The 141,751-nt window shown below is 41.1% G+C and overlaps 10 protein-coding genes across 16 annotated transcripts; 4 read left to right on the top strand and 6 right to left on the bottom strand.

The window, feature by feature from the left end:
* Positions 1-15,821: 15,821 nt before the first annotated feature.
* tspan18b (tetraspanin 18b) lies at positions 15,822-21,552 on the top strand. The gene is made up of 7 exons (XM_070907783.1): positions 15,822-15,911; positions 17,015-17,209; positions 17,508-17,582; positions 18,114-18,212; positions 18,470-18,646; positions 19,355-19,438; positions 20,727-21,552. Exons 1-7 carry the CDS (start codon positions 15,849-15,851, stop codon positions 20,772-20,774), a joined length of 741 nt encoding a protein of 246 aa, XP_070763884.1. The 5' UTR covers positions 15,822-15,848; the 3' UTR covers positions 20,775-21,552.
* Positions 21,553-36,671: 15,119 nt separating this feature from the next.
* alx4b (ALX homeobox 4b) lies at positions 36,672-52,613 on the bottom strand. Its single transcript, XM_070907939.1, has 4 exons — positions 52,274-52,613; positions 43,099-43,412; positions 37,455-37,583; positions 36,672-36,992 (listed from the first exon to the last, which is right to left on the bottom strand). The coding sequence occupies exons 1-4, from the start codon at positions 52,611-52,613 to the stop codon at positions 36,672-36,674; spliced, it is 1,104 nt and encodes a 367-aa protein (XP_070764040.1).
* A 19,688-nt stretch (positions 52,614-72,301) lies between these two features.
* lmo2 (LIM domain only 2 (rhombotin-like 1)) lies at positions 72,302-76,331 on the bottom strand. The gene is made up of 3 exons (XM_070907265.1): positions 75,700-76,331; positions 74,422-74,637; positions 72,302-73,448 (listed from the first exon to the last, which is right to left on the bottom strand). Exons 1-3 carry the CDS (start codon positions 75,738-75,740, stop codon positions 73,223-73,225), a joined length of 483 nt encoding a protein of 160 aa, XP_070763366.1. The 5' UTR covers positions 75,741-76,331; the 3' UTR covers positions 72,302-73,222.
* A 5,355-nt stretch (positions 76,332-81,686) lies between these two features.
* Positions 81,687-91,417, top strand: caprin1b (cell cycle associated protein 1b). Of its 3 annotated transcripts, none has more exons than XM_070907113.1 (18): positions 81,687-81,806; positions 83,242-83,406; positions 83,618-83,680; positions 83,804-83,890; positions 83,979-84,217; positions 84,647-84,729; positions 86,340-86,600; positions 86,718-86,770; positions 86,853-86,936; positions 87,693-87,860; positions 87,935-88,043; positions 88,170-88,231; positions 88,316-88,408; positions 89,033-89,179; positions 89,537-89,690; positions 89,900-90,076; positions 90,665-90,771; positions 90,872-91,417. In XM_070907113.1, the coding sequence occupies exons 2-18, from the start codon at positions 83,242-83,244 to the stop codon at positions 90,956-90,958; spliced, it is 2,139 nt and encodes a 712-aa protein (XP_070763214.1). In that variant the 5' UTR covers positions 81,687-81,806; the 3' UTR covers positions 90,959-91,417. The 3 variants fall into 3 exon arrangements, with proteins under 3 accessions (XP_070763214.1, XP_070763216.1, XP_070763213.1); XM_070907115.1 differs by having other exon boundaries at positions 89,897-90,076; positions 90,887-91,417; XM_070907112.1 differs by having other exon boundaries at positions 89,897-90,076.
* A 2,129-nt stretch (positions 91,418-93,546) lies between these two features.
* nat10 (N-acetyltransferase 10) lies at positions 93,547-101,738 on the top strand. The gene is made up of 26 exons (XM_070906845.1): positions 93,547-93,718; positions 93,895-94,017; positions 94,106-94,167; positions 94,265-94,379; positions 94,992-95,099; positions 95,272-95,405; positions 95,497-95,590; positions 95,681-95,779; positions 95,866-96,002; positions 96,414-96,538; positions 96,629-96,779; positions 97,560-97,656; positions 97,776-97,892; positions 98,204-98,305; positions 98,396-98,470; positions 98,550-98,666; positions 98,819-98,952; positions 99,046-99,094; positions 99,350-99,446; positions 99,548-99,655; positions 99,738-99,910; positions 100,004-100,123; positions 100,232-100,330; positions 100,631-100,704; positions 100,822-100,902; positions 100,994-101,738. The coding sequence occupies exons 1-26, from the start codon at positions 93,563-93,565 to the stop codon at positions 101,136-101,138; spliced, it is 2,892 nt and encodes a 963-aa protein (XP_070762946.1). The 5' UTR covers positions 93,547-93,562; the 3' UTR covers positions 101,139-101,738.
* mapda (N6-Methyl-AMP deaminase) lies at positions 101,344-104,524 on the bottom strand. 2 transcript variants are annotated; one of them, XM_070906846.1, is made up of 10 exons: positions 104,394-104,524; positions 104,120-104,250; positions 103,782-103,842; positions 103,600-103,687; positions 103,418-103,499; positions 103,139-103,265; positions 102,718-102,798; positions 102,507-102,645; positions 102,318-102,418; positions 101,344-101,700 (listed from the first exon to the last, which is right to left on the bottom strand). In XM_070906846.1, the coding sequence occupies exons 1-10, from the start codon at positions 104,436-104,438 to the stop codon at positions 101,509-101,511; spliced, it is 1,047 nt and encodes a 348-aa protein (XP_070762947.1). In that variant the 5' UTR covers positions 104,439-104,524; the 3' UTR covers positions 101,344-101,508. The 2 variants fall into 2 exon arrangements, with proteins under 2 accessions (XP_070762947.1, XP_070762948.1); XM_070906847.1 differs by lacking the exon at positions 102,718-102,798.
* Positions 104,525-105,408: 884 nt separating this feature from the next.
* Positions 105,409-119,522, bottom strand: LOC139286121 (tyrosine-protein kinase CSK-like). 4 transcript variants are annotated; one of them, XM_070906816.1, is made up of 14 exons: positions 119,188-119,522; positions 113,123-113,222; positions 112,895-113,008; positions 112,657-112,769; positions 110,105-110,324; positions 109,058-109,151; positions 108,874-108,939; positions 108,288-108,387; positions 108,083-108,173; positions 107,928-108,001; positions 107,129-107,228; positions 107,033-107,086; positions 106,858-106,944; positions 105,409-106,453 (listed from the first exon to the last, which is right to left on the bottom strand). In XM_070906816.1, the coding sequence occupies exons 2-14, from the start codon at positions 113,135-113,137 to the stop codon at positions 106,268-106,270; spliced, it is 1,314 nt and encodes a 437-aa protein (XP_070762917.1). In that variant the 5' UTR covers positions 113,138-113,222; positions 119,188-119,522; the 3' UTR covers positions 105,409-106,267. The 4 variants fall into 4 exon arrangements, with proteins under 4 accessions (XP_070762917.1, XP_070762914.1, XP_070762915.1 ...); XM_070906813.1 differs by having other exon boundaries at positions 107,033-107,228; XM_070906814.1 differs by lacking the exon at positions 119,188-119,522 and adding an exon at positions 117,584-117,609 and having other exon boundaries at positions 107,033-107,228.
* Positions 119,523-122,299: 2,777 nt separating this feature from the next.
* edc3 (enhancer of mRNA decapping 3 homolog (S. cerevisiae)) lies at positions 122,300-125,098 on the bottom strand. The gene is made up of 6 exons (XM_070907691.1): positions 124,935-125,098; positions 124,600-124,826; positions 124,175-124,513; positions 123,925-124,078; positions 123,161-123,378; positions 122,300-123,065 (listed from the first exon to the last, which is right to left on the bottom strand). The coding sequence occupies exons 1-6, from the start codon at positions 125,096-125,098 to the stop codon at positions 122,731-122,733; spliced, it is 1,437 nt and encodes a 478-aa protein (XP_070763792.1). The 3' UTR covers positions 122,300-122,730.
* Positions 125,099-126,738: 1,640 nt separating this feature from the next.
* On the top strand, positions 126,739-133,967 carry LOC139286289 (early endosome antigen 1). The gene is made up of 21 exons (XM_070907030.1): positions 126,739-126,771; positions 126,854-126,918; positions 127,025-127,310; positions 127,485-127,582; positions 127,667-127,802; positions 127,909-128,034; positions 128,146-128,271; positions 128,367-128,462; positions 128,560-128,713; positions 128,764-129,007; positions 129,125-129,389; positions 129,491-129,558; positions 129,656-129,719; positions 129,852-129,965; positions 130,216-130,279; positions 130,958-131,037; positions 131,124-131,222; positions 132,087-132,209; positions 132,318-132,458; positions 133,391-133,448; positions 133,855-133,967. Exons 1-21 carry the CDS (start codon positions 126,739-126,741, stop codon positions 133,965-133,967), a joined length of 2,553 nt encoding a protein of 850 aa, XP_070763131.1.
* Positions 133,968-134,957: 990 nt separating this feature from the next.
* syt18b (synaptotagmin XVIIIb) lies at positions 134,958-138,974 on the bottom strand. Its single transcript, XM_070907028.1, has 5 exons — positions 138,830-138,974; positions 137,082-138,094; positions 136,387-136,543; positions 135,198-135,358; positions 134,958-135,104 (listed from the first exon to the last, which is right to left on the bottom strand). Exons 1-5 carry the CDS (start codon positions 138,972-138,974, stop codon positions 134,958-134,960), a joined length of 1,623 nt encoding a protein of 540 aa, XP_070763129.1.
* Between the last annotated feature and the right edge of the window lie 2,777 nt (positions 138,975-141,751).

The following is a 141,751-nucleotide window of genomic DNA, read 5'->3' as shown; positions in this document are numbered from 1 at the left end:
TTTCTTTCATTGAGAACGTTTGATGTTTCTTGCATTATTTTTCCAAGCAGTGGGGCTGTGGAAGTTATCTTTCTCACAGCTGGTACTGACTGTTTACATCTGGCTAATACACTCTAAGCTCAGCAGATTAAATCTCATTTCTCTGAGTGCTTTTTGTGTTGAGCCAAGCATGATTTCTCCTGACATCTCCCCGCTTGTGGCTCCCTCAGCCTATCGAAGGAATGTTCCTTAAAGCACTTCTGCATTTTCACAAGATTGTACCATGGAAAATGTCCAACCCTCTTTTTCCACATTTCAGTCCCTCCTGGCTTCCTCTTGGGACTCACTCACAGGCAGGATATCTCCTCAAAGGATTTCTTTCTACTCTTTGTCCTGTGAGTATTGAGCTTAGAGTGAACCTGTGTGGAAAGAGTGTATCTTAAGGTTTTTGGAGTGGGCAGAAGTCTTACTCACGTGGTTCAGAGTTCTTCTTTATCCTGGTTTCATCTTTGGCTTCCCCAGTAATCCTCCTGCCATCAGTCTCACTCTGCTCTGCTGAAGAACACCAGTGATAAAACCATTTTCAGGCTATTTGTCCATTAGTGCCAGCATATTTGACAGTGTGAGAGACAAAAAGCATGAGACATTTTCACTACTCCCTCTCTCTGTGATGTCGTGAGTTTGTCACAGCTTGTTACCTGCAATCACCACAGCCACCACATACAGGCAGACACAGATGAAGGATTCAGAGGGGTTTGGGGTTCTTTGGCACATGTGCAGCTTTATGAGGAGGTCCCAGTGTGGAGCCCCTCTGGGCTGAGGAAATGATCCAGATGCAAAGCTTCTGGCTCTCGTAACCCAGTGGGACACCTGCCCTGCTGCTCCTGTACAGCCCCCTGCAAATTTCACAAAGACGCAGGCTACCATCTCTCTGTATGCAGCAACTTTGTTATAAAGTGCTGTTGCATACTGATTGTCTCTGCGGCTGGAATTATGCTTGTGTGATGGCTTTCAGTCTTAAAGTGGAGCGCTGCTTTGTGAGTTTCAATAGAGCACAAATATTGCTAAGCTTAAATCAAACAATGTTTGCACTCAAATGGTCTGTTGCCTCAGTTACTCCAAAACACACCTGAATGTAAACTCTTAACAAGTCCAGTGTTAGGCATTACTGCAGATTGAATTGTCTCATCAAAGTTAATAGTTCTGAAACTGACATAATGTATTTTCTCCAGGGGTTTGATAAATAGAAAAACCTGCTGGAGGATCCAAACAAACAAATACTACATAACGTGTCAGCAACACAAAGCTAGACTTGGGAGAAACCAGCCGACAATATTATCTAAGTTATAATAAAGAAAGTACTGCACAAATCTACTCAACTGAGGTTAATAGTTAGAACATCAGTAAGCACTGTTGTTGTCTGTATTAATCATATGTAGGTGTACATACATTCATTTATGCCCGTGTGGGTTGTATGGAAAACAAACTACAAGTAAATGCTAATAGCCTATTTTATTTGTGTTGGATAATAAATTATTAATTCTTTATTACTCAATAAATTGGGGCACAAGAAATTGATTTTAGTGTGCACCCAATTGCCTGTATAAGATCCATAATGTTATTGCCTGACTTATTTGTAGGTTTCTATACTGTCAACTAGCTAGATGCGAGACTGCAAGTCTGGAGTCTTTTGTCCACATTAAGCAACAGGTTGCTTCCTGTCTTTTCCCTCTGTGCTTACCTCAACATGGCTTTTGAGAGAGATTTTGGCTGTATTACTGCAACAATTAACATTGCCATGACAAAATTGTGAAATCCAAAATACCACCAGACCTTGGATATAAACTGGGCAGCACTATTGCCATCTTCCTGCATGTTTGTTTATACTTTTGTGTTGTAATGTGACCCACATGTTTGTGCTGATAAACAAAGGAAGTCAGTGTGTTGATTCAGTCCAGCCTTTGCACTGTTGTTTTACCTTGTCTGAACGTGGTTGAAAACAACAATTCTATATACCAAATGAAAACATTTGTTCTGGAATCAATCAATCAATCAATCAATCATGGATACTTGCCACTACTTTCAGAGTGGTGTGTGAATTGAGTAGTTACTTTGCTGGGTGTGCTCAGTAAGTTATGCAGTGAAAACCATCAGCAATGGGAACCAGATCCGCTGGGCCTCAGATTTTGGGCTGAACTGATGTTGTAACTACCAGGCAGCGGCCCAAATGTCCCTCGGCCCATTTTTTGGTTATATTGTCTTTATTAGGATTTATATTTAATAGTAATCCTACTTGTGTCAAAGTTTTTATTTTTCATTTTCATTGCCATGTGATCTGCACGGAGCAAAATTCAGCAAAACATCACTGCTTTGGCATTGCTTTTTGTGCATTTGAGCAAAATAGCTATTTGAGAGAAGGAGTTTTGCCTGTGGAAGAGTCCAAACTCAAATGCCCTCCACTGGTTTTAATTATGAAAACAAGATGCATCTGGTCCCATTGAGCAGAGAATCTGTTTCCACTTCGTGCGTATCTTCTGCATTGAGATGTTTACCGCATTGTTTGTCAGCGCACTAAACAGCTTCATGAGTCTTAAGCAGGCAGAATGATCAAGGTGAGGGCATATTGAGACAGATAACAATTACAGGCAACGTTACAGGTGTAGAACAGTTCCGTCTGCTAAGGACCTTGTGGTAATAATCATTGCCTTATTTTGTCTTCACTACAGAATATGATTTCGTTCAATCTCATTTCAGAACCTACTGCTCTATGGTATTTCAGCAAAACTTAAATGAGGCCTAGAAATGGTTACCAGATGTGTTCTTAACGCATGTTGAAGTGGCCGGTAGGACAACAGTGGCCACATATTTCTACATTCAGTGTCTTGTGGAAAATATTAACCATATGTTTTAGTACACCATGGATTCCCACTGGATTTCAGTCTTTCAGGTGTAGCAATATACAAAAACATCAAATGTACTCATCAGTTGTTACAACTGCCATGCTTTGGTGAACATACTTGAAGTCTCTTTTGGTTAGAGTGAGAAGGTTTGGGACCAGTTTTAGATATTGACAGACCATTTGTCGTGACTAGAGCTGAAACGATTGGTCGATTAATCAATTAATTGACCAACAGAAAATTAATTGGCAACTATTTTGATAATCAATTAACTGTTTATAAAACATTGTTTTATGTTTATACTAAACTAAATTTTAGGAGCTTTAGCTAATCTTGTGAGACATTAATAGATAATGAAAAGAATTATTTTTTGCAGTTCCAGTTCAGTCCAGTCATAACTTTTTTCATAAAAACATTCCATAGTCTATCTTCTAATTTGACAAATCTGGTGTGTTTTCTTTTGTGCACTCGTAATGTTTTAGCTGAGGAAAACATCCTGAGGGAAGACTCTATGCAAACTTCCTCTTTGTGCAGGCAGCCTGGATCTCAATTCCTCTCTAAGTTGGAGGCTCTGTGAGCTGTAAGCTGCGTGATTCTCAAGGTTTACTGGGCTTTAGGATTTAACTGGGATGGAAATGGTTATCATGCGGCTGTTCGTCAGCTCGCAGGGCCTGTCGGTGGGGGAGTCGGTGAACAAACTGGCAAGAGTTTAACAGCCCCAGCCCCCTCTGTGTATGTAGTAATGAACTCTTACCTTGGTTTGGAAGGCTGCACTGCTGGTATCCTTGCTGTGTTTTTGTAACCCTCACTAAAAAAGCCTTGCTCTTAATTGTATCCCACGGGGCCCCTGCGCTCTCAGTATTCACTGCCTTTCCTGTCCCTCGTACTGATCCTCCCCCTCTTGCAACCTTAGCCCCATCATCCCAATTCGACAGGTCTTTCCTCTTTAATCGCTCGACTTCAAAGTGGTGTTGTGATGCCCCCCAGGTCCCTGACTCCTCGGAGACTGGGGGGGGGGGCTAGCCTTTGGGGCCTGGGAAGAAGGGTGAAAGTGTGGTGTGGTGTACGAGGCGGCTAGCTAAGTTAGACAGGCATGGGTTAAAGAAAACAACAACAAGGAGTTCAGTTGCTGTTCTTTATCATTGTGTCATCAGAGAGAAGTTGTTGTGTAATTATAGAAGCAGGTTGCAGATGTTTAAAAGTGTCTGTGTAAGACACTTCTCATCATTCTTTGATGAGGGCATCTTTGTAGAGGTGAAAGATACGGGCTGCTGCCCGAAGAAGCTACTACAAAGAGAAGAGGCCTGGCTAATGTTTGCCACTGACTTACCAAAGAGTTGGACACAGTGTCAGCTTTCATCAGCATCAAAATTGCACCCTCCAAACACATTTCCAGGGGCTACATTCTTATCAGGTTTCCATTTAGCTCAAAACGATTAACACTGAGAAAATAGATGACTGCATAATGAGTTCAATCTGCATCTTTTAGCTGGAATAATTGTCTACTCCAAGTGCGTGAATACATTCTTGCCCGGTGTGTAACCCCGAGAACAAAGAAACCGGTGGGTTAGCTGTGGCCAGAGAGGAGCGAGTGAGTGATGAATTGTGCGATGCCCTCTGATCAGAGTGGGGATTGTTTCTCCATCCTGGTGGTTTATCTTTATCTCTGGTGGTTGACTCACACTGTTAGATCAATAAATCCAGATGGGAAAAGGTGATAATTCTGCCTCAGCATTGCCCTCATTAAAGCAGCCGCTCAGGAGATATATGGCTGCTGGCAATTACCCTCTTTCTCATTTCTATAATATTATTGCATGATGAATACGGGCTCTATCAGAATTTGCTTTGAGAGCACCAGGGAGTGCTGACATCCAGAGGTGTAGATTTTTCCTTTTATTAAGTGTGTTTATAAAGGTTTGATTCAGAGCGTAAAAGCCCCCATAGGTCATTATCTCCACATTTGGAGTTACAGCTCAGAGGTTTGCTTTTGTCAACACTGCTGAGAAATTGAGGTCAAACCCAGCTGCAAGGTATGGATGGAAGAACTGTCACTTCCTCCCTCGTTTTCCTGTCCACTTCCTGTCCCCAGAGGAAATGTCGCTGAACAAACTCCCTGCTGTTCTCTGACCCCTGACATTTCAGTCAAGGTTGCCCACCTGATTGGCAGGATGAGGTAACTTATGGAGGCAAAGAGAGAACATAAATGACGAGTCCCTAGCCAATAGCACATACATATTGAAGGAAACGAACAAGTTTGTGTGATGTGTCACCGGATAACATGGGAAGGCAAAAGTGTTTATCGTTGTGGAGAACAGCCACACTTGAAAACATGGTGAAAAGCCTGCAGTCAGAAGGACAAGACACAAAGAATCGTGCAAATGCAACATTACACACTTTTGGACAGTCTCTCCTCATGGTTTGCACTTGGATGTACACACAAAGTGTAACAAAAGTAGCTGTGTGGAGAGTGAAAACAAGAGCTTGGGAGAAAAGTTGAAATCATTATGTATTTTGGACCCCATCTAAAATTGACCTGTGGAAAACCTACCCAAACTTGACGTGCACACATTCATTTTTTAAAAAGAGGGACCCAATCTGAGGGGGACCTGAGCCCAGTAAGACCCAACCTGACACGATCTGAAGATAATTTGACCCAAAAAGCCGAATATAAAGAAAACACCACACCGCAGCAGCATGAAGTCCTAATTTCAACAACAAAACATTCTGCAGCCAAACAGGCCACAGGAGGTGATCATTTTCTAACCAATTTAAAATCATATTCCAACAAGTAATTGTCATTTATTTGCAGAAATCTTTTTCGTTAGCTACTGATTTCCTAAAATCACACAGTGATTATGATGTACTGTACCGTGCGATCGCAGCTAATACTGAGTATGTCCGACCTGATTTGGACCTGGTCCGACTTGGGTCCCTTAGGTCGGGTCTCTTGATTCTCAGAACTGAGTAGACCCACAGAAACCTCTAGTGCCAGTTTCGGAAAAGTTACAACAGTGGGATGCAGCCCCCCAATATGAAGGTGTTTGACGATCAGAGGCCACTTTGTTTGAAGCGTACTGACCCCTTTGTTCCTCTTATTCTTTTATGACCACTAGTTTCCTCTGCTATCGCTATTGTGAATTGGATTGTGGGGGATAACTACATACTGTATGTAGAAGAGCATAATTTTAATGTGCCATCGTCTTACACACAGGATAGATGTTGGTGACGCAATAATATTGTCAGAGCCTGAAATATCAGCAGAGGATAATCAATTAGTGACTGCCTTGATGTTTAAATTGCCCACAGTGCTCGTGAGCTTAAATGTCAATGACTAGTTGACGAGGGAGATTTATTTAAAAGGGAAGCCATTGAGCGGATGTAGATGAAACCTTTTCTCTAGTGTTGAGTCGTTCCCCGCTTTGTTGGACCCTCGGTGGCCTGGCCTTTATAGTCTCCCTCGAGGGTTTGTCCTATTGTTGTGCTTTCTCAGCCGTCTGCGCTGATCTCTCTTCTCACCCCCATAACCGATTCAATGAGGCTCTGCGATCCTATTGGTGCTCCACTTTCCTGTGAAAAGGTTTCCATGGAAACCAAAAAATAATGCAGACCCTCACCACTGTTGCTCTCCACCAGCTAATAGCTCTCTAAACAGGGGTTCAGGAGAGACTACCTTTTGCAACAGGCTTCAGCATAATATTTGACCACTCTGCTGCTCAGTACCAGATTACAGACATGAGAGTGGTGATTATGTACCTATCTGCTGCTGTTGTAATAGACTGAAACAAAATGGAAAGGGATTACAGTGTTGTATTGCTTGGGGATACGTTTGCTAAGCCATATGGTGAATATTTTGTAAATGACTCCTTCACACAAGCTCCATCTTTTGGCTCACCATGCATGTGTAGCTACTGTGGAGATGTTATTGATTCCCTGTGCTTTGTAGTGTCTGAATTCAAGGCTCTGTGATAAGGGAGTGTATCATTCCAGAGCATCTCCCCACTTCTCAGATTTGTCCGTTTCCTCACTCAGGCTTTTCTAGATGTAATCTGAGCCCAGTATTCTGTATGGGGGATGGTGTGTAGCTGCCACTGTCAGTTGGGTTCTGCGTCCTGGTGAATCTGATGTCTGCTGGCAATATGGTGTGTCGGCGGGATGATGTGGCTGGCTCTATCAGCCAGAATACTCCTGGGATATTCTCCATCCCCAGCCCCTGTCAGAATGAGAATACCCGGCCTGTATTTCACCATCTAATGTGGGAAGAGCTGCATGCTGTTCATGCCTCCGTAGGCAGCTCTCGCCATATTTGATGCTGTAGTTGTCAGTGCTTTGAAACCGGCTCCAAAGTCTAAACCATGCTGCTGACTATTTTTGCACATTGAGGCTGAAATACAGGCAATTTAATTGGCTCTCATTGCTATATCGTTATTTTCAGCTGGGAGACACTTGTGGCAAAGCAGTTTAGAAACCGGAAAAAGTTTAAAGCATTTATGCTCATTAGCAACACTTGGTTGGAGACGTATCGTACATTGACAGTTAAAGCCAGCAATGTGTGGTAAGAAAGCAAGGTATTCCTCTTTCAGTGAATAATGCATGACTTCAGACGCTCATCGAGGTCATGTCTGAAGCTGTATGTGGAGATTGTGGTGTGTTGGGTACTCTAATAAAGGATAATTATCCAAGTGAGAGGGTGCACAGATTCAAATACCGCAAGGCAGATATTAAAATTTTACCTGCCCAGAACACAGGCCTGGACTGCGACTATTAAAGGCTGTACATTTTTTTTATTCTCTCCCTGTTAATTTTGCCTTCCAGCCGAGAAGTGAAATATTCACACAGATAAAACACTGTTGCAGTCTTAAATTAGCTCACGGCTGGGAGCGAGTGCTTCATACATAATAAATGCAAACTCTGTCATTTTAAGTGTCCTAGAATTTTATTTTCCATGTTTTTTTTTCAAGCTCGCAGTCTTATTCTGCTTAAATGAATTACGCATGCCAAGACAAATGTGCCACTCTTCTGTCTCCATGCGGGTTCCTCGCTGTTTATTCATCTCATTAGCTCAGTCCTGACCTCTGCTTCTTCCCTTGTGCTTCCATCCAACAGCTCATGAAAACAGGAGAGGAGACAGAAGCGAGAGAAGTCATCAGCTTCATCTGAACAAAGAAGGAGCACAAGCAGCATACACATGGTATGGTAGTATTTTGTCTATAAATGAAGCACACATGGTCTTGAAGAAAACCCCCAACTTTTATCTTCAGCACATATTCCCTTGTGAAACACATATCTGCCCTTAGTTTTCTCTCAATATCTGTAATGTGGGGGTGTTGCCATGAATGATTTCCACCAAATCCAGCAGTGACTCCACTTCAACAGACGCATGTTAAATCAGCGAGAGAATCAGCAGAAAGAGCGTGTTGACAGACTCTTTTCAGATGAAAAAGATGCTGACAGCACAGGCGCAAAGCCATTGTTACCGTCAACAGGAGGCACGGTGCTGGCGAGAGCCGGTGCGTGAAGCCGGTCCTGCGAACAGGCAGACAAGTGAAGTGCTTTTGTCCCTTTACCATCACAGCAGGCCAGCACTGGTCTTTGTTAGCCTCTGATTTGCATTGGCATTTGTAACATTAGTATTCCAGGCACGGCTGAGCAGCAGACATGTATAGATTGAAAGGTTAAAGGGGAGTTTAGACCCAGACACATCAGCTGTAATCAGTCATAGCACATAACCATAACAGCAGGCAACCAGACAAATAGATGTGTGTGTTACATTTGCAAGTGACATGTAATATTATAACCAGATGCTTGAGCCATTTTTAATAATAATGAGGAGGAATAAGGAGTCAGATCATCATACCCGTTTGAAATAAAGGTTAACAAACTTATTTGGAGGAGAGAAGAATTGCAAAATTTGTCAGAAAACAGAAACATTTGTCAAAAACTGCCAGGTATGTACATCCAGTACAGTTTACAGACCAATGTCCTGGTACAACTACTTACCATAGTACAGTTTTCCTGTGCAATGGGGGATTTTAGCAACATTTTGGGTGCTCACATTCAATTTTACCTCCAGATAAAGTAGTTTAGATAATCTGGCTAAACTGTCGGCTTGTTAACTGCTTATGTTTGTTTTTCCCTGCAATGACTTGAAAAAAATGAAACCATGTCATCATTATCAGTATAGATTATTCAGATTGAAAGTTCACCTTGACCTTGGAAAATTTAGTCGCCTAAACAATCTCAACGCACAGTCCATCTAATAGCTGTTCCTGAGCTTTTGATCACACAGTCTTCCTCAGCGGATGACGTTAGCATCAGAAGGAAATGGAGATGGACATTTTAACATCCACGTTTGCAACTGGGCAAACATGAGATTGTGTGATCCAATTTACTTGTGGTGAGATTGTTTTGCCAAATTCAAATGAAAATAAGTTCTCAACTGGTTTCTCAAAGTCTCATAGTTACAGAGTTACATTAATAACCACATACAGTACGAGGTGCTTCCGTAGCAGCAAATTACAAGGCGCAATAAAAGAATCATGAGTTTCCTGCTACTCTGTTCATGCAAAGGCTTTAACACACATTTGATTTATTTCTATGAAGTTGTTATTTGCAATGGGGCATCCAATATATCTGAGTATCTCTTTCATCTGAGGCTCACACAAAAACACAAACATTCACACGCTCCATCCTCAAGGCTTTGTTTTAATCTTTGCATTGCGCTTTGAAACCGCAGCCTGTAACACAAATTAGGTTACACAGTTGTTTTTGCTGTTTTTCTTTGAACTTAAACTTTATCTGAGTGTATGAAGGTTCAGATGTGTGTGTGTATGCTACAGAGTCATGAGTAAAACTGCTTCTATGCCTTCTACACAGGGGAACTAGCTGTATTCATTCAACATATGGCCTTGCAACAGGGTGTGAGTGATCGCTCATTAGACAAATGGCTGGCCAAGCTGTCCCCCTGTCATAAAGTGCTCGGCTCTGCTCCCCTTTGTTTTCTAACAGGAACTAGTGCTAAGTGTAGATGCCAAACACTGCTTTGCAGACAAAGGCCACTCTCACCCAATATCCGGGTTGCTGTGGAGACCAGTGTCTTTGTTGGAGGGCTGGAAAGATTCCGACATGTGCTAAAAACAACCCAACAGATTTCACAAAACTGTATTTGAGCCACAAGAAAGTCACAACTGTGATTATTAATTTCATCATAGTGCACACTTTTCCTGTTCTTTCTGTTCTGAATTGGTGACGTACAAGCGCCGTTGTGTGTCAGTCGCTGTGTATTTTGTGTTCCTACGCATGTTTACACTCCTAAGTGTCCTTCTGTGTTTACTCCCCTGAGGCTGAATGCGGTGTCTTTCCTTAAATCTCCCATTGTTTACTTCTGCGGAGGCCATCTGTGATGTAAACTCTCTTTATATGGAGTTTTGACCAAGACAACAACCTCCACTTGAACAAGGTCCAGAGAGAACATCACCAACATTTTAATTGTCTCTTGCCTGAGGGTCAAACACTGGTCAAAGTGGAGTTGGTGAGATTATTGATTGGATTTTTCAAAAAAATTTGTCAAGGGAATAACCGCTATTCTTTCCACTTCACGTGACTCTGACGTATTTCGAGGATTTCAGTTTGCAGGAACTGGCAGAAAAACCCACTAAAGAATGAACGAGGCAAGATGGCAAAGGTAGAAAGTAGAATTGCAGGGAAGTAATTCCCCTTGTTGTCGTCACAGTAATTATTACGCATTTAGTTTTGAATTGAGTTACAACTCATTTTTGTGGAAAGCCCCAATGGCAGTGTGTCATCCTCCAATGCACCCCGTGGGAAAAGCTGGCGCTGAGTCCTAACAGGCGGCGGTGCAGAAGTGTTTATGTGTTCATTGTGTGCTGCTACCACATGCCCTCACTGCCAGACAACCAGCAGACTAAGAGCTGCAACTCCAGGGGATCAATGCATCATTGACCATGTGCCTGGGCCTGGTATTGATCCAGCCCCGCGCAGCCAGTTTGTATTTTCACTCATCCAGATAGAGGTGCCGACACAATTGAGTGAGAATCTCTGTTTTGAGAGAGCCAGGATCACACACACACACACACACACACACACACACACACTCTAGTGTTCAACAGAAGCCAAAATTTGCTCATCTCAATCACATGTCCTCTGCTCGAGTTAACCAGTGCACTCCCCCCTTCCAATTTTTCTTATCTAAGGAGCCAGAGAATTGATTTCACTGTAGGAGCATGAGCAACTGTTAGTACTGACCTAACAGCTGGATGTGTGCCTAGTTGGGATGTCAAGAATGTGGCCTGCAGTGCTGTTGCCAACACATGGTCAGTCTGTTTCTGACTGTGCATTTGTTCATTCCGGGAGTCTTCTCTAGTTAATCAGCCCGTTGTTCAGGAGTGTGTCAGCTGCCTGGTCAGAGGACTTCTGCCCCCGGGGATTCACACAATCTCATTTCCAAACTGAAAGAGTCAGGAGGGCGCCACTCACAGGCTCAGATAAGAACTGCTTTAGATGCACAGCACGTATGGGAACAATGGCCTGAAATGATAAATGGCTTTGCAAGGCAGAGCAAATTCATCAGAGAATGCCCACTTTTTTGTGTGTGGTGAACTAGGAATGTCCATAATGTGCAGGAGCTGATAATGTACATCAGTCCTATATGTGCACTGTGAAAACTCATTAAGCTAAGCTTGCCTGAGGGTAGAGTATTTGTATGTTTCCACCTGAGCATGTAAGCAACATCAGTACCTTTGCTGCAAGCCTAGCAGTTTCTCGAACTTCCTAACCCGGCCGAGTTTCTCTGCTCTCTGTGTGAGCTACACCTCCACACGCTGCGTGCCGGGTTGCCTTTGAGCTACTTTCGTACACTTTATCTCTGTGGTTGTTCCTTGTTGTCTGCAAGCTGTATGCCCTCTAAAGCAGCATACAGTGCTATGGCTGCTTAGCATTCAGTGCACTTCAAAGCTCCTCAGTGTGACAGCACAGCCCAGGGCTCATTCTCTCCTAATTGGAGGTTCATTAAGGGACATGGTGTGCCTCAGGGGAGCCCTGCTCACTGCCAGAGGAGCCTGTCTTTATTCGGATTTTGGGGTGTTTACTTGCTGCGGCTGATTTAGGGAGTCATGGAGAAATATGAAAATGGGTTTTTAATTGAGGTAAAGGCTGATGTGGCATGTGTGTGGTCCCTTAGTGTCATTATCAGAGGGTATTAGCGCACTCCGGAGAGAGCTTTAAAGTGGTATACAGTAGATGGAAAAACACACCTGCTCCAGCTGCACTGGGGAGCCAGAGGACGAGAGGAGAATGTCCCCAGGGTTCAACTACAGGTGATCATTTAGAGGGTCGATGACATTTAAAGAGGTCAAGCTCCAACCCTTATAATCTCAAGAGGGTTTTATGGTATTAATGATTATTTGTTATGCAGGCTCACGCTCGAGATGAAGTGAACTGGCTGGTTATCGGAGGGGTGGAGGGTGGCGACAGTTTGTCGAGGAGCAGACACAGTGTCCTTGTCGAGCTGATCCATTTGTCCGGGGCGGTGGCCAGTGGAACAGGGGGAATATGGACCCACTTCATTAATCGTGCTGAAAGTGTCAACTTCAAGGAGAACCACCCAAGGGTGTACTATTTATATATGGAGCACTCTCTATGCAGGACTATGTCTTCTTTATCTTTTAATTGTAGTGAGTTGACATGACCGTCGTGATTGATTGTGTAGATGCCGCTCAAACAGTCCTCTGGTTTTCTGAGTAAAGCATGAAAAAAGCCCTGTAGCAGTGTTTCAGAATTCCTCATCCTCATACTGAGAAGAATGTAGGTCAGATGAGTTTTGCCCTCATTATACAGCTCTGGCTTCTGTCGGTACTGTGAAGTTGATTTAGGATCAGCTCTCATTAATCTACTATCAAACTCAACCATGCTGGGCTCCACATCCCAAGCTGGCTGTGGATCAGTCTTTGCCAATAGTAAACAATGGGATCTTAGTGCCGTGTGGCATTTCATGATGTCAGTAACGGGAGAAGCTGCAATAGACGGAGACGGAGTTGGCATTTACTGGATACCTCAGGGCAAAGACTGACACTTAGATTGTCAGATTGAGGACATACATACAGTATTTCTAGCTAACAAACACATTGTCTGCAACTATAGCAGTACAGTATTCTTTTCTCTGTGTGTGTGTGTGTCATGTTTGTTTTTAATGGGTGTTTTTTTTGTGCTAGTGTATACGAACAAAATGCCACACAACTCCTTATCTTGACACATTGCTAGCTTAGTAAAACAGCACACCTGAGGAAGATCTGCATTTAATCTAGTAGTAATTTGTCGATGTTGTTGTAAGGCTGCAGCTTCTGGGCTGTGAACCACGTTTCCCTTGTCTACATAATGTACTCTGCAGAATATTCAGAGAGACTTAGTGGTCTGATCTCTACGGCTGGGCTGTGATCGATGAGGACCTGCGATCCCACGGGAGTCATGGGAAAGACCAGTTTGTTTACTCCGCACTTTCTCCGGGGTCTCTGTGGCAGTTTGATTTATACTATGCTGGTTTGCACCATAGGCTTGTTATTTGGAGCCTGGCTATGCCCGTATAGTCCACTTCATTTTAAAGCATCCAATGCATTTTAATGCAGAAAAGAAAATTGGCTACAGATCTGACAGTTGGTTTGACCCTGAGATGGGAGCGAGGAGCAAAAGGGTGAAGCAGGAAGAGAAATCAGACATTTTGTTTGGAGAATGAGATGTGAGCTGAGCCCTGAGAGTTTTTCCAGCCGACCCCTTCCTCCCCCTCCTTGTTCCGCCTCTTCATCCACTGCTCCAATAAATACAGTTTGCACTCTTCGTAGGGGCCCAGGACTAACAGTGGAGAGCAGGAGAGATGGGAAAGGGCCTTTTCTGATGCTTTTTTTCTCTGAGTAATGTATGCAAATCTCAATTAAAACCTCCTGTGCCCTCATTAGGCCTTTCAGTGGGGCTTAGGAAAGGGAGGGGTTAATTAAAACCCATCTCGGGCAATGAGGCTGTTGGTTGCTCTCAGAGTACCACTAGGAGGGTGATCAATACCTAAGCATATCATTATGATTTAGAGGAGCTGTTTAACCATAGCTCTAAATCAATTTCCCTGGGTCTGGGGAGACGAAGGAGAGGAAAAAATAATAAGCCCTCAGGCTGGTGAGGGGAGGAAATGTTCTCATTCTATGTTAACTCGCTCTCACAGCAGACAAAGACTGCCTTCACGTCTTTAGTATTGTTCCATTTTATTGTCACGGTAACTTACACAGGCCTACGATGAGACAAAAAAACTTTCTCTGGAGCTCGCAGCACATTGAAATTAGAAGCAGAAGGAAACACAAACCACTGCAAGCACACCACAATAAAAGCAAAACAGACTAGAAAAGGATATGGATTATGACTTTCTGATTCGCGCAATTGCTATACTTCTATGTAAAATCACTGCAGCAACCAGTTGAGCAGTCCTTGTTTAAGACAGTGGTTTGGGAAGATTATGGTTTATGTCACCTGAAAAGGTGAATTTCCTAGTCAAAGGGGTTAAAGGGTCAAGGCTGAATCACTTTGAGTGACAGCAGAGCAGACAGGAATCAAAGCTGGTGTCGATCATAACCCAAACTTCACCGCTGCCTCAGAGAAGAAGAGAGATCGCCCAGAGGAGTCATCTGACAGCACATCAGGCATCGGAAAGACCGCCTGAAGATTATGAGATTACATCTGACAGACGTGCTGCAAAGTTCAGACGAAAGGAATGAAAAGAAGACATTTTAACTTTTTTGTTTTCAATTAGGGGTGGCAGTGTGTTGCTGCCTAGTTGTTTAAACCTATTTACAATTCCTCAGAGAAATCGCTTTTTAATCCGCTTGTTACCCAGCCTCAATCCTGGCTATCACTATGGGAGAGCAAATTAATAATCACAACTACAAAGCAAAGAGTGCCAGTTCGTTTCTGCCCAATAATTAATTTTCTTCTTTTCACTGAGACTGCAATTATAGCTGCCCCACAGATTGTTCCACTTCAGTTTTTGCAGAATATGTAGAGATGATTCCTTAGACAATTCCTCTCCTCCCTGAGGGGAAAACCTTGTTCATTTGCAGCTTGGTAGGTTAAACAAATACTCCCATGAAGGCTTTGTGGTGCATCAGATATATATAGGTATACAAGGTCATGGATACTGAGGCACCCATCTTGTCTCCTAATGCAGGAGAGACATTCTTCATTAACCAGGAGTGCTTGCAGGACGGGCCCTCATCAGGGAAAGTGTGTTTATGTCAGATGGAGGGATCCCTGATGGGAGCACAGGGCTCCTGCCTGTCATTACATTAAGAAGAAGAAGCTCCATAGTAAAGGCCACACGTAGTCAGATAATGCACATGGAGCCCCAGTCAGGACTCATATCCTTAAAATGCTCTGAGATAGACAGCCCCTCGGGTCACACTGAACCCGGGGACCCCATCTGTCCCGAGATAGGAAGTGCTGAAAGGAATCAGGCCATCTGACTGTGAAAGCACATTTTAAAATTACATAAGTTGTCACGGTGTGTGGTGAGATGAGTTGTGTCAGGTTTGGTTGACATTGTGTAGCCCAAACTTGTAGTTACTTAGGGATTGCTGAGAAACCATACAGAGTGCCTGAGGGGATAATACAAAGATTTTCAGCTGAAATTGGACCAAATGAACTGACTGCCTGCCTGTGTGTGTGTGTGTGTGTGTGTGTGTGTGTGTGTGTTTGTGTGTGTGTGTGTGTATTTATGTTTGAGTGGCAGAACTCATTAAAATGTGAGCAGGTTTGTGCAGAGTATTATTTTCTTGGCGGTTTTATCTGAATGCTTATCCAGAGTGCAGGAGAATGGGAATACTGTGCACATTTGGCAGGAATCATTAAGTGGCGCATTTTTATGTTGTATTTTATGTTGTTTTCTCTCAGGGGCAGGGAGAGGCTTCAGCACGAGGGACAACCATGGAGGGGGACTGTCTCAGCTGCATCAAGTACCTCATGTTTGTCTTCAATTTCCTCATCTTTGTAAGTATTTTTCATCTCTGTCTCAAAGACACTTCATCTGGCTACCTCTGAAGTTAGCGTCAATCTAATGCTTTCAGATGGGCTTCTGGCTGCACCCCTGCCCGTCTGACTAATGGAGCCACATTTACATTTCATTAGACGGAGGCAATCTTGATTCTATCAAATTCTCTTTTGATTAGATTTTAGTGTGCTGACACACATCTGAGGCACACTATGCCATGAAGAGTTTGTGACTGGCACCCGAGTTTATCAGTCTTGATCAGACAATCAAGGGTAATCCTGTTAGTCTGAGCCTGTAAAGGGGGGTGTGGGGGGGGGGGGGCGGGGGGTCAGAGTAAGAAGGTTTGTCTCTTTTCCTGCTTTATTAAGCGCAACCAAACCGTTAAGAGACTCTACTCAGATGTGGTTCTTCAAGGTTGGAGTAATAATGCAACCAGCAGAGCAAAGGATGAACTTGGCTGTTAACATCACTCAATAACAACCACTGTTTTTCACTGCCACCCCTTTGTTTCTTTCTATTGCCGTTTCACACTCATGTAACACAACAGCATTTTTCCAGCCCAATGAGCTTTCAAAATGGCTTCCTCCTCTCCTAATACCACAACCTCTACCTCTGAGATGAAGTGGCGTTCATTTGCAGAGGCCCAGGTCTGTCCCTGTGACTGGAAGAAGGGGATTGTGGTAGACGTGTATAAGGCCCCCTACCTCAATACCTTCTTTTCTTGATCACAAGTCACCCCATGGTGGCTGCAGATAGGGTTTTAGTGAAAGGGAGGATGGAGGCTGCAGTGCTCTGCATTTCTTTTGCAGGGTTAGTTGAAGTAGGGTAGACGTCTCCAACCCCCCCACTAAGGCATTATAGTTCTGTAGATATCAAGCCTTTTATCTGCCCTCAACTCTCACCCCGGCCTTTCAGAGATTTGCATTACCAGCATGTTTTCCTGGAAAAAAGCACAAATTTATTTTCCATTATATGACATCTTGTTGAACATTTCGTGTGCCACTGGGGATACAGAGCTATCCTCTGAGTTCCCATTAATTTTTAAAATGCAGCCAATTTCTGTTTTGTCTAACTAGTGTCTTCTTTCCTTTTTCTCCATCAGCTGGGGGGCTCTTTCCTCCTGGGAGTGGGAGTGTGGGTGCTGGTGGACCCCACAGGGTTCAGGGAAATTGTGGCAGCCAACCCCCTGCTATTCACTGGTGTCTACATCATCCTCGGCATGGGAGGCATGCTCTTCCTTCTGGGCTTCCTGGGCTGTTGTGGAGCCATCCGCGAAAACAAGTGTTTGCTCCTCTTTGTGAGTCAGCTGACAAATTTAAAATGTAGTTCTGTTACTGATCTTGTTTGTGTGCATGTGTGTTGATTATTCTGTCTGTCAGTTTTTGGACTGTCATGCTTGAAACGGAAAGCCAAAAGAGCAAAATACCCTTCTATTTGCCTTTGTGCCTTGAGCCTCATGCATTGTTAATGCTGAGTGAAGCTGGCAAAGCCAGAATGTGATTTTTAGTGACGGACATGCACTTTTTCTGATGCTCATCTAGCTTGTCCTACTCTGTCTCTCTGTCTCGCTCTTTTTTTCTCTTGTCTTATTGCAGTTCTTCATGCTCATCCTCCTCATCTTCTTAGCAGAGCTGGCTGCTGCCATCCTGGCCTTCATATTCCGGGAGCATGTAAGTTGCTACTTCACCTTTGGTCACCATTGTCCAGTAGGGCTGGGTGTTAAATTTCAATACCAAAATGTGTTTGTGACACTGAGTATCAAAGCACCAAAAACTGGTACTTCTTGCCTGCTCAGATTCATACTCTTCTTTACTTATTCTGTCACCAAACAGTTTCTGATTTAATTTTATACGGTTCATTATTTAGGTAGCCTTCTTGTGCTTAAACAACATTAAATTTAGATTTAGTATTGCACTCCTAATGTTGTCAGACTCAAGACCAAAACCAAAGCAGTAAAACCGGAGATATCGTCTTTTTTTATTGCACACAATGCAATTCAGCAGTTCAATCAGACGCATTATACCAGCATTATATTTCTTTCTCCCCAGGACCTGTACATAGAGTTTGATGTGTAAAATGGGCGCAGTGCCCTATTAAAACGATACCCAGCTCTTATGTCCAGTGCTCTTCTCTGATGTGAAAGAAACAGATATTATCCCTGTGGTGACACTAACCTGTGCTCTTGCTGGCTGTTCTTTTAGCTGACCAGAGAGTACTTCACCAAGGAGCTGAAGAGACATTATCAGGGCTACAACAACACTGACGTCTTCACCTCCACATGGAATGCCATCATGACTACAGTAAGGCCACAGCACACATGGCAAAGAGCTTACACACTGCAGCTTTTACCAACTCATTGCTTCCACCAACAGTCTGTGGAAACAGGAAGGTTTGCAGCCTGGCGTCAGGGGGCTATATTTTATAGATAAAATCCTAGACATTTAGGTCAATATTCATGCTGGATTGGTACGCGCCCACACTGGACCACAGGCCAGTGCACAAATAGGCACTCAGCAATAAGGGCTTCTTCTTCTATTCTCTCTTCTCTCCCCATCAGTTTGACTGCTGTGGGGTGAACAGCCCAGAGGATTTTAAGGACAGCCTGTTCAGGCTGATCAACCAAAATCCTGCGGTGCCAGAAGCCTGCTGCCAGCGTGCCAGTCAGACCGGGGAGTTGGCCTATATCAACCTGGAGCAGTGCTTATTAGGCAATATGATGTTCCGCAATAACAAGGTAACTTCTGACATCTACCACGACATCCTCTCTCCCCTTCTGTCTTTCTCTCTCCTTCCAAACCACCTCCAGGCTTAATTAGAGCAGCAGACAGTTGAGGGGTGACATCCAGGGGCTCGCTGACTCGTCCATGGCTGATTAGTGCTTTTCCATGTTTTGGGTGTCATGGGAGGCCATCTTACTATGTGTTGTAGCGTGGAGACTTGAGTGTAAGTATGCATCTGAGTGTGCGTGCATTTGTGTACGTGTGCATACAATGGTAAATTGGAATTTTTGTGGAGCGCACATGTGTGCAAAAATAGAGGATAATGACGATATGAATATGTGAAAATTAGGTGTGCTTCACAGTTACACACATGCACACCCACGCCCCTGCTTCCATGTGTGTAAAGAAAGCCTTGGAGTGAAATGTAATTACAGTGAAAGCTGATAGGAAGAGGTTTTCACTGCACTCTACACCTGTTGTTTTTCAAGCCACTAGAACAATGCGAGGTGTCCAAAATGTTTGTCTCTCTCTGTTCATTCACACAAAGAGCCCTCATTAAAAGGCAGTGAGGCTGGATGCCCTGCTTCCCACTCATTCAGTCAGGCCTTTGTTCAAAGCCTCACTCAATTAAAGCTGTGATGTTACTTTAATTGTCTCAGAAATTCTGCAAGTTAATAGCCTATTGTTTCTCTGCTGAGCGTCATGTCTTTGTGTGTCCACAGGGCTGTTACTCTGCAGTAGTTGACTACTTTGAACTGTACATCTATGTGGCTGGAGCGCTGGCCATTGTGGTGCTGACCATTGAGGTATGAAGGGTATATGCAGCATTTTCTTTGCCTCTCCAGTGATGTGAATATTCATTTCAGAAATGGGGAATTCTGCATTAAGCTGAGGATATTTGCCTGAAAATGTGTTGTGTTATTTGAAAGCTCTTTGTATGGCAAGATCGCCATCTAGTGGTGAGACATGGTGCTGCAGGAACAGATTAAGATTTGACTGGTGCCTTGTTACAGTTTTTTTTTTACAGTTGGTTACATGCGGAAGTTCACTTTTTCTTCACACTGTTGTCTTAATCAGCATGCAGCTCAGCACAACAGTTAATCTCCATAATTCACTAATGCAACCAAAACACTTCATACACATCTCAGGATCAACTTTTGTACCCTAACACTGACATTTGTCTCCCAACAAGAAAACTTTGTAACTCATAATACAAACACAAAAAAAAAATCAAATTACATCTGATAGCATTACAATATGTATCACTATTGTCTTTCAATTCATTCATTCATTGTCATTCATTTTTTTATTTTATATAATTGTGCATAAAATATTTCATTGTGGATCTTTACTGATTGTGCTACCTACAGCATGTGTTATAGAAACTAATGACAAATCCTGCTGTAGGCTTCAGTAGATTTTATTACATTTTTTTCCAGTAATATATAGTAATATATAGCAATACAAAACAGTATAGTAATAATAGTATATATTCACTATACATGTATGTATAGGAGAGCTACAGATATGGATATAAAGCAGTGCTAGTCAGCCATAAGTTCTCATCCACATCACACCTCATGTGTGCACCTTCTTATGTCTTTATGTCCTCTCTTGCCCCCTCTCCTCACCTGGCACAACTTTCATAAAGGTCCTCCAGGAATAAAATGAGGCATTCAAATATTGCATGGCCCAAATAGTGTTTTTTTAATTTATACTTTTTATTTTTCTATTTTCTGTTGATGTATCAGAATGTAGCAAATTGCAGTCTAATTTACAGTAATTTGTTTGTCAGAGTGGTGGTGGTTAAGTTTGAGTGAGAAAGCAATTAGCAGAATTTGAAAAATGTGGTCACTGAATGCATTTTGTTATCCAAAGTTATCCAGTCTAGTCCACATTGACTGCTGTTGTGTTAAGAGTTTTGAAAAGGGGAACTCACGTTTGAGAAATGCATGTAACCCATTGTAAAAAGCTGTAAATAATAACCCAGAGTGGAAGTAGCTTTGCTGTTCTAGTTTCAGTGTTTGTTTATAGAAACAATCTCAGTCTTTTTTTTCTGTGTGCTAATCATTTCCTTTTTCTTTCTTTCCTCAGCTCTTTGCCATGGTCTTTGCAATGTGTCTCTTCAGGGGAATTCAATAGAGCTGCTCCGTCTGTGAACTTCTTTTTAAAAAAGGGAAATTCAGGAGAAAAGAACAAAATGGACACTTATAAATTTGTTGATCTCTTTTTCTATTGGCTAATTGGTAGAAAAACAAACTCTCAAACTCTTGTACTTCACAGCTGGACTTTTGAGGTACTGGGTGGCAAAAAACACACACACACATAAACCACAGAGAAAGCTGGAGATCAGAGACAAAACTGATGTAAAAAGATTTGTGTGTAAAGTGGAAACAGTAATTTTTGGACCAGGTCTAGCACAGACTGGGTATAAAGTGGACCAGGCATGAGGACCAGGTAAAGCCTGAGCAGAAGGCACTGCACTGACTTTTGGATGAAGAATATTTATATTAAGTAAAGTTGGCTTAACTGTAAAAAAAAATGTTTTGATGTACACTTTGGCTGTTACCCTTCTCATTTCATACTGTATACTGTAACACACTCCCTCCCCCCATATGCCTTTTTTACAGCCTGTTCTTTAATGCTGTATTATATAAGCTCTGTGTGTCTGTGCGTGGGTGTGCATGTGTGCGTGTGTGTACATACTGGATGCTGTTGTTGAATGTGTATGAACTAGTTTGTGAGCATGTGAGCTTGTGACTCTTCATGACCCCTGCCACCCCCCCCAAGCTTGAAAGCCAACCTCTGATTCTTTTTCTATTTGTATGGTGATGTTTATTGCAGTAGTGGTCATATGTGGTTTTAGGTGGTGAAATGTACATGTATGCATTTGTATTAGATTCTTGAAAAGTCAATGACATAAATGGCATTCTAAATGATTGTCCCTGTGTTTGGTTTGGTTTTTCCTTAAACTAGTTCTTAAACAATATCAGATCATTTTTACAAATAGAATTAACCCCCGTGTAGTGTTGTAATGTATCCTAGCATGAGTACATAAGGCTTGTTGCAAGAATTAATGTTTATCAAGCCTTATCAACTAAGAACATCTTCATTTTGTTTTCATTATTTACAGTTACTGTTTGATAAGAGAGACAAAGGGTTTGCTAATTTTGTGAAAAACAGCTTTAAGATGTTTTTTTGCATCAGGCCTCATGATAAAATCAATTTTCAAGATAAACTGCGAGACCAAGATATTTGTCAGAATAGACAGTTATTCATTTTCTGCTGCCTTCTCGTGACACTGATGATTGATCTCTTTCAATAACAATTCATCCATCTCTGCTACATCTTTTGACATTTGAAGTATTGAAACATAAAAGAATGATGTTGATGATGAGCCAAAGCATAATAAGATGTGGTTAGGGTCCACATATGGCTCTTGGTATTATTGTGATAATGAACTTATTTTCACCTTGAATGCATTAGCGTATTGATTTATTTTTCCTGCAGGAAAATCCATAATAAGTGTGAACAACATGCAGTAAGAATAAATAATGTATGGCAACTGAGCCATTGCAGCAGGTGCAGTAAATGGCAAAAGGATATAGCAAAGAAAAATTAAAAGTGAAGCAAGTGAGGAGCATTACACATGAAATATATGTAAATACACAAAAAGCTGGAGAGGTGAATAACAGGGATATTAAATCTCCCATATACCCACACAGGTGTTCACATATTTTGCTTGTATGTCATCATTTTATTGCACTGAAGTTCCTCCTTTATCATTTTTAGCGATACATGGAGTTTACCCATATAATTCTTAGTCTAGTTCTGCCAAACTTCTGCCACAAAAACTGAAAACGCCTGTGTAGATGTGCCAGAACATAATATAATAGCAGTAAAAATTTACTAAGTAGAAAATATGCCCCATATTTGTCTTAACATGGAGTGGTTACAAAAGAGACACTTTCACTATGGCTTAGATAGAGAGACATCTCAGATTGTTGGCTGTACAAAGCTGTCTAGTTCTTGAACAACTTAAATTGCACTAATTGTGTAAATTAAGACTCTATAAACTAAAAAATATATTTGACAGTGCTCCAGCTTTCTTCACTTCAGTTCTCTTCATTTGTGCCTTGTGAAAGAATTGAATAGTTATTAAGGCATTTTGTCAAGTGAGGAAAACATAAGAGAGGGGAAGTAAATACTGGTTCTCCCCCCAGTGGTCTGTAACAACTCTTTTACTTCTCATCAGCTTCTCCACAGAACAAACTCAACATTAGCGCCATTTTTTATTTATTTATTTACTTGTGAGCAGGTGACTGATTGGCCACTAGGGGGGCAAAAAACATCAAAACAAGATGATGGATACTGCACGTCGCCTGTACGCCTACTAAAGTTGTTTAGACTGACATGTTAGCGAACAAGTGCTTATATTCACATTCAGGAGACACGGAGCAACATAAACAGTCATTTGGAGTCATGTTTCGGGCCACCTGATGAATGTAAGTTCAATACTCACTTTACATTTAGCTCTGTTTTGGTTTATCTTGGTCGTTGTCGTGTTCAGCGGTTGTATGTGTGCTCAGCCAAGGATGTATCATAAGAACTGCATACCGGACCCAAAGATGGCGCCTATTCAGTCCAATAAGAATTTGTCGCCTGGCAACCTTCAGCACTCACGTTAACGTTACTTCCGGATTCTAATGTAACGAAAGGAGTGCTGTGGTCAGAACGAGGCTAGCTGGTCAACAGCTAACTAGCTGGTTGCTGAGTAACAGTAGGTTAATATGAAAATGGCTGTCTACTGTTTGATGAGAGCAGCTCAGACTCGTCCATACAGCAGTTAGGCCGGCCAGTGACCAAAACAATAAGTTAAAAGAAGCTACAAAGCTCTGTAGAGCTGAGTGATTTGGGCCCTACAATGAACCCCTTCCACACTATACAGTCATAATTTCATACAAAAATGAATTAAGGTTTAATAGCCTTTAATAACCAGCGCTGGTTACTTGTTTATCTTGACTGAAAGGTGTGAAAAATCAACGTTTGCATTGTGGTCTTTAATTAGCAAATATTGACAGATTGAGGTACGTATATATGTCAAAATATGCATCAACAGCCATGAACTAATGTGATTCCTATCAGATATGTCAGTGAGCTAGTCTTGTGGATTTAGAGCTTTAGTCATATCGCTTCATTAATCGATCCATTTTGATAACTAATTAATACTTTAAGTCATTTGTTATGAAAAAAACTTTCACAGGTGTCAGCTTTTCATTTGTGAGGATTGTCTGCTTATCTTGTAATTTTATATCATTAGGTTTAGGACTTTCGGTCAGACAAAACACACAATTTGGAGATTATTCATTATTCATTATTGGAGAAAAATAATGAATCAATGATGAAAACGGTCATTGTCTAGTATTGCAGGCCTGATGTTTGAGTTGTGAGGGGTGTATAAAGTCTTTGAACGGGGGTTTATAATATGCAACCGTATCAGCTTCTGTAATGCACCACATCACTTGCACTGGTCTATAGATGCTCAAGACATTAGGGCGTCCATTCTTTGGCAAAGAGCACCGTCATCAGGCAAAAGAATGAGTTGAAGATGTGCTGAAAAACCTGTGTTATCTGACTGGTACATGCTCTGTGCACTCAGCAAAGTTTACTGCTCTGCCTCCCCAGCTCTCCTCTCACTTTGGAAACACAGACCTACAGTTTTGGGTGTGTAAAGTGGCTGGAATGTAACAGTGAAATAGTGAGTGTGAAGTGCACCATTAGGCTGGCATGGGGAACTGGGGGGTGGACATGGTGGACTGAGGTTCCCCAGTCAAGCAGCACAGGTGTTACTCATTCACTCTTTCCTGGTTGCCCTCCATCATTTGTCCTGGCTGCTTTCAGGCGGATATTTTTGCCATCTTTCTCCACACCTCCCTCACAGTGTTCTGTTGGAACTTGTTTTTACTGATCTCTCTGTAGGTGTTCTTTCCATCTTGAATTTTATTCAGTTCCCTCTGGGGTTGGTTTCTCAAAGGCTCACATTGGGCTTAGATCTAACAAATAGTGAGTCTTCAGATGGACATCTTAAGTTCAACAGTTGCAAAAAGCTGTCTAATTCTTTGCTATCTCAAATAGTTTGCAGTGCATTCGGGGTAAACTAAGACTCTTCAGACTAAAAACACAACAGACCAAGGCTACAGCTTCAAGCTGCTTAGCACTGTTGATAAGTGAAGAAATAGCAGAACACAAAGTTTCAAGGGCTTACTGGCGTCTGTAATAATTCCTTCCCTTGTTTGATCCACAACATTTTTCTCAAACCACATGTTAGCTTTGTTATTGTGGGGAGGGGGCTGGTAGATTGGAAACACTGCTATTACTTCTGGGAAAGCCTGGCACTAGAGTGGCTAACATTTTAGGCTTAAAAATAATTAATTTTGATTTATTTTCATACTCACATTAGCTAACATATCTTTGTGAAACTGGACTGGGGCAAATACTGTTTTATCAATGTATTGTCATCTTAAGGGTGCAGGTTCTACAAGAAAAGGGAATCACATTGTTTGTTCATGTCTGGGAGCTCCTATTTCTTTCTAGAACTTAAATGCGTTTGGTTTGACTCAGACTGTAGCTTCTGGTAGACAAGAGTGTAAATGACAGTATGACGGAAAAACATCTCTTGAACTTTCTCTTGCAACAAACCCAGATAAAGTATCATGATTTGCATTTAAGACCAGGATTAAGTAACTTATTTATCTAGTGGTATATTGGCATGACTGTGAAAACACAGTGAATATTCTGTTAAATAAAATGCAGAGATGCCCAATATTTCTTTTATAGTTATGTGATTTTGTATGATATAGCAGTGCATACTTTTCTAGTTTTCTTTGCTGTTCTTCAACCTCCTCAAGCATAACACAACAATTAACTGTACTTCCAAAGTAGACTTATCAATAATGTACGTTCATTATATATATATAAATAATTAGTTATTTATATGTTTGTTGTTCTATCCTATTTTTAAATAATTGGACACAATTAAAAAAAATAGTGAAGATAAAACTAAATAAAACGGACTCAAGTCTTCCAAACAGTCGACACAACAGAACATGTGATTACAATTTTCCTAACAGGCTTATTAAGAAACACACTTTTAGACTCTGGGAATGTATGAATACTTGTTAAGCTTGAGGTGAAACCGAATAACGGCCAGCTGACTTCTTTTAGTTTCCCTGCTTCATTAACATATACTGGAGCTCATTACCGTCACCTCAAATCAAAAGAGAAATTTGCAGCTCTGTTTCTAGTGCCATATACGCCGAGGGCGATCAAGAGCGGTCACAAAACAGTAACCAGTGGTGAATTGTAACCAAACTGAATCATAAATTCGTAAATTTCTACAGCATCTCACACAACTACATATTCTTTTGAACCATTCAAAAACAAACAGCTTTTATTTGTGTCTTCTCTCTGCCTCTTATTTATTAGCTTACTCTTAGATCTATTATCTGCTCACTGAGGATAAAACAAACCCTGACATCCTTACTTCTTACACCTGCTTGCTTATTGTACAGTGTACCTCCCCCAAATGTCTAATATATAAAATGTTAAATGATAGATTTGTGTTCAGTAGCCATCACTGAATGTAAGAGCCAGCAATCATTTAAGTCACCACACGAGGGCAGTAGCATCATACTAGTCCTCCATCCACTGCTTGTAAATGTGTTTTTTCTTCTGAGCATCAACAAGAAGGGACCTTTGACTGTTTGTGACGTAAACATGAGCTATTCAGCAAGTATTTATTCATCATTATTTTATGTGTAGGTCGTTTTTTAGGTAGTTATGTCTGTGTTTTTAGTATTTTAAAAATGAAGACTGTCAAGTACCTTCTCCTCATTTTCATAGATTGAAAATGAGAAATGAATGCTGCTGCTCGCCATGCATATATAACATAACACCACCTGTATGTATATGTTGCACGGTGCCCTCTCGCTGACTCTGTAAACATTAACTCCAATGCACCGACTCTCAAGAGGGCTGAGATTTGTATCCTACAAACTCCAAGTGTTGACTGAAGCAAATTTGACATGACTACAAGGCCGGACCCTCAAATTAAAACAGTGTGTCTTTGGTATTTTAGGCACATTTTGTGTTTGACCTGCTGATCAGAAAGTAAGCACCAGTAGCAGTCTGTGTGTCAGAGTGCCCCCCGCCCTCTGTCCCCCCCATCTGAAGTGTCTGCCTTGGTTCAGGTTAGGATCTCACTGAGTATTTAACAGCTGCTAAGTGTTACTGGTGGTCAGCACGAGCAGCCCCTGATCCTGGTGGTTTACTCTCTGCAGCACGCTCCGGTCACATCACATACAAGTGGTAGTAACACAAGCCTGAGGTGTGGCATCATAGCAGACATATACGGTCGCAGCTATTTTGTGATACTGCTGCGATTGCTTCTGCCTCTGGGATGATGGCGCTTGAATTAGAGTTAGACCGGTGAAATAAGACGGAAGGCAGTTGAATTTCAAAATCTGGCAAAAATCAACCCGATGTAAATATTGTGTGTTGACATGCTATGAGGATTTATATCTGTTTATTATACACATTAAAGTCCGCTTTCATTTTACAGAAGAATACCAAAATAATGGATTTATTCTGCTTTGAATTTGTTGATATGAATTGACAGTTTGTGGTAAAACTTCTCTCAGAGCATCTTTGCTTTTGTCAGCATTTCCATCTTAATTGTGGCCACCAGAACATACTTGCAAAAGCTTTTTGATCCTCTGTGTAGTAACAAATCTCAACGGAAGAACAGACACTGAACAACATACATCCAAGGACTTTCTTCTCATTATGTTACCAGTTACATGGATAGGATTTGTAGTCTTCTTACTGCTGTTAGAGGAACTTGTGTAAAAGCCCTTAAAATAATGTTTGATTTTTTTGTAGTTTGGGGTCGCTGCAAAGGATTGATACTCTTTGCTGTAGCATAGTCTTGCACTACTACATCTCTTCTTTCCTCATAAAAATTCCTACCAGGAAAAAGGGAGAAGAGAGCGAGGGATGGGGGAGAGGTGGGGCTGAGGGGCTCCTTGTTCAGTTTGTTTTAGCCCCCTGTTTGGAGAGGAAACTTTCATTGCTTGATGATTTATGAGCGGTTAGACTCCCAGGAGAATTAGAGAGTCCCTTTTCCTGCATGTAATAACCCACCCTCTAACATAAAACTTACGTTTCTCCTTTGTGTTGTGTTTATCCAGTGTGAAAGGTGTTAGGTCCGGTGGGGAGTTGAAGAGCCCGGAGAAGCCCCTGAGGACCGCTCAACAGAAACCATATCGGGGGCAGACAATTCACATCTGCTGCAATGTGACCGCAAAACCCATTGTGAAAATGTGAGAATCGAAATACACTCAGCGACACAGTTTGATATTCACGACATGCAGTAAACCAAATAATGCTTCAGCCCACTGTAACAGCTTTGCTTTTGTTGCATAAAAAGACTGAATTGTCCCACCGCTACTGAGTCCCACAGAACCAGTGGCCTCGGACTCGACCGGGCAGACTTTGTGACGCACAGTGTGGTGCCCATGACCCAGCATGAAACAGGAAGTGAGCTGTAAAGGCCAGGAAATGAGTCTGTAGGGATGGGTCGTTTCTCAGGCCGAGCATCACCACTGTCTTGAGAGATCTCTTGTGCTCCGTGACTCACTTGTGGAGCATGTGTTTTCAGTCCGCAGGACTTGGATTTAGATGATGACTACAAATAGATGGCCCAAGCTATCCCATGTGAGAAGACCACAAAGTGCTCTATGGTTACAAAGGAGAAGAGTAATGTTTAACAGCCAGCCGTCAAATGATAGTGACTGTATGAGGCCACTTCATTTTTCCTCATTAGCTATCTCTTTGTTTTTTTCACTTTCTCTGTTCCCCCTGTGTTTCTGTGTTACAAAGTTTCCTCACAGCTGGAGGCTAATGCAGCGCTTAGCTCCTCATTGCACACCAGATTTTCTCACCCTGTGGCCTTCGCTGTCGAGCCATCATCTCTGCCTGTCAATCAGGTCCAGAGTGACCCGCTGCACATGAGTCCGCGAGAGGTCAACTGTTGTGTATGTCTGACCTTCGAGCTCTGCAGCAGGAGGGCTTCTTGTGTAAATGCACTGAACAAGGCTGGACTTGAGCGCACAATAAATCAGAAGGATGCTTCACCGCCCCCAAATTCACAAGATTCATAATTGGAAGCATATTGCAGAGAAGAGAGACAAAATGCTGCTCTCGAGCAAAGAGGTTGAGGGGGTTAGAAACACAGCCTGATAAGAAACTTGAAGAGTGTTAGAAGGAAATCAGTGGACAGGCTGCCAATTTCAGTGTGTAGATTTTAAAGGGCTGCGCGCAGGCAGAAAAAAAACTAGAGGAATCAACAGGGTGATTCATTCATTGCTTCAGCATGCCAGCTGACTGTTGAAGCACGTTTTATCAGTCATGTTATTTATGTTCTACCATATGCGTCTTGTAAATACGAAAACTGTTTTCATAAACTCAACCAATATAGTCTTATATGTAATGCTTCTGCAAATATGCACTTTTATGTTAGCCTGTTACTTTAACAGCGTTGCTGCTCTACAACAATACATGCGTGCTGATTTAACCCACTAACCCAGTGGTTAGATCCACACTGTCCAGCTCTTTTAGCCTGCCCAAACCTTCATGTGTCAGTACCACTTTAAATCCTTTCCCTCTCTGTTTATGTTAGCATGTCAAAAAGCCACACTAGATATTTCCACACTCTAATAAACTGGAGTTTTATTAGTGGGAGTCAGTGAATGATGGGAGCCATCGTGAGGCTGTCTCCATGGTTACAGACCACAGAGATGCCTGTCAGGCAGTGAGCAGGCCATCGGCTGTTTGGTGGCCACTGTCAGCTGATGGGAAAATGGAGGAGAGGAGATTAATAAAACAAGCTAAGATCTTCTCAAACATGGGAAGATGCTCGCTCTGATGACTCACTTAGGACTCGCTGTGAGTTTTGGTTCTTGCCATGCACAGGACCTGCTAATTGCAACAGTTATTGTTTGGTATTTTACACCACAGGTTCCCAATTGCAGACAGTTTTCATATTGACAATTTTGTCCTTAGCCACCTGAATATTGAATATTAAGTGAAGAAGGAGAGGACCACTTAGTCTGCATACTTAGTCTCATACTGTTTCTTACTTGCAAATAAGTCATCTAATAAGAACACACACACATTTTGATCTGGTATGACTGCTGTATTTGTAAATTTACAACACTGCAGAGGTGCTCCACAGTATGACAGAGACGAAACTGATTTTGTTGATGTTGAGTTGTAGATAAGTTGATAGGGAAGGCTGGCCCAGAGCCAGAGACCCCATTAGAAAGAGCTTGGGGAAGTAAGGTATCCATGGTCCTCTCTCAGTAAACATCCACTCGGATCTCACCTCTGAGCCAAGTCCTCCTCCAAACTTACCTCCTATTGCAGACACAATGACCTGTCAGATATCTTAAAATATTCACACAATGTATCGCTTCAAAAGACATTTTTAGCTCAGACAGTACCATCCTGTCTCTTGTGCATGCTGTTTTTCTGTTTTCCTTCTTTACCCCGTTGGCAAATTTTGCTAAAAACAGATGTCACTACTTTTACATCACAGTATATTCAGGCTGTTAAGGATTGGTTTCTTATGTGTGTCAAAAGCTTAGCTAAATGCGAGCTGTTTAGTGGCATTCTCGGCTTGTAATGAGGGACATTTTACTGGACAAAGTGATGTATGTTGTGTTCCTTCCTCTTCAGCCTCCTGCTCCTCTCCACAAAGAAATGCTGAGGGGCTGTAGTGCTGACTTACGGCCACAGCAGGAGACCGCTCTGCCTTTTATGTCCCTTCGGACAGCATCCATATATCAAGCGTCTGCTGGCTCTTTTGCTTAGGACAACTTGTCACCTGAAGTTATTTGAGCGAGGTAGACTTGGGTTTCATGGTAGCAAACATGGCCTGTGTGAATTTACATGTCTGAGTTTGTTAGGAGAGGGTTTTTTTTACTGGTCGGCGTGCTTGTCATTTTTCCTTTGGCTACAGTCCTCTACAGTTCATAGGAATTCCTTCATTGGTCCAAAAGTGAGTGGAGAAATTTGATTTACAGTGCCAGCAGCAGCTTTATTTTCAAACGAAAGGGATCTTTTAACAGTGTAAGCTAAAGTGTCAGCTCTAAAATATGACCTATAAGAATTATTTTGCTGAAAGCTGATATAAGCACTGATTTACAGCCTTGGCCTTGCTAACGATGGCCCTTAATGACCAGCTCAAGCATCCACTTGTTTATGGAGCAGGCTGATTGACAGGCCAACCAATGGAAAAATAAAGTAGTGAATGAGGAATTGGATCTGTCCCCTCTTTGCCATATCAGCAGGACCCTAATGTAGTAGGGTGAACTTTGAAGTGCCCTAATGGTCTTCATGGTCCCTTAACCATGCAGGCTTCTATTAAGGGTGTCAGTGGAGCCTGGCTGGAGCAGCGTGACCCATTAGGTTTAATGAGTGCTGTTCAGGGCACAGTGGGCTGCTCTTCTTCCTCTCTGCGAGTGTTTATTTATGTCATCTACCCGCGTTTTAGACAGAAGGAGAGTCCTGTGACCACCAAACTCCGTCTGCGTCAGTAAGATGGTCTCACTGGGGTCATGATTGGCACCTAAAACTTTTCATTTGCTCTATATATATATATATATATATATATATATATATACACACACACATACACACAATGTCAATCACACATCCTGTACACTGTCCTGCTGCTGTAAATACTTACTAGTGCCCCGTATCTGCAGCTGAAAATAGTCCTCAACAAATGCACAATTTACTCATGTTAGAGTAACATTTGCTAAAAACTACAGTGTCCAGCTGTTTGAGGAAATTATTTGTCCTTTTTAACAATGGAAGCATACAATTGTGACTGTTTTTTAAAGATCTTCAGTAGGAACAAATGGGCTTGGGGTTGACAGCCGCAGTCATGGCCGGGAAAGTCTGAAAGTAAGAGACGGACTAACTTATTGTTGCCTTATTGACAATGAGACAAATGCATTGTGCATTGTAAGAGTCCACTAAAACTTTTTAAGGTTATTGTGGAGAGTTCTATGTAAGTTTATTATTGAAAAATTATGAACATCATGAAGGATATAAAAAGGAAAAGGCTATTGTATGATAAGTATTTAATTTGACATGTACAAGCAGGTCCTCTTCTCTCCTTCCATTGCAGTCCTATTGATGATCTCCAGTTCCTCGACTAGAGCTGGAGCCTTTAGTGGGTGACAGCCAGCTTCTCTTGAGTTCTCCCATTCTCGTGCGATCAGTTAAACTCTTGCACAACTGTGGAAAAGACAGCAATTGTTGCTGGGAGCGAGCAGAAATGGGAGAGCTCCAACATTCTTTGTAGGGCAAAGACCACAGCGATGGCAAGATGTGAATTGGCACAGGTTATCTTTTTTTTTTTTTTTTTCTTCCTGGCCATGCCTTCCCTTTGTCTTACGTGAGAGTTGTCCTAAGTGGTTGTGCCTTCTGTGGATGATCTTCAGCACAAAGTTTGAAATAAAGGGTGGATTGATTACAGACATAGTTTTTGTTGTGTAGGAAAGAAGTTTTGAAGTGATTATGAATGTTTTTTCTGAGGACTGTTTTGTTGCAAACAAAGAACATCTGTGTGAAACGATGTTGCATACTGTATTGCATGACAGCTTTCTCTCGCCCTGGCCATAGCTAGACTGTTAGCCAAAGACCACCTGGAGGTATTTAAGGCCCATTCAAACTATTAGGCTTAACTTTGGGCCTAATGGCTTGGGCAGAGCATCCCATCTGGAAGCTGCTGATGCGAGAAAAAGAGTGGGATCACATATCACCCACCTTCAACCACACACTCACACGCATGCATACGCACATCAGTCTTAGATACAAATATTTTATAGTTTTCCTTTGCATGCTGATTGTATTAAGCTCTTTATGCCATTACCTATCAACATGCAAGTATCTGTGTACATTCACTGGTCTTATTTTGTTGGTTAGTGGTTCAAAACTTGGTTTCAGATTTTTCTCTTACGCATAATATTTATGACCAAGCAACAACTAAGGATGTTTCCTCCAATCTGTAACTTTGATTATTACTTATTAAAGGAATAGTTTGACATTTTGGGAAATGATTAGCTTTCTTGTCAAGAGTTAGATGAGAAGATTGATACCACTCTCATATTTGTCTGTTAAAATATGAAGCTACAACCAGAAGCCTGTTAACTTAGCTTAGCATAATGACCGGAAAATTGTTTATTTAATCTGTACGGAAACCGAACCGTAAAACCGTTTGTGGTCTAACTCTTGGCAGGAAAGCGAGTAAGCGTTCCCAAAAATGTCGAACTATTCCTTTAAGGTTTTATCACTCAAAAACTTTGTCAAAATATTCTCCCCATTTACAATATAGTGCTCTATATTTACCCCCCACTTTTATTTCAGTGTTTGAATTGTGAGTGTGAAATGTATGCTATATATAGTCCTTAAAAAAAGCAGTGTCCATGGCATGTACACTACTTTTTGCTACTGTAACAGTCCCAGAATGCATTGTGTTGCATTTTATAGATGTGAAAATTACAGTTGTGTGTCTGAAATATCAAATTACTGCTCACTATGCAGTGAACTACTGATTGTCTATCACATTATATAAGGTGTATAATATAGTCTGCTGTGTGGGTGTAGGTTGGTCAGATTTGATTGACAGCGGCCTGATAACATAAGCAAACAACCCAACAGCTGTCATTAGATTTACATTCAAATGTTGCTAAATCCTGATTGGTGCGTATGTGACATCGCCTTTTCCCATCTGAGCCCTGCCCACTTCAAACCAGTGAGAAAAGCAAAGGCACAAACACAAATACAGAAATATCTCAGGTGAAATAGGAACCAAAACTGTTCTAACTTCAGCAGACAATAGTGTGTTCAAGTAGGTTTTCAAGGCCTGTAAAGAAGAAACTCATTCAACCGTTGGAGATTCATTTATTTCAAAATCACTTCAAAACCATCATCAACAGAAACAGCAAGTTACTTCTGTACAAACAAATGTCCAGCACCTTTAAACAGATCTCAGTGATACTGTTCATGGTGCTAAATGTGGACGGGCTTAGGAGACAGTTCTGGACTGTTGGGACACAAAAACCACACACATCTGGCTTTAGTAAAGACACCAGTGTCCCAGTGGAAGTAAAAAAGAAAAGTACTCCAACACTGTAAGTGCAATAACTTATTGCAATAGCACATTATATAAAGTCACAATCAGAAGTAGAAATACTTGATTAATATACAAAAAGCTGCTTAAAGCCATAAGAAAATTAGAAAGCAATTTCAACCTCTGTAAAAGTCCAGAGCAACTCTTCAGAATAACACAATTTTACATTTCTTGGCAATATTACTGTAATACTTCATTGGTTTATCTCTGGAGGTCCATTATTTGACAAATAAGCAAAACAAATGTACAAGCAAAAGAACAATATCATTTATATTGTTCACATTCACACAATACGACATTATAACTATGGATTTCAATTGCTTTATTTCAGTAGTATCAACATGGACGGAGCTGCAGAGGAGTGGAGCGCTGAGGGAGGACCAGCGAGATGACAAACACACAGTCGTCTCGACAAAGTAGGAATTCACTCACACATGTAGTCATGCATAAATTTATTTTTGACCACATCCTGTTTTTATCTCGAAATCTTGACAATAATGTTTTTGATTTTTAGTCCTCACAACCCACAAAGTCTATATTAATTCAAAATGTTTCCCCTTTATTGGAGTCATGGCTCAGTTTTAGAGGCCTTTGTCCTTTCATTCGATGCCATTCGTTTGAGAACTGCCAGTTAACCCTCTGTGTAGAATATATAAACAGCTTGAACACTTATGTCAAAGTAATCATCATGTTGTCACCTAAGTTACGGTGTTGACAGGAAAGGGTTTGATTCGAAGGCAACAACAATCTGTTTTGTCACTGAAGGAAATTGGATGATATTAGGAATTTTAAAATGTTTTTTCCTAATTATGAAAAAAAGGAAAGCTTTGTAATTCTTTCCACAATTTAAGAGCGGAATTGTTTAAGATACTGAACCCTCAAGTAGAGCTACAATGATGGATTTATTATATTATATTCATAATAATTTAATCATTTAAATCTTTTTATTTTTCAAGCAAAAATGCCATATATTCTCTTGTTCCAACATTGCTGCTTTCCTTTATCTTATGTGATCATTAAAGTGAGTTGGATTTTGGGCAACAAAACAAGACATTTGAAGACGTCACGTTGGGTTTTAGGAGATTGTGATCGTGTGAAATTGTGATTTTCTCACATTTTATACACCAAGCGACAATATAGTTGTCAAACAAATAGTTGTTAGTTGCAGTCCTACTCCCAAGCAGGAGGGCTGCAATGGGCACTCATATGTTACAATGATCAACCAGCTATGAGGAACAGAAACAGACTCTCTTGCCATCATCCTCACAGGGGAAAGAAAACGGATATGTAGCCCAGCGGGCGTCATAGAAAGATCAGCCAAAAGACTAATGAAGCCTGTCTCTAGCCTCAGCCTGCAGCCCGGCTCTGGTGACAAGCTTATTCCGACGGGGTAACACACGGAGACACCCCTGCAATCACTGGACATGCTCTCCACATTCCTGCAGTCCAGCTCTAATGTCATCACATTACCTAAACATTACAGAATGCTCCTCAGGACGATTGGGGCCACTGATTCGGCCGGCAGTCTCTGGCAAGTGATGGATTCTGTGAGCAAGCCACAAATCCAAGAGTCATCTCTGCTGAGCCCACGTCTGACGATGAATTGATTATTACAGTGTGTGCAGTGTGTCCTCACCGTGTACGCTGTGATGTGCTATGGTGTTCGCAGGGCAGGGCGGCGCACTTTGATGCTAATTAAGTGTGTCTATTCCTGTTGGTTGCTGATTGAAGCTGGCGTAGCTAGTTGGTGTTGAAGGCTGCTGCTGTGCGTTGCTGTGCCTTGTCTGCCAGTGGAGACTATAGTGTTTCCTGTAACCTGAGGCCTGAGCCTAGCAGGGGGACCTGTGGAGGCAGCCCTGGGGGAGGAAATGACACGTTGGTTTGAAATTGCTGCCAATCCGAGGCCTGCCCTCCTCCCACACTAAATTGGCACAGGCCATGTCTGCTCTCGCTCAATTAGACTCCGTTCACCTATTGCATTCAACCTCTGTCCTTCTTTGCAGGGACATAAACTACCGACCGCAGACTAGGACAAAATTAATGTTTTCTCTCATAACCAATTATTGTTTGCTTTAAAAGAAAGTTTCGCAATGGCAAGTGACAGAAAAGAAACTCTCAGCACTTAGTTCGCATCTGAGCTTGCTCTCATCGAGTGGCCTTGTTTTTTTAAATGGCTTTTAAACTGCAAATACTGAATGTTCAGATATGTACTTGAACTCATTTATACAATATGAGAAACAAGTCTAAAGTAACACAAACAAAATGAGTGGGGCAGGATGGGTGGTATAAAAAATAAGCTAAAGGAAGTAAATAATGTGAATCAAGCTTAATTCTGTAAATTAGAATACTGTATGATATGGCTGGATTTGCTGCTGAATTCCTGTATTCTATGAAAGTGTTTTGTAAACCATATTTATTTTATTGCTTATTTTACTATCATGAATGATACCCAGTTTATCGGGGAATAAACCCCATATTTCAATGAGACCTGAGAGATCAAGGGATCAAGAATGAACACAAGTAACATCTTCTTCTAAGTCACACCTCTGTGTTTCTCTCACTTTCAGCATCTGCTGATTGTAACAGTCACTGTTGTTATCTTGGTTGCGTTGGCCGCTGTAATGGCCTCTGTTATCTCCACAGTCTCTCCCTGTTCATTTGACCTGTGTTATCATTAGTGCTCTCAGAAAAAAACTCCCTCCTCCCCCACAGCGCTCGCTGAAGGCTGCTCCAGAGAAGAGGGCCATATGGGGGCAGGGTGGAACTGGGCTGGGACATCATGTGGCCCAAGAGATGGCTGCACTGTGTTCCTTGGCCTTCATACGCAGCGCAGCTATGCTGGAGGACTTGCGGTCTGGATCAACATTGAGGTCATAGCCATTGATTCCCCCGCCCATCCCGGGACCCCCAAAAAGGCTGCCCATATGTGTCTGTCCCATGTGGCTGCTCCCTGGACTGGGCACGCCCAGGAAGTCAGTAACACCTCCAGGACCGTGAGGGTGAGGCGGCATGCAGGAGGGGACGGAGTCACAAGGCACAACGCAACCCGGCACTGGAGATGCGCCACTGCTGCTCCCAATCCACGAAGGGTTCTGGATCTGGAGGAGAAGAGCAGGGATTATGAGTTAAACTGGCTACAATCGACATTTTTATAACAACAAAAATCAAATGACAATGTGAAAACAATGTGATGATGTGAAAGGTGCCGCTCCTAGTGATTAACCTACCGAGTATTTTCACCCGAATCTACAGTTCCCCTTGACTTTACGGAGCTTTATAGTGAGTTTCAGCTCATTGTTTAGCTGTCCTGCCCTCAACTTTACTGTTTTGGTTCACTCTCACTGCTGTAATAACATCGTTTTTTGGCACAGCAGACAGAAAAAGCTCTAAAAACCCACTGAACTCTACCTGCCAAGTGACCAAAAACATCAGTTATTGCAGGTTTAATAAACCTTACTGATTACTTGATCGTTTCCGCCCTTCATAAGCCTTTATGATTCTGATACCTCAGATCATGAGCACCTGTAGTTGTGAGCGGAATACCACTTCTTTTCCATTACCTGTGCATAGTTCTCAGGCCGAGTCAGTAGAGGCAGCTCGTAAGCAGTAGAGAAGTGTGTCCGGACCTGTTGCATCTGGCCAAAGCGCTCCCTCTTCCTCCACTTGGCTCTGCGATTCTGGAACCACACCTGCAACGAAAACAGTCCATCAGGAAAACACCTCAAAATACAGACCAGCCACTACCAAACAAAACTTGAATAGCTTTTTAAACACAGCTCTCATATCACATGCAAGTAGTACTTCTTTGCAGAAAACGAGGCCTTCATGTCTGCTCAGCAAGACGGAGTACGAAACTGAGCCACATAAAATGTAGATAGTGAAGCAAATAAAGTCAGCAGCGCATGAGTCCAGGCCCACGTTTTAAGACTTGACGTGTCTTTAAAGTGCCGTCCACACGCAGCTATTGATGTGAAAATGGTGAGTCTCCCCTGGCGCTGCACGTTTCAGCTCCTCCCTTTGATACACAGGCGTCTGTCTCCCTTCAGGCTGCCAGCGTCGACAGATCCACATCTGGGCCTGAAGCTATTCATAAATCACCCTGAGAAAGGTGTGCTCTCCCCCACATGTCAGCACAGTGGGATACAGTGGGGAATCCCTTCGTATAATCCATGAAACAAAAGTTCAACTCTTCACCAAGAATATGCTTTTCTTTGTCCGTCTTTGGGTTTGTGGAGTATTGTATGCACGATATGAAGTAGGTTCGTCTGATTAATAGATTAATAAGACATGCTTCTTTGCAGAAAGGAGGAACTTTCAGTACCTGCTGACAGACCAAATGCAGGCCACTTAGCCCACTTCTCCCTAGCTGTGGAAGGTATAGGAGGAAAGCAGGACTGAAGGTAGAAAAGTATTATTTGTAGCCTGAGAGAAATTCACTGAAATATTTCTACTGAAGTGTTAGTATTAACTGTCAATGTGACTATTGTTATCTATGTCTACTCTGTATACCCGGCATCTATTTTATGTCCAACTGTCCTGGGAGAGGGATTCGTCCTCTCTTGCTCTTCCTGAGATTTCTTCTCTTTTCTCCCCATATTAAAGTTTTTTGGGGGGGAATTTTTTCTCATTCAAATCAGGAGTCTTAAAATCCTTTTGAGGCAAATTAGCTGCTTTTCCTTGTTTTTCTCATAGTTAACTGAATATCTTTGGGAACCTGTGATGAGCATTTTTCTCTGTTTTCTGGTGTTTTATAGAGGAAGCGATTATTTGATTAACCAAGAAAGTAATCACCAGAATAATTGATAATGAATATAATGGTTATCCCTAGCAAAATAAATTAAACCAACACGAATAGAAAATGATTTGCCCTTAATAATATGATTTAATATTCCCAAATAACACAAATTAAGACATTGCTGATGTAAGTGGAATTTTTACCTTTTAAATCCACCTTATTTCTGTCTTCATATTTTCTCCTATCCTAACCATGATGCATCTCTGCTGTTCCTTAATATAATCAGATGTAACTTGCTAATCTTTTTTTCTACAAAACTTTCTCACATATCCATGCAAGAGAATAGAGGAGCAAAGGGGGGCACTGGGAGCCTCCGCATGTTTATCTGTATCTATTTGTTGGTTGTCTGAATCTTATCCTCCCAAGAGGGAAAGGGAAACTTCTTCAAAGAGAAAAAGAGAGAGCGATCCTGCTTCGACACAGGGGTTTGAACTTGGATTGTGGGTTGATTCCCAGCCCAATCAGCTTGTGGTTTTCACAGTCCCTGACATGCAATTTCCCCTCAGTCAACCTCCTCAAATCCCCCTCATGTCTCTCTCTCACCATTTCTCTCAGTCAACTTAAACACAATAGAGTTTAGTGACAAACACGAGCAGTGTCGCACAAAGATGTGAAGTTTATATGAGATTATTTTCCCTTACAAAGTTTTTCTTATAGAACAGGAGTGTGTTTTTATTAAATGAGATAAGACCAGCTATAAGAACCCCAACATGCACACAAACCTGTTATTTTTTCTGACTGAATAAAACAACTAGCTGGTTGTTTTTCAAAGAGAAGACCATATATGGCCTCCCGTGGCACATTTATCCGTTGCCTGTGTTTTTGCGAGAAGCTGACGTAAAGAAATGTCGTCTGACTCCGACATTCCTCGGGTCAGCTGGCGAGATTAGAGGACAGCTCACCCTTGCAAAGTGGTAAACTGATATCTGAGGTTGTGGCTGAACCCCAATGTCAAGGTGAGGGGTTGTTACCCTTTGAATTATATCATATGTTTGGAAGGGGGGCTTGGAGTCTATGTTATGCTCCCCCTGAGGATTTGGGGTCTATTATTGTTTAAGGTTTGTCATGTCTTTCCTTTGGTTCTTCTTTGGCTGTGTGAGCTCATAACATCGCAGGTGTCCAAATATAATCCTCCACACAAAAGGCCCTGATTAGACGGATGAGCATTAAGCTCGCTTACACTTATAGTTTTTACTTTATAGTTTCTAGAAAGTTGTGACACTGTTTGATTTGTCAGAGGTTAATGTAGCCTCGGTTTCTGTCTCGCATGTGTTACTATTACATTTAAGCCACAGAGCTAAGCATCTGATTTATCTAAAAATAAATACACAGCAATATCTGAAAAACCCAGAAGGTAATTTAACAACAAAAACATTCCTCGAAGACTCTTCTACGCATCTGGAAGCAAAAACTATAGCATCTGCTGCACAATATAAAATATGTTTAACCTGTTTCCCAAGTTACGCCTGTTTTAACTAATCCAAACAAAGATTGCAGCCGGAAATGACACTCTGTATCTCGTATATATTGATATTTTCATACAAAATAATGCGCCAATACTTGCTTGCTTGTGTTTTACATACATATATCATTTCCGACTGTCTGGATTAGGAAACTGGATTCTGGAGATACTTTCAGAACAGCGGCAGGTATTGTTAAACAACCTTCTGGGTTTTTCAAAGATGTATTAATTTTAAGGAAAATCAGATGCTTAGCTCTGTATCTCGACTGTAATGGTAATACATGAGAGGCACAAACGGGCTGAGGTTAATGTAGGTACGGTTAAAGGATTTCAAAGTTCCACTACCCTTTTAAAAAGTTTTATCAGTTACCTAGCTGTCATCTCAATTGTGATGGATCAAGATAACTCAACTTTACTCCCCTACTCTTAATCTATTTGTCGTAGTCCCACCCCTCTGTTGAAGCACAGCCTCTTCTCTCCCACTCCTGCCCCTCCCTCCCTCCCTCCCTCCCTCCCTCCCTCCACACCACCAACCCCTCTCTCCATGTCTCTCTCCTCCCTCCTCCCTTTTAAGTCAGCGAGGGGAAGTGGGGATATTGGAAAGTGAGATGGGAGAATGTTCAAACTGGAGCTTGTTTTCATTTCATGTTTAATTTCCTGACGCCTAAGCCCTTGGCTTTCCGCAGCTAACCCCTATGACCTTTCGGAGGCGTGCAGACGAGAGCAGTGGACCAAGCATACACACACACACACAGGATGCACACAGAAAACACATGCATTTACATATGTTTTATACAAAATTCAATTTTTTTTTTACCTGGACGCTCTCACACGCTTACTTTTATAAACACGCAAACAATGTCTGAGCACATATTTGCCCCTCGACTTGGTTTCTGGGCACTGAGTGTGTCATGTTTCACAGAGGGCTTGCTCTACGTAGCTTTGCCTTTGAACGGCAGTAAGAACGAGACCCAAGCCAAATAGTTTGGCAGGGAGATCATTCGGGGAACATTATGAAGTCAGATGTGTCCTTTGCTGCTCCTTGTCTCTCGTTCCCTAACTTCTAAACTTCTACGTTCGTTAGAAAGGAAAGCCAGTGGTGTTTTTGCACAAGCAGAATTTCAATTAACACAAAGTATTTGTATCATTCCTCATAATGATCAACAGTGACCCATCCTATATGTAAAGCCCAAAAGAATGATATCTACAAACTGCAAACACTTACTACTCTTGTGTATGTTATCTAGCGGACATCTGCAAAGAAGGTGGTTCAGAGCTCTTGGAGCTCAAAGTGCTTGGCGGTGATACAGTAATTGCTAAAGACGTTGACAGCAAAAGGCAGCTTACAGAGCCATTAAAGAGCTTTATTTATGCTCCAGAGCCAGCAGGCACACAGAGGAAGAGGGAGAGAGGGAGGGCAGAGTGCACAACTCCAAAAGCTGCTTTGAAGTCCAGCCGTCTCACCTCATCTCTGTCATCCAGGACCACGACGATTGATAGACTGCCTCAGCAGTCACTCACACGCAGCCTCCTCCTCCATAAAAAGTAGGCAGTGTGGTGAAGTTCAAGTCTGAGGTTGAGAACTAATTGTACTAAATAAACTAGTGGCAGCAGAAGTCACAGATGTGATTATGGAAAACTGCAGCCTGACTTCATGAAGACGTTCATCATCAAACTGAGGATGAAACTGTAGGACCTTGACATTGGCATTTTGGAAGAAAACATCTGTACTCTGGATTTCAATAGCTGTTGTTTCGGAGATGAAAAGGATTCTCCAGTCGCTTGCCAAGCTGCGAGTGCCCCTTGGTATTCAACAATTGGATATCCCTGGACTTTGTCTTGATGGACCTTCAGTTGAAATTGTGGGGTTTAGTCTTGATTGCGTGCATATTTAGGGTCTGATTTTAGAAGTATGGGTCAAACCTCACAGTGACTCAACAGAGTCTGCTGTGTGCCTGTCAGAGGAGGAAGTTAATTATATTCATCTGGGGAATAGATGGGTCTGTGTGAACGTAACATGAATATACTTATTTTACTGTACCACCATAAGGACCAGGCCAGGTTCTCTGTCCCTGACTATGTCTTGGACTGTGCGTGGAAATTGAAACTGGCATCTCAAAGTGTTTTTTATATTGTTGCCAAATAGCTTTGATGACTTTTCTTTTTTTCCCTCCCTGCCTCCAGAGTTGTGCGGTGAAGTAGCTTGAACATGGTAGAGAAAACCCTTGGCCTCTGACCTTTTTGCAGAGCCTGCAGCATGTAAGAGCTAAGAGCAGAGTATTCCCTTAGTCCCACCCATCCCACTCTGATCTAAAACTGGCAGACAGAAAGAGAGATGGAGAACAATAGGCCTTGCTGTCTGCTGTTCAGAACAATCTTTGTCAACATGCCAGTCTTAACTCTCCCAGCCCTCTCTGTCAGTTCCCAGAGTGATTATTAGCATGCAAACATGGACGACTTCAGTCACATAACACAGCTCATAGAGACTCCCAAGAAGGACCGACAGCATCCGTCATCAGTGTGTTTACGTTCAAGTGACAAAGCCCTCGAGTGGCCGTTATCATTTTGACGGAAGCAAAGGAGGGGACAGTGACAAAGTCCGCGTAAGAAGTTTTCCCGTTTCAAACCATGGTCAATGGGTTTTTTATGCATGATCACGATCATTCTCTTACCTTAACCATGAGTTTGTTATTGTAATCATGATGATGAAGATCCATTTACCTGAACAAAGTAGTCATTTTAACCCAAACCACAATGTTTCCCAAAACCTGACCAGGTTGTTTTTGTGCCTAAACCTAACCAAACCTTGACGATAGCATTGTCACGTCATTAAACTGACTTATTTTTCAACAGTGATTCGTAATGGTTTTTGAATGCACCAACAAATAATCTCCGGCCAATCGAGGTGTCAGATGATGTACTTTGTTGTTTCATTTGGACTCCTCACCTGTACACGAGCCTCCGTCAGGTCTGTCCTCAGTGCCAGCTGCTCGCGGGCATAAACATCTGGGTAGTGTGTCTTCTGGAAAACCTTCTCCAGCTCCTCCAGCTGGTAGCTGGTGAATGTGGTGCGATTGCGTCTCTTCTTGCCTTTGTTGCTCTCGGCCTCACTTTTGTCCAGAGGGCTGGAAAGGTCCGAGCCCGGCCGCTCATTCGGCCCCTTCTCGCCGGGCGCCTTTAGGTTCAGGTAGCTGCCTTCCATCCCAGCGGGGTCGACGCTCGGGGGCAACTCAGAGTCCGTCAGGCCACCGTTGTCTTTTCCTGTAAGTATGAGATTAACAAGTATGAGAGTATTGTATTTTGTTCCTTTAAAGGGGCACTTCACCAAATGTATTCATGAAGTTCAGTTTACTTGTCGCAAGGAGTACTCATCAATCATTGAAAACAGTTAATATAATTAATATATGATATAATTTCATTCATTTCTTTTGCTCTGGAGGGACCAAAGTTTGAAAATTTCTCTCAGCTTAGACTAAAGACAAACCGAAGGTGTGCGATTTGAAGGAATTGAGTCTAATGAAAGACGATATCTATTTGCATTATAGGAAATGTAGGATCCAGGGTTTTTGGAGCTTGACCTTGGCTAGAAAATTTAAGTCAGGAATCCGAGAGTCTTAAATAAAGGTTGAATTGAATTGAAAAATAAAAATCTTGGCCTCTGCCGCATTAATAAATATGTCTCTTATGCTGAGTACAACACTAAATCTTAGGGTTTAATTCTGTGATTGACCATACTGCTCAAAAACCTCATAAAACATACTGGAGATTTTAAAGTTTAGATGTTACACTGTGGTTCTAATAAAATACATTTGAGCAATTTTGGTTTCAGTTGAAACGCGCCGTTCTCAAAGAGACCTTCACAATTTACTTAAGTGTGGCTTTACATATAATACAAATCATATTCTTACTGTAATAATATTATTTTCAAACAAGCTATTACAACCAACTTTCTGACCATTTTAGAGCTGAAATAAGAGGGACACATGTTGTCAATAATAGTCCTATAATTATTGTTACTACTCTATAATTGGAATATTCAGCAGAGCAATACGTTCTTTAAAATGTGGCTGAAGAAAAGCGTGGTACCTCACGTTCAAGTCAGTGAGTGTGTCCGCTCGTCATCATGTTACAACATCCACACAAGCATTTACTTTATGCTTACATCACCTCTGTAATGTTTTATTTCAAGGTTCAAAGGCCTTGTCTGTATGCAGCAAGTCTAAAGGTTGCAGAGAAGAAGTGTCGTTTTCTGTTTGAAAGGTATGTCACTACACATTGGCGTGACCTGTGACACAACCCCTTGAAGCCCTCTGCCTCACATCTCTCAATCACGCCACCTGAAACCCGAGCCACACAAAACCTGCTCCATCTCGAGCCGTGTATGGTGGGCCTTGTGTACGGGGGCGACTGCGCTTACCCCACAGCCTTGCCCCTCGCATGTAAACAACATTGTGTTTGTCACCTTCAATTTCGAGAGCGTCCATTTTGTGACAGACCTCTCTCTGTTCCTGTCAGCGCCTGCTAGCTTTTTTTTGTTTCCTTTTAGGAGATGAAGAAAGCTGTCCCTTCTCCTTCAATAAACAAACAGCCGTGTGAATAAATAAGCTGAAGGGCTCTGGTTGCGGGCCAGTGAGAACAGTGTGCTCTGTCAGCCTCTCTGTTTGCCTTTCCTGCGAATGGGCACGGGGAGCACCCTGTTTTAACTGTATTGGTCTGAAACCAGCGCATAATGGTCTCCTCCACAGAAACAGACTTGTAAGTCTTGTGCAACACCAGCATTACTTTAGTCCAACAACATTTGTCTTTAAGGTAGACCGAGTTTAGGATAATTAGTTATGTGCGTGCATTTTACTAAGTCACTTTGCATTTTTGTTGAGAAATGTCAGTAATGGCTTCCTGTCACTCTCAGAAACCCACTGCAACGAGCGAAAGAAAGTTGACACCTTGTGGCACTGGTGACTATCTGAGCCAAATGTTTTAGTGGTTAGTAAGATGACTGAATAGTTTCAGAGTGATGAAGCTAGGCGGTGGCTGTCTGTAACATGCATGTTTGTTTTCATGGATTAGTACGCCTTTTGGCTAGTGTGTCCCACAATGAGATGTCAATAGTCATCCTCTCGATCCTGCAGCAGCCCTCCCCCGCTCTCTGGCTCAGACTTGCCCCGACCGAGATGCTAATGGAACAACACAGCTCGCCCAGCTGGAGTTCATGACCTCATATCACTGTGGCCCACCTGTCAGACCCTCTTATAGTCTCCACGCAGGCAGATGTTCTGACATCAGCAACCCCTGCGCTGGCCTCTTATGCTAAAACACCGTGCAGTATTTTCATTCTACCCTTGGGCAGGAGCATGGCTGCAATGTTAAGAAGTAAGACAGGTCAACTCCAGGTTCCTGCATTTGCATCTGTGAGAGAAAATGTATTTATGCCCCTGAGCAAGGCATATATCCTGTAAGGCAAAGAGTACAGCTGGGCGAATAGATGAGGGGATGGGAAGATGGTAGGATGGTGGGTGGAAAAGTTCTTATACAGATCTATATCAACAACATATACACTGGAATCTGCACTAATTAGAATGTTTCTACCTTAAAGGAGAAGTTTGACATTTTGGGAAATACACTTATTTGCACCTTTCTTTAATTTGTGATCTTTAGAAGGGCTGGTAGGCAGATTTATTACCTCTGGACAGAGCTAGGGTTAGGGTTAGGGTAGCTGTTTAGGGTAGCTGTTTCCAGTCTTTGTGCTAAGCTAAGCTAAGCGGCTAGTGGTGGGAGCTTCACATTTACTACATAGACATAGACTAGTATCATTTAACTCTCTCCAAAAAAAGCGCTTTTTCCAAAATGTTGAACTATTTCTTTAAGGTTCTCAGCTTTACACAGACATATATCACCACAATTTACTCTAGAATCTGCACTAATCAACATCTTTCTCTGTGCAGTACTCCAAAGTCATCTCTCTTCTCTCTGTCACGCTAACCACACAGAATCCTTTGCCACAAACATCTTCCAGTATTCCCGCATGCTGAGTTGTCTTTTCTGCACGCTGTTCTGGAGAACACAGCCATCACACACTGCTTTCTTTTGGGAGCCAAGATTCCACTGCGTTGGCTCCAGTTTTTTTTGGCATTCAGAGGAATGTGTTTTTGATTGTTGTTCTCATTTGAGTGTTCATCAACGTATATATAAATGCACAGAGTATCACAGGCTGATCCTGCAATTTGCCAGAGTTACCCTGTGACAAGCTGCAGACCTCTTCAGTTAGCCGAGGTCAGATGTTTACTAGGGTCAGCAATTTAATCACTGCTGAAAACAGAGAGAAAACATCAAAGTGTAATTTAACTGGTTGTAAAGCAACAGGGCACCCTCTCAGTTTTTATGGAATGGGATGGGGAGGGTCAAGTGAAGCCAAATAAAAGAAACACTATAAATTAGTAACCTGGGGAAGGGTTAATGACCAAACACTAAATAGGGAAGGGAATGCTTTTAAACAGAGTGCTTTAAAATGTTCTCTCAAAACACTCAAAGCTGACAGCAGTCTGCCACGATGGCTCTCCACTTATCACACCTTATATGGACCAAATAAAGTCAAATATTCCTTTGGCTTTGGTGACTATTAATTTTACATTCATTGCTGGTTCGCAGACATGCTTTGGGCTAGATCATTTTTCCTGCAGCACAGTCTAAGACCTGATGTTGACTGTTGTTTCCTCAGTGGAAGGGAGGCTCCCAGATGTTCCTGAGGAGAGATCTATGCCAGCGGCTCACGCAGGAATGCAGATTCCCTGGGAAACCAAAAAATCTCTCTGTTCAGCCTCAGCTCCTGATAAATTGACACGATCATGACCTCACTACTGTCATAATACCTTGGGCCGTGGTTGTCACTGTCTCATATCAAAGAGCGCAAAAATAGTTTGGGATTTATGGGTTTTTTTGGGGGGGAGGATGTAGTTAATAGTGGAGGAAGTACACACGTTTTCTCCTCAAGTAAAGAACGTGAAGAAGATCTTGAAAAAAAACGTATTTTGGTGGAACCTTTCATTTTAAAATTCATTTTCATGTTTTTGCAGTGAAATGTGTGTGGGGAAAAAATAAAAGTACATGTTCAAACTGATGTTATCATGTATCAATGCAGAGAAGCAGTCCATAGTCAGAGCCATAACCTCTCAAGGTCAAGCTGAAGGGAATCTGCTCGACTAATCTTTTGAATGCAGTGATTGTGTTTTGTATCATCAGTATTACAAGTAAATTTGGGTTTGGTGATGAAGTGAAAAGAGGAGCATCAAATGATGAGGAATTTAAATTAAATGTGATTATGAATGATGTAATCATTCATCTGCTAGCCTCTCCCTGTCTTCCAGTAGTCCAGAATTCATGCCACGACCACATTTATACAGTCTAGGTCATATTGGAGTCACATTTTTATGAAGCTTTTTTTGCCTCAATGCAATCATAGAGAAGCATAAAGAAAGTTTGTGGTGCAGGCAGTGTCACTTGGTGATGATTTGGGTTACTTTCCACCCCTGGCTTTTATTAAAAATATATATCAAACAAGCAAAATGAGCTGTGCCTCTGTGCTGAAAGCAAGCTGAGGAAGAGAAAAAGAACTGCAGTTAATCACAGATCTAAAAGTGATCATCATACTTCTGCTTTGCCCAGTAGTTTCCATCATTAGTCTGTCATAGTTGGCTTTCTTGAGTTTACCTTTTGTGGCCTGTCTATAGTACTGTGGGGCCAAATGTTTGCATTATTCAAGAAGCTGATAGTCCATTGATAAGAATCGAGGAAGTCGAGGTAAAGACACAGCGCCAGCCCCGACATGAAAGGCACAGATCAAAATGAGCGCCAGCTGGTTAAAGTTTCCAAATCATTTCTTTAATCTGGCATGCATGCAGATCTCAGGTAGGCGTTGGGGAATTACCTTCCCCTGCAAGAGAGGTGGCTGAAACTAAAGGCCAAAGCGTGCTGTGTTAGCCGCTCCACAGCGTGAGACAGTGCAAGAGTTTTTAATCAGAAAAATAACACCTCATGAAACACAACACTTTGTCCCCAGAGCTGAACGTCTTTTCATTGAATAGCAGGCAAATTGCTGCTTTACCTCCTGAGTCACACATTTATATAAGCCATTACATTCAAACAAGCCAGGAATTCATCCTTTCAAGTATTCTCATTATATATTCTAATTTATTCTGGTTCACAGACTCACGCCGGCATGATCACAGGTGTCACTCTGACATTTGCTTATTGTTAACATCGCCACAATGTGTTAGTCATCAGCCCATGCATATCCTGTGACATCACTTCCCAGAGCCTTTTAACATGTACTTAGACTGCTATATTTTGACAGGATGCTTTTAAAACGCTGCCAGGACTTTTTGGGGTCTTGTTTTGGTTTTCATGTGCCGAGAAAAATGTTTAACATATCACAGGATGCTTCGATGTCCCGCTGAAGGGAGGAGGGCTAGTTTGAAAGTACGACGATTGACAAAGCTGTATGTTATAAATGTGTGATTTGCTTTAACTGTTATTTTGTGAAAAACAATGAGGATGAGGCACAAACAGCCTTTTGTGAGAACCAGTGTTCGCACAGACACTACAATGCAATGCAGAGCTCAACCTCAGTATCAACCACAGGCCTATAAACACTCTATTCTACATTTCTACTTTTCAGATTTAGCCTTAGCTCCACTTACTTTGTCTTAAATTTGTAAAGAAAGAGTGATAATATTCTCCTCATAACTATGTGGTTACAAAACTTTATGGCCTCTCATTTGCAGCAATCAATCTGTGTCAAGGATAAAAACTGAAAACTAATTAAAATAAAGAAGAAAAAAAATATATATGCAATGCATCTCAGAGCCATAGAGTTCAGTAAAGTACATACACGTAAACAGTCATTCTCACACGGCTTTCCCAGAAACCCTCTCATTTCTCCCGAGTCCCTCAAATCATTACCCAATCTCAATGTCCATTTCTGACTCATTGCTTATTTGTACAAGGTATTGTTGAGATGGGGTTATGTAAACCAGTCCAACTTTGTCATCTCAGGGACTCTCCTAGCTTTTGGAGATCTGATGTTTGGGGAGTATGAATAATAACTATAGGAGCCAGTAATGCACATCTGCTTTAGATTAATGTGGACCTCTCCTGCAGTGCTGACCTGCATTCCTCAGCACTCGATCAGCTCCAGGGGTTTTATTTCATTCATCGCCATGTGAGCAGGTAGACGGCTCCATCCCTGTCCTCGCTGTGGGACAGTCTCACTGATTAATGTGCACTCAAGGAAACAAACCCGCCAAGCTGAGCCACTACTGTGCAGAAATATGTTCAGTCACTCTTCCAGAGACATTATTGTATTTTTAATGTACATTTTAAAAGTCTGGTGGGGACTAAATATGATTTTCATCCATGCAAAACAATATAAACCTTGCAAAAGGCTATCCTGTGATTTTAGAGATTAAGAATTATTAGAATATCTGGATATGAATTTTAGAATCGCTTTGAAGCTCTTACATGTTATTATTGTTTTACTACAAATTAATCATACTTTCTTGTGTTGGAATAAAGGGATTTTAGAGAAATAAATTGCCTGAATAAAAGTGTGAAAATTAGGTTTGAATATCATGCAGCATGCTAAAATACTTCCTGTTATATTTGAACAGAATTAACACAGTGAATCCACATCTTTACCTTTGCTTCTCTTATCGTCATGTTATTAAATGTAAATATTGACATATTTTAACATATATCTGCATCTGTGTTGACATAACACGTGAGACATTTTTCTCTCCTTTTTTAGGTGTACTTTGGTGTACCCAAACACTGTTTTGCAGAGTGACACAGATACAAAATGATGGGTTGCCATGTAAACAGGATTACAGTTGCAGCAGAGCTTGCCACACAGAAAACTCCCTCCGGGTATGAGACAACTTTTGTCATCATGATGGAGATAAAGCCTCAGCATTGAGCAATATATCTCCCATTGAGGACCACACATAAGAGCACAAGCCTGTTGACGCCTGAGGCTTTGGCAAGACCCCAAAGTATCCTCCCCAGAGCCACCATGCCTTCATCTGGCTGCAACATTTTCAATAATAACATTGCAGAGCTCTCCTCGAGGGAGGCATGTTGCATTTAATGATGGTGTTTAAATGGTTCTGTCAATGCACTTGCCAGATCAATTCACTTCAGTGCCGGGGTGCTCGAATCTGTTTAGAGGCTTTGCTCTCAAACGCCAGAAAGAAGTGACAGATCTGCTTAAAAAGAGTGACTCCAGTTGTTTCTCGGGAAAACACATTACTTTGCACTTTGTGGATGTATTTTGGCAAAGTGTGGTACTGGCTACTGCGCTGAAAAAAGTTTGTTATAGTGCAGGCCTAGTTGTAATTGGTCCCACTGAGCAGAATTAGGGCAGTTCAGTTTTAGTTGTTGCACCTAATGCTCACATTTACTTACAAAAGATAACGCATTTATTTAAATGTGCTTCCCAGCGTTTAGTCTCTGTTTTCTGAACTGCTTTTTTATTCTGTGACTGGACCTATTTTCCACCGCGGATCGCCGATTTAAATGTATATTTAAAGGTTGGGTTACTGTGTACGTTTCGATCTACATCAAATTTCAGCCATGATCATAACAGATGTTTTCTTCTGTAACGTCCACATCACGATAAACATCTGGACCTGAGGTATATATATATATATATGTATATATATAGGCGCCGTCGAGTCTATGCGCTGATAACTCACCAAAATATGATTTTGAATGTCGTTTTTAAAGTAGGCTATAATACATTATACAAACCTCATATGCATGTATTATGTGAAGTTTAATTCTTTTTTCGGCTCTCGGCCATTTCATTTGCTCCATAAGAGGGTTTTGTCTTTTTTATTTTAGCCCCCACGTCTCATAAAAGGGACAGTAAAATGGATTGTTTTCTTTAAACGGTACATTTGTAGTGCAACGAATTATCGGACGACTGTAAAGCAGTAAAGCTTTCGTTTTAAATGAATGCTATTTGTCAGGACGTCCAAACAGTCTCCAAATATTTGAATTTGTCTTTGACTGTTGTATTGTGAGTCTTGGCCTATGACTGGAGCTACTCCAATGAATAGATTTAAATCTCTTAGTTGTCCCTAGATATTTATCAGAATCACCTGCGCTAAAAATAAAGATAGAAAATAAACATAATGGGCCACGTGTTAGTCTTTAAGATAGTCCAGATTTCATTTTTACTGTCTTCATCTTAGTGTTTGGATTTTCTGTTTGTGCGCGCGTGCCCTGGTGACTTGTTCATATTTGAATATGCCCCATTAAAATAGTTCATGACATGCCTATATATATATGTCAGTGATGAGGAGAATATTATGTAGACAATAACAGACTGCAGTTGTAGGCCAGTGAGATCAGCGACAGTGATGCTGCGGCTTCACCAGGAATTAAATTATAACTTTAGTGATGTGGTACACATGGAAAACCTAAAATCATATATAATCATGTACACAAAAGGGCAAACATCCATAAAAAAGAAGTTTAAAATAAGTTCTTCACCTCTCAGTCTAAGCGCACACCCCTTATAAAGGCAATAATCTGCTGTATGTAATGCTACATTTATAGCTCACCTTGCACGTTTACAGGGCAGGAAATCCCACTTTCCATGAAATATATTTCAAATTCATTCAGGGTTGCATTTTGTAAATCAAAGATCAATTTCGATACTTCTTAAAGTGACTTATTCCATGAAAATGTTGTGCGAATTTCCAAAGGTTTTAAGGTATGCGACTATGATGCACTAAAAGTTATATTTTCATTTATTTTTTTTGTCGTCTAAGCTCACAGTTGCCCACATCAGTTTAATAGGAAACAACCTTGTTACATTAAATATACATTTATTTGAGAAATATACGCAGTTCCGTTCAGTTAAAAAAGAATGGATATCTGATGGGAGTCCTGCTGGGTGTCCCCTCTCCTCCTCCTCTCCTCCTCTCCGCTCACAGATTACACACTACAGTCAATTCCCATTATTGCTCGCAAATGTCCCCCCTTTGTCATGCATATCCGCTAAACTCAAGGCACACATGTTCCCTCATATAGTTCCACGTTGTGCCTCTCTCATGTGCACTCACCATAGCAGGGAATGAGCGTCCCGTTGAGCCCGCTGTCCGGGTGCAGCTTGCTGCCTTCGGGCGGAGTTTTGCAGGTCGGTCGCTGCATGAAGAGCTGGTATTTGTTGAAGGTGCCCTCCTCAGCGCCATCCAATGACTGGCACTCCGGCTGGAAGGGACTCCGGGGCTTCTCTCCGTAAGCCTGCCCTTTACCCGGAATGAACGTGGGGCTGTATTTGGTTTCAGTGGTCGGGAAAGTCCTGAACGGGTTCGCCTGGTGATCCCTACCTTGCGCAGTGGACGTGCTATAATATGAATCCATCGATGTCATATCGCAGTATGAGACGCACGCTGCGTTCATACCTAAAGAGTTATATTAAAAAAAAAATCCACACGGTTCTTCTTTCCCTCCCCTTCTCTACTGACAGCAGATATTCTCCCCAAATTCTCATGCACTGACAAACTCACACTGACGCGCTCATGCAAACACACACTCGCGCTGCCGCATCTGGGACTGGTTAAAAAATGAATCAGATGTTTTCCAGAGACTGCAGACTGAACAAATGCTAAAAGCCCCCTGAAGGTTTGTCGGGGTAAAGAGAAATGCCTTGCTCAAGCTGATGCCGCCTCAGTAGCCTTCAGTGTATCTGACACACACACACACACACACACACACACGCACGAGCACTCCGACCTTTAGGCTCCACACACACATCTGAAGTAGGCCCACACCGAGCTGCAGCCTGCACTATATTATGCAGCCAGTAGAAATGGGAGGTCAAGCTCAGAAGGGGGAAAGCTTTTTTGGTAAACACGCGGGAGACACAACACATGACATTAATGCAATTAGAGGATGAAGATAACCGCTTTGATTCCTGCAGTTGCCTGGCTGAAGACCCTAACCTCTGACTTTTCTTCTTATCAAACTGGTTTAAAAAGCGTTGTTTCCGTCTCTGTCAGGGGAGCCACACTTGGTTATTAATGGCTGTTTGTGGAAAATCAAATTTGTGTTTTCTTTGACTCCTACATGCAGAAAGAGGACCTTTTTAAAATGAAGTGTAAATGAAAGGATCAAGTCAGGAATTTGGACCAAAAACAGTGCTCAAAGTCAACCGATGTTAAGCTTAAAAAGCCTATTATATAAATATTTCCTTTTGTGTATTTGTTTTAGAGACCTATTAAACCAAACAACATTAACCGTTTGACCGGGACCTTATGTGACATGTCAGCCTGTCACTGCGGATATATCCACTTATAATGATGGAGAATTACAGTCCATCATTGCTAACTTTCAGCCTTGCAGTTTAAAGATTGTCTACTTCTTAATATTCAATTAATTATAAACCACTAAGCTTGTGATGCTCGCTGAAGCACTTGGCTTCCTGCTCCTGCTCGACTATTTGGCTATAAAAAGCGGTTGAAGCGTGTTTTAAGGAAACGAGATAAGCCTTTATGTCTGTCGGTAGTCAAAGTGGGTCTCAAATCACCTCCTTCGTTTTTTTTTAAAGCCTTTATCGAGATTTGCAGATAATGGTACCATAACAGAGGAAAATATTCTAAATCATCTTAAATCAGACACAGCAAAAATGTTTGATTAATATACATATTATTAATATAGCCTCTATTCGGCCTATATTATAATATAATTAATCGTAGATTAGGCATAATAATTTAGGACCAACCACGTTATTATTATTATTATTATTATTATTATTATTATTATTATCCTTGTAAGTTGCCATGTTTGCCTTTTATTTTAAAGGGATGAAACGAAGTGTTTGAGCTGCTGCTGTCAGGCCTGAATGCAGATGAATTCACTCCTCCCTTCTCTCTCTCTCTCTCTCTCTCTCTCTCTCTCTCTCTCTCTCTCCCTCTCTCTCTCTCTATCTTTCTTCTTTTCCGGCATAATTAAGGAATTCATTAATATGACTCGAGACACAACTCGTGTCTTGTCGCTGTTAGACAACATGCCCCACATCTGCAGTCCGACTCATCCAGGAGGAGAAATACATTTCTTAAAGAATAAAAGAACCACAAACAGAGAAAATCACAAACTCTATTTTAAGCTGCTTTTTTTTTTGCTTACTTCCACTCATCTAATCGAAAGGCCTTCCAAAAAGCAATAATCTTTTAGCATCTATTAAGTTTCTTGCTGTAAGGAGGTCACATTTGAACATTTTAAAATTAAATTGGCCAGTTGTAAAAAATACCAATTTACTGGTTTGGGCCCAGCGCACGTGCAGGCTCCTCGGTGTAGTCTTGTTCACCACCGGCACCTCTCTCGCTGTGCAGGTATTTGTTAACGAGACTTTTGACTATATTCTTCATTTGGTTTATTAGTAAATGTCTCCTGTCAAGAGCCATTTCCAATATAACGTAATGAGTTTAACTTTGGCTGCACACCCCAACTTTTCTTTAGTCATTTAGTTTTGTTTTTTTTAATGTTGCGGCTTTTAATATGAGGAGAATTTAGACCTATTTTCATTTTATTCCGGGTGTTTTTTCGCGCTCAGTGCTGCAGTTTATTTCGTCGATTTTACGTGTTCGTGTCTTTGTAGATAAAAGAGTTCAGATCACATGAATCAGCAGCTTTCTTTGACTGCATTATCAGCATTTATCTGCATGTCAACATGTCAGCTCTTCATTTGTCAGTTTGTCCCTAATCTGTGCATTTTACTCTGTTTTAAGAGGAATTTAGTGAAACATTTCTGTTTGTTTGCTTTCACAGCAAATTGATGTTGTCTTTGATTTGTAAATAATCTCTCCTAGTGTTGTAAGATTTATTCAGAAAATGAAAACAGCTTTCAAAATGTTATCAAACATTTGGAGTAGAAATTAGGAGATTTATTTGCACTTCATTTAGCTGTTACTTGTGTATGTAAAAAAGAGACAAAGATGCATGTACATACACATTCGCAAATGGCTTCAGATAAAGGGTTAGATGTTATGTTTGGTTGCATTTCTCTCTCTTTCCACCTTTGTTTCCTTTCCACAGTTAAATATCCTGCAAAAAAAAAAAAGCAAATACAAACGTTTTAAGCAAATAGTGCCACGATAAAGAACCTAGAAAGCACAAGTGAAATGTTGTCACACAGCTAAACAACCCTGAATGGCAGACTTTGAGTGCAGCGTACATGCAGGCCTCCCTTAATATAAACCACTCTACTGCTACAGGCTAAAGTCTCAGCTGTCACAGATATACATCACTCATGCGTGGCATTCTCTCTAAAAGGTTTCCACCAAATGGCGACTTGTCTGTTTAACTTCCAGCAGGAGCCATGTCCAGGTATTCACTGCTCTCCTCTGATGCAGCAGCTCAGAGCCTCTGGGGGTTTATGTTGGCACAGGCCTCCTGTGTATCAGCAGCAGGGTCCCTGAAATCAGTTTCTTGTATGAGAGGCGTGGCAGTGCGGGTAATGGGCTGGAGAAAGTGCTTTAGGTTAGACTTTATGTCTCAGCGATGCCATGTTCAGTTTGGCTGTGGGAAAGGCCAGGCATGGGAGATGGGAAATACATAACCTGCATGTTGTTGTTCTGCTTTATGGGAACTTTTTTTTTTAATGTACAAATATGTTGAAATAGCATTTTTGTGAAGAAGAAAATAACCCAGTACATGCATGGAAACTTTCTAGAGCGATGACGATCAAAGTCTGTAGTCAACTGTGTAAGATTTTAATTTCGTCGTGCAGATGTTCTCATGTCATTCAGCAGAAAGACTGAAACTGGAGTTGAACCTGTTTCCTGTGATGCCCGGTTCGCTCATAGATGGGAATTTCAAGCAATTAGATTAATTAAATGTTGGGAATTCATAAACCAGCTGAGCCTGCTCAGTCACACACACGGCTGCAGATCAGATCTCACTCTGTCATTTGTCAATTGACGTTTTCTCTGTGCGTTGTCTCCTCTATACATGGCAGTATCCTTTCCCTTTACTCTCTCTGACTCCTCTGGCTGCAGGTTATGTTAACACAGAGTTTAACATTTTTTCAAGTCCATCTTAAAACAACACTCATATGTACATTGAAACAGTGTACATATGTGAAATGATTTCAACTGCCGTTCAGACAGAAATCCTTCCTGTGTTAAAACAGAGCTGCACTGGTGTTGTGTTGCTTCAGGTTACAGTGAGACAAAGAAATATTATCAAGGAAGGCCGGTTTTAGTAGTTCATCTATGAATTTGAAGGCTTATTAGATTCCAAACAACTGCACAGTGGTTTATATTACTATGAGACAGCATTTTACAACTGTGAATAATTATCACAGTGACAATCATTTTATCTTTTGCCACAACAACCGCGAGCTAAACAGTGGAAATACAGTGTTCACCTCACAAAATAATCCACCAGGAATGAGCACCTGCGCGTATCTGATTGGCCAATGCAACTTCTTGCCGGATGATGCTGCGACAAAAGTTGGGTCCAGTTGAACTTTTTTGCCAGAAGACTCTGTGTTGTCGCCCCTGCTGAGGTAATGCAGAAATTAATTCAAATACATCAGGCAATTAGGGCTGTTGTCTGTCTAACACAGCCTAAGACATGTGGGACAAAACCCACAGTCCAAAAATCCCCTCTGTGTGTTTCTGTGGACAGTGTTTCCTTACCGAGCCATGGTGGAGGGATAGTAACACGAAGTAACACAAGACTGTAACTTTTAAAGATAAGAAGAGACAACTGAAGCTTCATATTAGCTTTGGCTAAACTTGAGAATGCATCTTCTTTATCTGCACAGATAGATCTGTTACCGATTGTGGATGTGAATCGCTGGATTTGTTTTTGCACTGTTTATTTGCATAACTTCACGCGCCGAAAGGAGTTCTCATGTTAATAAGACGAGGATGAGGATTGCACCACAGTTAACATCTCCAGTCTTTGCTTGTAGAATAGCTGGTTCCATCCACAATAACTGTTGATCCATTGCCACGGCAACAAGACGATGAGCCTCGGCGATGTTGCCACAGTATTTATCTGCATGTGGTTTAAATGCACAATCCTTTAAACCGCATACATTTTGTAAACACGGACTTACACACAATCATTGCCACATTGTTCTGTTCTGCTTTGGTGTCTGGTTGGATTTGAGAAATGTCTCTCTCACCTGTGGACAAGTGATCAGGTGGCGTCCCCTGCAGAGATTTACACAAGCTGATAATCACTAGAAGAGGGTCTCTGGATCTCTGACAAATGCCACGAACCACACCCTCTGTATGCGTGTGTGTTTGTGTGTGTGTGTGTGTGTGTGTGTGTGTGTGTGTGTGTGTGAGCGAGCGAGAGAGAGAGACAGAGAGAGTTAAAGAGACACCAGATTTTTATGTGTAGCTTTAAATTGGTTTCACATGAGCCGGGCACACACTGCATCAGCAGATTCTCTGATCAAATTAAGCAGAGATGAGGGGAGAGAAAAAAGAGACGGCGGTTTTACTGATGTATAATTCAATAAACAGGACCAAGCAGGGGCAGACAGAGGGGATGCTGTGCTGCCTTCATCTCTCAGCTCTATATCTGGTTTTAGCCACGGACAGTTAACCCATGAGCGGGAGACAAACGGAAACACACCTCCATCCATCATCACTGCAACAGCCCTCTGGAGTCACCATACAAACAGTATGAAGCGAATATAGATACATAAGAGCAAGGATGTAGAGAGTAATAATGTACTTAATTCACCTAAGCAAACATTTTGTAATAAATATCACAATTACAAAAAGAAACGATTAGTTGATTAATCGATTAGTTAGATCAACAGAAAGTATATTAATATGCAACTGTTTTGATAGTTGATTGTTTTAGTCATTTTTCAAGCAAACACACCAGCTTCTCTAGTTCCAGCCTCTCAATTGTGCTGATTTTCTGCTTTTCTTTGTCTTATGTGATAATAAACTAAATATCTTAAGGTTTTGGACTGTTGGTTGACCTGAAACAAGCCGTCTGAAGACGCCATCTTGGTATTTGGGAAATTTTAATTGACTTGTGTTCTGACATTTTATTGGTGAAATCATTTAAAAATGAATTGAGTAAATAACCTGTAGATAGGATGGTTTATCAGCTGTTCTCTTGCCGAAATGTTATAATAAACCTCCTGTTAAGCTTTGTCAGACACAATCTGAGCCCATTCGCCACTGCATGCTGAGGCAATCTGCTGGACCAGTTCCAAAGCTTTTGGTAACTTTTCATTTAGACACCAAAATTTAAAAAAAAGAAAATAGGGCCCAATTTCCCGTTAACATATTCATGGAGGTGCCTCGCTCTAATGATGAAAAAATTGAAGCCGCACTCGCAATTGTTCAAACACGGGACATATGGAAGACTTCAATGGACGAGATTCACAGAACACATGCTGCAAATATCACAAGACATCACACACACACATACACACAATAGTAATGTATTCCTAAAGAAGAAACATCTCTGCGCTGGTGTTAAATGTCCCAGTATTGAGCACTTATTGATGGCAGCTAGAGGGCATCTTCGCCATGAGCTTTCAGAAGATTAGTCGCTGCAAACGAACACGGGAGGTAATGAAGATAATGAGTCTCTCTGTTCATACTGCACAAACTGATTGCAGACAGAAAATGTGCCATGTGCCAAGCATTCTGAAAAGATTACACTAATATCCCGTAATTTTGACGTTAGCTTTAATATTTTTGCAAAAAGCCAGATGTGCTTTGTTCCCAAATCGTCATGAAAAACAACGATGAAGGCATCACGCACCACGAGTCTACAACTGAAATTATTATGATTATTCTAATATCATCCTCATCTTGCTATTAGTCAAATATGATTGTAAACTATTTGTAGACACACATTTCCCAGTGGTTTGTAGCTGCTGCAGTGCACCTCCTGAGCAAGACTCACAGTCAAGGCCAGCCTAATCCAAGTCAAATGCTCTAAGTCTGAAAATAGCACTTGTTGCTTTTCCACGTAGTAATGCTCATTGTTTACTTTAGCCCTAATTTACAATAAGTACTCTTGAACATGCTGATCTTTTTTTTCTTCTTGATTGACTGATTACACTTCAAACTTGCATCCTTTTTGATCATTACGAAATAATCTGCTGACCATGGCCGACCTCTCCGTGTACTGAAGTCTAAATTATTATAATTGAGCCTAACAAGAGTATCTGCTTGGCGTACATGTTGGTACAGTATACCTGCAGGGAAAATAGCCAAGTTCATTTAATTAGACGCAACACGGCTTGCATTGTATCTAAACAGAGTAATTGTCCAATTACATTTGACTTGGGTTTGTGGAGGCTTGGAACTAAATAAATACACAATGAATTACACCCCACAGTGATATTTAATCTCTCCTACTCACAATATGTTAGTCATTTTGCTTCAGTGTTTTAAAGTTTGCAATTCAATGAAATTTTATTATTATGTACGTACCAAGACCATGCAAGATAATAGCCAAAAATACAGCAACGTTATTTTTTTACCCAGGTCTCCTCTATCTGCCCGTTTGATACAGTTTTAGTACGTGTTTGGATTGTAACTGAACACCATGTGTGCGCTGACCCAGCCTGATCTTCCCACAGCAGTGTCTGAACCAGGCGAGGCGATGTGCGCAGAGACGCAGCACCAAAACAAAACAAACGGGTCTGAGGGAACATGTCTGTCGATCCAGGCTTCAGTACAGCCACACAGGGCTCAGGGAGGACTCCTATCTAGATGGGGAAGGAGCCACATTCCCCTGAAATGAGCTTCTCTAGGATGAAAGCCTTGTGTGAGCTCCCCAGATGACCCACGACCCCGTCTGTATTTGTGCAGGGGGGAGCCCTGATCCTGGGTTCTCTGCCTCCCTGCCAGGTTCCTGGGGAGTCGTGTTGGGGTGGCCAGACAAGCCCACCATTCTGCCCTCGGGTGTTTTGCTTTTGGGGTAAAGAGAGACCCTCAGATGAGCCGGCACTGTCACAGCAGTAACCTTTCACCCCAGGCGTTTCAGAGGTGGGCCACAGGAGGCCGTTCCTGGAGCGCTGTGCTATCCCATGTCAGAGTTTGCAACACACTAATATTTCAACAAATCTTGTGATCTGTTGTCAGTGTTTTGCTTCAAAACACAGTTTGAGATTTTAATATTGGCTGAAAATCATGTGTATCTGAGTTCAAATCGCAGTCATGTGATTTCAGCATATTGTACAGGCAGCATGATGTCCACATTTTACTTGCCAGTAGCTGAGAAGAGCCTGGCATGTCTCACAAAACTGGAGGCCAGCTCCAGAAAGTCAAAGCTCTGCAAGGAGGCGAGGAGAGAAGCTGTCATCAGAAACCTGTTTGCTCCTGACGTCATCACACCCAACAGCCTCTGATAATTTGCTCGAGGGGTGAGAGGAGGAGAGATGTGGAAAAAAAAAATCACTTTTATACCCAAACCTGATGGTGGTACATTTAAAAAGTTCAACCACAGTGGTCAATGTGCAGTTTTAGGCATGACCGCAGAGTATACCAGGACTACGATGGCTAACCTCTGCCCTACCCCTTAGGCTTTGCAGGATGTCAGAGTCAGACCCAAACACACCCAATTACAAACAAACACAGATGCCCCAAATTCCACTTTCACTTGAAACAGTTGGCTGACCCCGTTTTCCCCTCTGTTCAGGTTACCTCTACCCACTCTCACCCTCAGGCCAACGTTAATCCAATAGAGAGCTCGCTTTAAAGGAGGTTGAACAGGAAGACACTGTGGGTGACTGGTTGACTAACCCAGCCTCTGCCTCCTCCTCCACCAGTGTTGTGTTCAGGGGGGGGCATCGTTATCGTGACCCACTGCAGGTACACCTCCTCCCAGCTCTGCAACAAGACTGTTTTCACCTCATTATCAGTTCTTTTTTCCTGTAATAGTTTTTCACAGCTGTGTTTCTAACTGTTCATCTACAAGAGTTCGATTATAAAATGACTCACAATAGAGAAAATATGGAATTAAGATTTCAATCTCCATCTTTAACCAAAACACCTAATATTATTCATGTTTTTCCATTATGGAAAGTGCCTTAAATACCCAAGAACACAACAAGGTCACCAGTTGTATTCTTGTCTTAAAGAGACCTCTGCTCCTCTGTTGCTTTTGCACACCTGAGGGTTGGACACAACATTTTAGGATGTTTAAGTGTCAGACAACAACATTTCATGCAGCTGCATTTCTTGTTTGCGTCTTTTCGCAAACTCTCTTTCTTTCTTTTCCTTTTCCATCTCTGAAGACACAAACTTTCCCCCACTCATACCACTTTTATTATCTCTCTGTTTTCCCTCTGCCACTCCATCACTCGCATTCTTTCTCTCGCTTCTAGTGCCAGAGTTTGGCGTTTCTGAAAGCTCAGTGTCCCAGGAGGCAATATCCGGATTTGGTTTTGTGGTTGCGCCATAAAATATCCTGACCAAGTGACATTCCCGTCTATGCTCTTTAGTTGGCTCTAAACATGTCTGTCATGAAGAAATGAAAGGTAAAAAGTTTCTCTTGTTAAACCCATCATCTGTTTCACTTCTTTGCTTCTCGCCATCTGTAAATGACATGAACAATAATAATAGCATTTACTGTAACTGCTGTAATTTTAACCCTCTTGAATAGTAACCCTACTTAACAGAGGGTGGCTCTTCACCTGCTGCTTGTTAACGCTGTCACTGCAGAGCTGCATGCAGATGGATCACATGGTTCCTGTGCATCTTACTCTCCCAGGTAGTCATTGAGCCAACAGACAAGGTCGCCTCCAAGAGACAAACAAAGCTGTACTCATCTCTCCTAATTGTCAGGAATGTCCTCATTGAGACAAGAAAGAAGCTCATTCACATGGCGCTTAATCAGAGTCATGCTCCCTGCACTGAATTTCGGAGGACACTTGTTGAACAACTGCCTTGTCCTCTTACAAACGGAGACTGCAGAGACCCGCTCACCCCTGTAGAACCACCACAGGACAACGTTAGTTCACAGCCCGCGTCTCAATCTCTCTAATTCCACATCCGTTCACTGTCACTTTAAATAACGTGTCACCTTTTACTCTTGTGTTGCTTTGATTATTCTATTAGTTCATGGTTTGAACGTCTGGGAAAAAACACTGAAGGAGAAATTACAGATCTTCCAGAATAAGTTAATCAGGGTTGTGTTGGGGTCAAACCCAAGGACACACAAACAGATTCCAGCAGCTCGGGTGGTTACCTTTGAAGGCTAGAGCTGTACAAATGCAAATCAGTCTAGTTTGTAAACTGGCTCTTTAGCTACTAAATGCCTTTCTATGTTCACCAGCTAGTCGCTGTTTGGTGTTGCTCAGTCAGTGTACAGTGGGTTTATGAGAAATGTTTGACTGAAAACAGCTGCATGCTGCTGATGAGAGCCGTGAGAGTGAAACCAAACGTTAAAGTTGTGGGCCGTAAAAACCAAAACAATGAGCTGAAGGACGCTAAAAAACATCCATAGAGTTGAAGGAAACTTCAGAGTCGGGTGATAATTCTTATCATTCATCACTACAAGTGACTCCTTCCACATTACACTTCATTTGATCCATTGTTAAATAATATAAAAATAATGATAAGTGAAGCTTTAAAAAGAAGGTAAAATTGTGGCTCATACCAAACTTTATTTAAATGTATTTATTTCTTGTGATTTAGTGATTTGCCTGTGACTACTTGTATTTCTTGCATTATCAAAAATAATAAGCCAATATTGTAAGTTAATTCCTTATTGAACAAAGGAAATAATATATTAGATATTACAATTGAGTATGTCAGTCATAGATATGATGTCAGTATCTGTGCGTCGATTGCAGCTCCACTTTGCTACGCTGATACGAACACACTGTGAATATGAGTTAACTGTGATTTGTGGGTTCAGATGTGATCTGAGTCAGCTGCAGTAGTCATCATTGCATCCAGGAGTCGGTTACAATTATAGTAACAAAGCTTTACAACATATAACTTTAGAATAGGGCCTCTGGCTGCCCCCCAGGCCTCGGCTCTCACTGTTGTGCTGCAGGGTTTTACTGTAAATCTATGGGCCTCCTTGGCACAAGCCAAGAGGGTGTAGTCTATGTTTTAACAATATGACAGTTGGCAAGTGGGCTGACCAAGCATTAAAGACACATGTTGGGTAATACACTTGTCTACACACACGTTTGCCAAGATTGCTTCCACAAGTCAGCTCCTCAAATTGGTGGCGAGAATTTTCTGACATTTCTACAATCCTGGATTTAAGATTAACATTTTCTTTTATATTTTATAACTAGCCTTGACTTTCTAATCCCGCTGAGGGCTCGTGTCCCTTTGGTTTAGTAATGAGCCATATTTTACAGACTTCAGCCTCTCTGGGGACTTTGATTTACTCTGAGAATTAGCAGACTCGAAGTAATTTATGGAACTATTTCACTGCATCACAGTAAAGCAATGGAGTGGGCCATTTTCATTTTCTTTATTATAATGCCAGCCATTTCCTGCCAAATTTGCATGAGCTGGGGCAGATTGACAGTAAACAGCTGTGTGAATGTGGGGCTAATGGATCCACACGCAGGGGTAATATTTCAAGCTGGGATAAGTTGAGTAATTTCACAATCCTGTGTCACTGATGTTTCTGAATTTGAAGTTTTCTTCTTTCAGTTGTTGAAAGCAGTCAAGTCAATGTGCTTAGTATGGTGGCTCTTGACTGAATATTGGCCTATGAGAGTTAGCTGATGGCAAACATTTCCAAAACTTGATGTATCACAGCAAAGGGATTTGTGAAAATTCTGCACACAGACAATAATAATTGGATGTTTTTACGTGGTTGATCCCAGTCTAAAGATAGTGACTCACATGGCAAACACAAGACATGGCAAACCCAAGCACTAAACCTGCGTGGTTTCCTGAAATTGGTGGCCTAGACAATTAGAGTGGAGGGGTCCACACAGGGGTGCTGGCCAGAGGCCGATCTGGGCGCGTGATTTAGCCTGAAAGGTAGCAGCAATGATGGAGGGTCACGGACAAAGGCTCCACTCACCAGTGCTCTTTTGCTTTACGCCTCAAACTCACGCGCATTGCCCTTCGATTGCTTATTGAATTATGTCTAATCACTCAATTAAAGTCACATGGAGGAGCAGCATACGTTGTCTCAACCGAGCCACTGGACTCTGGATAACGGGTGCTGTGTTGTTGTTCGTGGGAAGTTTCAAAACAAGATGTCTGAAATGTTAGCACTGTGACAAGCGTCTCAATCTCTGGCTGCAATCAGTTTTGCTGGACGACGGCTTGGGAAAGCACCATCATATGGATCAAACACGGGCATTTTTTTTTTTGTAACTACATCCCATTCATACAAACAACTCACACAGTATAGATAAAAATTAATATATAAATATATGTCCAAACAACCAAGAATGATTTGATCAGCAAAAATGCTCCTGTGAGAGAAACACTTTTCTGACAGAAAGTAATCTTTTTTAATTTTACTGAATAAACTCTCTGTGAAGTTATGATACAGATACAGAAAATAGTAAAAACAAAATGCACACACTGACACAGAATAAGAATATTTTATAGTACAAGTTGACATATTCAGGTTGCTTGTTTTGTCAGTCCCAAACCCAACCGTACTCATATTAGTATCATATAAAACAAGAAAAAGCTGCATCATGATCATTGTCATATTTAAGATGCTGGATCCATTTTTTGCACATATTCAATCATCGTAAAACATTATTAAACATGTGAATTCACTTTTCCTGTTGGATTCAGATCTGGCAATACTATGTATCTAGATTTATCATGATAATCACAAAAACACATCTTAATCATATTTGTCGAGTGTTACATTTTCAAATGTTGATATTGCAACAAAGTAGATTACGTAATATTTGGGAGAAACCTCATAATTTATTGGCACAGTTCCCCGTGTATGTCTAAGGCCTTATGCAGGGTCACTTCCAAGGTTTTCTCAATGTATACAAGCTCCATGTGGAGATCTTGGGTGTTGAGAGGCAGTAGTGAGCGATGAGGAAATGGGGTCTGGCATGTTGACTCAGGAATAAATCCCCCCGGACTTCTCAAAAGGCTGCTATTAGAGTTTAATCACCCTGCGATCCTGGACACACTCTGTAGCTGAGAGGGATGACTGATGAGCATGCAGCATCCAAACTGTAAGCATCAACTCATCCAGAAGCTGCAATCAACGCTTTGGATGGATGAGCGCAATCCAATGATGAGGAAACAGAATAAGCTTTAAAAAAAGAGTAGAGTTACACTCTTCTTTCCACATTTCACGCTTCTTATTAAAAAATGTGCCTGTGTTTGAACAATTGGTTTGTGAAGTCACTAGATTATACTTGTAAATGATACTTGAATGGCCAGCGCAAGTAATTCTTCCTCCTTTTTTATTACTTCAAATTTCTCACAGCCTTCGCCACAGTGTTCTCAATTTCCCAACAAGCGAGGCTCTTAGTTTTCATTATGCACCGCTTATTTTTAGACAAAGGGCCCATTCTGTTGTCTGCAAAAGCAAAAGGCAGAGCACCAGTGAATTGTTTCAAGGACATTTGCATAATGCTTTGTGACTGAGTCTCTATTTTAAGCTGAATTTTTTCCAGACATGGCTGCTTGAGCTACCAGAGAAAAGAGAAAAGAACAAGTGTGGAGAGAAATGGACTATCAAAGGAAGGAGCTGAGCTTTCATGTTAGGACACTTTGATTGTGTTACAGATTGGTTCCAGGTGAGGCAGCTCTGAAAGAGAGGAAATCCAAGGGAAGAGAGAAATTCTTAACTAAGGATGGCATCGCCAGGATTTAAGCATTAAGGGAAGATTTGGAACAGCAGGTGTAGAGAATCGATGAGGCTCAAGTATTCTGTATTGTGGTGGGTGGCAACTCCACAGTTTGGGAAAGTGTCTCTTTTTTAATCATAGACGAAAGCCAGTGGTGGTAAGTAACAAAGTACATTTACTCAAGTACTGTACTTAAGTAAGATTTTGAGGTATTTGTACTTTACTTGAGTATTTATTTTGTATGCTACTTTCTACTCCACTACATTTCAGAGTGAAATATTGTACTTTTTCTTTTTTGGCAGCTATAGCTACTACTTACATTGCAGATATAGACTTTACTCATATAACATGTCATCAGCTTTAGGGCTTTAACGATTCATTTCTTAATTTAATCATTTGGTCTACATCACAATATCCCAGAGCACACGGTCACATCATTACATGTCGTATTTTGTCCGACCAACATACTAAAACCCCAAAATATACTACTACTAAAATAAAATGCACTATGATGTAAGACCAAGAAAAGCAGGGAATTGCCACATTTGAGAACCCAGAACCATCAAATGTTTGGCATTCTTGCTTGAAAAATGACTTAAACGATCAATTATCGAAATAGTTGCACAATACTTTTGTACGTTTACCTAAGTAAAATTTTGAATGCAGGACTTCTCTTAGCTGAGTATTTTTACTTCTTCCACCAATGACAAAAACCGTACAAAGTCTGTAAATGTGTAATTTATATTCCCTGCCCAGTCAATTTTCTGTCCTGAAGTTCTTCGTGATCTGTCCAACTGCGGTCCTGCCAGTGTGCCTGCCTGTTCTGGCTTTCTGCGATGATTGGAAGCAGGCATTGCGTGGGAAGTCCAATTAGAGACGGAAATTGCACTGAGCCCGCCGCTGTGTAGCCAAGGTTTGACGCATGGTCACTTACCTGCACATCTGCACTGATTTTTTAAAAGCAGTAGCCACCTCTTTTCCACCACCTTAATTGGAGTTTCCATCGCTGATTGCTTGAAAGAGAAGTGCATTGCCACGGTCTGCTTCCTGGTAACGGTCTGGCTTTTCACTGATGTCTGATGAGAAGGAGGTGGGAGTCGGGTTTAGATTTAACCCTAACCCTTTTTTTATGCTCATCTAAATAAAGCAGGTCTAAACTTATGAGGTCCCCATGATGTGTGGTGCAAGAGGTCACCTACTGTCACTGGAATAATGTGTCAAGATAAAATATCATATACATGATAGTGCCGGGTTTTAATGAGAACATGGAGATAGTTGGCTGAATGAATAGAAACCACAGGAATCAATCACTAAACTGAAGTGTTCACATGTGGAAGACAATAAATCACAAATGTTATGTGTGATTCTCAGTTATGAAAATAATTTTTCGACTTTATTGGACAGGTTTACTCTTTATAACAAGCCGCTCTCTCTGCTTGCAGTACAGACAAAAGTTCACCTTTGACCTGTAACACCGTATCCATTCACTCATGCTCATACTGAACCCTCAAGAATGTTTTCATGTGTCGCGTTGCTTCATTTTCTCGACTATTCATCCATGAAAGCACAACAAGTCCGTGGTTTTGGAGTTATAAAGCACCTAATACCCACGATTGTAGTTTCTAATCCATATTATGTGGTCTTGACATGCAGCTACATTTATTATTCTGCAATATTGCTGCTTGCTCGTGTCAAAAAATGGTTCACTTAACACCCCAGCCATCCCATAAGGGCAGCACTTTTTCCCTGAACATGTTTGATGCAGGTCTTGGGTTAGAACATCTAGAGCAATGTGTAGTTGGTTCATCAGAAGCCAGGAACACCGCTCAACATATGGGGATCATTTTAGGGGGGAAAATGACTTATGGCCAAAGGAACATATGTAAAAAAAAAAAAGTACGGTAGATTGGCTCAAAACAGATTTACTACACTTGCATCACATATTTTTGCCAAAAGAAATTCGGCCATGATAAAAGCAAAAGTGTGTCGAACTGCTTCGACTGTGGTAGAATGTAACAAAGTAAATTTGCTCAAGTACCATACTCAAAGGGATTGCTTGGCATCTTGGGAACTCTGCTTATTTGCTTTCTTACCGAGAGTTAGGTGAGAAGATTGATAGCACTCTCATGTTTGTACTGTAAATATGAAGTTACAGCCAGCAGACGGTTAGCTTAGCTTAGCACAAAGACTGGAAACGGGGAAACAGCTATATCAAATCTTTCTACCATGGACTATTTTTGGGCTGGGACCAGGTTGCCGAGCAACCAGCAGAGACTCCAGGAAGTCACTGGTCCCACATATTTTACATACAACATTTGCTCATCTTATACTATATGATGCATTTATATTGATTAAAGCGAGCTCCATCTCAACCAACTACAAAAGTAAAATGCTTTACATAAATGCATCAGTAGTAATAATTCAGTAATATAATATATGTAGTTTTTCATAGTAGTATAGTTCAACACTCACAGGCAGCATTTTTCTACATTGAGTACTTTCATTAGATCTTTCTGATTGTACTTAGGTATTTTACTTGAGCAACATTTTGAATGTGTCACTTTTACTTGTAATGGAGTATTTTTAAATTGTGATATTGCTATTGCTTTTGATTTAGTGGAGGATCTGAATACTTCCTCCTCCACTGTCCTCTCGCTCCCCTGCCTCTGTGTTTCACATAAAAGCAGAATAATCATAATAATCACAGAATCCATCACATCGCACATCTGTACACATGTCTGGCTGAGAGGACAGTGAAAGGGAAGAAAGCTTGAAAGACTAAAATACACAAAAACATACTGGGAGTAAAAGAAAAAATGGGTAGGTAGATGAAAATAGGTGAGAGAGATTGTGTGAGGTAGAAAGAGAGAAAATATAAGGAGGGAGAAAAGTTGAGGTGGAGTCAGCTCAGTGTTGGAGTTTTTTTGGGGCCCCAGAGGCCTTCTACCTAATAAATCCTCAACACATATTTAATCCAGTCAGAGGACATGCCCAGCGAGAGTTAAAGGATGCACGCTTATTACTCACCTCTGCTGTACCTCGCAACCCCCACCCTCCAAACTCTACTCCCCGGGCCTGTCCTCCATCCAGACTGCAGGCGCTACGGGCTATCAGAGAATCGGAGCAGGAATGTGACTCTGACAGACGCATCTCTCAGGACCACAGACTGAATATGTTCCCAATTAGGCCCATCTGATAAAGTGTGAGTGCAAGTGAAACCCAAGGCAGGCATGATCAATAGCATTTGACTCATTTTGTCAGATGGGTTTGACATTGACAGGCCGCGCTGTGATTAATCACCGTGGTGCTGCAGATAATTGTCCAACCACATCTTCCTTTGTAGGTGTCGTTGAACTCTCACTGTCATGTCTGCAGCGCTTTGATTATGGCTCGTCACTTTCAATTCAGGTCTAATTCATCTTTTCTTGAACTGGCATCAATACGAAAACCAGCTTTCCCTTAATCTGCCTGTCAGTTATTTTACACATGCACACACGCACACACACACACACACACACATACACAGCCGTTTTATTCTTGTTCATTATCCCATGAACGTCTACCTGGACCAGAACCGCCATCTGCTGTTCATATTGCACACTGCACCAGAGTGAAGTTGATGTGTGGTGGTTGTTTCAGTGGGGTGAGCTGTTTGATAAAAACAAGCTGCAAGCCGTTGCGGTTTCATCCTCAGAAAGTCTCCTTGGTTTCCATCCGCACAGCTGGATGTTTTTAGGTTTACCCGTACGGGACTGCTGCGACATGGGCACTGGAGATGAAACAGGCCTGCCTCGGCATACAAACACAGCACTACACTCCCGGCCTTGTGTACAGCTGGTAGGGATGACACAAGAGGCACAGGGCTTTATTGAGTCCTGCTGAGGCTGCTGTGCAAGTCAGGGCAGTGCTCTGGCAAAGCTCAGCCTGCAGGGCAACAGAGGAGAACAGGCCGATAGAACGCAGGCCACTTGGCCGACGCTGAGGGTCTCTGTAGGCCGGTGTGTTGTGTGTGAATGTCGTGAGATGAGACCTGGCCTCCCCTCAGCTCCAGTCTCATTAAACTCAGTGAACTCTCTGTAGAAAGGGAGCAGCAGCCGACACCCTCCTTTAACCCTAAAGTTCTCTTTGGGGTCCTGGAGAGTCTGGGCTCTCTCTGAGGCTGATGGGAATGTGATTCATTTTGCAGGTATTTTGTCATAAATCAAAGTATTGGACAAATGATGATGACACTAGACGAAAAGTGGAGAGATCACCAGAGTTATTATAATTCATCCTTAGGGAGACGTGAATGTCTGTACCAGATTTCATGGCAAGCCACTTAATAGTTCTTGGGGCATTTCACTCAAAACCACAAACGTCAACCTCATGGTGGCACTTGATGAAAAGTCAGGGAGTCAACAGAATCATTAGGATTCATCCTGTGAGAGATGTGAACGAAACATCATGCAAATCCGTCAAGTAGATGTTAAGATGTTTAACCTGCTTTTACTCACTTTTACTCGCAAGAAGAACATTCAGGGGAATCACAGTTAGGGTTCATACTCTGGACACCCACCATGGGTATCTGTACCAAATGTTGTGTTAATCCACAAATTGGTTGGTTTTTAAATTATTGTTATTATCATTATTACATTCAGCTTTGAGGTTTGTGAGACCCCAAATGATGAGGAAGTAAAGCCAATGTCAACAAAACACAAAGGTTAACAGCCCTATGGCACCAGCATTGTAGATGTTGTAGCCTACTGAGCTGCTGCCAATACTCTATTCGTTTGTGTAGTTTAACATGTTATTTATCCTCACATATCTTAAGACTGGCGTTCAATATGGAGCTGATTTGTTGTCGAGACCACCGCGTAGTGGATTTTTTTTTCTACCCAGCCATTCCTCAAGCATTGCTTAATGCCACACTGACGATTCTTCAATCTGCAGACCTCCAAATGAGCAAAGGCCCAGTATTCCTCTGTGTGCCTATCCAGTATATTCCCATCTCTATTGTGGGAAAACTCGTTAGTTCCCCCATGGGTTTCTCTTTCAGCAAAAGTGTCATCTCAGCCTGGGTGGGTTTTTAACTCTGTCTGTTCCTTCATTCCTCCCTCGTCTATGAATAAACTACGGTCAGACCAAGCTGAAGACATCATCCAGCTTCTGTCTTCTCCCTTTACCTTCCTCTCCTCTTTTTCTCTCTCCTTTGTCTTTGTTGCAAATTGTTTCCCGATCACATTTTTCTCCCACTTTTTTAATGTCAGTTAAGGCTGCTTCTCTCACCCACTAATACGGTGTGGTCAGGCGCCTTCGTTCCCGACCTCACACGCAAGAGCAATTCATGGATTCAATTATTGATGTTATGCCTGTAACGATAACTGAGGATGGCAGGGGCTTGTGGGATGGCACTGGAGGAGCACGCCTTGTGGCCAGTTCAGACTGAGTTGACAGCTGGCAGACATGAAGAACAGAGCAGAAACACTCTGAAGGGCACCAGCTTTGAAGACAGACAGCAAGGGGGAAAAAACAGAGAGTGAATGTTACAGCCCAAAACATCCTGACTCCATTAACACCAAGTTCTTCTGTTTCTCTCTCTAGGATTCATTCTCTGTCAGAAGAGTTTATTATGAGAAAAAGCTGCATCCCATAATATATTTGCAATAATTAATAGTATAATATTCAGCAGCTCTTGACCTGGCAAACAAAACCCTGATACCTGATTGAGCTGTTATTCATTGGATGGTTGGAATTTATAGATCTTTTAGTGACCTCTTGTGGCTGAAATTGGTATAAAGATAAAGTACTACATGGAAAGAAATACCATAATTAGAGGAAGGACTTCAATGTAAAGATCTACTTTTAAACTCACCCACAATATTTTTCTAATGCCCTTAAAGGCCATAGCTGTGTCACAATTTCATATATACTAAGTGTATGTAGTATACCATATGCTAATCTTTATAGTATATTGTTGTTTTGCAGTTAGTGAACAACAAATCAACATACTTTACTTCATACTGACAGGAAATTAAACAATATGTGCGCTGTGCAAAGGCTATCAAGCTGCAGGTTTTCAATACAACCACCAATTAAACTTAAATTGTATGTATTTTTTTCCAGTCATGAGAAGCTCCTTCATTACTGTTTTTCATTCTTTTTCTACTGTCCCTCAACAGCACACTCAAAAATCAGTGTTGTTTTAGTATACATACCTAAAACCTGCTCATAGTTACCATGTAGTATGGATTTGGGACACAGCTTGTGTGTTGGTGGCTGTCTGAATAATTCCTTTGAATTCATGGATTTCAGGTTTCTTTGTAACTCTCACGCCAAAGACTATCAGTGTTCCTCTAAATTGTAATTTATTTAATAAACTGACAAGTAAATATCCAAAACCGTCTTGAGTGCATGTTCAGAGAGATGACAGTTACAAAAAAGACACTGAAAACATCTCCTGAGTCAGTAAAATTAGTATTGCGTGGGTTCCCTCGATCACTAGAGGGCGCCAGAAGCTCAACCTGGCAATACAGTACAATCATTCAGGACATTGTTTTCCATTTATAATATGAAAATCAGGTAACACTTTATTTTACAGGTCTGTAATTTCCTAATAAATTCTCACTAATTTCCTTGGCAAGTTTCCTGGAGAGAACTACGTACTTTTATACTGTATAGAAAATAGAGTCAGTCTTTGAGTCTTTCAGTCAGTGCAGCAGGTAAGCTGAACATGCAAATGTTAAATTTGTCTACAGGCAACATATATGGAGAATTAAGTTTCCAATAATGAATGAATATTTACTTGGGGTTAAATGGAGCAGTTCCTATTTTCCCTATAAGTAGTACCAGATTACATAGTTCTTCACAGGAAATTACCAACACATAAAATAAAACGTTACCGTAACATCTTATTGAACACTTCCGACCAACTGAGGCGATGTAACAGTGTTTGACTACAAGAAACTTGACAAAGATTTTTTGTTCATTGCTAAAATTCCAGTGTGTTTTACTGTTATTGCATGTTTAAGTATTTTTTGCATTCAAGAATGAAGCCTTAGATGAAAAGCTTTCTGTTATTGCTGGTGCAGTCTTCATTCGTCTCCAGCAGGGAGCAATGCAGAGATATAGCCTCTCCTTTTGTGTTAAAATGATTCCATATGAATGTCAGATGCATTATAAAGCCGGCACATGCCACAAAAAGTCTGTTTATCGATGGTTCATTCCCTTTAACGCCAGTGGGAAAAGGCAGGGCGACGCTCCTTCGTGTCCACAGATTTTGCTAAACCATGTTGTTGTTGTTGAGTTTGGTCCACTCAAAGATGTCCTGCTCGCACACAATGTCTGAGTTGATGAGCAGGTAGCGGTCACCCACGCAGAAGTGCTTCTGGCAGGCAGCACACTTGAAGCACTCCAGATGGTAAACCTTGTCCCGCACACGCATCGTCATCTCAAATGCTCGAATCCTCTTCTCACAGGAAGCACAGAGACCGTCCTGACCGAAAAGCCTGAAAGGATGAGAAGATACCAACATAATCCTGAGAGGAAGACGGAAAACATTCACACATTCTCGATACCATGAAACTTTAACTACTGTGGATCTTTACCACTGACTGTGGCTGGATTGACCTGTTAGGGGGGCCTGTTGTTGGGTCTCTATTAACGCCCCACCACAGGGTGTCACCCCATGCACAGGGTGGTACAGTTCATTGTGCACAACATTATTTAGGACTAAAGGGACAGTATTAATTAAAGTAATAAATGTCTTGTGACACAGTTTGACACAGATCCCCTTTATAAGACAGGACCACAACATTCGGCTAAAATAACCAAAAACCCACTGAAATTCAGTAAAAGCAGGACTTGTACTTCGCCTGGTTAGAAATCCAGCCTGTCCCTGACTCATAAACAACATGTGCTCCCTGAATCGAACTCTAGCGTCACTTGTGCAATCTCCACCACTCATCTACCTCTGCACTTTCCTACAAACTATAAAGTAACAATGTCCAGCAGGAAGGAGGGAAAAATCAATACAGGGCCAAATTGTTTCCCCATGTCCCTTTAAGTTGAACAAATTAAACTTCTTTAAAGGATAAGGCTGCCAATATTATATATTTCTGTTACTGTCAACATGAAAAGACCAATCAATACTTTCCAACTTCTCTGCCCTGTCTGTGGCACTCAGGCCCAAGCCAGGTGCTCCTGAAGATGTAAATCTTTTAAAACAGGTCAGGCATATAGCGTTTCATTTAAAAAAGGCTGAGTAATTTCCTGAAACACCGGGCACTGAGGAATAAGCCATATCAGGGTTTTGCTACACAGACTTATACTTGTTGGTTTTCTCATTGGATCTGGATGACTATAAGACAAATATTACTTACTATACTTATGACACTTGACTGTTAACCAGTGTGTCATGATTAGCCTACACAAATCACCAAACTGCTTGATTAAATCCTGATGTTATGACATTACACTAACCTGAGGTAGTCTCTCCGACATAATTTCCTTCCCAGCTTGTAGTAGAGCCGGCGGCCCACCTCCCCGAGTCGACAGCCACACAGGTCGCAGCTCAGGCAGTCCTCGTGCCAGTACTGCTCGATGGCCTTTAGGAAGAATCTGTCGCCGATGCTCTGCTGACACCCACCACATGTCAGCAGAGACGGCGGCATCTGGAGGACCTCGTCCACCGGCTCCCTACACAAGAAAGACAACTGGTTAGAAAATCTAATACTCTAGGGCTACGACAAATGATTGTTTTCTCAATTACTCAATTAATCATTTGGTCTATAAAATATCTGAAAATAGTGGAAAAAAGGCCAGAGTGACGTTTTCATATTGCACTTCCCAACCCAAAGCTTTTCAGTGTACTATCATATAGAAGAAAAGCAGGAAGTCCAAACTGAGCAGCGGAAATGAGGGAATGTTTGGTATTTACTACTTAAACAATGAATGGATTATCAAAATAGCTGCAGATCAATTTTCTGTGATCGACTCATTTATTAATAACAGCTAATTCTAAATTTAATTGCCCTGTTATCTACTATCTATGATCTGCCATTTGTTGGTCCACTAATTTTAATCTGTTCACTTGGAGTTGTACAATTGTAATTTGATGCTGTCCACCTGAGGGAGCCACTGGATAGTAAATACAGTTGCTACTGTAGCCACAAAACAAATGTATTGACTTTATTAACCCCTTAGAATTGACTTTTCCCCATTTCTTTCCCCTTGTTAAAATCATCATAGTCTAAATATTCTACATCAGCTTGTTCCAACTCTTCATTGAAACTATATGACGGTAAATGAAATATTCAAACCCAACACGCCTTCGTGTGTGTTTTGTGGCTACACCATTCATCAAATGTAAATATTATACATCACCATCTTATAGCTTTTGAGGGAGAAAAACGTATCATATAGCTACAGTATGTTAGGCCTATGTGCCTAAAACAGACAAACACACAAAATAAACTGTGAAACAGCCTGCAAAGTTAAATAAAACTTAACTAAAATGAACTTTTTCTTGCCAAGATCCATTTTAGACACACTTAACAATCTGCAGTTGGACATGAACTTGATGGTTTGTCTTGCCTGACAGCAGGAGCCTCCTGACCTCATGCTATCAGCCATCTGCAGTTATTGCACGTTTGTCTATCACAATGATGAAACCTACTAGAAGGTCTTTTTTTTTTATTTTTTTTTTTTTATACAATATCAGAAATCCCATTATTGCCAGTTTATACCTATACTACTTACTCATTGGCCTCCAGCGTCTTCCTCTCTACGGTGGATGTCATTTCTAAAATATGATGTCCAGCCTGATCCAGATTAGGTTTCCGAGTCCACCGACGGCTCAGCGGCTACCTGTGAAGCTGCTTGCGGGAAGATTGAAGCCAAGACGCGCTGCACCTGCTCCCACAGCCTCCGCCCCGGTTTAGGCTTTTTGTGTGTTAAATTAACGGCAGCTGAGTCCTGTGGAAATGGCCGCAAGACGAGACAATTTAGCTCTAAGCAGCTAAGCGATGATGGAGGACTCTGTCATCATTTCCTGAGGCAGTAACCCGCGGTGACACTTCCATGTCATCTCAGCCTGTTCGTGATCATCCCGCTGCGACTTTGAGGACTGTCGGCTCTTTGAATTAAAACACCATCACTCCGATCAGAAGGTGCCTCGCGGGGATCTCCGTGTCCGTGCGTCTTTTCCAAGTGCGCGCGCTGCAGTCGCGCTCCTCCGTGTGAAGGCGCCGTTATTGTGCAGCAGCAGCAGCAGCAGCATCGTGTTTAAATACGTCGGGCCCCCTCGGTCTCTGCTTTCGTTTCCCTCTTCCTGCTCACGACTGTTTGACAATGGGGGGAAATCGGTCTTAAAGCGACAGCCAGACAGCGCGCGGGCCTGCTCCGTCGGTCGTGACTGAGACTAATGAGTTCATTATCTGCTTTGCTTCAGCAAAGAACCGACAGGACAGAAGATAAAGAGCGGCGTGATGTAATTAGCACAGGCATTGTGTACTTTCTCGGTCATGAGAGTGTGTCTTATTAGTCATTAGTTCCCTTTTGAGTTTTTGGTACCACTTTCTAATGAGGAACTCTTTATAAAGGATCTATAAGTTGTAACCTGTGACTTTATTCACAGTATGTTCAAAGCCATTAAGCAACATTGACAAGTTGTGAAAAATCTCATCATTAACAGTGGTGGAAAGTAACTATCATTTACTCAAGTACTTAAGGACAATTTTGAGGTAGCCTACTTATACTTTACTCGAGTATTTCCTGCTTCTTTATATTTCTTCTCCATTAAAATTCAGAGGTAAATGTGCTTTTTACTTCACTACATTTATTTGAAAGTTATAGTCTGATAGTTTGATTTTACCTACAAAACATATGATTAATTATTAATAAGATATGGTGAATTATTATAGATTAAAGTCGCCATGTATTATTGAGAATGATAAAGTAGTAACTCATCCCACAAAAAAAGTAACAGGAAAGCCCCTGAAGTCCCCAAATAATTATACTTTTTCATGTTGTTGCACAGGATAATGACCTGTGTGCCCATAAGATTAAAGACGTGTCTTTCTATCGTGAGGGCTTCGCAATGTAACACTCTGATATGGACCATTCTTCATCTGGGCAGAAATAATAAAAACACTGACACCAGAAATAAACACTGCATCACATAATGAAATGATGAGCAGATACAGAGAAAACAGCTATCACAATACAAATCATATCACACAGTATGATGTAATAGGTCTTCATTCAGACCCAGATATACTGAGTATTATCACGTAAATATGCTTAAAATAGTATTATTAATATCATTATTATTATTATTATTATTATTATTACATTTCCCTCTGAGATGTAGTTGAGTAGAGGGAGAAATAAGTAAGAAGGAAACACTTCACAGTTCTTGAGTAAATCTAGTGACTTTCCACCACTGTTCAATTTCAGATAACATACAGATATTATGTCAACATACAAAGTTGATACATTTTTAATATATATGATTCTTGTAGTTTCTTCCCCTCTATGCTGGGGAATGAATCCAAGAGCTTCTTTACAGCTCTTGGATTACGAGATAGGCTTACTAACTTGTAAGCTGGTGGACGAGAGAAGATGACTAATGCTCTGAAACATCCCAAAATAAAATCTTTTGAAAGTTGTCTCTGTGAGAAATGAATGCAATGATATTCCTACATAGTTGGTGTCCTCACAGCCTTTTTCTTTTCAAACCAGAGCTGCTGTGGGCGCTTCCTCTTATCTGCTGCCAATGCGTCGGGGCTGCCTGCAGGAGGGAGGGACACAGGCAGCAGTTGGACTGGGCAGGGAGATAAAGCACCTCATCTCCAGCAGCCACATTCAGCTCCTCAGCCAGATGCAACGGAGGAAGATCGCAGGCAAACTCTAAATTCAGGCTGAACACCTCCCTGGGCTACACAGTTGTTGGACTGTGTAGGCTCACTGGATAGATACCAAGCTGAGGAAGCCCAGGAGCAAGGTGAGCATGGCACCGTGCTGTGCCAGCTACACAGAAAGCAGAGCCGCCTGACAGAGATAAAACTCTTAACTACGTGTCCTTCAAATGAAAAACATTTTCCGCACAAGATTTTCACCCACTATCTTTGTACAACACAACAGCACAGTGCAAGGGCTATCGTGGCTTTCTTAGTCTTAATTAAATAAAAAGGCCACACACTTGAACCCTAATATCTTTAACGCCCCTTAGGTAGTTAAAGATGGTGAGCTAAAGTAGAGTTTAGTGGGTTTGTACATTATTTGCACAAAAGTCTCTGTAATGAAGGTCTGATGGTCTGTGGGGCTTTAAGAGCTGAAAATGAAATCACACATTGATACCATGATGTGTTAACTCTTCAAAATGTCATATTGCACACACGCAAAGCTCAACAACAAATTTATGATAGTCGAGAAACAAGAGTAGAGAAAGTCAGTACTGATATGACACCCAAGTCATCCGCTACTTCCTGTGGAGTTGACTGAGAAAGCCCAGAGGATGTTCAACCTGCTCGCAGAGACAAAGCTTTCCTGGGGGGTTGGTGCACACTGCATTCACTTCCTACCCCTCCCTCCCATGCATGATGGCACCCCACTCATGGCCTCCCAGATAGACAGGTCGACTCCAGATGGTTCAGTATGATAGGAGTAACGAGGCACCATAAAAACTCTAGCTTGTTGGCATTAGGCGGTAAAACCCTTATCTGTGTCTTTAGGCTTCCTAAATGTCACCAGAAAGGAGGAGCAAGCTTCATTTTTTTAAAATGAGATTTATAGATATATATAATCATTCATGTTATGTTATGGAAAACTTTTTTTCCGCCTTTATTCCTGTCTAAGGTGGAATCTGGGGAGCAAACAGTTAAGAATGTAGACAACCTTTTGGGAAGTGGTGTCACTCGTGTCCAGCTTCCTGTTTTGCCTGTTTGGTACTGAGAGCATTATGGAGTTGAAAGCAGAGTGGAATTTGAGGGCAGCTGGAAAATGAGCGTCAGCACTGAGCGAACAGTAAAGTTATACTAAACAGCTGGTGGTCCTTTCTCTCGTGATTCAGCAAATAATGTTCATTTATTACAAGTTGCTCTACTGAATAGCAAAGCATAGCAAGGCTGCTGCAGGATGTGCAACCAATATCCCACCTTCTTGCTAGATCTCCCGTTAAATAGACCTCCTAATTAGCAGTGGAACAAAGATGGTTATCCATACATCATGGACTATGTGGACAGGCTTGCAGGCCCATTTCCTGAAATACGAGGGCTCTGGATGTATTGTTGACTCTTTGATAGCACAAACTCTGGAACAGCAATAGCAAAACCGACCACTTCCTGCCTAATCTGAAATGAAGTGATAACTGGGTACAGTTTTAAAGCCCACCTCCTAAACTGGTACAGGACTACGAAGGTGGAAATGCTTTATTGTTCACTGTTATCACATAGGTTTTCATTGTAAGTTTTAAGATGTCAAGGTGTTGAGGTCAGAGGTCAGACGAGGAACCACCCTGGAATTCTTTTAGAAAATGGCCGGTGGACTGTGTTCAGTGTTGTTGTTTGATTGAAATACAGCAGACTGCGGAAATGAGTCACTCGTTAAAAGGGAGCTTCACTTATCCTCGGGATCCTCCCATAATCAGTATTGTCCCTAAAAGAAAACACTTTCAGTGGAACAGTGCAATCAAAAAGCTGTGCAGCCATGTTAACTGCTTCCTGTATTTGGCAAAACAAAAGAGAGCGGGTTTCACATTCTTCTGGTCAGCTTGCTCCCCTTTAGACACTGACGTAAAATATGTGCTGGAAGGCGAAGTAAGAACAGAAAAACATATTAGCAGCCACAAAGATATTGGAAAAGTTAGATAATCAAAAATGTATTCAATTGTTTTGAGTTGGGAACTTTTCAGCGTTTATTCAGTGTGTCTATGTGCTGTCTTGTTGTTGTCTTATAATGGTAAATTTGTGAGTCAGTTTATTAAAATAGATAGAGGGTCTGCATATTTCAGAGTCAGAGGATACACATAAACTGAACTTTCTCTCCAACCACAGTTTTACTTTGACAGTGTTTTGTTGTTCATACTGTTGAGCTTTACTGCCATCTACTGATGCAAGTAACAAAACTAATTTTGAGCTGAAGCTGACAGCAGCACTGGCATGATCTCTGGAACCAGTTCTGTTCTTGCATATATCTCAGACTTTCCATTTACTTAAGTGTTTGCACAGCTTATTATACGATATCATTATTTAATGGCTTCTCAATTTGGGAAAGATTAGACTTTTTTTCTTGTGTTAAAAGTGTACTGCAGAGTTTGTCAACATTGGAGTCAGGACAACAGAGATGCAGGTTGTAAAACTGGCAGTTATTTGTTGTGATATTTGTTTGATATGTTCTAAGCGTGATCAATTTATTGGGAAATACTGTAGATGATGATTTCTAAAAAATACTGTTAGAGCTAACCTCTATGTTCTTGAAAATACAATTCAAAAGAAATCCCCTCTCATATTTAGATAATAACTTGACAACTCTGTACATGCTGTGGTCATAATTTAGGAAAACTGGGCCAGAAAAGGTTATTAAACTTTGTATCACATAATATTCCAAGGCCATGAGCCCTCTCACCTGTAACTCACATCCATCTTGATTTAGAATACATTTCTCTAGAAGGGGCAGACTACGTGGGCAGTGTTTGGTAGTCCTCCTATTGATGAACATAGTGGTTAACCTGTTATTTTTCTGGCAAATCATTTATTTCAAGTCATAGATTTAATAGATTAGATAGATTTGTGAATGGTTTAACTCTCCCAAACACTAAAACATGCAAATAGTGGATGCCAGATCTTGCTCTAACAGTTTTCTAAAAATTCTAACAATGGCGAAACATCTTCAAAATATCTTTAAGACGAAATAGTTCACAAGGTCACAAGGCTGACTCAAACAGCCCTAGATTTCTGACTTTCACTTTGTGCAGCCCATTTTAGTGTTGGGCCTACTCAGAAATCTAAAATAACTTGTTAAATGTGTATTATTAATTAATTAATTGTTATTATCATTACTTTAATTGGTTAATGGATTATTTTATTATTCTTTTTGAAATGTTCTTATATTTTTAGATATCCATATTTGGTTTTAGTTGTGTGTCTAGTTTCTGGATTTGAAATTAGGCTTTTGTTTTACAGCTTGCAACCTAATACTTTGCAAAGTAGTAAACATAACTTTAACTTCAAAATGTAACTTCAACTTTTAAAGTTTCAGTGACTGTCATCGTCAGATATTTAAATACCCATTTTTATGTTCATGAGCTTGAACAGTCATGAATTGTCATGACTAATGGATTGTGTAGAGAGACAGCTGTGAACCAGCATATGCCAATGCTTACAACGGGATGGGACAGCTGCTGCAGAATGAAATACTGTATATGGTAGCCTATAGGGATAGAGATAGGATAGCCTAATCAAAGCTAATGATTGTGCAGATTTTCTGCCAAGAGGCTGTAGACTACTTTGCCTGATCACAAATAGCAACTTCATAAAGTTCAATTGCGGCAAGGTGAACCAGTTATTAAACTGTTAAATTAATGACTTTGTTTTATAAGTGAAAATGCTGTTATTAATAAACATTATGCACTATCAAGGTTTGTTTTTGTGGTTTATCTGTTCGGGCATATCTTTGACAGCTGAAAACGGACCTTCGCCTTTATAAAGAGTTTCTCCGTCTTTCGAACCGTCTCAGTTGTCGGTGAGGCCGGCGGGGCGGATCCCACACTAGAGTGAAAGAGAAAATAAAGCAACACAACAATAACAACAACTTGGCCGTTTCGTACATTTCGCTAGCAAGCTCCCCTGTGGATATATAACATCAAGGTGGGTGAATCAGGAGTCGTGCTACCAAGGTAACGAGGCTCCCGGCCGGCTGCTGGTTAGCACGCGTCGCTGTAGCTACAAGACAACCAAGCTAGCAGTGCGTGAAGATGCTAAGTGAATGGCTTGTGCTAACGGTTGTGCGGCCAGGGCCATTTTACCAAACCTCAGTGATCACACCGGCGAGCTGACCGCACTGCTATATCTGGGCCACACATCTGTTAGTCGAATATACACACTTGTAGCCGAAGTTATAGTGAACATATTTTGATAAGGAGAAATGCAGGCTTCATAAATGTCCTCCTTCTAGTTTACAAACAGTTTGGACTAGTTAGCCAGTTGCTATGATGAAATGGCTTTGGGGCTTGGAGAGAAAGTCTGGTAATGGTACACTTCCTTTGTTACGGAGTTATACTTAATGTTTATATATCGTTTACACATAACAGTTGGATTACTTTGATGCACCACCTGCAGTGTATAATACATATTTCCTTTATGCTATTAAATCCCACCTCAACTGCGTAAACCTCCTCCGTTATTCCAGATATTACTCGTATTACAATTGCTTTTGATAATGCATAGATAATCTCTGTGACATTTGATTCATGTAGTATAAATCTGTCTGTCAGTCTTTTTATCTAGTCCCCCTGTATCATGCTATCTGACGATATCTCATGTACAGCTGACACAGTTGATTAATCGATTAGGGGACTGAAATTAATCAAAAACAATTTTGATAAACAAGATCCAGCTTCTCGGTTGTGAATATTTGGTGGTTTCCGTAGGTTTTCAGGTGTAAACTGATACCTTCGTGCTTTGGACTGTGGGTCAGATAAAACATAAGTATGTTGATTTGGGTTTTGGAAAATTGTGATGGACATTTTTCACTGTTTTGTTAGGATGCACTCTCCCACTGTATCTCTCCTGATACCTCAACTCAGATTATCTACCGATACCAGTGCTTATTATTTTAATTTTAAAATGTGTATACTTTGCTGCTTGAAATTAATTTGAATAAGTTTTATGTAAGGTAACATGAGGCCAGGGATAGCTGTGGCACTAAGAGCTGAGTCAGGGGCCTGCCATGGCTGAATTAATGTAATGTATAATGACAACGACAAAGTATCTGCACTGATACCGAGTTTCTGAGTGGTGCGTTTCTACTGTATAGACCAAATGATTAATTTAACTGAGAAAATCATCGGCAGATTAATCGATAACATTAATAATCGCTGCAGCCCTAGACCCATGACATAGTCATCACTCAGCATTTGTTGCGTAATAGTCTGTCCAATGATAGTTTTGGTTTCAGGTTTCAACTCATGCTGACGAGTTATTTTCAATTAATCCTTTGTTTATGAATTCATGTAATTTTTATTTTGATGAAGGCATCTCTTAATTACCACCAGACATTTACCTTTCTCACTTTTATTTCTAGATGCCCTCAGTGATGAATGCAAATGGGACAATGCAGTCTGTCAGCCCAGATGTGGGATCCGCTCCAGGGTCAATGGGCAATTTTGCACTCGGTGGACAGTCCGAAGTCTTGAAGCAAGTGCTGTGTGTCATCGATAAGAAGGCCCGCAACATGGAGAAGAAAAAGGTGAATACTGTCGACAGCCATTTGTTTCAGATCCTTCCTTGGAAAACAGCATGTAGCTTCATCCCTGTTGGTTAAAGTATGAGGCATGATGGGTGTCCCACTCAGAAGTAATCCAGCGCTGAAGTGCCCATAAAAATTGACGACAATCATTTCTCAACTTAATGTGTTTAATTTCAGAACTGTTTGCTGCATTTTTGATGTTCTATTACAGAGCAAACTGGATGATTATCAAGTCAAGAAGAATAGCGGGGAGCGTCTCAATCAGGACCAGCTGGTGGGTAGACTGAAGCCTTCATTATTTTGTACATAAACACAAATAATCCTGTCATTCTTACAAAGACTTTACAATCCAGCAATGTGTGTAAAGTTTCTCTTTTTTTTTTCTTGGTCTTGTTAGGAGGCCCTCGCCAAATACCAGGAAATCATGAATAACCTGGAATTTGCCCGAGAGTTGCAGAAGACGTTCATCACACTGGGACAAGATGTAAGGATGACTCTGGTTTTCTGGAGCTCTTCCCTCAGAGCCGTGTCCTCACTTGACTTTATGTGTCCTCATGTATATTTATCATTAGATCCAGAAGGTGGTGAAGAAGTCTGCACGGCGGGAGCAGCTGCAGCGGGAGGAGGCAGAGCAGAGGAGGCTGAAGACAGTTTTGGAGCTGCAGTTCCTCCTGGACCGGCTGGGAGACGACACCGTGCGGCAGGACATGAAGCAGGGAGTCGCCGGCTCACCGCTGCTGACAGATACAGACCTCACAGCTTTTGATGAGTTCTACAAGTTAGTGGGGCCGGACCGTGACCAAAACGTCAGGTTAGTCTTAGGCACTGATTTCTGGATACATTTGCAAAATACATCTTGTATTTCTTTTTTCCTTTTTAACAAGGGGACCCATACAACAACGTATGTTGTATATATTTTTACCTCATTTCACTTAAATACTGTAAATGTGTATATTTTGTATTTTCATTTCATTTTTCATTTCACCTCATTTCACTTAAATACTGTAAATGTGTATATTTTGTATTTTCATTTCATTTTTCATTTCACCTCATTTCACTTAAATACTGTAAATGTGTATATTTTGTATTTTGTATTTCTTATTTTTATATTTTGTACAAACTTTTAGTTCTAAATTATGCTACTTTCTACTCTTGAATGGGAGCACCGGTACTGTACAATTTCCCCCCGGGGATCAATAAAGTATTTCTGATTCTGATTCTGATATCTCTATACCTGCAGGTTGGCTGACCAGTATGAAGAAGCATCTGTGCACCTCTGGGACCTGCTGGAAGGGAAGGACAAGGCTGTGGTTGGAACAACATGTAAGTCAAATTCAACATGCAGCATAAAAATGGTTGCAAGCAGAAGAGCTCAATATGTTGGTTCATGATTGCTTTGGCTAATTATTTTCAGCACAAGCTGCAATTTACAGCTGAAACTGTCTGTTCGACAGAAAATTAATCTGCAGGTATTTTGATGATCAGTTAATCATTTGAGATTCCTAAAGTCCTCTGGTTCCTACTTCCTTGTTTTGGACTGTTTTTACAGACAAAATGAGCAATTTGAAGATGTTAATTTGTGAAAACTGTGATGGGCATTTTTCGTTATTTACTGACATTCTTATAGACAAACGAGTAATAATTTCACAGAGAAAATAACTGTCTGATCAATCAATATTGAAAATAATTAGTAGTTGCAACCCTACAGTAATTTATAGCAAAATTAAGTTGTTTTTTTTTATTCAAGACAAACTGGCTTTATTTATGTGCCCAGCTGGTGGTGAAAATTGTTGGCAGGACATTTTGTCAGATGGTTGGTGACAGCGCAGTCATCAGTAAGCTTTTTATTGTGTTGAAGCTGGCCATAAGTAATTTCTCACATACTTTTGAGTGATCCCAAGGCGAGTTGGATAAAGACGGCAAATGCTCTAAACAAAACCTTCTTGTCATGAAGTACTGCAGGCCATTAACCAGTCTTCAAATGTTAATGTAGCATGTGTATTGTATTTTGTTAATGCAGCATGTGTGCAGTGCTCTGATGTGAATAATCGGGGCTTGGGGATATTGGCGTACTGCATTCTCAGCGATCTGGCCTCAGGACTCGCACTGCTGCATTCTGCTTGGGGGTTGAGCGCTGTGGGCTTATCCTGACTCAGCAGCAGGGCAGGGTGCCAGTGGCCCTGTCGCCTGTGGTTCCACTGGTCAGATCTCTGGAGCCACATTAGGATACTGGTGACCCAGTTCACTGTTGTGACACCAGCCAACCATTTCACCTCAGTAAGGAGGTCTCACTTGGTGACTCAGGGTGATATTTATTCAGGCAGCAGCAGACTTCTTGGCCTGAGGCACGAGGCAGTAAAGAAAATAACACTGCTTTGCCTGAAGAGCCAAAAGTGGAAATGCCTGAGCTAGCTTAAGGGCTCTTCTAGTGTTTTCTAGTGAATTACTAGATTGTTCTAGTAGCATATTTCTAATCTAGTCAGTTGGCAATTTAGGACGTATTAGCTCCTATCAGGCCTTGGGTTTTCCCATGAATTAATGTTGATGTTGCTATAGTTTTCAGTTCATCGTGTGACTGTTGTATTATGGCAGTTTGGCATTTATAGCCCTGAAACAACACTATTTTCATTTCTGAAAAGAAGGTCTGCCACTAATTATTTTCATTATTGATTCATCTGCCAATTTTCTCAATAGTTTGTTCTATATGATGTCAGAAATAGTGAAAAATGTCCATCACAATTTCCAAGAGCCTAAATTGACATTGAAGATGCTTCTTCTGTTTAACATCTTAGAACATCACTCCACTCTGATCGATAGTTAATAATTCAAAGCTCACAATATAATGATTTGAACTTTGTAAATATGATGATTGGATGTTGTCTTTTATGGCTTGACTTTCCAATAAATTGATTGCTATATTATTCCTCTGCTAGACAAGGCACTGAAAGAGACTTTGGACCAGGTTCTGCTGAGCGGGTACTTTGACCGGGTTCCATCTCACCAAAACGGGGTGTGTGAGGAGGAAGAGGAGGAAGAGCCAGCCTCAGCAGCAGCAGCAGCAACAGCAGCAGCAACAGCAGCAGCAACAGCAGCAGCAACAGCAGCAGCAGCAACAGCAGCAGCGGCAGCAACAGCAGCGGCAGCAACAGCAGTAGCTGAATCGTCAGAAGCAGAAGAGCAGACTGTTGATCCAGGTCTTGACACTTCTCTGATGTCATTCTGCACAAAACACGCTCTTTTTAAAACTGCTAATGTAATCAAGAAATAAAGAAGTAAGCTCTGCATTCTCTAAATAGTTATTCTCTTTACAGAAACTGAAATAATTGAAGAGTTCACAGAGCCCATTGCGGTGGAAACAACAGAGGTGAGATTAATTTACCCCTTTCCAGTGAAGTCTTGGGGCTGATTTATATAATTTCACTGATTTTGTTTTTTTTCTCCTCCAGTTTGTAAACAGACAGTTCATTCCAGACGGCACATACAGCGGCAGTGAGAAGGAGCAGGGGGATGAGTGGACCACGGAAACAGAGGTATTCTGCGCTGATGTTTTCTGGGATTGAAGTTGACTTTTTCCCCTCTTTTTGGCTGGCTGGGACATAAATCCATATCACCGTTTGAAGTATGTCAGTGGAAGTTTATGCTAATCAAACAGCACATTTAAAAAAAATGATAAATTAATTTGTAACTTAATGAATTGATGAGAATGGACTTGATGCTGCAGTAGAAAGCAGAATTTGCAAATGAGTACAAGATATTTTAATTGAAACTCTGTAACTTGACTACATACAGCATGTCATTCTTCAGCCAATATTACTATAAATGAAAAATCTGTACAAAAAAAGATCTTGTGTGGATGCACTTTGCTCAAATGTATTGCTGAGGGGCTACTACTGTTATCACGTGACATCTGTATTTTCTTCCATGTCATGTTTAAACTGGTTATGCGAAGTTCAGATTATATTTGTCACTGTATCAGATTATCATGATTTGCTTGGAAAGATTGTCCAGAACGTTTGTTGGCAACCTCAAAACAATGCATGGTCAATATTTAAATGGATCTCTTTCATCACTCTCTTAGGCTTGTGAATGTTTTTTTGCCTTACTGTTGTGATCAAACTAATGAACACATACATAAGCAAAGTCATTGAAGAACTTTCTACACTGGCATGCTCAAATCATGCTATGTTTAATTATCAGCTGATGATGTAAAAATAAGCCACAGGTAGCATCTAATAAGCCTCCTGTATTTTTCTTATTCATCTCTTCTGTCTGTCTTGCACTCTCAGGCAGTCAGTGCCATGCAGCAGCCTGTGCAGCCTGCGGCTTCCCCTGTTGCCATGGAGACACACCCCTTGAACTTGGCGTCTCCTGTGCCGCTCACTGACCCCTTGGTCAGGAAGCAGGTGGTGCAAGACTTAATGGCACAGATGCAGGGAACGTACAACTTCATGCAGGTGAGGACTTAGTGCAAGGAGCAACTTTTCTCTGTAGATGTTAAACACGGTGCTCATCACTTCTCTGTCCTCAGGACTCCATGCTGGAGTTTGACGGACAGCCCATTGACCCGGCCATTGTCTCAGCGCAGCCTATGAAACCCACTCAGAACATGGACTTACCACAGATGGTGTGTCCTCCAGGTACGTTTTACAAAGAGAAACTCAGCTCTGGTGTCATGTGGTGTGTAAAAAATAAAAAATAAAAAATGACACTTGCTTGAAATGGCTTTTCTAGTTCACTAAACTGCTTCATTCCAATCTTGCTAGTTCACCCAGAGTCCCGACTATCGCAACCCAACTCTGTTCCTGCCCAACCTGAGCCCACACAAGTAAGTAGTCAAACTTGAGCAGACAACACTGATTGTGTAGCCACCATGAAGACAATGTATTTAATTTTTACTCTATGTTTTAAGGTTCCTATCGTCTCCCCAACTCCGCCCCCCATGTATCAGACCTCACACACGCCAGATCCTCGACCCTCAACAGAATCCATCGACCCCATCCAGGTAAACCGTGCTGTTCTGTGAAGGAGTCCCTTTGTGACTTAAAGGATTCAAGTCCTGGATTCATGTGTTCAATGTATTGTCTTTTGGTTCATGGTCGAACACATTGATTTACTGGTTATGAAAGTAGAAACATTATGGGAAATGAATATGGACGCTCATAATGTGAGATATTTCTATATAGTTGTATTCCGTGTATCCGTCACATCGAGTATCTACAAATGTCAAGTATCTTAGGGGAAACTTTATTTGGGCATGTATTTAATATGCATTGCAGAGGACCCAGCCCTTGTCCTGTGTTTACTTAAAAGTAGTCAAATTTAAGTATATGGAGTCTAAACATACTGGAATCAGCCTGTAAAATACCTTGTATAAGTATATAATTATAGGTTTCTAAGTACAAATAGCCAGAGAAAATACCAAGTACATGACCTCAATTATCACATCATATTTAATGAACACAAGCATCGTTTGATCCTGCCAAGAAAATGTAAAGAATTTGAATTGTGAAGCTGCACTCAAATAGAAATGACAGTGAGACATTTTTCAACCTCCTGATTTAACTTTCCCGCGCCGTACATGAAAATGTGTTTATGCAACTTGCGTTGTGTTTCCCATCTTCAACAGACCTCCATGTCCTTGTCGTCAGAGCAGCCTCCACCCTCTACAGCTCTCCCACCTGCCTCTCAAACGCAGGTTTTCCAGCCTGTTTCCAAAGCTCCTCACAGCAGTGGCATCAACGTCAACGCAGCACCATTCCAGTCAATGCAGACAGTAAGGCCCTTGTGATGACACTTCCTCCCTATTTTCAAATGTACCTGTATTAAAAACATTTAATGTTTAAATTAACTCAAAAGGCTGGAATATCTGGCCTGTCATGTAGATAAAAAGTTCTTTGCAGGACTTTGTGCATCACTGCCAGTGGAATCAGAATAGAAATGCATTAATGACTTCCATTAGGAATTGCTTGTGGAGTCCTTAAGTGCCCTCTCATCATATTGCAGTTGTATTGGTTTTTAGTGAAGCCGCTTTATCCAGGAAATGGTGAGTAATGGACTTTGCGCCTAATGAGCCTGTGACCTTTCCTCTGGTTTTGGCTTCACCACAATGCTGCCCTTGTTCGCCCCTCAGGTGTTCAACCTCAATGCCCCAGTCCCGCCAGCTAATGAGACGGAGGCTTTGAACCAGGCCAGCCAATACCAGAACAGCTACAACCAAGCCTTCGGCAGCCAGTCGCAGCATCCTGTGGAGCAGACAGAGATGCAGTCGGAACAACTGCAGTCTGGTGGGCAGATTTTCAGCATTGATTTTCATTATTTACTTACTGAATTGATTGTTCCATGTTTGTCTTCCTGAGATTACATCCCAGTTGAACTCCTTTCATTTGTGTTACTGCGTGTTCGACTTTGACTGGAGATTTTGTTCTGTTTTGGGGCACCCAACCCTATGTTATTTTCAATGTTTTGTTTTTTTTGTTTGTTTTTTTTTTAGTAGTTGGTGCCTTCCACTCCCAAGACCAGTCAGGGGGCCATCAGCAGCCTTCCCAGCAGGGCCCTGGCTTCGGCAGGCAGGGTCAGTCCTTCTACAACAGTAGAGGCATGTCTCGCGGCGGACCTCGCAATGCCCGGGGCATGATCAATGGCTACAGAGGCTCATCGAATGGATTCAGAGGTGAGCTCACAAATGAATCCATTATTTTCACTTAATCCCTTTTCAGACATGGAATATGTAACATTGCTGGCTTCATCCGTCTCTTACAGTAATGTCATTCAGACATAGGTGTCAGTTACATTATGCCTTTATTCAGACATGATGGGACCTTGTACACTGAGAAAGTATCTGGGTTGTGTCAGTGATGATTTTAAAATTCATTTTGAAGCCTCAATGACCATCATGAGAGCAATACTGCTTCTGACAGTGAAATAAAACTTCTCATCAATTTCATTGTTTATTACAGAGCTCTGCTGCCTGTTTTGTAATGTTTTGAATGTCATGACATGATGTTGTAAATCTTGTTTAATTCCTATTTGCTCATGTGCTGCATGTAAAGTGTTTTGCTGGATATTCAGAATGAATTTATAAGATAAAAACATAGAGGGAGTGCTGGTCTGATTGTTGTAGTACAAGTTTCTTTTTTCTTTCTACCTCTTTTGCCATCACATACTTAACGAGGGGTCTGAAAAGGGCTAAAGAGTCGGAGCTTATTCCATTGTAAATCTCGAGTGAAGAGTTTCAAGTTTAAAGGCTTCCTATTTCCAGGTGGCTACGATGGTTATCGTCCTCCTTTCGCCAACACTCCAAACTCTGGTTATGGACCGACTCAGTTCAACACACCTCGGGATTACTCGAATGGGAATTATCAGAGGGTATGAAAGACCTCACACTGTCTTTGTTTTTGTCCTCTTTACTGTCTGCTGGAGTAGTTTCTAAAATGTATATCCTTTTTGTTCACCTCTGTTGCTCAAGGACGGTTACCAACAGAACTACAAGCGCGGAGCTGGTCAGGGACCCAGAGGAGTGTCAAGAGGCAGCACTCAGGCAATACGATCCTGAAAAGGCCTTTCATAATGACTGTGACTGACTAACTTGCACCACACTGAAAATTCAAAATTCAAGAATGCATTTGCCCCAGCTCACTCATGTTCTCTTTTGTTTGTTCTTCATCAGTGGTATTTTTCTTGTCTCTTTTTAAATCAAAGTAATGCCTGCTTTGATATTTGGAAATATTGAATCATTTTAAGTCGAAAACACAAGCTAAGCTGTAAATCCAATCATCGATTTACACAAGCCATGTGTTACAATATTCCTGTAAACTTGAAAGATTTCATAAGTTATTTTTTGTATAAAAAAATGCACCTGCCACTGCTGGTCCAATCCTTGGGAGTTTATTCCCTTTCTCAGTTTCTTTTCTGTCATTTTGGTTCTAAAAAAAAAAAAAGGATTTTATGTTCAATGAGCTCCCGTTTCCTTGTTTGTAAATTGATGTTGCTTCAAGAGTTTCAATAAAGTTGTGTTGCATACTCATGCTTCAGCCTCAGTTTTCTGCTGTACAGGTCAGCATGTGTCAGTCACAAGGTAAGGGTGCAAAATATGTTAACTATTTAATGCTGCAGTGGATCATTTTCTATTCTAATGATTGCTTTGTTGTATTTGAGGTGCTTTTATTTTGAATGTTTTATTTATTACCTTAGTTTTCAGCAAGGATTCATTAGTTTCTGTTAATTTTAGTTCTACATTTAATGTCTTGTGAGGTTGTCACACGACATTAAATTCTGTCTTGTTCATCAATGTGTCCGTGTGCAGTTTCTCAAGCCAGTTTACAGCCCTCATAATGGAGAGTAATGTAAAATGTGTCAACATGACATGATGATTTGACAGCTGGTGATACAGCACCCCCTCGTGGCTAATCAGAGTAATAGCCACTAACGTGACACTGAATTAATGAATACCATATTCTGCTCAAAATTTAGTTTCCTGACATAAATATATATTAAAATAACATGTCAGTTGGATTTTTGTATCAGCTTTTCAGAGTTTTTGCCATTCAAGTCTTCGTTTTATGTCAGAAGTTGTGTTTGTTCTAAATGTTATTTCTATTTCTAGAGCCAACAAGTTGCTTTGATTAAAGTGAAATTAAACTGTAAGCCACAAGTCATGCTGTGGTTGGTAGGTATTGTGCCACAGACAAGCGCGTGCTGAATGGGCCCTGGGCTTTTTTACCCCTGATCTGATGCTGACAGGCAAAATTAGTATATATCCAGCCTCCTTTGTCGGTATTACCAGTTATATCAAATAAACCTAAACCTAATGCTGGACCCTAATCTCAACCACTAAACCTCTTAACGCAGAAATATAATACAACACAATAGTTTAATGCAATTTGGTTAGAGAAGAATAGGTCTGCAACTATTTAGTTTATCGAATTAGTCGTCTTCAAAATATCAGAAAATAGCATAAAATGTCCATCACAATTTCCCAGAGCAACGGTTAAAGTTTCCAAATAGCTTTCTTTTACCATCCAATCAGTCCCAAATCCAAATATATTTGATGTACTATAAAGGACACCATATTTACACTTGAAAAGTCATAACCAGTTATTATTTGACACCCTTGCTTACAAAGTAACGATTCACCAATCACCAAAATAGTTGCCGATTAGGTTAAGTCTATCGACAAATCGTTTCAGTAATAAACGTATATATTTCTATGCCTTCGGTTTCTGTTGTAGAGAATCATACCTGTGAGTCCGATTTCGGGGACTAATCGGTATATTTTTATAGGTGAACGTCGCGCAGTTTTGACGTCACGCCGGGGGTCCTCCATGAACGGATGTCTCCACGTGAGTGTATCAACAGCATGATTGCTGGCATGTAAATTCAGCCCTGGACTTGTTGGAGTTTTATGAAGATTAAACAGAGTTTGTCTGCATCAGAAGGTGATTAGAAATGTGTGTTTGAAACGACGCTTTAATTTCTTGTTGTTTGTTCTTCGCGTTTTGGCAGATTTTAAATTATCTGCTGCCATTTTCTCATTTGTTTTGGCTGCAAGTTAGCTCCAGTCAATCATTCTCCCTAACTCTGTTGACAGCACTTTATGGGTGTAACTGTGCTGTTTATGTCGCACTGTGTCACTGATATTCGCTTCTGTGTGTTCATGCGATTTTGTAGGTGACTTTTCTTGTTTCTCTCAGTACCAGGAAGACGATGGCAACAGTCCGCAAGAAGGTAGACAACCGGATCCGGGTCCAGATAGAGAATGGAGTCGCTCAGCAACATCGTAGCATGTTTGTGGTGGTGGGAGATCGTGGGAGAGATCAGGTAATCTCTCGCTCCCCAGTCTCAGTAGCAATGGGCTTGTTTAAAGATTCATTCTTGTCCATGTAACTGTCTGTCACACACGTGTCTTTGCATTTGATATCAAACCCATTAAATCTGTCTGTGGTCCAGGTTGTCATTCTGCATCACATGCTGTCTAAAGCCGCCGTCAGAGCACGACCCTCTGTACTCTGGTGCTACAAAAAGGACCTAGGATTCAGCAGGTGAGTGTAAACTCCCCTCAGAGATTCAGCTGGTTGCCATTTGTTTTGTCAAAAAAAAAGAGAAAGGGGTGTCTGATTTGTCAAAAATGTCGCACAAAAACAGCAATCGAAAGAAGCGCATGAGACAGCTGCAAAAGAAGATAAAAACTGGCACATTGAACCTGAATCAAGATGACCCGTTTGAACTCTTCGTCGCTGCAACCAACATCCGATACTGTTACTACAATGAGACACACAAGATCCTGGGAAACACCTTCGGCATGTGCGTCCTGCAGGTGAGTTACTCCTCTGTGGCTGCAGACCAGTGGGTCCCAAGATATATCAAAGGGGTCGGAAGTAACAGGAAAGACGCTTAACTTTATTGGGTCCTAAAAAAGTTTTGGAACGACTGCTGTAGATGGATATAAAGTTGAGCCAATATATTTGACTCTCTTCTTTCTGTGTTGCACAGGATTTTGAAGCTGTCACTCCCAATCTCTTAGCGAGAACTATTGAGACTGTAGAAGGAGGCGGTATTGTGGTGTTACTGCTGAGGACAATGAACTCTCTCAAGCAGCTGTACACTATGACGATGGTAAGTCTGTAACCTGCTCCATCTCCACACATGTTAGTCTGTTTGTTAGTGAGAGGGTTTGGTTTCATCGTGGCTTGTTTTCATGCAGGACGTGCACTCTCGATACAGGACTGAGGCTCATCAGGATGTGGTGGGAAGGTTCAATGAGAGGTGAGTTCTCCTCTGGCTTTCATGGGATTTGGGAGTTTTTTTTAGTCAATGGAATGATCATTTAACAATGTTATGAATGTGTTTCTACTGTTTCTAGGTTCATTTTGTCGCTTGCATCCTGTAAAAACTGTGTTGTCATTGATGACCAGCTCAACATCCTGCCAATCTCCAGCCACATGGCAAACATCAGGCCCGTTCCTCCAAAGACTCAGGTGACTAAATTAGAGTAGAAAGAATTGGCCGTTCAATCGAATACATTTTTATAGCATTTTATAAACGAAACAATTCATCCCAAAAAATATTTGATAGATTATTGATTAGAAAAATAATCTTTGCTTGCACCTCTAATCTATATGCACAATGGAGAGCCACAATAATGAAAGCAAAAAGCACATTTCACTGCGTATTTGTACTAAATGTAGATCACACAGTACTCTGCTCGGTTTTAGCTTCTCTCCTCCAGCTCCCTGTCTCTCTTTCAGGACTGATTAAAAAAAAATGTTACTCTTATCATACAAACCATTACATGTTCAGGCCTCTTTCTAAATGAGTTGTTACCACTTGGAGGAGCCTCAGTTCTTTAGAGGAAGGACGTCAAGGCAGAAAACTTAAAATCTTAAAATGTGCATATTATCTTGCGATTTTTCTTGATTTTACAACATAATATTTAGTGGTTTGTACAGTTTGTGTCCTTGTTTTATATTGCTTTGTCCATCTCTTTTTAAGTACTTTGTGACTGCTGTTCTGAAAAGTGCTATATAAATAAAGTTTGCTTGTTGGCAATGTGCTCCCTGATTTCTGACCAGTTGTCTCATCCCCTTCAGGAGGAGGGTTTGTCTCCACGGGAACAAGAGCTGAAGGATCTGAAGGAGTCCCTTCAGGACACTCAGCCTGTGGGTGTGCTGGTGGATCGCTGCAGGACCATGGACCAGGTCAGGACCTCTCACTAAAGAGCCACTTAACACATTTACCAAGTCTAACGTTTGATGAATGCTATGATTAATAGTGCAAAGATCATGACAGTGTTCCTAATAAAATGACACTTCAATAGTCGGCCTATAAGGCCTAATAGATGTCATTTTAAAGGGTTGTATTGTCTTCTAGGCCAAAGGAGTGCTGAAGTTCATTGAGGCGATCTCAGAGAAGACTCTGAGGAGCACCGTGGCTCTGACTGCTGCCCGTGGTCGAGGCAAGTCTGCAGCACTGGGGCTGGCTGTCGCTGGAGCTGTGGCTTTTGGGTACAGATTAGTTTTATCATGTCAAACAAACATATCAGTTTAGTCATATTGTTTTAAAAGTTTGCTAATGTTTGCCTGACATTCTTTACAGCTACTCCAACATTTTTGTAACCTCACCGAGCCCGGACAACCTCCACACCATGTTTGAATTCATCTTCAAAGGCTTTGATGCTCTGCAGTATCAGGTAGGCTGCCTGAAAACCTCCTCTGTATCAGCAACATTATGTTGATGTTGTGAGCACGTACTGCTTCACAATCCCCCTTTGCATTTGTAGGAGCATCTCGACTATGAAATCATCCAGTCTTTGAATCCAGAGTTCAACAAAGCTGTGGTGCGGGTGAACATCTTCAAAGAGCATCGGCAGACAATCCAGGTAAACACCGCTCTTGACCTTTTCCTGTTATTTACAACTGTAAGTGAAATCCACACATCTGACCTCCCTGCTCATGTGACCAACAGTACATCCACCCAGGCGATGCAGTGAAGCTGGGCCAGGCTGAACTGCTTGTCATTGACGAGGCTGCAGCCATCCCTCTTCCTCTGGTGAAGAAACTGCTGGGGCCTTATCTGGTTTTCATGGCCTCCACCATCAACGGGTCAGTAATAGTGTATGAGTAACATTACACACAAGGACGTTTTGAGAAACTATTTTGACTAATATGAATTTAACGACCAGTGAGGCCATAATAATGAGTATTGTTTGTAGGGCTGTAAGAAATTATTATTTTCAGTATTATTTCATTTCATTATCATCAGCATTCTCGAATGTTTGGTATAAAAATAGTCAGAAATTTGTGAAAAATGTGCGTCACAATTTTTATTTTTTTCTTAGTTTACATATTCAAATTGCTTGTTTTGTTCGACCGGTAGTCCAAACCCTAAAGATATTCAGTTTAGTGTAATAGAAGACTAATTGGCAAATATTCAGGCTTCAAAAATGATTTAAACGATTAATTAATTATCAAAATAGTTAATATTCTGACTGCTGTTTTCCTTCATCTCTGCAGGTATGAAGGCACTGGCCGCTCGCTTTCCCTCAAACTGATTCAGCAGTTGAGGCAGCAGAGTGCAGACAGTCAGCAGAGCATGTCAGCCGAGAACAGGACCGCCAACACAGCGAGGCTGGCAGCAGGTAAATACCTCCGTTTACTCTGTGTGTGTGTGTGTGTGTGTGTGTGTGTGTGTCACATCATCTGACTGACCGACTTGTCTCCATACACAGCTCGCTCTCTCCATGAGGTTTCACTCCACGAGTCCATTCGGTACGCTCCAGGGGACGCTGTAGAAAAGTGGCTGAATGATCTGCTCTGTCTGGACTGTCTGAACATACCCAGACTCATTTCTGGCTGCCCTCTTCCACAGACTTGTGACCTGTATCCTTGATGTACTTATCAGTATTAAGAAGGTCTAAACACCAGGTTAAAATGAAAGTGTTCCTCTGGCGACATTTCAGTGAACACAAGCATTTAGAGTAGGGCTGCAACTAATGATTATTTTCATCTTTGATCAATTATTTCTAGATTAATCGTTTGGGTTAAATATAATACAGAAATATGCCCATCACAAATTCCTAAAGCCCAAGGTGAAGTCGAACATCCCAAAGATATTCGATTTACTATCAAATAAGACAAAGAAAAATGGCAAATCATCACATGCAAGAAGCTGAAACTAGCGAATGTTTTGCATTTTTTCTTGACAGTCAACTTGAACCAGTTAGTATTTTAAAAATGTATACAAGTCAGAGGTGCAGCTTCATAGATTCAAAACCACAGACCCAAACCCAGTTAAATAAAAGTTCAATAAAAATCATTTCATAATCAATAAGCTGTCAAAAAAACAAATAATTAGTGCTCCTGTTAAGTCCACAAATCTCCATTTCAAATATTTGAATATTGAAGATATTACTAACCTTGGAGATCTCTGCTTCTCATCTTTTCTTATGTTGCTACTGGCAGTCAGACCCTTGACCTAAAGTGAATCTAATCAGATCAAATCAGGTTTGAATTGCAGCATGTCAGATTGTTCTCTGTAATAAATCTGTATTATTTTTATATTACACAGTAAACCGTGTATCTAAAGTGACGCACTCCTATAGACAACACGTGAGTCTGAAGCAAAACTAGTGTCTGTTTGTCCTGAGCCACACTGTCCAGATATTACGTGAACAGAGACACACTGTTCTGTTACCACAAGGCCTCTGAGGCTTTCCTGCAGAGGTTGATGGCCCTCTACGTGGCGTCGCACTACAAGGTGATATCATTAGTTTGTATTCACGTAACTTGCTTTTCCTCAGGGAGCATCACGTCCTACACACAGTGTTGTGTCATCTTTGTGTTTGTTTGCTGACTCAATGTTTTCTTGGGATCCAGAATTCACCAAATGACCTGCAGATGTTGTCCGACGCTCCGGCCCATCACCTCTTCTGCCTCTTGCCTCCTGTTCCGCCCACACAGAACTCGCTGCCTGAGGTCCTCGCTGTGGTGCAGGTAAGACCTGATGAAGTTCTGTGTTTCTAATGGGCACAAGAGTGATGGCCAGTTCCATGAATTTGAAAGCAAACAGCTGTGGTAAGAGGCTTCTTACAAATCTGTCCCAATGAGTTCAGAAAAGACCTGCTGTAACTTCCACCAAATCAGCCATTCCTTTATTTACAACATTCACTTAAAGCATTCAGAGACGAGCTCTGGCCTCCCTTTTTTATTTTTTTGCCTATTGTGATAAACAACTGTTTATTGACTTGACTTTCTGTGTTCTTTTGTTTTTCATAACGTACATTTGTTCTTCTCTGGTCCCTCAGGTGTGTCTGGAGGGAGAAATATCTCGGCAGTCCATCCTAAACAGTCTGTCCAGAGGAAAGAAAGCCTCTGGTGACCTCATTCCCTGGACGGTGTCAGAACAGGTAACACACCGGTCACAAAGCTTTTGACGAAATCATTGCAGCTCAGGTTTCCACTGCGTGAACACAAATCTTCTGCTCTTTTCTTTGCAGTTCCAAGACCCAGAGTTTGGAAGCCTCTCTGGGGGCAGAGTGGTGCGAATAGCTGTCAATCCAGATTACCAAGGGGTAAGAATTTGCAAAGGCCTCAATTTGTTTTTAATGAACGTGCAACGTGTATGTAACTGGTTTTCATCCTGTCCACCAGATGGGCTACGGCTCCAGAGCTCTCCAGCTGCTGCAGATGTACTATGAGGGCAAGTTCCCCACCATGGATGAGAGCACAGGCTCAAATCACAATGAGATCACCTCCGTCAGCAGTGAGGTAACACAGTTAAAGACATAAAATGTATCCAGCTGTATTTAAAAGACATCACATGAAGTGTAACTAGATTAAAATGGATATAATTTAGATTAGATCAGGCAGATTAAACGCACACTGTGACAGTAGCCCTGTTGTTGTCTCTTGTTGTTCAGGCCGTCAGTCTGCTGGAGGAGGTGATCACTCCACGGAAGGAGCTCCCTCCTCTGCTGCTGAAGCTGAATGAGAGGAGAGCCGAGAGACTGGACTATCTAGGAGTTTCTTATGGCCTTACTGCAAAGCTGCTCAAGTTAGTCTCTTGAATATGGAGAAATGATTATTAATATTCAATCATATTTTTGCAGATTTAGAAATGTCACAAACTCTTCTTGCAACCTGACAGGTTCTGGAAGAAAGCGGGTTATACTCCAGTCTACTTGAGACAAACTCCTGTAAGTATAAAAAAAGTTTTGGTTGTTTTTTGTGTTGTTATGCTGTTGTGTCATGCTGTAATCATTGGTGTGTGTGTGTGTGTGTGTGTGTGTGTGTGTGTGTGTGTGTGTGTGTGTGTGTGTGTGTGTGTGTGTGTGTGTGTGTGTGTGTGTGTGTGTGTGTGTGTGTGTGTGTGTGTGTGTGTGTGTGTGTGTGTGTGTGTGTGTGTGTGTGTGTGTGTGTGTGTGTGTGTGTGGTTGTGTGGTTGTATGTAGAATGACCTGACAGGAGAGCACTCCTGTGTGATGCTGAAGGAGCTGAATACAGATGAAACCCCAGAGCAGAGCCAGTGGCTGTCTGCCTTCTGGAAAGGTGAACTTCTACAACTTTTTCCTGTTCTACCTCTGGAGACCTTTTTGTTTTTTGTTGTTTGTTTATTACAGTCTGACTGATCCGGTTTTTGTTTTCCTCAGATTTCCGCCGGCGCTTCCTGTCTCTCCTCTCCTATCAGTTCAGCAGCTTCCACCCGAGCCTGGCTCTCAGCATCCTGCAGAATAAGAAGTCCAAGGAGGAGACGAGCAGTAAGACTCCTCAACTAACTAACCTGATCAGATTTCCTCTGCGTCTTACAGACCTGATCTGACTTTTCTTTGACCTTCGCAGCTCTCAGTAGCTCCGAGCTGGCGGGCCATTTCAGCCCGTACGACCTCAAACGTCTGGAGTTATATTCGAGGAGCATGGTGGACTACCACCTCATTATGGACCTGATCCCAACCGTGGCACGCATCTTTTTCCTCAAGCAGCTCGGTGACGTCTCCCTCTCGGCCGCACAGTGTGTAAGTTTCCCCATCGGTTATGGTCTCGGTCGTTTCTTTGCCGTAAATACAGTTTTAATGTCATGCTTGACGATTGTTCCTGTTCGGTTCCAGGCGTTGCTGCTGGGTATAGGGTTACAGCACAAATCAGTGGAACAGCTAGAAAAGGAAATTGAACTCCCAAGCTCGCAGCTCATGGGCCTCTTCAACCGTCTGATCCGGAAATTTGTGCAAGTGAGTCTTAATAATCCTTTGAAATAAAGAAGATGTCATTAAACCGGCCTTTAAAAACTATTGCAAGAACATTATTACTTTCCATTGTTCTGGTCTTTACTATCGCAGGTCTTCACCAGCATCCAAGAAAAAGCTATTGAGGCACAGATGGTAGTCACTAAAGACGTTTCCATGGAGCCGACAGTCAAGAGCCTTAATGATGATCTGGTATGTGGTCAACAATTTTGAATTTTGAAGTAATTTATCAAGCAAAAATGCTAAACATGCTGGTTACAGCTTCTTGTGTGAGAATCTGTTGCTTTTCTTGCGTTTATATCATTGTAAAGTCGATTTTGAGCTGTTTGTCGGGAAAAATTGGTCCCTGGCAATAATGCTACATCTAACAATTAACTGGAAAAATAGTCAACACTTTAATCATTAATGAAAAAAAATGTTAGTTGCATTCCTTCACCTTATGATGGGTTTGTTTGAGGACAAAATGATGAAACATGAATTTGTTACTAACAGAATGAAGCAGCGAAGGAGTTTGAGGAGAGACACAAGCAGGATGTAGAGAAAGTGAAGGAAATGGACCTGGAAGAGTGAGTATTAGGATGATGGGGGGTGGCCTTGGTCATTACTAGCATTTTGAATTAAAAAAAAAATATATACAGGGCAATATTTACTATAGTTGTAATGATTTTCTTTTGTATTTACAGGTACAGGATCCGTGGAGATGATGAGGAATGGGACCAGGTGTTGAAGACAGCAGGGAACACAGCTATCGTCAGCATCAAGAGGTGCAGTGACATCCAGGATCTTTGACAATAGTATCTGTGGCTGTTTGGTTGTAGTAGAAACATGATTGTAATGACGTCCTACTCCCAACAGTGACAAGAAGAGGAAGCTGGACGGGGGAAACGCCATAGCGAGCAATGGGGCTCCCCAGCAGGGGAAACTTAAAAAGAAGGAAATGCAACACGGCAAATCCAAGAAGAACAAGGACAAGCATGGCAAATTTGGAAAGAAGGCATGAGAGTGAACAGTGCTGCAGTGACATGACAGCATGCGGGCACAAAGCAGCATCAACATGAGCTGCAATTTCGAGAAGTTTGGATGTCTAGGATGGACATGCAGATACCCAAAAGACTGGATTTTCACATTATGCCATAACAAGTTTGTTGAGTGCACAGAAACTGAATATCAGCAGAAAATAACACAATTACACTTGTTGTACTAAATAAGTATCATTTACTTTCAAGTATTTCAAACATTGTTAGAATTCCCTTTTAGTTGATGTAATGATTTCTACAATGACTTGTAAAAAGTTAATGGAAAGTTTTGTTTTTTGTTTTTTTTAACTGAAATGTGAGGTATATGATTGGCTTTAGGTTCCACTGAACGGGTCACTTGAACACCTGAGGCTGTACATCAGTCCACTTCTGTTTGAGCTGCTGTTTCACAGTGTCTGGTGCGAAGATACAGTCTATGGCCTGCTGGGAGAGCTTCCATACGGCTTCACGACTGAGACCAAACGTGGAAGCTGCCAGCTGATATTCCTGAGACAAGTCTGTACAGAAGACTCCCTTATCATCAGTCTGTAACGTGACAAAGAATAAAAATCATTGATGGTGAACTTTGATTTTCTCACCATTCGGTGTCATCTCAGCTTCCACATAAATGGTTTTGGGGTTTTTTTTTGTTTTTTTTTTAAAGGTGTACTCCACTGATTCACATATCAATGAAGAGTACTACTCAGCCTGCGAAAACAGTAGTTAGGCTTGAGGAATCTAATGACAGAAGCTATTGAGTTGCATTATGGGAGTTGTAGGATACAGCGTTTTTGAAGCTTGACTCATACTAAAGACTAAAAGGAAGTGTTTTTCGGTCTCAATTTTGATCACGTGCTATGTTACATTCTTTGTCATGTTTAGTTTTATTGTTAAATATTTGATTAATTAAACCAAGAGTTGAGGCACAGTTTATGTGACATATTTGGAAGAAGTCTGGCAAAATTGGTCAACTGAAAAAGGTTATAGGTTTTATACATATTAAAATGAACTAAGTATAATTTTGGCATCAGTACTGATGACCAATAGTTTTCACATTGGTACACAATATTTTAACTGCTATGCAGCCCCAATGCAATAAAAATGTGTACTAGATGTTTAAAAAAAGCTTCACTGCCTGTGAGGTACAAAGAGAGGAAACTTACACAAATCACACTTGGATGTCCCAACTCGTACCAGTATTTGAAATGGTGTTGGGAGTAACATGGCACAGTTTGTCCTTTGACATTTGATGTCAGACATAGCTCTACAAGAAAAACAAAGTTGAGAAATCAAAATCCAAGTCAAGTTACTGTGCACACCACAGAGAATTAATAATTTAATCTCAGTCTTACCCAGCGGTACCTTGTTCTTCACCACTTTGTCAACAAGACTTTGAGATCCACCCACTTCAGGATGCAAGAAAGTTCCGTGACCGATCCTGTCTGGAGGAAGATTCAACAACAAATCTGACTCCTCCAGCTGTGATGGTACCTGCAACAGTTTTTATTGTAATGTCAGAGCACTCACAGATAACAAATAACATAAAACATGTTGTGGTCATACTTCTGAGAGGTGCAGTGACAACTTCAGTCCACAGTTCTTGGCCCTCTGTAGAGCAGGAAGTAGGTCTTTGCCATGGCCAACCTTAAAATAAAAATAAACTACATTAATTAACAGTAAGTATTGTGGCAAAATCCAGCAGCAACCCACAGTTAGCTGGATGAAAACATCACACTTTCAGTAAGAGACTAAATTAAATTTGAACCTTTTTACTTTCATTACTTTACCTTCATAAATGTATACACTTGTACACGTGTACACTTGAGTATCAAAAGTAAAAGTACTCATTCTGAGTATGCTGTTTAATAAATACTAATTAGTACCTATCTAGTGGGTGTTTCAACTCTAATGATGCATAATATCTGTAATAAATACAGCAAGACTGTAATTTTCTTTTCTACAAGCCTCAAACTGGCTGACTGACCGTTGGGTCTCCACTGAGGTCGAGTCCAACCACCAAACCATCAGAGGACAACATGAACTCCTCAGCCAGCTTCACCGTCTCCATGGCAACTTCAGTCCCATTCCTGCGATCAATCGCCACCAGAAACCTTCAGGACAAACGGGCACATTTAGAAGCATGCACTACTGTGACCAGCACTCAAGTTACTGGATCATCACAGTAAAACATTACACTTTTACATTATATACAGGACACATTTCTGGACTTGTTGCACACTGAAATAATAAATGCTTTGCTTACCTGACATCAATGTCCACTCCCTGGTTTTTACACTGTTGGATGGCTTTGATGACCGTTTCCACATATGTCCTTTTCGTCAATCCTACAAAAAACAAAAAGCTTGTAAGTCTAATAATTTGGTGAAACAATCCAGACGGCAAATCATGCCATCATAATGTTAGGCTCCATGTTGACATCCTTACCTGTGTTTTTCTCCTCTCTTGGTGTACTTCTCAGCTCTAAATATTTGACACCATCAGCCGCAAACTCCTTGATAACATCTGTAGCCACCTGGATAGAAATAAAAGAGACATATGTTACTGCTATATTCTGGGCAAAACACAGATAAAAATAGATTTAATTTGAACAAACAGCCAACCCTCACCATCAGGATATCCTCCTCCGTGTCCACCAGTTGATGGATGACCTTGAAGACCTGAAAACACCTGCGGACATGCGCGCCATGTTGTTTTAATGTTGACCCGTTTAACAAAGACCCCTCTTCCCATTGTCTGTTTACTATTGTCCGCCTGAATACAGCTGCTTCACACAAAACATATAGAAACAAGATTTACTCTAATATGAGCTGAATTGTTTCTACATCACTTAGGTTAAGGAATTTAATGAAATGACGACGAATAAATCATCAATTAGTTAGACCCGTTTGTTTTCACACAGTCGCTCTCACATTTAACTTTGAATTACAGACAAAGTTATACGCACTCGTCCAGTGTCCTCCGCTGGCCTTTGCCGATAGCCGTCATGTCGTGTTCAATGTTGAGATGCGGTTTTCTGCTGATGAGTTTCTCGATGGTTTGGAAGCTGACAGAGCCGTTGAGGTGAGCGTGAAGCTCCTGGTGACAGTCAAAACGCTGACGTTAGCATGTAGCTAGCTAGCCAACACAAACGTCAACCTAGTTAACCAACGTTACATTTACTCTCTTTAAACTCCTCCGAGTCGCTTCACTTCTGAAGCGTTTTTACATGTGCGACTCACCACTTTTGGCAGCTCCCGATAAAAGACATCACTCTCGTTATCCATCACAAAGTCAAACAAAGCCTGAGATAGTCTGCGAGCCCTTGAGTTGTTCACTTGTCTGTCACATAACGCTGACAAACTGCCTCTGTTTTCAGTCTACATTTTCCTGTAGCACTACCAAGTGCAACAAAGAAATGAGCCCCCTTTTGTTTTGGGTTCCCTCGTCAATGTTCCGCCACTGCCGGCGTTGCAATCCCGTGAAATTCTTCCTTCAGTGATGTTCTTTGTGTCCGGTTTTCTGTTGCTTTCAATGCACTTACACACAGAATAATTTACAGGAAGATAGAAATACATATACTGCTAAAAGCTAAAAATCTTAGATCTATATATATATATATATATATATATATATATACTTTAACATGTAGATAAATGTATTGCAATTCTGAAAGAATATCAGCGGCGAAAAAAGTATTCAGATCCTTTGCTTAAGTAAAAGTAACAGAACCAGACTATAGAAATACAAGTAAAAGTCCTGCATTCAAATTTTGACTTTAAGTTAAAGTAAATATTATGAGCAAAATATACTAAAATATACTAAAAGTATTATTATGCACAATGGCCCATTACAGAATGTTCAATTTCATATATATATGTAATTTTAATTATACATGTAACTGCATTATTATGACTGATGCATTAATATACAAGCAGCATTTTAATGCTGTAGCTGGTCAATATGGAACAATTACAACAACTACTTTGTATGTTACTGGGGAGTTTAATCTATAATAATGCATCATAGTGTCATCATTTTCATCATCATCATGTTTTGTTTGTAAAACCAAAATAACAAATATCAAAATTGTTCTGGTACCAATTGTAAGTACAGTATTAAAGTAATATTACAGTACACTTTTACGCACTGATGGAGTTTAAACCAATATTCACTAATTCAATATTGAAGAGAAAATACTTAGGATGTAATAAAAAAAAAGAAAGAAATTTCAAAATGTTTTTTTTTTTTTTTTTTTATTGTTGAAAATGGCAACACAGTACATTTATAAACATTCTCCGTTTCATTCCATACAAAATCCAGATAGTTTGGTTAAATCCAAAGATTCCCAAAATAAAACATTTATTGATGTCGGCTGTAATATTCTGTACATGGGAATGATGCCTACATGACTGAGCTGAATGGTGTTATTTTATCAGTAGTAAAGGTGACATTTGTCTGAACTTGTGCTTCCTTTTTTGACTTACAGAGGGATCCAAAAGTAGGCATAACATACTTAAAATTATATATCAATGAAAAAATAAAGCTGCATCATTATAGTTATTTTAACTTAGTCCTTTTAACAAAATAATTCAACATTCATGCAAAACAGTGTACCTGGAAACTGTCAAAAATAATACCACGAGTAATGACGTATCAAAATTGTATTCCTACTTTTGAAGCGTGTTTCCTCTTCGAACGGATACCATGGATTCAGTCAACTTAGTCAAATGATGTTACTGTCACCATGTTCATAAAATGAAATGATGCCACCAATATGACCAAGGACATAAACTTAAAGGACATGAAATATGTAAAAAAAACAACCAAAAAACAGATCGAAGCACTGTGGCTCTGTGTTCTATGGAAAGACTCGTAGATATGACAGTTAATCATTCACTCTTGATAAACCAGCTCAGAAAGATTTTACTAGAGCATCTGAGCTGGCAAATAAGAAGAGTTACTGCAGTTTGAACAATTTGAGGTGAGGGATGACGCTCAGAAACAGTTTATGGACAATGTGTGAAAACAAACTTTTTTCGTCCCAGGCTACGGTCCAAGTGGTCAGAATGAAGGAAGAGGAAGGTCACTGTTTGTGTCTGTCCTGTCAGATCTCTCATTGTTTTTTTCCCATCCCTTGGGTGATATGTTGTAGCCACTCCTTCAGCATCTGAAAGCTTGGTCGAGCAGCAGGATCCAGGTTCCAGCACTGTTTCATGATATTATACACCACTTCAGGACAGCCGTCAGGACAGTCCATTTTGTATCCCTTCTCCACTCGAGGCACAACGTCTTTCAATGGCTGCCGAATGGAAAAGAGTTGTTGGTAAAAAGAGTGTTGATAGAAAACTAGTGTGACCCCTTGTATTCTCTATGACGAAGTACGATTACATACATTACAACAGTACAAAAGTTACATTTTTGCTTTTCAAAATTTCAGCAAAGAGGAATGTAGCTCCTTTCTTTTATTAACCTGTTACTTAATTTGAGGTATGTACATTACTTCAAAGAACACTTATTTTACATGGTGTACATTTGTACATATGTACACATTTGTACATTGTACATATTTATGTTCTATAAAAGTCACAATAAAATATGAAAATTGTACCTTTTAGCATGATACACTATATGTTCTCAAGCATTAATGCAATAGGAAAGAGTCTAGACTGTAAATGCTCTTTCCAAAAAGATAGTGATACTTACAATTCTTGGGTAAGGCACTCGGCCAAACGAGTAAATCTCCCATAGCAAAATACCGTAGCTCCAAACGTCTGATTTGGTGGAAAATTTCTATTAAGAGAAAAATAAACGTGTAAGAAAAGGTAGAGATAGCAAAGCACACAACTCGACATGGTAACAGTCCTTAGAAACTGTGTACTTTTTCTCTGAGGGCCTCTGGTGATGTCCACTTCACAGGCAGCTTAGCAGTATCCTGAGTGGAAGAGGCCTCCTTGGTCAGACCGAAGTCACTGACTTTGGCCATGTTGTCTTCTGACACAAGAACGTTGCGGGCTGCTAAGTCTCGGTGGACAAAGTTATTGTTTTCCAGGTACGCCATGGCTTCACAGACGTCTCTGTGAAAGTACGAGAAAAGTTCAAAACCTGTAGGACATTTATCTTTAAACTCTCAAAAACATGACGTGCAAATTTCCTGATGATCCGAACAAAACATGGACAATCTTAAAGGGCACACTGTGGAGTTTTCATGCGGATAAATAACCATTTGATTTCTTCTTCTCTCTTACTGGTGCATTGCTGCCTTTTATAGTTCAGAAACCTCACCAGCTGTCAACATGTGGAATTGCATGAAACTGAGGGACATCATATAGCTGTTCTTGTCCCTTTCATTCGGTAGTAACGGTCCCTTTTTGAGGTAGGCGAGTTTAATTTACAAACACATTGAATGCTTTCACAAGCAGGCACAGAGAGCTACTGATGAGATGCTTCCAGAGTTCTCCTAAAGACATTACATTTGGGAGCTAAATCAACCATATTAGCATAATGAATACATATTTTGAGATCTAAATGTGTAAAAAAGAAAAGATAATGGACAAAGCATTAGCTAGTTGCGATTGCATTTCCGCCTTCTACAGTTGCCAGAGTAATGCTTCACACGCCTTCACATGTGCATGCCGGTAGAGCACAACATCCAAACAATGCAGACCCGCTCATCAAAACATTGCTCCACAGCGCCACTAGTGGTCACAAACTCTACAATCTACTTTTACTACAGTATAAATGTGGATACTGTAGAAAATTGCAGTCATACGCACAGTGCAAAATTAAGGAGAGCATCTCCACCAAGTACTGTCCGGCCTCTGGAACGTAAGTAGTCAACCAAACAGCCCTGAAACAAACAAACATGTGACATCTTTGTAACAGTACTCTGGAGGTTGACAAATCATCAGACACACAGTCTGCCACCTACCTTGGCCATGTACTCAGTAACTATATACAGACTCCCGTTCTCCTCTACAATCACTCCAAGCAGCTGCACCAGGTTAACGTGCCGTAGTTGCCTAAGGAAGGAGAGGAGCACACAGACATGAATAAACAAGTAACATGTAAACTAAATAACATGTTTATAAAAAGAAAAAGAAAATCACAGCGACAAAATACGTAATTTTCCTTACGTCATGACAGAAGCCTCTGCAATGAAGGCCTGTGCTGTAGCATCATTTTTAATGCACTTCACTGCTACTTTAGTCCCTCTGTAGTCTCCCACCATGACATCTGGAATGATCACAAACAATAAGAATTCATGACCAGTGAAACTGCATACAACCCTAATCTGACCAAATATAGTCACACATTTAGCAGGAACAACACATTTCTCCTTTTGTTGAATAACAGCTGGTCCTGTTAAGGTTCCGTTAACTCACATTTAACAGTGTCTACCGTTATTCACCCTTCTTCCTGACACAACAACAACAAAAACTTCTTAAACCATACAGTACATTATGGAATATGTTATTGACCTGGTATTCAATGTAGTTATCAAAACCTTTATACAAATTCTATATAATCAGTTTTTACCTATACTTGTTTACACAACGTACTAAAATAAAAAATAAAACCAGTCATGTTCTTTCTCTATTCCCTGTTCACATGTTCATTATATGTCTGATCTGATCTCTGCCGCATGTAAGCAGTAAAATAAAAGTGGGTCACAGTGTAAACTTGGCAAAAGTTATAAAATGTAAATCTGAAGCTACTTGCCTCCGAACTCTCCTTTCCCGATAACCTGCTGCAGCTTGAGGTCTTTTCTGTTCATCGACCAGCCACCTGTTGGCCGTTTAAAGAGGAAACAACATGCAGCTGAAACATAACAGGCCCGTACACGCTTCACATAAAGGAAAAGGCTGCAGCGATGTAGTTGCGGGACTGACGAACAAAGACTTACTCCTGGAAAACTCATCCTGGGCAGCCACCGTCCCCTCCTCTAGCTTTGGCTTTAATAGTCTGGTGCACAGGCCATCGGCATCTTTGGTGTAGTGCTACAAATACAGTGGAGACACCAGCATTACACCACTTTAAGGAAAGAAAATTGGAGTTAAACTAGAGCATAGGAAAACACCAGATCCACCTTACGTGCATCATTGACTAAAGGATTTGTCAGGTACCCTCCATCTGGACAGAATCAGGTTAGCTCTGGAGGACAAACTTGAAGCTTTTAGGGATATTTGGTCCCCCTTGATTGCTTTTTTGGAAGAAGTCCATACCAATTCGAATGATAATTCTCACTCTTTATAAAATATCTCTTAGAGGATCTGTGGTGGCTACTGGGTACAGCTGTGGGTTTACTTTATTTTCCTCTCCTCATTTGCTCTCTTAATTTATTTAATTTATGTTCCACTCTTTAGATTTTCTGTTGTTTTGTCAGCTTGTACACTCTTCACCATGTTCTGTTGTACCAGCATTATTTTATGGAAGGTTTAAGCATACACTAACAGAGCTTCAATAAAAATACATATGATAAAAAAAACAAACACCAGCATTACAGTTCAGAAGCAATAAAACTCAGCAAGCAGTGCTTCAGAGTGACCAATAGAGGGCTGTATAGTCAAATTAGCAAAAGATACAATGACGACTGACAAGGTTTTCCCTTAAATAGGTCATACTGAACTTACTCATACTCCTCTATTTTACTCCGTAGAATATATATAGTATTCTTCTGTTCAAAATAAGCATGTTGCACAGGAAAAGGAGTCATTTTGAGAGTAAAAGGACGAGTGTCTTTTTGAGGTGAGAACTCTGAACCTCAGCATACTGTTCACTCTTCCTCTTTGAAACTTCCTGTTCATTATTTGTTCCAGGAACTGTATGTGGTCTAAGTAGTAGCACAGAGATGCGGGGGCTCTAAAACAGGAAAATACGACATACATACAGTAGAAGAAAGCTGCATACGCTTTGTTGTATTTAGAAAACAAAACCTGATTTTATGTCTCACCTCAACCAGCTGCATGAGATTCTCAAAGTACCCCTCATCATCGATAGTGAGCTTGCCGTTGTGGTAGATGATGCGGTAGTGCTCCACCTTGCCGTCGCAGCTCACACACAGGGTGTAGTCGCCGGGGAAGTTGGTGCTCTCTCGCACCAAGAACAGGCCTGGTTCAGGAGGGTTAAGCAACCGCTCTGCCTGGTCCCGCGTTATCTTCCCATGAAACCATCTGAGAGAGGAAGAACCAGAGAGGAGAAAATAAAAAGACCACCACAACTCTGTCAGCAACACATCTCGTCACTGTGAATTAAAAACAGTTGAACATGATTGAAATCTATTTGGATCCTTTCTGCTGACTTCATTTTGTCTGCATCACATATACACATATCTAAAATTAATACAGTCTAATACAACAGTGCTGCAAGAAATCCCCCCTTCATGAAGATTGCAATGTTCAGTTTTTGTTGAAACTGTTTTGGAGAGGTGTGGCTTCAACTTTATAATCATTTCAGCAGCTACTGTTAGTGCTGTTGAATTATACTGCGTTATACAGGTAAGTGTTTCTAATATTGTGTTAATATATAATATACATTTCCACCCCATTTATATCAACCAGGGCAGACTAAATATTATATATAAAATATTATCAGCACAATCAGTACTGTTTTATATATCACTAAAATTCTGACAGGGAGCATTTTCCTCTGCTGCTGGTTGTTTAAGTTTGAGCAAATTATAATTACTTCATCGTCTCTGTCCTGTGAGAACCACGTATCTCTTAAAAGGCAACGTTTCATGAGCTCAGAAAAACTGCCCTGTTTTCAGCTTTGGGAGGGTATGAAAAATTATAATCTGAAAAGCAACTAAAGCTGCCAGACAAATGTAGTGGAGTAAAACGTACAATATTTGCCCCTGAGATAGGAGTAGAAGTATAAAGTTGCATAAAATGGAAATTGACTAAAACATAGCTATTAAATAAACAGCTGATTTTTCCTGCCTGTGACAAATCCTGGAATCGCTGGTCAATAATCAGCTGAAGGTATTATTTTCCGTTCTCCACATCAGTCTGGTTTAATGCCCATCGCTACACCATCTGAGCTTTTAGTTTTAAATGATCTGATTAACAATAAAGACAACAAAGAACACTGCACCTTCATATTCACTGATTTATAAAAAGCCTTTGATCCAGTTGGTCTTCTCTTGTTTTTATTAAATATTTCCTCTGTTGGCATCTGAAGGGATGCCTCTGACTGTTTTAAGAACTATTAATCAGACCGACATCAGTGTGTAAAAGCAGGGAAACCCAAATATGTTAATTATAATTCCTGTTACTAAGGAAATGCTATTTTGGGCCTGTGTTGCTGATTATTATTTATTCCACTAGCCTTTGAGAAACGTTCATCTTTACTTGTTTACTGCACTTCATAATGTTATTATTAACCTTAAATGGGCCCAAAATGCAAATAAAGCAAATACTGTTCTGAAGATCCAGAGGTATAGATTACATTCATACGTCATTTGCATATCCACTGTGAACAGTTTTGTTATGGACAGGGTAACAGAAGGTACAGTAAATTAATTTGCATCTGGCTCCATGAGAAAATTACATTTAAATATCCCACAGAAAACCTTGTTTGAAAGCTGAGACAAAGGCACAGACACAGAAGCAGCGTCCCTCTGAGTTGTAAGAAGAGGTTTGTTGAAGCAGTTTTCCTTTCAGTTCTGTATTATTGGGATGTCACATTTTATAGACATAAAGCTGCCTCCACTCAGAGGCCCCTAGATCCCCTTTATAATCCTGTCACACATTACTGGTGATATTTACAATAACGACATCTGCATTTTATATGATAACGTTCCTGTCTGCTCTTTAACATAATATTTCAGTGTGTTGCTATACAAGAGAATTGAAGGTTAGCCACACTATTCTGTATGTATAAACAAGACATTATATGTCTATGAATATACATACATTTAGGGCCAATGCTGTTACGTCTTCCTAAAGGCTATATTTTGTCATATTATGTTTCATATTGATTTTCTTTTGGGTTTTTGGTCTAGTGAGATTTGTCTTCATGAAGTCATTCGAGACATCATTTTGTGATCAAGGGCTCTATAAATAAAGCCGTCATTTATACACATGCGCACATGCATGCACGTGGAAACCCTTCGTGTGGACAAATGGGGACATTTTTTAGGTTACTTCAGTCTGAGGTAGAAAAGAAAACAACAGGAAACTGAGCAGCGTTCACACAAAGCTGAGCTGGAAACAGACACGAGTGCAACTGCAATTACAATACAGCCCGACCCAACTGTGGTCTCCATTCACAGTACTACAGCGTCACTGCCACGACAAATAGGCCATCTGCCTTCAGCAGGCACATAGCCATAGGAAGAGGGCAAAGTCGAGCTATTTTAGCCATCGCTGCAGACACCACACAAAGCTGGTGTGGTGGCAACCTTTGGGATACAGACACAAGATACATAGACCTAATCCTGTTAGCTTTGAGAGTGAAAGATAACATCAGAACCAAATAAACCATCATAATCTGCGTACTCACGGCATTAGACTCAGCTTGCCTCCAGATTTCACCCCTTCCCTTTTCTGAACATAGTTGGCTGGAATTGTTCCCTCGCGACCTGAAGAATTTTTAGCTTTGTACCAGTTTGGATCCTGAAACACAAAAATGTCAGAAATTGTACAAATGAATGAATATTAATGTGGAATAGGCAACACAGACATGAAGTGAATCCATGTGTTTTAACATCTACAAACAACAAGTGTCATTGAAACATTACCTTTGTGACGACAATAATAGTCATCACATCTCCTTTGTTAAAGGGCAGGTCCTGTTCTGATGTGCCTTTGAAGTTGTACCTGGCCACACACTCTGTGCCCTGTGGCCATGGAGTCTGCGGGAACATGTGCAGATCACTAATTAGTAAATACATCTTTATGGAATGACTCATTAGACATGTCTTGTTGTGTATCTGAGTTTTGACATGTAGTCTAGAGGTCTATCTTACCTGGACCTCTGTCATGGTGAGGCGGTTCAGTCCTGTCACAGGTGATGTTTTCTAGCTGCTACCATTAGAGCTGGTTAACACACATACACACATACAGTACCTATGAAGAGAAACAGAATTTAGTCACTGTGATGCCCCCCCCGCTTCAGAGATATTCACCACAAACACATTGTCAGGAAGATGATTGGACCAGTGGTACTAGACCAGGATCAGATCAAACAGTCAGTAAAAATAACTTGCTGATACAGAAAGCAGAACTAACACGTCTTCTTTTTTTAAAATCACACTTTCACAACTGGGGCAGAATGTTTCCATGACGCAGGATAACAGTTTAAGTGAGTGTGTTGATGGACCAATAATATCAATGAAAAATGCAGAAATATACTCTAACATAGATTTTGGAATAATATTCTGGCTGATGAATAAAAGGCATAAAACCTGATCTACTTTGTACTTCGTATTCCATATGGTAACCCTGTTCATATTGACCAAAAATGGACACACTGGTTATCCAGCTAAGCCTCAATGGCTGCGCCTTGTAGGAATCAAGATAACTCTCTTCAACGCTGGAATGCAAACTTGTGGTGAGATCTGACCAGGCCCGAGGGACTCATCCAGCCCAGCGTTTCTTTACGTCAATAAAGCAGCCACTGCGACAGTAACCTTAGGCCTGACTCACCCGGGGCAGCGTTTCCATGATACATGCACAACAAATTAGAGCCGAGCCGTTACAGTGAAATGATGACCTGTGGATTAAGTCATGCTCTCACTCTTCCCCCATTTCCTCTCTCTTCTGTATCAGTTCCCATGGAGAGGTGGCGGGGCTCAATGGTCAGAGCTCAGGGAAAATCCTGACTCCGATAGATCTGTCACCGTTACATGAGGTCACATCCTCCGACATGTGCAATTACTATGACATCAACTTCCTGTATGAGAGCCCAGATTTAGATTTACTCTAATATAAGGGTAGAGTTCTCAGCAACATGAAAGATACAACAGATACTCTGCTGATATCATTCTCCAAACTCCTCCTTTTAAAAGCATCTTTCTTCCATTCAAAACATAATCCGACATGCCACACATTTAAATAAATGATCAGCCTCGTCACAGACACCAAATGTTAGACTAAAACCTTGTGTGTCCCAGAGAGGACCACCATTACTCAGTAGGATGAGGATGTGGCGGATGTCGTCCCCCAGTGGAGTACCACAGCTGTCTTTCTGGATTGAGGGACAAAACTATCTGAACACATTTCCCACGCCCATCAACCCCGCAAGAACACCCCCCAATTTGCCTCTGGTGATCCCAACCCCATCTTTTCTACGTTACACTTTGACATTTCACATTGTGCAGAGAGTCATAACAGGAAAAGAAGACTAAGAGTCTACAGCCATGCAAGTGGCTCTTTAAGGCTATAATGCTCAAACAGATTTCTCCAGGTGACCCCGCATCAGAGGTTTAAAATGCCTGTGAGTCATGAGCAAAAGCCTGGAAAGTTAAAAGTATCCAGTTTTTCACAAGGAAAAAAAAGGAAGTATTAGAGAAACATCAGAAATGTATTCTCTACTATCCCATTAACCATCTCATGGCCCCTCTGATGAATCATTCCACCCCTCTAGGACATCCTGACCTGCAGGTTGGAAACCACTGCACTAGATCTAAAGCAGTGTTGGAAAGTAACAAAGACTCCAAAACTACATTTCCTCATGTACTAGTAGTTAGTAGTAGTTATTTGTACCTTACTTGAGTATTTCAATGTTGTGCTACTTTTTACTCCACTACATTTATTGGGTACCTGTAGTTACTAGTTACTTTGCTGATGAAGATTTTAAAAACCTATAGTGAGCATATAAAATACAATGCATTGTTATGCAGCAAATCAAACCATACAGACAGATACAACAAAAAAATACAGCTTCCATGTTACTGCATCAATATTAATAATCTAATAGTATAGTATTTAATAATGTAACAACGACAGAGGCCATTTTAGCTGCACAGTGAGTACTTTTACTTTTATACTTTAAGTACATTTAATTTTCTTGATAATACTTATGTACTGTAACTTAAAGTAAAGAATTGTACTTGTAACTGAGTATTTTGAAATTGTGGTATTGCTACTTTTGCATAAATAAAAGATCTCAACACTCATACCACCACTGATAAAATGTCAGGGGATCACCAAAGTTCACAAACACCATGACCACCTGCGCCAAATTGCATGGTAATCTATCCAACTATAACATAAATGCCAACCTGCTGGTGGCGCTACAGGTAAAGTCAGGGGATCACCAAAGTCAGAGGGATTCATTCTTTGTGGACCATAAATGTCTGCACAAAATTACATCCAATAATTGCTGAGATATTTCAGTCTGAACCAAAGTGATGGACCAACCAACCCCCCTACAGCCTCGCTGTTAGCGAGGGTAAAATGTGTCAAATGTAGGTGAGAAATCCAGACTTCCAACTAAAATCTTAGTATGAGTTACAACTTGAAACAGGAAATCATGCTCATAATGCTCTGAAAACTATGAAGCTTTCAGAATTTATTGATTGCGACAGATTATGCCTGGGCAAAGTCCTTTTGAATGAGAAAAATGATCTCACGAAGTGAGGACTGGATCTGACACACAACAGCACATATTAATTCGTCTCTTTGGGACAGTGAATGCATCTCAGCAGCAGGCCACCAGCAGCTGATTGAATGGGACAGAACTCAGTCTGTCATGGTGTCACATTGCCATTTCCAGAGAGCTCTACATGGAACCACAGCTTGCTCTTTTCAGGAAGTGGACAAGGCCGTCATTGTGAGTCGTTTCTACGGACCCCTGGGCTTCTACTGACCCCCGTCTCATTGAGAAGTCCATCATCATCAGTCTGTCCAGTGAGTGGCTTTAAGGGCAGCAACGCTTCAGTTCTGCAGGTCTGGAAATATGATCATTTTATTCTGCGAGCACAATCAACTTGTGTCTTCTGCTCAGTTATTATATATTATCATGTGAATTTTACTTTAAAACATGGACAAAAAAATAACCTCACAAATACCGGACAGCGCCATGACACAGTGATTGTGAGCAGTGAATTAGTACATCCGATTGAGAGATGTTGTCTGTGACAGGAGAAGCAATGCATGACATAAGCTACAACAGGAAACCAGCGAAACTCTGTGACACATTGAACCTGAATGGAGTCAGGAAAGAACACAAAGAGCACAAACTTACTCCATATTTAACAAGTAACTAATAAATAGAGGTGTCACATCTCTTCAAACAAAGCTCATACAGCTATTATAGTCCGATGTGCATATTCATGGCATCTATAACAATCCTATTGTTCAAACCAAAGCAGTTGATCAACATTTGACTCTTGTCTTATGCAAGTCAGTCATAGTCTAAACTGTACAAATCAGAGGTAGCCTGACTGCGCGAAGCAAGACAGGACAGGAATGTAAAATATCTTCTCAGGCCTTGTTTAAAATCCGCCACTCCCTCGTCTATCTGCAGACGGAGTCTGAGGTGAAAATGCTGATCATGCTAGGTGTTGCGAAAGGCTGCTGTGGTGTCGTGTAGTGAGGAAATCAGTGGCTCCAATTGTTTTTGGTTGTCTTACAAAAAGGCAGCATCTACTTACTCACATTTCAGATGTCTGTCGTTAGCAGTTCCACCAAAGAGACATATCTCCTCAAAACGTCTCAGATGGTTTATTAAGTATTCAAGGCTCAAAGGTAAAAGGTAAAACTCTCCAATGTTCCACACAAAAAGATTACAAAAAAGTCCAAAAAATGAATAAAAATGTGCATCAGAACTTTGTTTTTTCTTCTTTCATACTGCATTAATCACCTCATGACCCCTCGGATTTATCTTGTGGCCTTTTGAAGGGGCCTGACCACTGAACGAAACTACCGAACTGTTTATAATGTAGTTAAAGTTAGCTCCAGCTCGGCCAGCTACAACGTCAGTATCAACAGTCTAATAATGTCATATGTAATAATATATCAGTCACAGGGGCCATTTTTGTAACGAATACTTTTGATACTTGTGTGTTATGCTGATAATAATTTGCATACTTCTTTTACTTGTGATGACGTATTCTTACATTAATGTATTGATACTTTTACTTCTTTCTACTTCCTCCACCACTGGATATCCTGCAGTAAGAACGTCTCAATGAGCATTGTGTCTGTGTTATTAGCTGTGTGCATCCCTCCTCTATGTGCAGCAGGGGTCCTGGGTAATCTGCCCCTCATTCAAGACCCTCCAGCCTCTGGATGCTCTGCGGCCGCTTTGATGCTGCTGCCCTGTTATCATCACCATTGCAGCAGCAGGGTGGCAGAGCCGAGTGCTGAGAGAAGAAAACAATGATGTGTGTCCATATCCACTGAGCTTTTATCTGGTAGGTATATAAACCAACACACCGAGTGGTGAGAAGAAATGTACACAGAAAGAAAAACTGCATGCCAACCGTTCACCCAGCTGGGTCTGACAGCCTGCAGATGTTCTTGAGGAGCCTCAGAGGAGGAAATCACCTCTGCCTCCGGGACAACAGCTGGACTCCGGTGCAGCAGCACCGCTCACTGAAACAACTGTCTGCAGGACGTAAGAGCGGAAGTACGAGTTCAGCGCGAGGCCCTGCAGTACAAGCCGTCATTGTATCACTTTAATGGCTGTCAGTTTCGCCTGTGGGGCTCTGTAATAAATGGCATGAAAGCAAATGACAGGGTATACACCTAAAAGTGCACCCTGTTTATCATAAATAAACACAAAACTTAACACTGAAAAACAAGGTTGTTATCAGAGTAACAGGAAGAGAAAAATCAATGATGTCAGTCAGGGGAAAATCCCACTTATTTTGGCATCCAGTCATTACAGTCAACTTTGCATTTTACTCCCATCCAAAGTTCAAACAACACAATGAAGGCCTTCACACTTTGGGTAACTGATGATTTTACAAAGTAAACTCATCAAAAAACACCATGAAAGGCAAAAGCTGCCATGCCTGAGCGGTGGACGGACACTTCCTTGCTGCAGTGCTGTGCACACCATGCAGTGCAAAGCTGCTCTGCTGATGCAGCCATGCATGACACATTACAGGGTAGCAGCTATGCTTTGCTGTGGTTTCATGAGCTCTCTTCATCTTGTTTCACCAGTTTAATCCTTCTTGACAGTTTTGTCACACTCTAAAAGACGAAACCTCCATAGAAAAGGCTCTAAGGCACCAGACTCTTTTTCAGAAAGTTGCTGACCTTTGAGGGAATTCCTGTCTCAGCCAGAGGGGCATCACCCCGAAATAGACCCAAGAAGTCCTCAGTTCCTCTCCCGGACAAATACGGCTTTCAGTGAACTTTTGTTTTCTGTTTGGCACTTGCTTTTAAATGCATTGCAGGCTTTTCCAAGTTTGTGACTGATTGTTTCCTGAGAATGACAGACTAAATGAGAAAAAGCAATATCAAACTGAGAGGCATTCTCATTTCACAACAACCCTCTGCAACTCACACATTTCTGCAAGCGCAGCCAGCTTTACAGAGCCAGGAGCAGCTTCAAAAAACTGCGGCAGTAGCATCCCAGGCTCTGTGACAGTTCTCGTGCATGCACAGCATCTTGAGCAAACAGAACATCGTGATCATTATCAATAACATTATCTGCCATGTTGTGAAAGAGCAACGCGGAGAGCAGCGTGATGCGTGATGCAACCGCTGCACCCCAGGAGCCAGAGGAAGTGGCAGAAGTTTGAAGGAGGAGGATGTTAACAAGGCCACGTCTATCATGAAAGCACTTATTTGTTTAGTCTATTTTTGTTTTACTTTAAAGCACTTGGAGCTGCATTCATCATATATAATGAAGCATATATATATAAACTCTGTTATTATGTATTTGCCGCTTGTCACAGCCTCCAAACCCGAATGCTTTCTGATTTAACGTCATCACAGCTGTCAGTCACTGTACATGAGTATAAAGTATAAAGTGCACAGGCGGACAGGCCTACAGGTTAGCTATATTTTAGAGAGGCACGCCACAAGATAACAGCTCCACTGTTTCTATGAGCCACTCCAAAATAAAAAATCTTACCTGTTTGCAGGCAAAACCGAGAGATTTAAGGCAACAACAGGTGATTCGGCTACAGCCCGACGTCCGCTTTCATCTGAGCGACAGCAGACAAAGTCCCATCCAAGCAAACAGCCGACAGTTAATGTCGAGGCGCAAAGCACCACAAGTCCTGATGAGGAAGTGAAATCTGTCTCAGGTGACCCGAAACTGACTTCAGCAGTCCAAAAGTACATCAATAAAACCAGCCGAGACTGTCGTCGGTGCGTCTCCTGTCAACATCTTCTGGAAAAGCAGCCGTATATAATGAAAAATGAACTTTTCTACAAACTGCAGTCTCGACGTTTCTTCCGTGGAAAACAAACTTAAACGAGTCAGACAAACGTGATAACTCAACTGGATTAAAAAAAATGCAGCGATGAAATAAACACGATGCAGACTACTTTGAGTCCACAGCAGGCTGCCCCACTCCTTTTCCCCGTCAGAAACATTCAAGTTTTTTTTTTGCCCCACCTTGATTGTGCGGTGCACATGCGCGTTGCTGGTAAACCAGCCTGGCTAAAAATGGATCACTGGGTCTATCTGAGTCAAGTTGTGAAGGAATTTGATCATCAATGTTTACAAAAAAAAGTCCACAAAGAACAAGCAGTGGTTAGTTTTTGTTTTATTGTTTCAATCTGCAGACATGACACAAGAGGACTGCACAGTATGACAGTGAACTTTCTCCCAAAAGGAGACAGTTGTCCAGTCTAGACAAAAACCTCCCACTGGCCGTTTAATCAGATTTTTATTTTTTAATGCAGGCTGATCTCGTATGGAGTAAACATCCAGCGCAGATCTGACCATTTTAAACATGTAAACTAACTCCCAACAAGCATAACCCGCGTTTAAACAATTTCACTTTCAAACAGATGCCCTCCGGTCAAAAGTCGGATCACCACACGGTTTCTGAACGTTCACATTTCGTTGAGAAATAACACTATTCTTGGGAGGAAATGCTAGTAAGTACAGAAAGCTGCCATTACAACAGAATAAGGAAGAGCCACCGAAAGTGTGGCGTCATGGCCTCCTGGCGGCCACAGAGAAACATCTCCTGTTCACATTCAGTAACGCTGGCTGATGTTTCCGAGCCAGACTTGTCTCAACAGATGTGACACAACACATCAGGCCGGAGGAATGTTGGAGAAAGGACAAAACCTTTGTGCATGAAACTAACTTTTTACCCAGTCAGTGTGTGAACCCTGTGCAGGCTGATGTGCACTGAGAAAAAATAAACAACAAATAATAATGCAAATATTTTAAAATCCTGCTGAGACAAAATACCACAGGAGAAGCCATATTCCAAGTTGATGACTTGTAACCTCTGCAGCTGTGAACTGCTTGGGTTCAGCCTTTTCTAGACTACGCTGACCTCCATGATATGAGATTAGAGGACATAATGTGCACAATATGGATGTGCAGAAAAGATTGGAGAACCTAATACAACAGCCTCTGTTCTGGACACATTTCAAATATCAAATCAAATGTGATCTCATTAAAGAACAAGCAAAGGGTTTGACTTTTATTGTGAAAAAAATCTGGCAGTAGAGATGCTTACAACCCCTCTGACAAGGCTTCAAGAAGCAGCACAAAACAAGCAGCTCTTCTTGAACTATACTTCAGTCTTCAGTTTTGTGGCTAAGTACCACTAACGGTCGAGCACATCAACAGGCTTACTCCATAACTTCAGGAGAGGGGGAGTTCATGAAAAGAAAATCGAAAAATGTTCAACAATCTCTCCCCAAATCTAATTGGCTCAAAAAGCGTTCTCAGTGCAGGATGTTGCATCTTGATCATTTGAGAGTTTAGATCAAGACGATGCACCCAACAAAGCATTTGAATCCCACATATACAGAACATTTAAACACAACTTTGATTTTTTTTAAAAAACTGTCAACATTCGAAACTAAAAGTACCATACCAGTGGTTTTCAGCTCATTTATTACAAATCACTTACATTTGACATCGCAACTAACCATCTGCTAAACATCCTGCTGTTTTATAAATCTAGATGTATTTTCTCTTCAAGGCATCCACTGGCATTCATTTCCATGCAGCATAAAAATCTACTAGGACACTTTCAAAGCTTGTCAAGTATTAATTTTTGTCAGTGTAATGCAGTGCAGACTTTTGAAATCTAAACTACATTACCACAACAACGTAAATTGGCCAAAATGTCACGGAACATAACAGAGCTCTACGAGTCTGCTGAATTGATTTTCATACTACACAGTAATAACCGAAAAACTGTCGTCTGCATTTAAAACAAGGTAAGCACAAATGTTAAATGTACATGATTTGTAGTTAAGGGACTTGCTTACACTGTGGTATGGTCCTTTAAGTGATACACTAGAGAGCCAAAGTGAAACCAGAACTTTCTGGTCCAGAAGTAAGAAAACCTCATTCAAAATCTCACTGACATTTGTAACAACGATAAGGACTAAAAAGACAGCCTTGGTACAGACATCTCAACAGTATGCCTTGTTGCCCGCTTCATGAATTTAGATAAGGACAGTAGTTTTTTGAAAAACTATCAAATATTGTTGGTTATTCAGTATTTATGTTTTAGCTGCATTTAAGTTATGGTGACAGTACCTGCACTGCCACTCTTGAAGTGTATTCATGGCAGCTGTGGTTTTTTCTGTAATCTGTAAAGTTTAACTTAAAGGTCACAACGGTTTCCATTTCTTTTGAGTTACAGAAGCTAGTGGAAAGGAGGCTAGCCTGGATGTAACATCATCACCCTTTTTTTTTTACCCAACAAAATGCAAGTTTGCTAGAGGTTTTGCGTGCTGTGTCATCTTATCAAAGCCCTTATCACCACAGCCTAATTTACCATGGACAAACAAAACTGCTGATATCTGGATTCTCTCCAGTAGCTGCCACATTCAACACTGGTTCATTATGAAAACACAGCATGACTCACATAAATGACAAATATTCCACATTTGCTAAATGGAGTCTCTATCCTAATAAAACATCAGACACCTGTAAGTGAGTGGTGGCAGGCTATAAGCTAAGCCATTAGCAACACCAATATAAGTTGGATTTCTGTTGTCTCGTCCATATTAATGTAATGACATCGCATTTGCATGTATTATATGGTGGATCTCTGTTTATTCACTAGATGGTTTTGGAATGAGGTTAGAATACAGTGACATTCAGAAATGTGCCAGAGAGTCAGAGATTGTCCTATTCAAAACTGAATACTATGTGCTATTATGATTGACACTTCAGCTGTATTTATGCATATTCTAAATATCATCATAACATGTAAATACAATGGTATCTACATAACTGCTGAAGCCTCTAATGGTCAACACATTTACTTTTTCAATAAAGCTCTTTCCTATGCTGACAATATGCACTTAGTCCTTGTAGAACTAATGTACCAAACAGTGGTCCTTAAGTATGAGGGAAAAGTCCCGTTCACATGTTGATGGGTTGAGCAGAAAAACAGCTGATACTCTGGAATATAAGGCGCCAAAACCCAAATGGTCATGAGGGTGAAAGATTCAATCTGTCCCATTAAGCAGAGTGCAAGGGAATGACAAATTTGCAGCCAAAAGGAGAATGGTACTTGATTCCCACTTCCTGAAACACCTGGCGAGGGACACCTATGTCGCACAGGTAAACCCTGCCAGCCCCCTCAGCCAGGGGAAGGGGGAGGCAAAGAGAGAGGGACCACTTGGCCTCGACTGCCTGCCCCTGTCCGCTACCAGGAGGGTCTAAGCTGAGCACTGGTGCTCGGTTCTGGTTGGCCCAGTCAGCGGCTGCTCGGTACCAAGGCTGATCCATCAGGAATGTGTTCTCGTGGCAGTCCAGGCAGTTAATGATTAGGTCCACTGGGGTGTCTGGAAGGTCTGTGGAGTCCAAGAGAAAAATATGACAAAATCTCAAGATATATTGCTTGACCTGACTACCTGAGTAAAAAATGAAAGCAGAAAAATAAGCCCACCTTTGATATTTGACACCTGTTTGCCACCAGTCTTGTTGAAGAGTGTGACCTCGCTGGTGACCGAGTCGAGCATCTTGACAAAATTGGGCAGAAACAGGATGACCTCCACTTCGTGATTGGCAAGGTGACGACCACAGCTGATGCCCTGAGCTCCCTGAACGTGAGGGCCACAAAGTAGAGCCACTGTGGGACGCTGGTGTAAATTTTTTGGAGTGAATCTGGAAGAAACGCGAAAAAGCTTTCCTGAATTGTGTGTTCTCCAAGCACTTGAAAGTAAATTCATATTTTACATATAAAACAATAAGGTTCACTGGTATGGAGGCCCAAAGTGTCTATTACGACATTAACAAATACATAATCATGTGAATATATAAAGACAAAATATGTAATATAACCACATAATTGTGAAATAAGCCAATATATTGGATTGTGATATGTTATTTAATTTTGCTTCTTTTCTGCTTATTTAATAATAGCTTATCAATATCAAACACTTGGGGTCTTAAATCAAAACACTAACATCATTTTGAATTTTGTTACAGTCGATAATGTACCTTGCTAACAACACTTAACCACTGTAAACAGGTAAGTAACTAACGCCTATGAAAAACAAACAAAAATTAAAACACTATACTGGCCATAGAAAGTTATTCTTAGAAGATATGCTTTTTAGGATATTAGGTCAGCAGGCAATAAAATACAAGTATTTACATTTAGCAAAAGGCTGTTTCATCTGTGCTTACAAACCATCACTACATGCTTACCTGTTGGGACCACCCAGCAATGTAAGTGCCATCTGACTGGCACACACTCCAGTCATCTCAAGTCTTCGCTCCAGTGAGAGACCATAGCGCTCAGCGAGAGACAACAGACGCTTGTGTAGTTCATAGGATATACTGGGTACAACAAGCCCAGAGTCTGTATGGAAAAAAGGACACAATTATATAACAGTCTACTTCAGATCATTTGCCCTCCCTCACTACCATTTGTTTCATTACAATGTGAAACACTTACCAGTGCAGTACTCTTTGGCACCAGGCTGTGGTACAGTAATCTGTCTGTACACAATAGGTTTGGCCTCCAGGATGTTTTCATCATGACGATACCGTGAGGGCGTCTGCTCTTGAGGTGTCCCACGTGACCTTGCACCGTTACGGCGCTCCGATATGTCGATTTCTGAGAAAACTGCTGCTTTGTCAAAAAGAGCCAAGTTTCCTTCAAAATCAAAGTCTGTATCGAGCCCGTCGTCCATGCCATCTCCAAAACACTCATCGTCTCTGTGCTTCATCTGACCGTTCTTCACCCCGTTCTTTTTCGGCGTCACTTGGTTTGCCCCTCGACTACTAGATGACCCTGTTGGGAAAAGTACATAGTAAACCTCAACACAGCAACAATCAGCAATACATTTTCCTGACCAAGTTGTACTACATTGCACTTACAGGAGTTGTGCCTTCGACGAAACCCTTTTGGCTGACCGGGTACATCCAGATGACGGTCTCCATAGCTTTTAGAGCAGTGCTGAGGAGAGTTTATCTTCTCCACACATCTGGGGTCCCCCTTTGGGACTGCAACTGGAGCACTGCTTACCTTTGTAGATCCCGAAGAGCTATTCCTAACATTGCCATTTCTGATATCTAAAATCTTCAGTTCCTTTATGTCAATGGCACTGCAGAAAAGAGATAAAATAATACATTTAGTAACAGGAAGAAACAGTAGTTGTTACTCAATCTGTGAAAAACAGCAAGTGAGCAAACAATTCGAGGCTGAGCTTTACCTGAACGTGACCTCGGGAACAGGGCACTTGACTCCATTATGGAAAGGTTGTCTTAAGGAGATGGTTTGGCTGGACTGGTCCACAGATACCACCTCTCCTTGATAGACTCCCAGAGTTGGCCCACAGTTAATTGACACCAAACTACCCAACCAATCCGCAGCCATGACTGCACAATGTTAATGAACAGAAGTTTCAGTTTAACGTTACTTGTCAGAGAAAGCTGATAGTCACCACAAACTTTGTTAAATTAATAAGCTAATTTTCTGACAGTAGGGCATCAGAAATACTAATTGCTTTATGTTACCCAACAGTTATGCTAACTGGCTAGCGTTGGCGTCGGCCTGTTATCTAGCATAGCTAAGTTACTATCTAGCGTTCATTTCAAGACGCAAACGCTGTATTTGGGGTTAAAGTGTTGTACCTTTCCGGAATTAATGCGAAGCACACTCTTTACAAGAACACAAGTGAATGAAGTGTGGAGTGCTGAAACGAATATTGTTCCCCTAAACTGCTAGCTTTTAGCTTCTTGAATGGTCAAAAGCTGCTGCTCGCTAGCTTCTGGATGACTACTTCCGGTTTCCGATATAAGGCATTTTTCAAAATAAGAGCTTAACAGTGAAATAATTTTTACCTAAATGTAAATAAGCGAAATCTGACATACTGCGAAGAACCGAAATGGATTTGGTTATCAAAAGGTCTTGCTTTTGTTTTGTTTTGTTTATTTTTGAATGCTGAGTCACATGTAACGCTAATGACAATTTGAGCATTAATTGGAATGTGCAATATTTTTGAAAGATAGAGCTGAATAATGGTCTGACTGGCGTATGCAAAGAAACACCTTTGGAGGACCTTTAGTCAGTAGCATGCAATATTTCACACCGAGCTGTAGAGTATTAGCATGCTTACACAGGTGTGATACTATCTGACAATTCATCACATGCTTGCTTGTCCCTGGAGCTAAAATAAAATCCTTTAAAAACCACCTATCAAAGAATATAATATTAACATTATAGCATTTCTTCTGTCTATATACCTAAAGGTAACTGTAATCAATTCAGACAAATTCACTGTCATAAATGATTAATCAGAGGTAAGCTATGTGTATTATTATCACTGTTTGGGAGATGTTCTTAACAACGCATGTCAACAAACAGCCAGTCAGCAGACTGAATGAGATCATGTGGAGACTATCCCAGAAGTATTTGCGCATGACACACCCACCCCACTGCCTCTTGTGTGCATAGGTTACCATGGATACTCAGTTCAAGGGCTGTACAGTGAAAAGCTTGCAATCAAAGCTGTGTCAGGCATACAAGCAGAGCAAGTGAGCATTGTCAGGAGATGGTTTCTGCAGCAAGGTACTGTAAGAGAAAGGGTCATTTTGTGCAGACGCCAGCTGTTAAATCATATCATATGTTGTGTTTCTTTTCTTATCAATCACATTTTTATAAATTTGATGAGACATACTTGTATTTACATATGGAAAAGAGTGTAATTAACAAATCCATAATAAGAGTAAATGATCACAAACACACTGTAATTAGCATGTAGGGTAAAAATTAGTTGTTGACCATCAAGCACGAAGAGGAAATATCAAGACACATGATCCAAGAATAGCCACACACCTCAAGCTGCCAACTTTGTGTGAAAATCTATCCCTGACGCTTGGGCAGACATGTGGGGAGATGAGGACTGTAGCCTCTCCCATACAAAGGGCAGTGATAGTTTGGATCTGGAAAGAGACTTGAAAATGTTTAGACCCTCATGCAGAAGTTCTAGTCCATTTTCTCTCACGGACCTCGACATGTGGGACACCAACTCTCGCTTTACAGCCCAGGTAAGACCAAGATATGGTCTTTTTTTCTAGTAAAACAGATTGAGATGTAGTTGTTGTATAAATGTGTGGTTTTCTTTCTTAGACCTCAGCATGGTGTGGTATGGCAACTGTCTCTGGGACAGGGTTTCTGTCCAAAGTCAGCACGAGGTGAGGGGCATAATCTATACAGTTTTTAAGCGACAGAGACAGTAATATTCATCATCAAGTCATGGTGGTGTACTAAATTCTGGCTGATATAATGTATGTACTCCAGCACATCTGGGAGCACCAGTGGCTTCAGACAGAATGACCCAGGTCTAAAGAAGTGGCAGTCATTGTCCCATCTGGCGCCTGAGGGTGCTACACGATCCTTTCCTCCGTGTCCAGGGGCAGAATTAAGGGCTGCCCGTGGTGAAAGTAGCTTTAGACAAGCAGAAGCGGTGCAATGCCTGCAGGATACTCACGAGCGTCTCGACACTCAGCTGGACCGGCTGAGGACCAGAAATTCACAGCTGAGCTACAACATAACTACTGCAAAACTGCTTGACATGAAACATAAGGTAAGTAAACAAAAATCTCTATGGAAACAGATTCTATGATCTACCTTTCTCCCTCCTTGCCACTGTTTTATAGGTTTTATAGTTCTTCTGCTTTGAGTAGGAGTTGAATAGGAGTTTGGTATGTGTTTCAGTTGCACACAGCATCCTATTATCTTGCACTGATGTGTTTCACAGCAGCTGTCGGAAGCGATGAGCACTCTTGAGCAGAAGAAGGAGGCAGCTGAATTATCCCAGTTTGAAAAGAGCCGGCAACGTGGAGAGCTTCATGAAAAGTAAGTGCAGCGAAAGACATGGAAAGGATCATTTGAATGACTTTAGAAAAGATTGAAGTTCCTCATGTGAAATTCACTCACAAGGGTCCTACAGCTGGAGAAGGACCTGTTGCAAATGAGGTCTACTTTGGACAGAGGAGGCAATGATCAACCAACCGAAAGAACTCCTGGCTCGCTTAGCAGATCATTACCAATGAGTCAAGAAGACTTTAACAGACAGGTGTGTAAGCTTTATGCATCATGAAAAATAGATTTGTGTTCTAGATAATGTAGTATTCTGTATTTCTGTTTGGTAAACATTGCTTTTACACACGGCTTTAATTCAGGAGATGCAGAAGGTTGACACAGAGCTGTACAAGCTGAGAGAGGCTCTGAGAGATGCCGAGGTGAGGGCAAAGACACAAGAAGAAGAACGAAACCAGGCACTCCGGAAACTCCAGACTTCCACAGAGGTCAGTTTGGAAAAGTTTTGTACAAAAGTTACACATCTGTTATACTGCCATTTCTTTTCCTTCCATATGTACACGTTAAGGCTGTGTGCACTTTGTTTTTTATCTACCTAGACACAGAGAACACTGTTGAATCAAATAGAGGAGATGAACCAGAGGTTTAACCACACAAAGCAGAATCACTCTGAAGTACAAGAACAGTTGAGTGAAGCAAACAACAAGATCAGCCAAGCATGCCTGGTCAGTTTCCTGTCTGTGATTCAATATTACCATATCCTACATTACAACTTTATAACAGGAATTGCACCTTGAAAATTGTCTTTAATTGTTCTCAGGAAAAAGCCATCTTGTCAACTCAAGTGCTAAAGCTGGAGGATGATATAAAAGAACTGAAGGCCAAACTGACAAGGCCTCTGGATCACCTGATCCAGGTATCATATATCATCTTTAGCTACAATTTCTGAGGTATTTAAAATCATAATATCATGTTTTGGAATTATGACCAGGTATTTGTTGTGTCTTGTATAGGAGAAAGCAGATCTGCACCAGAGGGTCCAGGTCCTGGAGCTGCAGCTGAAGAAGGCCCAACAAAGTTCAGAGGGCCGTGAGGTCCTTGTCATTCAGGCTGACACTGAGGAAAAATCAAAGGCTCTTGGAGAGGTTAAAAGCTTTAAGTGGACACCTTTTAGTTAAGTTTCATGTTTTTCTGAATTTTTTATTAAATTATTCCTGTTGTGTCTTTACGCCAGGTGAATATAAAACTGACCAGTGAGCTTGAAATGATTCAGCAGAAGCTGAAAACATCACAGTCTCAGCTACAGGAGATAACAGCAGAGAGGGTCATCAACTCCAAACAGGTCACAGATCTGGAGACAGAATGCTCTCAGCTGATCAGAGAAAAAGAGGAACTGAGTAAAATGAATGAAGGTCGACATGAGGAGCTCACAGAGATGAAAAAAAAGTGCTGCCAGTTCAGGTGAGATTCTCATCAAACACTATTCTTCGAGATTTGAAGATGAAATGTGTATCATCAACTGTGCAATGTAATATATCTACCCTCTTTTTACTGAAACCCACAAACATTTTTTTCAAGGAAATCTGTGGAAGTTTTGGAATTAGAAAAACTGAAACTGCAGGATCAGTGCCTGAGTTTGGAGGCTGAGGTCCTTCAGAAGGAGGAGAAGCTACACCTGCAGGAAGAAGAGTATCAGAAACAGGATGCGATGAGAGTCCAAAGCACCGAGGAACTACAAGCTGTGGCTGCACATTGGACTGACAAATGGCAACAGGTGGCTTTGACTCTGCAGTCCACACAGGAGGAGCTAGAGAAACTCAAAAAGAACAACTCCACGACTGAAGTAAGACTACCCCTTTACCACTCCCATGAAAAGAACGTTATACCACAGCAGTGCATTTAGATAATGAATTTCGAAATTAAAAATTAAAAATATAATTTCAGCTCCAAGAGGAAGCTGTACATCTGGCAAGCGAGATTGAAAAACTCAAGAAAGAGGGCCAGAAAGACAAGTGAGTTAATATTGTAAAAAAACAAAACAATTCCACAAATGAATTACCATCAGAATCACACACATTTTGTTTTAATAATACATATTTTCCTACCTAGAGAAGAAATTGAGAATCTGCTCCAGCACAAAGCTACTATGGAGACAGTGCTGACCAGAGCGAAGGTAGCGTATCTCTGAAAAGCTTTTTTTCAGTGTTGTGAGGGCACTGAGATGATTGAATTGTTGAGATGATGTAGATGTGGTAGAAGATGTGGTATATATAAATGGGTTATTTAACTATATGCTTTTTAACAGAAGGAATCTGACTCACTGCTAAGAGTTGAGCTTGACGCATGCAAACAAGAGCTGGAGCTGGAAAGGAGCAGGAGTCAGGCGCTGCTTCACAGATACAAAGATAAAGGCAAAGCAGTCTCAACAAGATTACTGTTCAAATACGGCAGAGAATACATGTTGTTTCATTCTTTAAACACAGGGGGGCGTTAAACTGTTTTGACCTTGTGTTTGCAGGTGGTGAAGCTGTGCACACTCAGGACAAACAGACAGAGACAGAGTGAGCGGATTTTGATGAGATTTTCATTTTCAAAATGCACCATCAGCAAACCCTCAAAATGAAATTCTGTGATCTGTCTCTTTATCGTGTACTCTATCTGTTTATCAGCTTATCCTCTTTGTTATGGGAGCCACCATCAGACTCCCAGAGCAGCCAAAACAAATCCCCTCAGGTAATGAGATGTTCCTGCCCCACTGAACTTTTCAACTTTTCAACAATGGTTAAGATGCAATTACATGTCATACAGTGTATTTTTATGTAAACATGTATTTAGAGTAAATATTTTGTGTATGGAACATTGACAGTTAACTTTCATGATTAATAGGTGTGTATACAAAGCAGTGAGGTTCAAAGGCTGAAGCAACAACTGTCTGAAAGAGAGAAGGAGCTGAGGGAAAAGTAAGCTTCCTTTGACAGATTGATGAGTGACTAAATGTTTTGAAGACTGGAAAGAGGGTGTGTAACAGATTTTCATCCTTACTGTGATAGGGAAGACGCATTGAAGAGTTTAGAAAGGCTGAGAGAGACAGAAAAGGCTCAACTTAAGATTTCTGCTCTGGAGCTCAAGGTGCAGTCGCTACACCCTAAACATGCAGTCTCAAATACATACATCTGTGTTGAACCACCTGTGAATCAGCAGGTGTGTTGAATTAACCAGCACGTCACTTCTTTCTTTATCATCTCTGTATCTCTAAAAAAGGCCTCTGAAGATGATCAAAATGATGGAGGACAAGCAGATGCCGTTAACTCACTGAGGGCCCAGCTAGAAGGTCTGAACCTGCTTTTGAAAAAGCTACACAGGATAGTGTGTTGACTTTTCTCTAAAACGTCTTCCTCCACATGTTTTCAGAGAGCAGGAGGACGAACCAGTTGCAGCAGGAGAAAACACTGGCAGTCCAGAAGATTCAAACATTGAGGCAGCTTCACTTGGTAAAAAGTTCCTAAAAACAACACCTCTAAAGATGGCCTCCTATAGTGGGTATAAACATAAGAAATGACAGGCTCCTTTTCTACAGGTTAAAGATGAGAAACCATCTGTTGAAGACCGGAAAGATAAAAGTGTCAGTCCAGTTATTCTAGAGACGGCCCAGCAGAGGAGGATGGTCACTGAGCAGGTATTTAACTTTTTTCATCCAGCGGCTCTAGGGATGGTAATGTCGGTCTGTCAGTCCACTACTTTGGTTCTGCCTAAAATATCTCAATAACTATTGGATGGATGACAGGTTTTTGTCTCCAGAGGATGAATCCTAATGACTTTGGTGACATAACGTTTGGTTTTGAGTGAAATATCTCAACATCTGTTCGATGGATAACCATGAAATTTTACATTTGTGTTCCCCTCAGGATGAATTGTAATAACTTTTATCATCCTCTGACTTTTTCTATAGCACAATCATGAAGTCAAAATTTTAATTTGTTCAATTATTGGACCAATTTGGCAATCAAATACTGTACTTTACTTGAGTATTTGCATTTTCTGCTACTTTATACTTCTACTTCACTACAGTTCAGAGGCAAGTATTGCACTTTTTACTCCACAACATTTATTTGACAGCTTTAGTTACTAGTTACTTTGCAGATTCAGATTAATAATATAATCAAAAAAATAATCATGCTATATTATTATAAATCAAGATAAGATAAGACAACAGATAATTTGTCCCTGGGGGAAATGAAATGAATGCATCAATAATTATAATCTAATATTATAATAGAAATAATTGTGAAATGGGCCAGAGTATTTCTAGACTTTGGTATTACTACTTTTACTTAAGTAAAAGATCTGAGCCATTGCTAATAAGCAACTGTTTGCATGCCAACACACTGAACTAAGAGGGTGACAAAGGTAAACATAATAAACATCCTCATGTTAGCATTGTCACTGTGAGCATGCTAATATGCTGACCTTGTAGGGCTGCTAGTGTGGCTAGTCAACAAGCCCCATAAGAGGGATACACTGTATCTTACCATATTTGTAGTTAAAGAATCTGTTTAAGGAGCGAGAAGGAAAGGAGGTGGGACAGGCTGACAACAGGTCAGCAGCAGCTCAGACTGAAGCCTCCTCACCGCAAGACTGGACTCCCACATCTAAAGTTACAAGGGTAAGAAGCCTCAGCAAATCAAAATCATGACCAAAAAACACTAACAGTGATTAAATGGATTATACCAATGTGAATATGTGCAGAAAGAACAGTTTTGTTTCCATTCAGATTGCAGCGGACAGGAAGAGCTGGCAGCAGGGCTCAGGTTTGATGCCAGTGTTTGAAGAGGACGAGGAGAGCAGTGACTGGCCAGAAGGGGAGGAGGGAAAGCCAGCAGAGGAAAACTTCCGCAACCGAAGCCAACAGGTGGTAACGGCTTAAATTGCACCAAGTGGAATGATTACCAAGTTGAAAAACCATAAACAATCAGCCTGAACAGGCAGTGTGTGCATGCATGTGGCTGCTTTTTCCATATGTCGGTTAAGAGCAACGGCTAAATGACTAAATGACTAAAACATCAACATAAAACCTCCAGCCACCACACCACTCTAAACACCTTCTATATTCACCTGTCTGTCATGCTAGGATGTTTCATAAATGATGTTTTAGCATCTGCAACTGATGCAAATTAATATCAATAATGGCATAATCGTGGCACACAGATTATATCATAAAATTAACACAACTATTTGTTCATTACATATACACACACATATGTGCAGACAGCACTAATCCCAGCTTCTGCTTTAATCAAAGAGCATACAGCACACGGGGAGGGGTGTTAGCCTGGCTGCATAACCACTTTAACTCTATGTGAAACATGGTCCAGTTATAATCTCACATATGACTCTTTTCTACTCGGTAAATAATCGGATTTGAAGCTGAGGAGTGAACCCTCAGCAGGAACACATCTGACTCAACCATAAGAGGATAGGAAAGAGTTACAGTAGGTCATGGTCTCATACTGAAGGCCTGTGACTACCACGGTATGACCGTCTGTCTCAAAGTCATTAAAAACATACAGCCTTTAATTTTGAAATCACACTAAAACATCTGCAAATTCCATCTTCTAAAGAATACAGTGTGCTTCAAATATTAAACTTAAATATTATCTTAAATATTAAACAAGATGCTATTTAAAAAAGAGAAGTGAAATAAATTATTTAGTATAATAGAATGGGCCAACATATTCTTTAAAAAGCATTAATTTAAAGAAATACATAGAATATCTGCTAAGGAGGCCTATAACACCCAATGTAAAGATGACATGAGAAATCTGAAACTACTCTCTCCTCTGCCAGATGACTATGAGTGCAGAAATCAGCAATCTGAAGGCAAAAAATGTGAAACTGCTGCAAGGTGAAGTTGTGCATGAATCTGTGTAATAATCATTAGTGTAGACGTCTGCTGTGATCTGTGCCATGTTTATAGTTTGGGGACCATGGGATTCATATCTTTATCTCAGTCAGGGACATATCCACAAATGCCTAACTGGACAAAATAATATCGAGCACGTTGTTTAAGAAAACAACAAGCTACTTTTGTCATCATTATTGGTGGATAAGTCCCTGATCTCGATTCATATTTCCCTTCTTCTTTCCTTGGCCTTCTATCTTCTGCATATGCATTTTGAAATATTAATCTCTCCCCCCCCCCCTTCCCCTTTTTCCTGATTTAGCCGCACTAAGGTGCAAGCAGCCAATCCCGGACCGTCCACCTGCTGCAAAACTATCAGACAAGTCTTCTCTCCTATCTCGCTGTTCAGATGGGATTAACCTGCAGCAGAAGAGGCTACCTTCCCTCTATCCAGATGGAATATTCCTGGCTGAGCTTGTAGATATCTGTAGCCCTGATGAAGATGAAGAGGAGGGCAAATGAGGTGTTTTGTTAAGAATCCTGAATTGGGCAAAACTTGCTATATACATAGACCGTCATTACAGGGTGCTGCAACAGCCAGCTTTGTGCCTTATAGCTCCTAGTGTATGTTTATATACTCACATTGAATAACTAATTCACTTTTCTTGTGAGATTCTGCTAAGGGGATACTTGGTAGAAGCTTTTTAACTATGAATAAAAGGATTGTGATATTTTCGTTTGTCAGTATAACAGAAATGTGGTGATCAGTAAAATACAGCAACAATTTGACCATTTATACCTCAGACAATTTAGTGTTGATAAAAGTCACCAAGCTGCCTCAGGCAAAAGTGTGTTTTATTTACATGACATGGTGCTTCACATCATTTTTACATTCAGAAAATCCTACAGCCAACAAGATATTTGAAACGTATCTAAGAAGTGTAAAACTACAGATGTACATGAGAGTATATAAAGTGTGTATTACACATTACTCACACATTGAATGAATGACAAAGTGTATTTTAGTGACAGGGACTGAACACTAGAGTAACTCTTCAGTATTTGTAGATAAAGACAGTATTGCTCAGTTCGATTACCCTCATGTATTTCCTTTGTTTGCAGGGAGAGACATCAAATGGTTATTAGAGCTCACTAAGTTCTCCAAAATTGTACAAGATCCATTTAGAAAGTCCACTCCAGGTAATGTTTCACAAATACATCGTTCTGTTATAAGCCAACAAGCTCTGAATTTACACTGTGTCGTTCCAAAAGTAATTTTCTACACTTGCATCACTTTCCTATAGGAGAATTCACAGGTTGATAAATTATAAATAAGGCCATTATATAGGTATTATTGCTGAGTGCCCATATGTACATCTGTTAGAACTGCAGTGTCAGTAAACACATCATTTGATTTACAAAGTGAAACAGTCGTGGCAAAGGTGACCTATAATACCTTATTTTGCACACCCACTGACTGCACACATGCAGTATGTCAGCCACTGATCAGTCCTATAGATGCTCTGGTTGTACAGTGTGCCAGCGTGCTTGCTCCACCTGCAGGTTGCACATGTCCCTCCAGTGAGCACGTCCTGCATCTGTGGCCTCTGCGCCGATTCGGACTCGACCAAGAACTTTACCCTCTGGAAGGACCTGATTCTGTCACATGAGAAAGGAGCAGGAATATGGAATTCACAGGGTAGTCAAAATACAATACAAACAAATGTTGTGAGCTCCCAAAGCGATCTTTACCTGCGTGATTATGAACTCGAGCATGAGAGGCAGCTGACTGACGTCTCCTGGAGGCAGGTCAAACAGGAAAGAAGTATTCCACACAGTGAAGGACCCTCCTTTAGTTTCTCTGCTACTGATCACAACTCCCTCATGATGCAGATTGATCAGCACCTGGTATTCTGTGCACAAACACATTGTAAAGGCTGAAAAAATAATCTTTAACATGAAAAGGAAATTACTTTCCCACTGTTTACAAATAAACACAATTAGAAACAGTAAATGGCAGGACAACCCTTTACTGTATACTCATGAGACAGGTGTCAAATTCAAATGTAGGCCTGACTTCATTTGACATACCACAAGACCAAAAATATGTTTCTGTTAGTTGTCGTTGAATCTTTCTTTTCTTGCTGTGGTGGAAGCTGCCAACCTGACAGGTGCAGACATTTTCTAATCCACTAGAGTCTCTGTTTTAGTTATTTAGATCAAAAACACACTTATCAAAAGGTGGAAATGTTGAAAAATCCCATCACACAAGAATGTTTATGCACACTGTCCTGTGACAAAAACTGTATAAAATTCCAAGACACAATGAAACCAAGGGTTTTTTACTGTCCTCATCGTAAAAAGATTTGGTCAAGTAAAAAATGGAGCTGCAATGCATAAAATAAATATTTTTTCCCCCATCTTCTTTCATAGTAATGCACTTCTGTCTACTCTCTATGAATATGAACAAATACTTACAGTCTGATATAAAACATAAAGAGATTATCCTCGTCAAATTTATGTGACATAATGTACATGAAATAGATATCATAAAGTCTAATGGCTCTGCATACAGGATGTGCTTGTCTGCAATAAAAATAATGCTCGGACGGCTAATGCAAACAAAGATTAGATCTGTCAGATCAGAGATCCAGAGGAGATTGGAACATTTTCATGAGGATTGTGAATAGTGAGGGATTAAACCACAATGTCATTAAAAGAAGGGATGATCTCCTGCTGCATTTGGGTCCTGTAAGACATCATTTAATCCCCTAAACATTAAAAGCAAACATAGGGAATTACTTTACCTCTGCCCCTGAAAGAAGAAGTTAGTTCTTCCCTTGCATGCTTACATAATGCCTCTGTGCATGATGTCCTTATGGGATCTCTGAATAAAACACACGTTCTGTCAAATCCAAGTGACATTAAATGCTGGATTTACCTGCTGCTGTTGACGTGTGAATGAGGATGTCTATGTTATCTGCTCTGAGGACCGTGGCTTTGATGCGGTGGGCCAGAGTCTGATACTGAAGCAAAATGAAGATCTGTGGAGGACAGCTAAGCCCCTTACACATCGGTGCGTCCTGTGAGATCAGACTCTGCAGTCAAAGGGCAAAAGTTCACAGAGCAGAGAGGGAAACTTCAATCAGCAGGAAATGCAGCATGAGGCTTTTGCTTTGTATTGTACAAACATCACATGAATTACCAAAGGAAAAAAAAAAAGTTCATCACAGATATCACATGTGCAACACAGCAAAACAAAAATCAAACAAAACTGAATGGCCCCATTTATTCCCCCTTTTGCTTGTTTCAGCAGATAATTTCAACTGGTAATCTCCATCCATCCATACTGGATTACCAACTTGGAACAGCAGGCAACTATCTGCCCCAGGCCCCCAAACCCACACTGACCCCCAAGCCCCAAGGTTCACTGTGTGTCACTGCGTGTAGAGCTCGAATGTTTATCATTGACTTTGTAAAGTGCATTCTGTGGTCCTAAAGTCCTAAAAGTGCTCAAAAGGAGGGACAAAAGGGGCTCAGCAACATACCTACCTAACCTAGGTAGGTTAATCTGGCCATACAGCTATGCATCTTAAACATAAAGTCAATACCTGCTCACAGATATTAATTCAATACCTTTTTTAGCTTCCACTTGTTTGGGTTAAGTTCTTTCGTGAAGTGAAATGGACGCTCTGCTCTCCAGTCTCTTCCTCTACATTGGGCCTCCAGTTCGCCCAGTGCGATGCCTCTCAGGCTGGGAGGGTCCCGTGTGTATGCGGCTATTCTCAGTACACACCTTTGGAGCTCCTTCACAGAGCTCACCTTCAAAAGCAGCACCAGGCTGTGGGTCTCAGGGCTGAGGCTGCTGTGGGCAGAGGCTTGTATGGGACAGGGGTACAGAGGCGGCAGGGTGCCCAGCACAGACACGTCCTCCAGTCTGTGGGGCGTCCCAGTGAGGCCGAGGACAGTGACTTCCAGGGTTTGTTGCTCTGGAGAGAAGGCCATAGTGAAATGGAGGCATGGTTTTGGTGATATTGGCTGTTGGCAGCTGGCACTGGAGCCATAGCTCAGTGGAGCCAGCGGGATCGGTTCTTCAGGCATAGTAAGAGAGACAGCGCTGGGGCTGGTGAGCCTGCTGTGTTCATTATAAGATATACTACCCCCAGTCACTGTGCAGCGCCTCTGCAGAGCCTTACATGTTTTGGACAACAGTCCCAGTTTGGGAAATGAAGGCAGGGAAGCATGACTGGGATCTATGGGTTTATAAAGGGGTGACGTAAGTGGTGGTGTGCTGAGGCGGCGCAGGGAAAAATAAGACTTTGGCTGCTCCTTCCGCTCAGAGGCAGCTGTAGCTTGATTTGAGAATGGCGTAAATTCACCGTCTGAAGGGGCAGGGCTGGTGAAAGTGGAGGGGTACTCCAGTATATCTCCATCCATCCCCTCGAATTGCTGCCTGGACACTGTTGTCGCTGCTGAGGGAGGCGGGTTCTGGGCAAAGGTCACAGGTTCAGCAGAAACTGGTGCTGACGTCACAGGATCTTTGTCTTGCACCGGACACATTTGACTGTTCCTCCAGCACAGAATACATCCCAGGACCAAACACAGACAAAAGATTATGAGTCCAACCAAAAGAAGAATTTGGAGGTGAACTGCAAACAAGAGAGAAAAATAAGATCAATCAGATGGCTGCAGTTTAAAAAATGGTGGTAATTGACCCTCATGCAACCCCTGGATTACATAACACACAACATGTACTATTTTACCCCATTTACCTGAAAGCATAGACCCTATGCTTCATATTAAAGTACTGTCAAAGGATTGGTTCACATTTTCATTTATCGCCTATCTTAAAGCAATATTTGCATACCTATATGTACACTGAAAAATGTGTTGGTGGCTGTGATAGTTCATGTGATTCCAATGGAAGAGATGGGGGACAAAATCCAGTCCTTGATGTGTGCAAAAAAATGTATAATATGAGGCTTCAGAAGTATGAATTAGTCATAACAAGAGATCATCTTCCTAAATTACAGCCTTTTATTGCAACCCCCCCCCTTTTTTTCCTTTCTTCAGGGATAGTAACACAAAGAGGGAATATTGTCCTAAAAACACAGAAACTTTGGAAGATACCTACTTTATTTGACTAAGTCAGACTGATGACGCCTCATATTCGCTTTAGCTTAATAAATTTTTAGACAGAGCAAAGACTGTGGATTTTGTTCCCCGTTTCTTACACTGGAATCATGTTAGGAAGAGATCTCTTCATGGTCGGCATGGACTGGGGGATTGATTGCAGCGACCAATAACTCTTTTAAAATAAATATGGGCATGTGAGGGTTGTTTTAGGCTTTAAAAAAATGTGAACCTATCCTTTAAGACCATACCTTCTAGTTGTTTGGTGAAAAGGACCTGCACCAGAAGCCAGAAGAAGAGTATGACCATGATGCCCTCAATCATGCCCTTACAGCAGAAGAGCAGCACAGACTGCCACAGAGGCTGACCTGGGTACTCCTCATCATGGTAAGGCATGGTGCCAGTGGTGTGCTGAAGATTTGTCAGAGCCTATTTCAAAACATTCACAAGTCGAAGCCTAGAGGTCCCAGTGAAGAAGATCATTTGCTTGACTTATGGAAACACATTCTGGCTGTCAGTCCTGGAGATATCTCCCCATGTAATTCTGCTTCAGAGGATCCATCAAAGCCGTTGTTGAGTGCCAAAGTCACAAAGGCATCTTGGGTATTTAAAATCACAAGTTTCAGGTCTGAGCAACAAAACGAGTAACAAATCCTGCACATTACATGATGTTCCCAGACTTCATGAAAATGATTTCTCATACAGGATGGACCTCCTTCCAGAAGTTATAGTCAAACAATCTTCAGCAGCTGCAGGTGTCTTTCCCTGTTCAAAGTTGAAAAATCGTTCTGCTGTCCTAACTTGCAACATACAGTATATTCCAGTCTTTGTCCCAGGATAGTGATCTTCTCCCCAGCAGCGTGACTTGACCAGTATTATTCCTCCCTGGAGGGCGGGGACCGTGGGCGGAGATATCCATCTCATAATACCTCTCAATTGTGCCTGTAGCATCTTCCTTCTACAGTGTCCCAGATGCCAATCCAGCAGTGTCACTATAGAATAACTATCCCAACAGTAAATCCTTCTGCCCATCCCCCACCCTCATCCTCTGACCCATGAGCTCTTATCTCCATTAGTAGAGCCTCTGTCATAGGTCTGCTGCAGAGTTTAGGAATTAACTGTCACTGCAGACTCTTTCTGTACTTAAACACAGTGTGTAGATTTTTACTTGATAAACGTAATCTGATGTGACAAACACATATCGTGAAAACCAATGTACAAAATTCGGTTTGTCACTTATATAGCAATTAGGAACAAAACTTTAAGTAACAATAAAATCCAGGATAGGAATTGTTTAAAAACTAACTTCTTAATTGTTCACCGGTTAAGATTCCTGGTTAAAGATATTCAGCAGAGATGTCAAAGTGATATTCGAGTGGAAATACTGGTAAATGTGCATGTTTATGGATGCATAATAACCCTGTGTGTTGAAATGGTGTGTGTGTCTTGTACAGAGGAGGAAATGCTTCCCCCTTCTGGCCGATCACTAATGTATTCTTCTCTTGTTGGTGTGTATTTTTTGGTTGTGGAGAAAGTATTCAGATCCTTTACTTGAGTAAAAATAGCAATACTGCAATATAAAAATACTCCATTATATGTAATAGTCCTGCCAGTGTGTCTTAAGTAAAAGTGCGCAGGCATTATCAGCAAAATGTACTTAAAATATAAAAAGTAAAAGTACTCATAATGCAGAAAGATGGCCCCTATACAATTACATATCATATTATTGTTACTGATGCATTCACATGTAAGTACCTGTTTTCTCTGTAAAATCTTCATCCATACAGAAACTAGTAAAGCGGTCAAATAAATGTAATAAAACATTTCCCTCTGAACTGCTGTGGAGTTCAAAATAATCATAATGTGACAAAATAATCTCAACTCAGTCGCTGATGAAGACTGTGAGATGCAGCTGAAAGCTCAAACAACATCTTAAAAATTTAGATTATTTCGTCACACATGAAATAGAATCTTTACTTACTTATTAGGGACAACTACAAAAAGACAATTCACACTTTTAAAAGCTAGAATGAACACTATCATGCGCATGCCATGTGTATTATTAGAGCAGCTAACATTTTAAGGAACATTATGATATTTTGATTTGTCTCTGAGGGGTTCACACATGTGACACTGACTTTGTGTAAAAAAAGAACACAGTCTTTCTACAGCACACAAGATTGTTTTATTCCTCATGGCCACATGTCCAAGAAATACGTTAATCAAAGACCAAAGCAGAGTTAGGTGTCAAGTTCACAGTGACATTTGTTTGCAAAGATACGCCTACTTGATTGTCTACATACAGTATATTTCAGCAGATGGCTAAATCAACACATGCTGCATTAAGTATTGCATATTTATCTCGGAGAGTGAGGTAGCACTGTTTCAGTGTTCACTTGTCAAAAGCTTGAGGTCATTAACGATACATTCTCTGTGTTTATACAAACACAACACAGCAATATATTATGGGTATAACAACAGTAATGAGTCCAGAGGACATTCCTGAGTCCAGAAGAAATCCCAGAGATGGGAAGTCAATTGAGGTAAATTTGGATCTCTCCATCCTAAAGATAGCTCCCAGTAGAAACCTTGTCTCTCACATTTTGCCTTTGACTCACGGCCGACATGAAATAAACAGTTTTGTAATTATGATGCCAAACCAAATGATTAAATAAAAAAGTAAAATAAAACACAATACAAAACATTAAAAAAAAGAATTAAACAAACCTAAAACTGATTTCTTTCAAATTCCGTTTGATTCTTTAGGACGCAACATTTCTGGATAAACTGATGGTGAACATAATCCCTAAAGGCTGCTGTGAAAAGTATAATGAGCTGTGAGCTTTCACTCTAGTTAAACCAAATGTTTGCCAAGAGGGATACAAAACAACTTCAGCAAAATACAGACAACAGCTATGAAACTGAGCTATGGCTTTTTGGTCTTCGTCTGCTGCACTTGTGGCAACCACACGGTTCTACTATGGAAAAAAGGCAGCTACAGAACTGTTTGATAATGAGCTGTAAATGTTTGTTGACACCCAAAGTGGCTTGGGGCACTTTTCTGCTCTAAAAACACTTCTGAACAAACTTTGTAAGGCCCTTGAGACATGAATGCCACTACATTTAAGCTTCTAACAGGCACTAAGGTAAACTGAGATCTGAATCTACATTAT

This window comes from Enoplosus armatus, chromosome 6, assembly GCF_043641665.1.
Source record: "Enoplosus armatus isolate fEnoArm2 chromosome 6, fEnoArm2.hap1, whole genome shotgun sequence".
Taxonomy (NCBI): Eukaryota; Metazoa; Chordata; class Actinopteri; order Centrarchiformes; family Enoplosidae; genus Enoplosus; species Enoplosus armatus.
This window is presented reverse-complemented; position numbering and strand designations above follow the sequence as displayed.

Excerpts from the sequence above, each read along its gene's own strand:
- tspan18b (XM_070907783.1), top strand. The coding sequence starts at position 15,849 with ATGGAGGGGGACTGTCTCAGCTGCATCAAGTACCTCATGTTTGTCTTC. Across the intron at positions 17,210-17,507 it reads ACAAGTGTTTGCTCCTCTTT|TTCTTCATGCTCATCCTCCT; the intron begins GTGAGTCAGCTG and ends GTCTTATTGCAG. Across the intron at positions 17,583-18,113 it reads CCTTCATATTCCGGGAGCAT|CTGACCAGAGAGTACTTCAC; the intron begins GTAAGTTGCTAC and ends CTGTTCTTTTAG.
- alx4b (XM_070907939.1), bottom strand. The coding sequence starts at position 52,613 with ATGAACGCAGCGTGCGTCTCATACTGCGATATGACATCGATGGATTCA. Across the intron at positions 43,413-52,273 it reads GACGCTCATTCCCTGCTATG|GAAAAGACAACGGTGGCCTG; the intron begins GTGAGTGCACAT and ends TCATACTTACAG. Across the intron at positions 37,584-43,098 it reads TGACGGAGGCTCGTGTACAG|GTGTGGTTCCAGAATCGCAG; the intron begins GTGAGGAGTCCA and ends TTTTCGTTGCAG.
- lmo2 (XM_070907265.1), bottom strand. The coding sequence starts at position 75,740 with ATGACATCCACCGTAGAGAGGAAGACGCTGGAGGCCAATGA. Across the intron at positions 74,638-75,699 it reads AAGACGCTGGAGGCCAATGA|GGAGCCGGTGGACGAGGTCC; the intron begins GTAAGTAGTATA and ends TTTCTTGTGTAG. Across the intron at positions 73,449-74,421 it reads TGTCGGAGAGACTACCTCAG|GCTTTTCGGTCAGGACGGTC; the intron begins GTTAGTGTAATG and ends TCATCCTTTCAG.
- caprin1b (XM_070907112.1), top strand. The coding sequence starts at position 83,242 with ATGCCCTCAGTGATGAATGCAAATGGGACAATGCAGTCTGTCAGCCCA. Across the intron at positions 83,407-83,617 it reads GCAACATGGAGAAGAAAAAG|AGCAAACTGGATGATTATCA; the intron begins GTGAATACTGTC and ends GTTCTATTACAG. Across the intron at positions 86,601-86,717 it reads AGAGCAGACTGTTGATCCAG|AAACTGAAATAATTGAAGAG; the intron begins GTCTTGACACTT and ends TTCTCTTTACAG.
- nat10 (XM_070906845.1), top strand. The coding sequence starts at position 93,563 with ATGAGACAGCTGCAAAAGAAGATAAAAACTGGCACATTGAACCTGAAT. Across the intron at positions 95,100-95,271 it reads GCTGCAGGACCATGGACCAG|GCCAAAGGAGTGCTGAAGTT; the intron begins GTCAGGACCTCT and ends ATTGTCTTCTAG. Across the intron at positions 99,447-99,547 it reads GCTGTCTGCCTTCTGGAAAG|ATTTCCGCCGGCGCTTCCTG; the intron begins GTGAACTTCTAC and ends TGTTTTCCTCAG.
- mapda (XM_070906846.1), bottom strand. The coding sequence starts at position 104,438 with ATGGATAACGAGAGTGATGTCTTTTATCGGGAGCTGCCAAAAGTG. Across the intron at positions 103,500-103,599 it reads AAGAGAGGAGAAAAACACAG|GATTGACGAAAAGGACATAT; the intron begins GTAAGGATGTCA and ends TGTTTTTTGTAG. Across the intron at positions 101,701-102,317 it reads GACATCCAAGTGTGATTTGT|ACTGATGATAAGGGAGTCTT; the intron begins GTAAGTTTCCTC and ends GTCACGTTACAG.
- LOC139286121 (XM_070906813.1), bottom strand. Across the intron at positions 109,152-110,104 it reads ATCTCATGCAGCTGGTTGAG|CACTACACCAAAGATGCCGA; the intron begins GTGAGACATAAA and ends CTGTATTTGTAG. Across the intron at positions 106,945-107,032 it reads CAGAGGCCCTCAGAGAAAAA|AAATTTTCCACCAAATCAGA; the intron begins GTACACAGTTTC and ends TTCTCTTAATAG.
- edc3 (XM_070907691.1), bottom strand. The coding sequence starts at position 125,098 with ATGGCTGCGGATTGGTTGGGTAGTTTGGTGTCAATTAACTGTGGGCCA. Across the intron at positions 124,514-124,599 it reads TCGTCGAAGGCACAACTCCT|GGTCATCTAGTAGTCGAGGG; the intron begins GTAAGTGCAATG and ends TTTTCCCAACAG. Across the intron at positions 123,379-123,924 it reads TTGCTGGGTGGTCCCAACAG|ATTCACTCCAAAAAATTTAC; the intron begins GTAAGCATGTAG and ends CGTTTCTTCCAG.
- LOC139286289 (XM_070907030.1), top strand. The coding sequence starts at position 126,739 with ATGTGGGACACCAACTCTCGCTTTACAGCCCAG. Across the intron at positions 127,583-127,666 it reads CGTGGAGAGCTTCATGAAAA|GGTCCTACAGCTGGAGAAGG; the intron begins GTAAGTGCAGCG and ends TTCACTCACAAG. Across the intron at positions 129,720-129,851 it reads CAGTGCTGACCAGAGCGAAG|AAGGAATCTGACTCACTGCT; the intron begins GTAGCGTATCTC and ends GCTTTTTAACAG.
- syt18b (XM_070907028.1), bottom strand. The coding sequence starts at position 138,974 with ATGCCTTACCATGATGAGGAGTACCCAGGTCAGCCTCTGTGGCAGTCT. Across the intron at positions 138,095-138,829 it reads TTTCACCAAACAACTAGAAG|TTCACCTCCAAATTCTTCTT; the intron begins GTATGGTCTTAA and ends TCTTGTTTGCAG. Across the intron at positions 136,544-137,081 it reads ACAAGTGGAAGCTAAAAAAG|AGTCTGATCTCACAGGACGC; the intron begins GTATTGAATTAA and ends CTTTGACTGCAG.